This window comes from Asterias rubens, chromosome 19, assembly GCF_902459465.1.
Source record: "Asterias rubens chromosome 19, eAstRub1.3, whole genome shotgun sequence".
Taxonomy (NCBI): Eukaryota; Metazoa; Echinodermata; class Asteroidea; order Forcipulatida; family Asteriidae; genus Asterias; species Asterias rubens.
Genome location: NC_047080.1, coordinates 6,995,817 through 7,139,995, shown reverse-complemented (window position 1 = coordinate 7,139,995; position 144,179 = coordinate 6,995,817). Strand labels below are relative to the sequence as shown.

The window sequence follows — 144,179 nt, the reverse complement described above, 5'->3', positions numbered from 1 at the left end:
CCCATCAGCTACGTACGTTTTACAAGAAACTTTGTCTCAAGAGCATTTTATCGACGCTCTGCCTGATGGTGAGATAAGATGGCGAGTATTCCAATCTAAACCAGGGACTCTGGCTGATGCTGTCCGCATAGCAGTAGAGCTAGAGGCTTTCCAGGCGGCTGATCGCCAGCGTGGAGTAACTCGGAAAATGGCAAGAGTTATCGTACCAGAACAAGACAAAGAATCGGAGCAAAGTAAAGAAATGAAAGACATACAAGGCAAGATTCTCTCACTGTCTGATGAACTTGGCGCTCTCACCAAGGCTTTAAAGAACATGACCAGTGGGCATAAGGAGGGTGCTGGGTTTACCCAGACCGATAAAGTGACGTCATCACCGGCAAATGACCAACGCAACCAAGCAAAGAACCAGTACAGGCAAGATGGACCGAACTGGAGGCACCATGAAAGAAAAAATAGAGGACCCCCTGCATGTTGGAATTGCAACGAATTAGGACATTTTGCACGTGAGTGTCCGCACCCAAGACAGAATTCTTACAGATACAACAATAATATGGGCCAACAAGCAATGCAGCAGGGAAACGGACAGCAGCCGATTTCGAGGTCCAACGGTCGGCTGGGAAACTAAGGACAGACGGACCAAAAGAAAGCAAACCCCCATCGGTAAAGCGTGCAGTAATTAATCAAGGCATAGAAGTAACTGTTCGAGTTGAAGGCGTTCAAGTAAACTTTCTAGTGGATACTGGGGCAAGCTTGACTATCATCCGCCCAGATATGTATTACAAGATTTCAGAAAGTTCAAGACCAAGACTAGATTCGACTAACGTCAAAGTAGCCATGGCCAATGGAGAACTTGCTCCTTGTTTGGGACAAGGACGACTCAAGCTAGAATTTCAAGTTAAAGAACAAAGTAAAGTTATAAGTCAAGACGTATACCTTGCTGACATCGAGCCTGAGGGAATTCTGGGCTACGACTTCCTTGAAACGTACGACTGTACACTGAATTTGGGGAAAGGTGAAATGCAGATTGGAGGACAGCAAGTGAGATGTCACGTTTACCGGGCGTCTGCTGAAAAGTGCAACCGAGTGATAGCCGACCGAACTATTACAATCAAAGCAGGAGAAGAGATATTGCTACCTGGCAAGCTGAAACACAGAAATAGAAATTCAAAGTTTGGCATTGTTGAACCTGAGCCGAGATTCGTCAGGAATCACGAGGTCATGGTTGCCAAAACCTTGGTTGATGTCCAACAAGAATTGGTACCGATCAGAGTTCTCAATCTTAAAGATGAAGCTATAATAATCTACCAGGGTGCAGTGTTAGCCACGTGTGAACCCGTAGAGAGTGGTGAAATCGTGCAAGAAAAAGAGGGACGTCGTGTAACTATATTACAAGAGAACAAGCAAGCGTCGGAAAAAGAAATTCCAGAGCACTTGACCGAATTATTCAAGATCAGTGGTGAAAGACTAAATCCAAGTCAAAAGATGCAATTATCAAGAGTCTTAACGACGTTTCAAGATGTTTTTTCAAAAGACTCAAGTGATCTGGGAAAGACTTCAATTGTCAAGCACGAGATACGTACTGGTGAGGCACGTCCGATCAGACAACCATCCAGGAGACTCCCAATACATCAAAGAGATGTAGCAAAAGAAGAAATCGACAAGATGTTAAAGCGAGGGGTGATTGAACCATCGTCAAGCCCCTGGGCTTCGCCCATCGTTTTAGTCAAGAAAAAGGATGGATCGACAAGATTTTGTGTGGACTACCGAAAACTAAATGCCTCAACCATCAAAGACTCTTATCCTTTACCAAGAATCGACGACTCACTGGACACACTATCCGGGTCTCAGTGGTTCTCAACGCTGGATTTGGCAAGTGGGTACTGGCAAGTGGAGATGGCACAGAAAGATAAGGAGAAAACTGCTTTCATTACCAAAGAGGGGCTATTCGAATTCAAGGTGATGCCCTTTGGTTTATGTAATGCGCCCGCAACCTTTGAACGCCTGATGGAACGAGTGCTCTCCGGACTTCAATGGCAGACCTGCTTACTCTACATTGATGACGTCATCGTTTATGGAAATCATTTTCAAGCAGCCCTTCAAAGATTACAAGAAGTACTGACGCGACTGAGGACAGCTGGCCTTAAGTTGAGTCCAAAGAAGTGTCATCTCTTTCAGGAGAGAGTGACATTTTTGGGACATGTCGTCTCAAGTCAAGGTATACAGACAGATCCGGTCAAGACAGAGGCAGTTGATAAATGGCCCACCCCCAGAACAGTGACTGAAGTTCGGAGCTTTCTAGGACTTTGCTCATATTACAGACGATTCGTCAGAAATTTTGCTGAAATTGCAAGACCTCTGCACCGCCTAACAGAGAAGACACAAATTAATTTTGTGTGGACAAAGGAGTGTGAAGATGCATTTCAACGACTCAAGAGGGATCTGACAACCACTCCAATACTGGTGTACCCTTCAAGTGACGAAACCTTCATCTTAGACACAGATGCAAGTAATCAAGGAGTAGGGGCAGTGTTATCACAAGTTCAAGATGGAAATGAGAAGGTCATCGCATTCTACAGCAGATCCTTGGCTAAAGCAGAGAGACAATATTGTGTAACAAGAAAGGAATTACTCGCAGTGGTTGCGTCCACCAAACATTTTCATCACTACTTGTATGGCAGGAAATTTCTCATCCGGACAGATCACGGAGCACTTCGGTGGCTAATGAATTTCAAGAACCCGGAAGGACAGATGGCAAGATGGTTGGAACTTATGAGCGCCTATGATTTCGATATCCAACATCGTCCTGGTAAGCAGCATGGGAACGCTGACGGTCTGTCAAGAAAACCTTGTGCCAATGAATGCAAACAGTGTGACAAGACGGAGAAATACAGCACAGCAAAAGAAATAAAGTACAGCATGAGAAAGCCCCGACAGCATAAAAGAACAAGTGAAAGTACAAGACCAATTGTTGATGACGCATCTGTAGAGATTGCTGATCAACCATTTTGTGGAATCGTCACGACAAGTGCTCCAGAGCAAGCAAGTGAAAGAAACAACGACGAGGAACAGTTTATAACGGAAGAAGAACTTAAAGACGCACAAAGAAAAGACAAGAGTGTACGCAAGATACTCCAATGGAAGGAAACTTCAGCCGAGCGACCACGGTGGGCTGATGTTTCACCTGAAAGTGCAGAAGTAAAGAGTTACTGGGCACAATGGGAAAGATTGCACATTCGGGACGGCGTCCTATGCCGACGATGGGAAACCGTGACTGGCGATATCATCAAGTGGCAGATTGTTCTTCCAAAGAGTTTGAGGAAGACTCTTGTAACAAAACTACATAGCGACAAAACATGTGGTCATCTTGGACAAAACAAGACAAGGGGCAGAGTCAGAAGCAGGTATTACTGGAACAGATGGCAACGAGATGTGAATCTCATCGTCTCAACATGCGACAAGTGTGCATCAAGAAAGTCTCCAAACAAGACCCGCCGAGGCCCGATGCAAACCTATAACGTAGGAGTACCCATGGAAAGAGTTGCCATGGATGTGTTGGGTCCACTACCCCAGACTGATCGAGACAACCGATATATTTTGGTTATAGGTGACTACTTCACAAAGTGGACCGAGGCCTATGCAATACCGAATCAAGAAGCCGCTACCATAGCGACGGTTTTTGTTGAACAGTTCGTCTGCAGATATGGCGTCCCGATGCAGCTACATACAGATCAAGGGAGAAACTTTGAGTCTCACCTTTTCAAAGAAATATGCAATTTACTTGGCATTGATAAAACAAGAACATCGGCACTGCATCCTCAATCGGACGGGATGATAGAGAGGGCAAATAGAACTATAGAAGGGATGCTAGCCATGTTCGTAGACAATAACCAGAGAGACTGGGATATCTATTTGCCATATGTCATGATGGCTTATAGATCTGCTGATCACGAAACAACCGGCTACACACCCAATGAGATGATGATGGGAAGAGAGGCAACCTTGCCGGTCGATTTACTAATGGAGAGACCGAAAGATGACCAGCAAGAAAATCAAGTTGAATATGTCGCTCGTCGCCAGGAATGTATGGAGCAAGTCCATCAATACGCACGAGAACACCTTCAAATTGCAAGTGACAGACATAAACGCAACTATGACCACAAAGCAGACCATGGGGGATACAGCAAGGGAGACATAGTATGGCTGTACAACCCAAAACGAAAACGAGGTCATTGCCCCAAGTTCCAATTACCGTGGGATGGACCATATGTGGTAACAACGTGTATGAGTGACGTCACCTACCGAATTCAGAAGGGGGCAAAGGGGAAGCCAAGAATTGTACACTACAACAGACTGGAACCTTACATTGGAGAGAATGCGCCAACGTGGTATCAAGACACGGCAAGGGCACGAACTCCAGCAACGGTGGATGGCGATGAAAATGGTACAGAACGACGGCAAGATACTCGTGACAATCGACATCAAGATAAAGAAACCTTGGAGATGACGGAAAAGACTGATGAAAGTGAAAGTCTAAGTCAAGACAGAGAAACCAGTGAGACGACGGCGAAGACTAATAAAGAGAAGCCTTGCCAGCAGAGAAACCAGTTGGACAACCTCGAGAAAGATGAGGGACTGGAACAAGACAATAATTGCGAGGCGCGTCGCAGTCACAGAGAGAGACGGCCACCGGCAAGATATGGAGACAGATAAAAAGAAAATACAAGGCCTTTGATGATACAAAATAATTTTTTTTTTAAAGATGGAAAAACACGTAAACAAAGAGAGATGAACTCAAGAATAAAGGGCTGGAGTGAAAAGAGCCCGCAGAGAATTAATCAAGACTATTGCAAAGATTGGGACGACTGCAAAGGCAAAGGACGAAACAGAGCACAAAGATGACGCCAAGACGGCTGATGCAGCAAGGATGATTAATAAGCGACAATAGACTTTGGGAGAAACAACTGATCACTGTTCAAAAGCCGAAGAGAATATTTTTTTTTTTAGCGGTTATCATCAAAAGCAAGCCTCTTCAAGACGTCAGTATGCCCAACACCTTCGACCTGAGTAGAGACCTAATCAAGTTATGCTGGATGTTGTATACTACTCGTGCTTGGATGCAACGCGCACGCACGGAGTGAGTGGATATTATGGAGGGCGCCCTCATAAGTTTTTGCGGAGAGACCGCAAGTTATTGATCCAGTATAGTTGCAGTGTAAAATTATAAAGAAAAAGCAGAGAAAACTAGCAACAGTAAAGAAAATGAGCAATAAGGAGTTGCTCGAGACAGTTCATCTACGAAATCAAGAAAAAAAAAGAGAGGAGACTTAGGAAGAGAATCTCCAATAATATACCCACGTGTAAGGTGGATGTTTGCATCATCATCAGCTCAGCAGATTGACATTATTGCTGGTGAAAGAATAGTAATAATCAAAGACTAAAGACAAGAAACTCCGGCGATGTCGACGACTTCACCCAAAGACGCCTCTACGTCAAGACGACCCCTCCCAAGTGACTTCATCCCCATGCAAGAGGAACCCAAGACGACTCCACGGCCAAGACGCCCTGGCAAGACGGTATCTCCTCTGAGGGAACCACAGGAACAGGAGTGAGGCATCAACGACGCGACCGCGGTGGAACCCCCCCCCCCCTTTTCATTAAGGATTAAATTAATTAATTTATTGAGGCAAAGGCACAGTTAAAGTGGAGTATTTAAAGGTAAATTAATGTGTTTAAGAAGCAGAGTAATGGAATTTTGTGGTTTTAATGAAGGAATAATTTATTATTTATTTAAAAGCGCGCTCTCTCTCCCTTTATTAGTTTAGAGTAATGGACCATGGAAAATAAGATGGTCTGACGAAGTGGAATTTGATGGTTGCATTTGGATGCAATGGTTTTAAAATTTAAGGAAGGATCAAGAAAGATAACTTCCATTTTAATTAAGCAAGAGCAATTTTTGCTGAGTGATGTGATGTTTCATTGATATTTAATAGAAAGTTAGTATTTTGCTAGTTTTTAAAATTTCATAAAGTTGAGTTCCAGTTTTTCAGAGTTATGTACAAATTTTCTTGTTGCGGATACAATGCGAGGACGCATTCATTTTTTAGAAGGGGGTAGTGTGGCGAAAACTGCCTTGCGTTTTAGAATTAATTATAGAGTTGTTGAGACAACCTAAATGCTATCTCTTTATTTATAATGTCTTGCTAATTCACCATTATTGTAAGTTTCAGCTAAATTAAGTGTTCACACATTTAGTTGTGCGTTTGGACTGTGCGTTCGCGTGCGCTTTACGCGCACGCTTACAAACTGCTAGCGCACACGCTACCAAAATGTGTTTACATTGTCTTCTTAACGCTTATAAATTAACCAATCAGTTCTCTGGCTTAGGCAAGCTGCGTGCAGCGCGTACTTCTGCTAGGCTTTAAAAGGGGACGAAAGCCAACCAGAGGGAGCTCAGTCGCTTCCAGACTAGAGATCGCCACTCAAGACCTCAAGACCATTCAAGACCATTCAAGAACACACACACACACGCAAACGATGCTACTCACTTTATTGGCGAATCTCATTAGATAATTACTACAACACGAGCAGCCACGCTACCATGTACTGCTGCGTGCGAATGATGAACCAGCGAACTGGTTGATTGCAGATTACCTTAAGTTAATACCGGTTAAATCAAGAGAGGGCGCTATGTACATTTTGTGATTGAACATGTATGATTAAATAAAATACACACTGTGTAGTTCCTTGCGGTTAATGTCAACCCTCTGTTTGAAACAGTTGATTTATTTCAATGTGCCCCATCCGATGAGTTTAAGGACAATCCCCCAATATTATGTTTCATCCTTCCCCTGTGGCTTCTTCAGATTCCAGAGTGGCGGCTTGGTTAAATTTATAAGAACCATACCCCACCCCGGAATCGTTACAATACTATTCTTAAACGGTGATTTCATGTACTCTTTTGTAGGTTTAACTGGCAAAACCTGTACAATGTATATGAAAAGAATCAGTAATGTATTTACTTTCTTTTTGAAAATGTTTCATTTGCGTGTATACGTTCTGTGTGTGGGGATGACATGGACTGTACCACTAATGGTGCAGAGTTAAATGGAACAAATAAAGTTTCACAACAATGGGTTGTTGTTTGATGCGTTTAAAAAATGCAGGAAAGTTGGGTAGGCCTACATGAGTGACTTAATTGTAATAAACACATAACAGATGCATGTATTAAAGCCTAATGTTTTTAATTACACACGCGAAATTAAACCCCCTGTACAAAATGGTATATACACAATGCCATTTACCACTCTGCGAAACATCAATGAGTCACTCTGGAATGTTAATGGGAGTCCGAGGTTGCCACCCACTTAAAACCTAAAGAGGTGGCTCTGTGTGCAGCCTACATACACTGCCCCCCCCCCCCCCTTAGACCAACAGGTGGCCCATATCAAAACCAGACAACCACAGAGGTGACTCTGTGTTCAGCCTACTATGGCGTGTTAAACGTTGCATTATTCGATAATGTACAATGTATGTGCGATGTTTCTCATATATATGCGATAATTCACATGTGCGATATTTATTTGATGTATGCAATAAATGTAATATATATGCAATCAATTGTAAAATATGTTCGATAAATTGTAATATATTATGTGCGATAATTTGCAATATATATGCGGTAATTTTTAATATATATGTTTGATAATTTTGAGGTATATATTATATGCGATCATTTGTATGCGTGTGACGATATACATATGCGATAATTTAATATACATGTGCGATGTTCGAAGGCCGTGTCCGAAACGGCGACTTCGGCTACAGCTACGGCTAGATCGCGCGCGTCTGCCTATTCTTCAACACTGGTAGACGCGCTGATCTAGACGTAGCTGTAGCCGAAGTCGTCGTTTCGGACACGGCCATGTGCGAAAACGGAATTGTGGGATATAGTATGGCTTCCTGTCCACTTGATCCCCGTATCCGTAATGTTTAAGATCGGGCCAGACTATAATGTGGACGGTATAGTATGGTTCCTATGGTTCAATGAGATGGGCGTAGGGTTTATACTGATGGTCAGGGTACGAGACTCGAGCCGCGTATTTCCGAAATAGCCAGCCGCGTATTCGGATAATAGAACACATACAGTACAGGGAGGTGACAAAATGTTGCATTTTGCTCAAATCTGAAGGTGAAGATCTGTTTGATTCGAACGAATTCTGCAATATTAGCATAATTTAGAAATTGTTAATTGATAATTATGTCAATTTCATAGCTTTACATGATTGACAAATAATTTATAAAAAGTGAAAAACATTAACAAAACGTAAAAAAATGCCCCGCAAACAAAAAGGCAAAGATCTTTTTTTTTTTGCATTTTTTAATATGTCAAAAAATCATCACTGTTTAAATACAAAACCATAACTTGAAAAGAATTTATAACCTTCGTTAAAACAAAACATTCAATTTGTAATACAGAACTTTCAAGACTAATTTAGTGGGCGTAACAAATTTTGGAGCTGGCTAAATTTGGTTCAATAATTAGTGGTTAATTAACCACAGTTATTCTGACGCCATTGTCAATGTACATTCCGCCCAATTACATAGGCGATGGACTTAAACAAAATTTGAAAAGAATTTGTACCATCGTTAAGACAAAAAGTTGCTTTCTTATTCCAGAATCTTGAAGGAAGATAGACTGGACGTATCAAATTTTGAGCTGGCTAAATTGGTCAACTATTATTGATTCTGCAATAAAAAGAAAATGTTTGTCTTCACGAAGGGTGTCACCACCTTTTGCTCGCGGCTGACATAACTATAAATGTGGTGACTAAGATTCCAAAAATATGAAAAATGATTTTGCAAACAAGACACAGTTGAATTTCTACAGCACAACAACTTAAATTGTTAAATTTTATTGACAACAATTAAAGATAATCAATCATGAGTGTTTAAGATATAGCTCGGTTATTGACTAACTTTAACTGTTCTACAATTTAAACACTGGCTTGCATAAACCTCAAGTCAGCTGTTAAAATTACGTTGAATTAATATTCAAATTAATTTTTCCTTCGCTTGAGTGTTTGTTCACTCAACTCTTTCAACGTTTAACACAAAGTTAAATGCGCAATTCAATGTAGATACAATTATATCAATGTTCCGCCAGTTATATTAACTTTCTTCTATATCCTGGAGGTTTCTCTCATTGAAAAATCTTGCTTCGGGTACCCTTCCGTATAAGGGGCCAAGAAAAGGTTTTCCAGACTGCCCGGTCAACATGGGTTGCCACTCTAAATGCTCTCTCTTAAAACGCACCCGGTTCTATAGGCCGGTGTACTTCATCGGGTTGTCTCGCGGACTGTTACCCGGTCTCTGCGGCAATCTGTTAGATGGCCGTAGAGACCGGGTAAAAAGCATATGAAATAATAACCAAAACTATGCCAATATACATGTACATATAATCTTAACTTCTGCCACAAAATATTACGTTGAATCAGTTTGCTTAAACCATCAACCTCAGATTCAATTATAAATACAGAGTTAAAAAAAAATGAAGCACTGAGCAAATTGTAAATTCCACATTTCTACTTGGTGGTTAAGAGAAAACAATCTCTTTCTTGAACATGTAGGCTCTTATCATGTTAAGACAGTGAACTTACGGCCATTAGCTGGAGACGAACTCTGGAGGCTAAGCGTTGCAAACGGAGGTGTCTTCAAAAGACCGTTGGATATTAATTGCAGGCGGAATTTTGGCACTGTAATTTGCAAACTAGAAAATCTTGGGATAACATTTCACCCAAAGATAGCCAACTGCTACTGGTCTGTCTGATATTTTCAATCATGTAAAGCTATGAAATTGACACATTATCAATTAACAATTTCTAAGTTATGCTAATACATGTATTTCAGAATTCATTCGAATAAAACAGATCTTCACGAGCAAAACGCAACTTTTGTCACCACCCTGTACTGTATGTGTTCTATTTTCCAATAATACGCGGCTGGCTATTTCGGAAATACGCGGCTCGAGTCTCGTACCCTGACCATCAGTTAAACCCATAAACCCTACGCCCATCTCATTGAACCATAGGAACCATACTATACCGTCCACAGTATAGTCTGGCCCGATCTAAAACATTACGGATACGGGGATCAAGTGTACAGGAAGCCATACCATATCCCACAATTCCGTTTTCGCACATATATAAGAACGAACATCGCACATGTATATTAAATTATCGCATATGTATATCGTCACAAAACATCGCATACAAATAATGATGATCGCATATAATAGTATACTACAAAAACATGTATTGCAAATTATATATTGCAAATTATCGCACATATATTGCAAATTATCGCACATATATTACAATTTATTGCATATATATTACATTTATTGCATACATCAAATGAATATCGCACATGTGACAATTATCGCATATATATGAGAAACATCGCACATATTGTACATTATCGAATATTGCAACGTTTGACACGCCATAGCATACGGCTTCCCCCTTCGACCAACAGGTGGCCTGTTATGTTCATCTCTGCCCCCAAAGTTACGCCTTTTTGGTCTAGCGCCCTCTCGTGTTGCCCTAGTGCTTTTCGCCAATAAGTTTTCTGAAGAGATTAGTTTTCATCGAACCACTCCGTAGAAAGTGCCTCTTTTTCACCTTGAAGGCCGTTATATGACTTGTTGTAGTTACTATGAAGTCTAGTGGTAAGCTTGGATTTTATTGTAATGGTATTGTAGATTAATTTTCAGTAAATGTTGTCTATTTAGGGTGTACTTTTTAGACTTGTTTTCCCGCCGTATCTCCTTTACAGCCTCTTAAGTTTTTCTCTCATTTACGTAGTTTTCGTTCCTTTTGTTCCCTTGATTTATCATTTTTGTGTCACGGCCATTGTTAAGTTGTTGGGTAGTTTAGTGAACTAGCTGTCCAGGCTCCCTTGCTTAGGGATGTTTACTCTTCAGGAAGTTCTAGGGCCTTTTTATGGTTGTATAACTACGCTAGTTGTGTGAGTTTAAGACTTAGTTTTTGTTTATAGCAGGGCTTGCCTAAACACTTCCACTCGCCATTTTTATTTTGGACGCTATGAATATTCATGAGCTTGTTTCCTTATCTGGGCCTTGCCTGCTTATGACTGGAGGGCTTTCACTCGCTGTGTGTATTGAGTGCATTAAATAATTTATGCATTGTTGTTTATTTTTAGGTTGAAGATGACGAGAAGAGTAGTGTTTTGAGCAGAGGTTTATATAGTTGAGGACATCTTGAGCCCACAAGAGAACAGTTCTGTAAGAGAAATTTCATGCTAAAAAGTTGGTTTTGTGATCTTTTGTTAATCTTAATTCAGATTTTGTACTTAAAACTATTGCTTTATGTACTTATAATTGTTGTACTTTCTGCATTAAACTTTCAGTTTTACCGTTTTGTGGTACACTACACATTGGTTATCTGTTTGGAGTAGAGGGCGCCCCGGCTCCCCAAGTCCTTCACATGGCCCATATCAAAACCAGACAACCACACATGTAAGGAGATATCGCTCGTGACTCCAACCAATCAGACAACTCGTAAGAGGGAGTTATGTTCAGGGTTTTGTAGACTTGCAACCCGACGTCTGTAACGACACAACCGTGTTGGATTCCACAAGGATGCCATGCCACTGGCCCTTCTAATTTTCAATCCAAGATGGCGCGGGTTACGCTTTTAATAGTATAAATACACACTGTGTAGTTCCTTGCGGTTAATGTCAACCCTCTGTTTGAAACAGTTGATTTATTTCAATGTGCCTCATCACTAGAGTTTAAGGACAATCCCCCCATATGTTTCATCCTTCCCCTGTGGCTTCAGATTCCAGAGTGGCGGCTTGGTTAAATTAGTAAGAACCATACCCCACCCCGGAATCGTTACAGTTTTACTGCTTGTTTTATTTTAATAACAGTAATAAAACAACAAACTTGTTACTTGTCCTGACCCGTTTTTGTTATAAAAAATATATAGTGGCCTAGTTGATAGCACATATCATAACAAAGAACATTCTCATAAAATGTGCATTGTAAAAGCACAGTGATAAAAACAACCATAGGCATACCCTTTATTGCATAGGATAAAAATTTAAAAACCTGCAGGCAATATATATATTATGCACACACATTATATATACAAGTATATGAAATGAAATCACTTACTCTGAATTCATTTATCAAGTAAATATATGAAACAACTTTTTTAATAATTAAAAATTGTTATAATAAAACTTTTTATAAAAGTTTCAAATGTAAATAGAACTGAACTAACACATATATAAAAGTATATGAAGCGAAATCGCTTCCTCTAAAATCAATCAGTTTTCCACAATTAAAAGGCTAAAAACGGAGCTTCAACGTTAACCAAAATACATCAACAGAAAGAGGAAAGCACATTGTAAACACTCACCACGCCATCTCGGCCACCATCTACACGGTACATGGTAGGTGGTTTCCCACGGATGCTGTAGAACCTCAATTCAATTGATGATGTCATTGTCAGCCAATCACCGTGCAGGAAAACCATCTTGTCTAGTTGCTTTTTTTTTACCACCGGTGGAGGTTGCTGTATCCTGACTGGACTAGGAACGATCCGGTCTCGGTTTAAACATTTCCAGGTAGAATATGAAATAATCTATCCATACATACTAATTGGGGACTGTTGCCGACGTTCGTAACAGGAAAAGTTGCCGTGTTATTGTGACTTGTTTTCTCCGTTTTGGGAGCCATTTTTCACGTAAAAATTTCTGTTAATATTGTTATTATTATTTATTCGGCCAGTGTCAAAAACAGATACATACAAGTAGAACAAAGGATAATAAGACTTCAAAAAAGGTAACTTAAATACAGGGTTACTAGAGGAGCGAGATTAGACAAAAGGGTACAGGACAGGTACGGGATGTGGAGGAAGGAAGAGGAAGGGACAACAATGACGTCATCATGTGTCACGTAGTATTGCTTTATTGGTGCACTTTTCAAAGCTGTGTGTCTGCCAAACCAAAAGTTCGACTGAGGTGAAACTTTGTGTATTGTTAGTCAAGGACATTAACTGCTTGAACGCGTAATGACGTCATGATGAAGTCATCATGTTGTTTTCCCCAGAGTTTCCAATTACATTCAAGCCACTACTAGTTCTTACAAGACAAAAAGTACAGAACATCTTTGGCGATCAAGTTCAAACTTTGCATGTATTCAAGTTGGGATTTGTACATCAACAACAAATAGTTCACACCACGATGACGTCATCAAGCGTCACATGACGTCACGTTAAAGGTACAGGTTCATGAACTATATACTGAGTAATAAATGCTTGGTCGAGGTGAAATGAAGCTGAAATGTATTCATAGCGGGATGTGTTACGACCAAAAATTGTACGACATTCCGCACACCTTGTTTTTTCCGACAACTTATAAGTCTAGGGTTTTTTTTACATTTCCCCCCTTTTCCCCAGACTTCGCCATTTGGAAAGTTTACTAGAAGTACATTATTTTTTATATTTTAAGTTAATATCTATTTAGTATATATTTTGTGTAAACTATTTAATATATCTCTTTGCAGGATCTTTTGAAAAAGACAATGGCATCACAGAGCGACATCGTCGCGAAGGCATCTGAAGGGGCACTGGAAGACATCCAGAAGAACTCCCCAGAAGACTACGCCAAATTAGAAGCATCTCCCGACCTGAAGGCCAAGATCTTCCAAGCAGCAAGGGCCACAGCCAACGAATGCGTGCAACTGACTAAAGAGTTTGCTGGGCAGCCGAAGGACATCGCCGAGCGTCTTGCAAAACACCTGTCGGCAGACAGAATCAAGCTGATCGAAGGGGGGCTCATCATCCCAACTTTCCGTCTGAACGTGATCAAGCAAGACGATGGTAAACATCGGGTAGATCTCACTAGAGGGGGTAAACCGTTTTCACCCTCGAATGTACTTGAATCATCCATTGACACCGACTGGGCAACCATCATGCAAAACGCTAGCATTATAGTGGAGGCCGTACTTATGGTTCTATCGGCAGGTAGGCATTTCAATTACCCCAAGCGACAGCGTGATTGAGGGCACTATACGGGAAACAGCTACCTTAATCAAATCCTCTTCACGCATGGTGCGTGCGGTCGAAGAATTCGTCTCAGCCTGGGATGCGGCTGGGGGTAGTGCGTATGCGAAAGCCAAAGCATTATTCTATCTCATCAAAGATACCTACTCTGCTGGTATCCTGTGGACCATCATCAAGAGTCTGTGCAGCCAAATGAAATGGTATGATTGGTTGGAAACTGCGGCTAAAGTTTCTGCCATGCTCATCGCTAGTCTCCTCTCCGATGGGGCAGCGCTAATTGCCGAAATTGCCATGATCGTCTTGTCGGCCGTGGATTTTGCAAGGAAGATTGCAAATGTTATCAGTCTAGCCGACATCAAGAAAACCTTGTAGAAAAGACAAATTTGACAAATCAAAACTACAATCAAAAGGTCAACACAGGACAATTAAATCCCTGTCACAGTTGATTTGGTCAAAACAAATTATTTGAAGAACAAAAAAAAACATTGCGTCTTGATCACAATAAATCTATACACTTATGTTCGGGAAACATTTCATAATAATTTAACCAATTAAAAATGCATCGGCCGACATATTAGACAATTTGACCTAATGTTAAATAGCTACTTTTTAAGATTCAGTACGTAGAACATTTTACTGCTCAACTTTTGTGAAAACAGTTTGCTCATTGGCTTACTGCCATGAACTGTCACAACAACAAATCAAACATCGAAATGTAAAAAATGCTGGCACCATTTTGTGCAACATTGAAGTTTTGACGCATTTGCTTAAGAATATCGAAATTTGCATTGGCATAAAAACAAAACAATCAAAGGTCCCAAAATACTCTTGAAAATGGCAACATGGAAATTTAAAATAAGGTTAAATGTGAAAAGGGATCATTTTCAAAAATTGCAGTTAAATATTCTACGCTTTCATATTTTGAAATAAATGTTTAGGTAGTAAGTATAAAATAAAAATGATTAGGCCCTACAAATAACTAGCAAGGGAGCGCATGCGCGTACTCGACTGCGGCACTAGCTTCAGTGCTTTCTCACTTATAATGCAATACTTGTGTTTGTGTTTTTCTATAACGAACCCCAGAAGTTTGGCATAAACAAATAAACAAGGTCCCAAAATGCTCTTGAAATGGCAACATGAAAATTGATATTAAAGTTAAATGTGAAAAAGGTTCATATTCAAAAATTGCATTAAAATATTTCCTTTCAAGGGTCCTTTACAGCTGTCAGCCGACACGTGATAGGCTATTGAGTGGCCAATAAGAATCTTTATGCAAATAACGTGTTTTAAAAAAGAGTTATAAATGTTATAATTGTTTTAACCGAAACACGGACTATGCAAGTTTTTTTAGAGTTGATTTTTAGAGTAAAGTGCTTTTAATGTTGTCGACAGAAAGACAGTAGGCTAGTTCAAGTTTGTCGATGGCCTTGAATGGAAACTTACACTGCAAACAATAATAACACTTTTCGGTGTATAGAGGAGTGCACCGACTGGTGTCATTTTAACGCATTATGTGTTATCGTTCACACCCATATAATATGTGTGTAAAGAATAACACCGATAGTGTTAAAATGACACCGCAAAAATTTAACAACGGGGACAATTCTTGGTGTAGTTTTGTAGCAACACCGGGGGTGGTAATTTTAACACCCCATTTTTTGCAGTGTACTGTCCCTGTTTAATTTGGCGGGTTGCAGCATTTACGACATCGTAGTATTTTCTTGAAAGCTCCCCACAAATTGTAACTTCAAAAAAGAACACATTTGTATTTGTTAGATAGTATTATAATGTATTTGACGTTAAAAGTGACGTACATTTCACCTTGTGTTGATCACAGTGTGTTTTTATGAGCTTGACGATTAATGCAATCAATGTTTTAGAAATATTTTCTTAGCAGGTATATGCCTTGTGTCTGTAAAATGTTTTTATTGCTCTTGTTTATCCCTTTTATTGTTTACGCAATCAAACACCTATAATGTGTTGTAATTAGTGAGTGATTTAAACAAGCAACAATTTGCCTCCTTGAAATATAACCAGTTGGACATACGATCGACCCTTTTGTGGAGTCAACAATTTCGTTTTACAAAATGATGGACCGGGCTCTCTGTCATGAAATTAAACCAAATCTCCAAACAACGTTTAATAACATTCCCATTGATAACGTCACGCAATTTAAATATCTAGGTGTGTGGTTAGATCCATCTCTAACATGGAATGTACATATTGACAAACTTGCAAAGAAAGTTAACAAGCATGTGGGAGTTCTCCGGATGGTCAGAAGTGTTTTCCCTCAGCATACACTAAATTTGTTATACAAAACGGTTATCCTTTCTCATTTTGAGTATTGCGATACTGTGGTAACACTTCCAATGTGTTCCTTCAAAACAGTGCTGCTTATAGGTTATACTTAGCTCCCCCCCCCCCCCCCGAGAACCCCTCAAAACACTATTAAACTACTTTTCGCTGGCAATCTCCAAGTGAAAGGCGTGTTTTCCCATTGACCACCTTAGTTTATAAAAGTTTATCTTTCAAAATGCCTCCCCAACTGTGCAACTGTTTTAATTATGTGTCTCACACCCATTCGTACAACACCAGATCCGTTTCCCAATGCAATATTGTTCCTCCTTTAACCAAGTCTAATTCTGGTAAACGTAACATTTTGTGGTGCTCGGTGTTAATTTGCAGCCAATTTTAAATATCAGTACAAAAATCTAATGCACAAATAAAGGTGCATTTTAATTTGTCTTCATGGGGATTGTGTGTACGTGCAATTTCTTTGGTTGCCTTTTACTGATTTCTTGTAGTTACTGGCAGGTCTACATTTTTTAATATTTTGTTAATTGCCTTTGTGGTGTTAGTTATTTTAACTTTTAGTGTTTTTATTGTAACTATATATTTGTCAATGGTTGTTTTATTGCTGGGCTGGGCACCTTTGAAAATCAATGTTTACACTGAAAAGTCTCCCCAGGGTGAACAAGAAATTAATAATCAAAAGACACACAATTTCAAGGAATAATAATTTGAATCATTGTTCTACTTTTAAAACATTATTTCCAACCATATTCATTTCATAACAATTCATGTGTTTAGAGCCCAAAGCGCCCAATCTGATGGCAACGTTTCCCTTTAAAGGCCCGAGCACCCACGAGTTCCCACTAACTTTTTTTTCCAAGGCACTGGACACTATTGGTTATAAAAAGTGTCAAAGACCAGTCTTCTCACTTTGGTGTATCTATGAAATGCACAAAATAACCAACCTGTGAAAATTTGAGCTCACTTTTGGTCGTCGAGTGGGGTGCCTCCCCCCCCCCCCTCCGTATTTTCCAAGTTTGCGATTGATTTTTATGGAACTTGCCGCACATGTGTATTTAACCTAGTTTTACACAATGAATCGTCACTAGAGGGCGTTTGGGCTGTGTTTTTGCCAATTTTTTTGTAAAAAAATCGTTCCCCCCATAATTTGGTATTTTTGTCCAATTGTTATGAAACTTGGTAAACTTGTTTATTTTTACATGATCAATAAAATAACAATTTCTTATAACCTGAGTCTGAGGGCACTCTATAATCCATTAATTTATCGCATTTTGGGGGAAATATTGAATTCTGCGTTGTTTACTTGAAAGTCAATTTGGCCGCCGCCTTTCAGAGCCAGGGTGCCTTAATGAGGCTTGGTTGACAATTCTATATTATTTTTCGGCATGAAAAGTAAGAATTTGGCGTAGTAAAAACATTAAATTCCTCACATGATGATACAATTTTAACCTAGGCCTTAAGTGGCGGCCATTTTGAATTCCAACAATGCCTTAAACATTATCACGTGACTCATCACTATTACTTTTCTGGAAATTTCTTTTTTTTTAAGTGGAAATTACCCAAGGTCAAACGAATAGTTGTCATGGCAGCAGCTTACCCCCGGCAACAACGATTGTTTTTGCCAAAATGACTGAGATACATTTTGGGAAAAGTCAAAAGAATTCGCTGTGATCGGAAGAAGCGTTAAAAGATTACGCGTCCCCCCCCCCCCCCCCCACCACCAACTAATTTCTGGCCCCCGTCCAGATAGGGTTAAGGATCTTACTCTTGCTTTCTGATAAAAGTAGCGCCCTCTTTTGGGGCTCCGATAGTCAATTTATCAATCCATCGCGATCGTTGATCGACTACGAAGTCCGGGAAGGGACAGTATAGTAAGAAAAAAAGTATTTTGTTCGCACGGTTTAGTAAATCGTTCGAACGGTTTAGTAATCCGTTCGAACGATTAGCAATCCATTCGCATGGTTTAGTTATCCGTTCGCACCAGTTAGCATGATGCTTGATTTCGTGACCTCAAAATAAAATTCTGAGGTCTCGAAATCAACTTCAAATATTTTAGGTAGAAATTACTCCTTTCATTCAAAAAGAACTTGAATAAATTTAGGCAGTACCTCTGAGGGAAAGGAATGAATATTCATAAACCTCCAAGCATTTGCATTTTTCTGTTACACTCAAAAACTACGCTACTTCACAGAGGGAGCCGCACAATGTTTTATACCATCAACAGCTCTCCATTGATCGTTGGAAAGTAAGTTTTTTTTTTGCTAATAATTATTTTGAGTGATTCCGATAGTGTCCAGTGCATTTAAGCGGGCCTCGGAAGTGTTGCATTCAAGATGCTCTGTGGTGCATCTTTCGCCAAATAGAGGCATAATGAACGAACAGATCATAATTAAGTCTGCAACAATCTTAGGTCAATTAGAAAGCTTAATTGATGAACGAAACAGAACAACAAGCCTTCAAAATTTGAGCAGTAGAATGTGGACCTTTTGGATTTTGGAAATACTTTAATTTTCACTTAAAGGCAGTGGACACTATTGGTAATTACTCAAAATAATTATCAGCATAAAACCTCACTTGGTAACGAGTAATGGGGAGAGGTTGATAGTATAAAACATTGTGAGAAATGGCTCCCTCTGAAGTGACGTAGTTTTCGAGAAAGAAGTAATTTTCCACGAATTTGATTTCAAGACCTCAAATTTAGAATTTGAGGTCTCAAAATCAAGCATCTGAAAGCACACAACTTAATGTGACAAGGGTGTTTTTCTTTTATTATTATCTCGCAACTCCAACGACCAACTGAGCTCAAATTTTCACAGGTTTGTTATTTTATGCATATGTTGAGATACACCAAGTGAGAAGACAGATCTATGACAATTTCCAATAGTGTCCAGTGTCTTTAAACAAAATAAATATAAAATGGTATGTGTGTATAGACGATTGTTTGATGCAATGTTTGTACCAAGGTTTACGGGAAAAGAAAACAAACTAAACGTCGCTGCGGCAGGCATAATAACAGCCTTGGGTAGGTCAATCAAGTCTCGGGTAAGAAATGACCAACATCACTCGAAGAGTAGCCATGAAGGCCCGCAGGGCGGCATTGATACTTGACAGACAAAGATAACCACGAAAGCCGTTTAACCCATTAGATGCGTATAAATTAGTAGTCACTGTATAAACCTCGTGTCTAACTTCAAACAGGTACTACAAAGCTTGCTTTTAGTTAGCCGCGTTTAATTTACCATTAGAGTTAATTCGTGGAAAATTACTTCTTTCTCGAAATATGTTGCTTCAGAGGGAGCCGTTTCGCACAATGATTTAAACTATCAACAGCTGTCCATTACTCGTTACCAAGTAAGGTTTTATGCTAACAATTTTTTTGAGTAATTACCAATAGTGTCCACGGACACTGCCTTTAAATATGACACCAACGTGAGAACAGTTTATTTGAATTCGATTTGGTTGTCATCATGTGATAAAATAAATAAACATATATATGTGTGACAATAAAACATACTATTATAACATCGATATTTTGAAAATAACTTGTTGGATGTGTATGACATTCGTGCTAGGTTATGCTTAGCTAGGCCTAAGAACAAAAATAGGATTTCTTTGGGGGAAAAAAAACAGAATCGATTAAAGGACGATCATTTCATGATAAAAAAAAACGATGGATAATACAACTAAACGTCATGATTGTTTCTGCAGGGACTGCTTTGCAGATGATACCTCCACATTATCAGGCAATATTGTGACAGAAATTCATGACTTTAATCACAATTCTTTTCCTAACAATTAATTAATTAAGCTAAATTTGTAAGCTAAATTGCACGTTTATTTCACACCTAACAAAGTTGACCAGAGTCTTCAAGGACACCCACTAGTTCCATCCCCGTCCACCTCTTCTGGGTCTTTGGACTTGTCGATGTTTCTATATAGAAACAAAGGTTTATTTGGCACACAACCGCATTTTCTATTCCGGATTAAATTGCCTGTGCTGAGCGGTTTGTCTCTCTCGTCACATTAACCATTTACAATTTCTAGTTACCAGGTCTCAAGGTTCGACAATTATCCCAAACATCGAGTGCTGAAAGTGGAACATCAGTCTTAATTATGGCCAAGTGCGCTGTCAGACTACATGTTGCTAGTCAGAAAACAGGTTCCCGTGGGAGACCGATCAACCAACAAGCATCACAATCGGTATTATAACAAGTATTTACTCTTGAACACCCAGTATATCTAGCTGACGGAGTCTTGGTTAGCTGGGTCCCATTAATGCTGTGAAAACGTGGTATATGATGACAAACGCCTTCAAGAAGGCGGTCAATGGGCCTCAATCATACATGGTTAAATGTCTTCGTGACAAGCTTAATTATCATCCCAAGTTGTTGAATGGTACGTGAGGTAAATAGTGGTACTATTACTAGTATTAGTGGTGCGTGCTACGGTGATGACCAGAAACCTTTTTACACAGCCCATGGGCTGGGTCACAATCATTGTAGAATGTACGAACTAGAATAAGTAGCCTTTCAACTTTGTTACATAAAACACATCGATCGATCGAGGAAGCAATAAGCAGAGCGCTCAGAAACAAGTCCAGCAGATAAGAACTACATTTTGAGGCATGGATGGAACTGTGAGCCATTTTGAATAATGATGGTGTTTCGTTATCCCGAGCACAGTACTTCATCGAATGCACCCAATCTTGTACGGTGACGGATAAAATGTGAATAGCGTTCAAGACATTCTTAGATTAAAATTAGTACATTAGTTTTCAATCGAAACTTGTTTCGAATCCGAGTCTCAGTTGGAGGAAACAACACTCATTTGACAGGAAACCCATCATCGGACAAACTACATGCCCGTCAAGTTTTAACTCTTGATATATGACTACATCTCACGTCCTGTTTTCGAGGAAGGTTTCATCATTTGGAAGAGTTTATCTGTTAAGACCGTGTTAGGTTGTAATCAGCGCCAAAATGAATAGTTATACGAAGAGATCGTTTTTGATCCGGGACATCCTAGCAGACGTAGCTTCTACGCCACCTGACTCTTTGACAGAGAAATCTTTCGTTATTCACCGACAAGGTAAGTTGCAACCAATCATATTATTTTGCATGAACGAACAGTACAGCTTTAGTGTGACGAACAATTACCGCGTGCGGCTAGATTGGTAGGTGAACCATTAATATTGGCTGCCTATATAGAAAAATAGAAAAAACTTGACGCGGTTTAAAATCAAAACTCAAGTTGTCCGTAAACATGTCCTCTACTGGAAACCAAGGCCTAGGTTGAATAACTTATTCGATATACATCGGTGTACTATAAAAACCCACACCCATCCCACAGCCAACCTCCGACCGTACCCACACCCATCCCACAGCCAACCTCCGACCCGTACCCACACCCATCCCACAGCCAACCTCCGACCCGTACCCACACCCATCCCACAGCCAACCTCCGACCCGTACCCACACCCATCCCACAGCCAACCTCCGACCCGTACCCAGACCCATCCCACAGCCAACCTCCGACCCGTACCCACACCCATCCCGCAGCCAACCTACGACCCGTACCCAAACCCATCCCACAGCCAACCTCCGACCCGTACCCACACCCATCCCACAGCCAACATCCCACAGCCAACCTCCGACCCGTACCCACACCCATCCCACAGCCAACCTCCGACCCGTACCCACACCCATCCCACAGCCAACCTCTGACCCGTACCCAAACCCATCCCACAGCCAACCTCCGACCCGTACCCAAACCCATCCCACAGCCAACCTCCGACCCGTACCCACACCCATCCCACAGCCAACCTCTGACCCGTACCCAAACCCATCCCACAGCCAACCTCCGACCCGTACCCAAACCCATCCCACAGCCAACCTCCGACCCGTACCCACACCCATCCCACAGACAACCTCCGACCCGTACCAAGAACCATCCCACAGCCAACCTCCGACCCGTACCCACACCCATACCACAGCCAACCTCCGACCCGTACCAAGAACCATCCCACAGCCAACCTCCGACCCGTACCCACACCCATACCCCAGCCAACCTCCGACCCGTACCAAGAACCATCCCACAGCCAACATCCGACCCGTACCCAAACCCATCCCACAGCCAACCTCCGACCCGTACCCACACCCATCCCACAGACAACCTCCGACCCGTACCCACACCCACCCCACAGCCAACCTCCGACCCGTACCCACACCCATCCCACAGCCAACCTCCGACCCGTACCCACACCCATCCCACAGACAACCTCCGACCCGTACCCACACCCATCCCACAGACAACCTCCGACCCGTAACCACACCCATCCCACAGCCAACCTCCGACCCGTACCCACACCCATCCCACAGACAACCTCCGACCCGTACCCAGACCCATCCCACAGCCAACCTCCGACCCGTACCCACACCCACCCCACAGCCAACCTTCGACCCGTACCCACACCCACCCCACAGCCAACCTCCGACCCGTACCCACACCCATCCCACAGACAACCTCCGACCCGTACCCAGACCCATCCCACAGCCAACCTCCGACCCGTACCCACACCCACCCCACAGCCAACCTTCGACCCGTACCCACACCCACCCCACAGCCAACCGCCGACCCGTACCCACACCCATCCCACAGCCAACCTCCGGTATTTTGGCGGGGAGTGAGTTAACCGACAGTATTTTGGCGGTGAGTAAGTGATAGCCGACAGTATTATGGCAGGGAGTGAGTTAAGCCGACAATTTTCCTTTTAGCTGGGAGTGAGTTAATACCGACATTTTTTGGCAGGGAGTGAGTATAGCCGACAGTTTTTTGGCGGGGAGTGAGTTAGCCAACAGTATTTAAGCGGGGAGTGGGTTAGCCGACAGTATTTAGGCGGGATGTGAGTTAGCCGAGAGTATTTTGGCGGGGAGTGAGTTAGCCGACAGTATTTAGGCGAGGAGTGGGTTAGCCGACAGTATTTTGGCGGGGAGTGAGTTAGCCGACAGTATTTTAGCAGGGAGTGGGTTAGCCGACAGTATTTTAGCTGGGAGTGGGTTAGCCGACAGTATTTTGGTGGGGAGTGGGTTAGCCGACAGTATTTTGTCGGGGAGTGAGTTAGCCGACAGTATTTTAGCTGGGAGTGGGTTAGCCGACAGTATTTTGGCGGGGAGTGAGTTAGCCGACAGTATTTTTGCAAGGAGTGGGTCAGCCGACAGTATTTTAGCTGGGAGTGGGTTAGCCGACAGTATTTTGGCGGGGAGTGGGTTAGCCGACAGTATTTTGGCGGGGAGTGAGTTAGCCGACAGTATTTTAGCTGGAAGTGGGTTAGCCGACAGTATTTTGGCGGGGAGTGAGTTAGCCGACAGTATTTTGGCGGTGAGTGAGTTAGCCGACAGCATTTTGACGGGGAGTGAGTTAGCCGACAGTTTTTTTTGCGGGGAGTGAGTTAGCCATCAGTATTTAGGCGGGGAGTGAGTTAGCCACCAGTGTTTCTTTTTTTAGTAATCAAATTGCAGAACAGCCATGCACACAGTAGGGACAAGAAAAACATGAAATGGATAAACCTGTCGTGATTGTAATTAGTTTTTTATTGATTGATCCAGTTGTGTTGATTAGTTTCAGATCATTCTGGGAACATCAAGAAAAACTGAAACCAAACCAAGTGTTGACCATTACACCAACGTAGGTCATCTACTGCATACCCGATTAAACGATGAAACTCATTGTGATTGTGCCATCAGTAAAGCCCGGTTCATACTTCCCAATTAAGCCCGGTTCATGATTCCTGCGAATGCGAATGCGATACGAGTGTTGACGTCACAAATTCGCAACGAAAAATTCGCAGCAGTTCAACTCTACTCAATTCACTTGCGAATATCGCTGCGAAAGGAGGGCTGTGACGTCAAATTCACGTCAAATTCGCATCGCATTCGCATTCGCAGGAATCATGAACCGGGTTTAATTGGGAAAATTGTATCACTCAGTTTCGAATGTCTATTACAGACGCAACCAGAAAAAAACAGTACTACAATCTTCCTACAATCGTTGTATCTGTTTTTTCTCAAAGTTAACCAACCACATGCCAGTTGTGAATAGTTCTCAATGGCAATTTGTAGAGCAGTACTGAAGTTAATAAACAAATTATGTTTCTAATGACAACCTATAGACCTACCCTTCGTTTCGTTTACTACCATCTACTAGTTTATTGCTCCATGTTTTGACTTAATCTCGTACGAACAGTATTACTAAACAAGAGAGTAAGTTGAACATGCGCACTCTAGCCGTTTCTGTCCCACGTCAAGACTGAACGACAATCCCTATCGTGATTTAATGGGACATTTTAATCTCTTAAATGCCTGGTAATTGCTCAATACTTAGGGAAGCGGTCACCTCCCTAATTGGTTTGATCACATTTGCTGTTGTACTTGCTCTATGCTTGGTGCAACAGGAGTACACCATCAATCTCCCTAGATCGAAAAACGTTTGTTTAGTGGTCTTACTGCAAACGCCAGAATGGAGCATGTAGCACGTTTGGACGGTCTTCTGCTGCGAATACGATACTATAATGAATTAATGAGCTCTTTACTACACGCTTCAATTGGAACGCTGTCAACACCAATCGTTCTCTTTCTTCCTTAGCCATGAATTGTCGTCTTACTAGACTTAATTTGCCATGTCAAGAAAACGGACACAGACACTGCAGAAATACTTAAAGAGTATTTAATCATTTTCCGTTTTATGCGTAAGACTTAAAACTTGTTTAAAATCTCGAGTAGGTCTATAATTCTGTGTGGATAGTGTACATGGGACAATGCACCCAAGCAGTAGCGTTGTCCGTCTTGATCTAATTACATGCTTTGTCAATTATTGTATGACAACACATTATTCACATTATAACCATTTCCGACAAAATCATTACATTTTGAACAGTTCATTCATAATTTGCTCTGAAACTAAATTTAATGAATATTACAGAATGTTTTTTTTTTGCTAACAAAACAGTTGCTGGGAGTGCAAGCACTTCATATGTATTCCAACATATCCTACATCGATTGAAAAGAAATATTAATAACACGCTCAAACGGGAAATTCGTTTTATTTATTTCTCATCAAATATGAAATTTCAGACAGAAATATTTCAAGGGATGTTCGCTACTATCTTTATCATTAGACCGTGTAAGTTTTATGTTAATCTGTAATCTTAGACGATTTTTTCCTTACCAATTATGAAATGTTCCCTAAAGCTATTTATTTTTGTTATTTCCTTTCCCACGAATATCTTTAGCTCCTGTTTTTTTCTTCACCCGAATTCAAACGTCAGTGAAATACAACTCGATATAACATATCATTTCGAGGCCGCGGATTAACATTCATTGGAACAAAATAATACATATTTTGAGTGAAATAATTATGTACATGTATTCGATATTTTTTACTTGTCCCTTTATAGGTTCTGTAGTGAAAAACATACATGCTTCTAAAGCGTAACACATGGATTTTCTTGACGTCGAATGTGTACCTGTCTTTGTATTACAATTGAAAACCTATATACACTACTTTGTCCAACAACTTGCATTTAAAGAAACTGATTAAGTTAACAAACGGTGAATTTTATATCTTTTTCACAGTTTTTGGAGGCTCAATTGGCCGTTGCATCAAGATTTTTCGTCCGACAATAGTGACTGTCAGCCCCAAGCAGCTGCGTTTGGCCATACCCAAACCAATCTGCTCTCGAAACATCACCTTTACATCGAAACAAACTACACTAGAGGTTGGGCAGACCGAAGCACCTCTTCCTGCCACGCTACCAATCAAGCCTAGACGCCCCCGTCGAAGACGTACAACTTTCACACAGACGCAACTCGCTGTTTTGGAACGGAAATTTTTGTGCCAGAAATACCTTAGTGTTGCAGAAAGGGGAACTTTGGCTGAGCGTCTGAACTTGAATGAAACCCAGATTAAGACATGGTACCAAAACCGACGGTAAACTGAATCCTTTTTTATTTTGATTGATTGTAGTGTATCGATTGGAGTAACTAGGACCCTATACATCATGTTTTGAACGGTAGTCATCGTATTCAGTTGAATGAGGTTCGCCAAATGAGACTGAAATCACTAGATAGCTGCGTCTATACCTTTAGCACTTGTTCATCCTAAGCCAATGGCGGATCCAGGGGCGGGGGAGCAAGTTGTCTGTTTACTTGGTTTTGGATGCAGCTCGGGAAACGAAAATGATTTTGCGTGAGCCATGTGGTCCTTAAAGTGGTGTGAGGAGCCTATAGGGCACGATGAAGGTCTTGGCATCGAGGCTGATGTTGATGGTGTCGGCGTATGAGGAGTACCTTGATGAGCTCGTTGGGGATCTGTTTAGGGCATACAGCTTGTACAGTCTCCGGGCGTTTTGGCTTTCTGTTCGACCTTGTGGGAAAGAAATATAGGTTTTTTTATGTGAACGAAGTAATGTTTCGAGAGAACAAAACATATATCAGGGGAACGAAAACATATTTCGAGGTAAAGAGGGGAAACTGACTGCGGGGTTGAAACATAGACAATTTTAGGAATTTGAACCAACGACCTTCGGTTTAACGTGCCGGCTCAAGCCCTATGTTGGCGGTCTCCTTATTATGTTGTTTTGTTGGTTAAAAGACACGGGGGCTCCGTAGTTGCTTTCATTTATAGTTTTACTCTGTTCTCATTCACACATTTTATGGGGGAAATTTTGAGGAGCTTCAAAAAATAAATAAAAATACGAGCAACATAAATGTACATGTTGTACAACGACACATTGAACTAACTCACATTTTGGATTAACAATTGATTTCACGATAAATACGTATGAGACTGATGGATTAACACTACTTTTTTGACAATCACACAGGACAAAATGGAAACGGCAGACTGAGCCATCAGATCGGATGGAGCAACTTCGACATCATTGGTGCGAAGAAGATAGCTGCCCGGGAAGACTGCGAAGACACGTAGATTTAGTGAATCAAAGTACACATTGCCTAAAGGGTGCCAACATACCATCTCAACAACTCATGAAGGATTCTGACCAGCAAGATTCTCAGGATCACTCAATATTTCTGTGATTATAATTAGAACCAAGTACTGTTACACTGACATTTGTAAAAAGTTACGTAAATCTATTAGTAAGTGACTTCATTGAACCAAATAATAACCAGGGTGTTTCCCCCGTAGAGTTTCATATTGGATGTGGTGCGTATGTTCATTGGGTCAATGCTATTAATTTACTCGAAACAATTTGTGATTTTAAAGGTTATCATGGGATCCCAACCCAATCAAGTCCATTTCGGTATCTTGCCGTGTGCGAACAAGTTATTTTTGGTTTTCTCGGTCAATTTCGGAAAATGTGCAGCCAATTTAATTTACATGCGTTCGAATTAAAGCTATTTTGCCACTCCGGTTTTTACTGCGTTTCAAATTCCGAATTCGGTCATTCAATTTCGTTTTGCAAGTTCCTAGCACACTCATTCTTTTTCATGACACACAATCATCATTCAATTTAGCAAAGCTGGTTCGACTAGAGATTTTGCTGATTTAATCATTTTCAATTTCGTAAAGAGGCAATCAATTTCGCTCAACGAGGATTCAAATAGTGTACGAGTAAAGAAATACGAATAAAGAGAGAAACTGTAAAGGGCAAACTGTTTCGTACTTTCACTTTTAAATCAATCGAACTTTGTTTTCTTTATTGTATGTTTCCAGTAGACTTTACCTTGGGCCCCATAAGGTTTTTTCTTCTTCTTTTGTTTTTTTCGGGAGACCTTTAATGGTTAATTGATCAAGACCTGATATTTGAATGTGTCTGAATGTTTTTTTAGTTTAAAACAAATGTTTTTCCAGTTTTTTTGTGTAAATATTCACCAGCCATTTGTTGGCGTGCCAGACATCTTGGCATATTATGTTCAAGAGTACAAAAAGATTAACCGCATGCCTTTAACATTCCTATAAGGAAACAACAAGTTAATCGAGCGTTTTTAAGACTGCACAAATATCAGAACTGACTGCCTCAAAATGAAATTGAATGACTAAACACACGCCTCAAAAACACTCCTGCGAATTGAATGCAGCTTCGATGAATTGTTAAATTGAATGATTATTTTGTTAAATCGAATGACGTAAAAGTAGATTTAACAAGTCTTAAAAAGAAATCGAATGACTCGTGCGAAATAGAATAGGCTGGTGGTTAAACTGGCTGCTTATTTTCCGAAATTGACCGAGAAAACCTATAGTATACACATATTGACTGGCAATGAGGTAACTAGTGTACGTCTATTCCCCCGAGGGACTTGAGTGACCAGAAGAGCGGCCGAGTTCTGCGCTTATGATCACCACTCACCGCTTACTGTGCATTTCTGTGCTAGGTGTAAGCGTAGAATGCCTATAAGAAACGTGGAGTACGCACGCGCACAAGCAAAAATTCCCTGCTAACCCGTGAAATACGCTTGACGTAAGCGCAGAATACCCTGCTTCCGTAAGCGCTGATTCTTTGCTTGCGGTAAGCAAAGGCGTGCAATTGGACCCTGTCCATGAAGCTGAGTGAATTATTGGACAGTTCATTGTTGGGACCTCTGGTCACGAAAGTGACCATATCCACGATGACGTCATAGCTCCAGTGTCTCTAGTACATACTTCCTGTTGGTGGCAGAGTGTCCGGGCAATCTCGCTGGTCTATGTGGTAAAAATACACTTGCTCTAAAATTGGCAAAAGTCGTGAGTTCGAATCCCACCCGACTACACTGGTCATGTGGGAAAAGTTTACCTGTTGTGTCAGTATTTCCACATAAATCCAAGAGTTATGAAAGTAAAAGCTGGACAAGTTGTAGATGTGCCCTCTCTCAACATATCAAAAGTTGATGAGAGTTGGACAGTGCAATCTCCATAAAATATAAGATCTTATGTTGTGTACAAATCACGCCTGCAAGAAGTCGAGGCTTGGTGGCTCTTTTGTAAACATGTGATGTCACTGGTCACATAGTCTAATGGCTATGTATAAATCTAAGGCAGCATAATGACATAAAACGGCGATGGAACATCCATGACTTTTGACTACCACGACATGTGCTCTGCTATAGTTTGAAACATTGATTTTGTGCGATATGAATAAATGCCTCGTTTATTGTAAACTTAATTACTTAATAAAAATTTGCCTTACGCCTGTTTTTTTTTGCAGTCCTCACAAACTGTCCATGGAAAATCAGACTACTGTACAGAATTTTCAAGTTAGCAAATATAATGTCTATATAGAGCAGCCCAGAGCACTTTGGTTAAAGGAACGAGGTACCAACATTCGAGTACAAGAACATTGATAACCTGACATAGTCAGAAATGGATGTCTGCCGGGGACCCCCGCTGCGTGTGGCGCATGGACCCCAACAACGAGGCAAAATAATGGGCTGAATCAAACACCGAGGTACCACATGAAACCAAGTGGAAATGGTCATTAACATGATACTAAGTAAAAGATAATCAACCGCCAGACAATTGTCTGCTGCATTAGGCCTGCCCCAAATTTTTACAGTGTACAAACCCATGGGTTGAAATTAACCAGTAGTCAAATCAGCTCAGATTTACATGAAACTTTGTCTAACTGTTCCACTATGGCTAAAATGAACACACACCAAAAATTGATCCATACTCTCTATCGTTTCCGAGATACAGACTCTTAAAATATGCTTAAACCTCCCCTTTTTGGAGGTCGTCGTGGTATTTTTTCAAACTTTTTAAAGAGCACACTTAAGAACGACACCAGCTGAAGGACTGAAAGGGTGTATGCTATGGCCCCAGATTCACAATTTTGCTGCATTGGGCCTGCCAGACCCCCCCCCCCCCCACCCACCCACCGGGTTAAACATCGGAGGAACCACCTATAACCAAGTTGAAATGACCAATAACGCTATTCTTAATACCAGCATTATCAATGCAGCCAAATATTTGTCTGGCGGCTGATACTTTGTATTGGGAATAGTGTTAGTGGTCATTTCAACTTGTTTTCAGATGGTTCCTCGGATGCTTAAACCGGTTGTCTGGCGGGCCCAACGTAGCAAAATACTTGTCTGGCAGCTGATACTTTTTATTGGGAATAGTGTTTTTCCGTCTCGGTTGCAGGTGGTTCCTCCGATGTTTAAACCAGGGTGCAAATTGGTGCAAATTGGTGCAAATCGACCAAGTTGATCATCTTGAACAACTTTCCTGTGCGGAGAAATTCGCAAAACTTGGGGAATTACACCGTGACGGAGTTCAAACACTCGTGTGGGGTATCCGCAAGAATTAATCGCGCTAATTCGGCTTTTCGGTGTGGCTCGAAAATTAAAATGTTTGCCTCTTTGTTGGGGTCCATGCGCCACACACAGCGGGGGTCCCCGGCAGACATCCATATTTGACTATGTCAGGTTATCCACTAAAATGTTCCTGTACTTGAATATTGGTACCTCGTTCCTTTAACCAAAGTGCTCTGGGCTGCAATAATCACTGGCCATGGAAATCGCGTTTTGACGGTGCAAATCGACCAAATTGAACATCCTGAACAACTTTCCTGTGCGGAGACATGAAAGATTCGCAAAACTTTACGAATTACATGTACAACTTTTTCGTACAAAAGTGACGTCATAATTTGACCAAAAATCGTAAATTACAGCCAAAATATAATAGTGACGGAGTTCAAATTTAAGGGTAGTATGTAAAGAAAATGTCAAAGCTTCTATCTTATTTGTAATCCCATGATGTTGCTGAAGTTAAAAAGTGATGCGACTGCTTTTTATTTCTGTGGAAAACACATTTCACTGCAAATTAGTAAGATAGAATCATGACAAAACCAACAATACTTGATACAATCATTTCTGATTTCACTACTACTTTCATGTTGGCAACCTTCTTCAACATTTGTTAGTCATCCATTTTTGCACGTTGTTTGAAGCAATTGTTGCTTTGGTATCACGAAGTGCCTTCCATTTCCTTGCTACTCGGTAGTTGAGATTTGTCTTTGATGATTTTGACCAAAGCTGCACGCTCTTGTTGATTGCATTTGACAACGGTTTGATCACAACTCTGTGCAACCTTTTTGAAAATTGTATGAGAAAAGCAAACCTGCTTCTATTAAGCTCCACATTGTCGCATGCCTCACATGAATAGCGCTTTTATTAAGACAAATAACTTTAATGCAGAGGGGCTTTTAAGGCACTAACACATTGGTAATTATTAACACTTATTGAATAAAATGGGAGTGACTCAATCGGTATTTGCTCCAACAAATAATTTTTAAATTAAGAGGGCTAGGTGAATCCACTTCTAAAAGAGAAAAGATGAAGATAACATGGCGGCAGGGTTGCAGGGCTGATGAGATGACCATGCTATAAAACACATAACAAAAAATCACAAAAGTTTGATTCAACAAATATCAACAAGATATGGTATGAAGCTAAAAGTTGACACAAGTTTTATTGTTATTTATCTGTTATTCAAACTCTGACACTCAAACTTTGTATTTAAACAATTCAAAATTTAAATGGGCATGACATTCAGTAAAATACTCACCATTTTTGATAAATGTTTCAGCAACATTTCTTGCAGTAAGCCTAGTTTTACAAGTTAAAACAGTTAATGTATGTGTGAAATGAGTATTCAATTTACTCAAAACCATGTACATCATAAACGATACCATAGAGGATTGGCGGGGATAACAACCATTCATTGTTTAATTTCAGTCTGAAACTCCCTCTTATTTAAATTCTAATCATGAAAACTTCAGAAAACTTACAAAATAAGCGGATGATTGGGTTTCAAATCAAGGACAGTGGACAATGTGTGTGTTTGCATGCTGAAAACTGTGAATGGTATTTCACTTTTTTCCTCTGACTCACTAAACGGACTTTGTCAAAACTTTCACAGGTTTGATATTGCATGTATGATTGATCACACAAAACGTGGCTACTGTCTGCACCTATTTTGCCAACTCTACCAATCATGTATAATACACAGTGTACATTTTTTATTGCCAACTGCCCCTAAAGGTACAAGATCCAAAATGGTCGCCATTTTCAGGGAGGACGTAATTTGTAGGAAAAATGCCCAAATTGAAAGATATGCCCCCCACCCCTCCATCATAATGGCATTAAACTTACTCATCTAAACAGGATACAAACATATTATTGGACATATTTTTATTCAGAAAAGCTAAACACAGCACCGAGTGCATGTTAACACATGTGTTCCCAAACCTAAGGGCTGCCCAGGTTGATTTCTGGTAAGCTTTGACTTATAATGTAGATGTCAGCCTGTTACATGATATAGTATATTACTACATTTAAATAACAAGCGCATTGAACAATCCTTTAACCTGTAATGTTGCGTGCTCCCAAACTGAAATTTTTTTTGCGAGGTGACCAATGGTTGACCACCCTCGTCAAAAATATCATGGTCTAGAACAATAAATACATGCTATCCAGATATAATGCCCCAGGTTCACAAAAATTGTGCAAATCATTGTTTAATTAAAGGTAAAGTGCTTTTGTTACACAATGTTCATTATGCATACACTATGGATACACACTTCATGCTGTAATGTCTAATAATGTGGGTTAGGATTGTCTAACCACAACCTGACACAGTCCATTGGTTTCAATTTCATTAGTTATGCCGGAATGTGTTTTTGGCTTTAACAAACTACAATGGGGATGTGTAACATAAAAACAATCAGCATTTCTTTTTAGAGAAGTTGACATAATGTTGGTGATGTATCAACCTTACACACTAACACACTAACATATCAACCCTACCATTGCCATTTAGCCCAACTCCAGGAGTTACCAGCACAAACATGACAAAGGAAAATATGATCTTTCTTTTGCAAGCTGTGATAAGATGAAATAATAATGAACCATTCTTATAAAGCGGATGTCATTGTGTGGTCCCTTTTTTTCCTACAATTTATGTGGACCTACGTGCTAAAGTATGAGATTTTTTATATTTTACATAGCACCATGTATTGGTTTACAAGTTGCTGTGGCGCAATATGCAGCCAATCAAACCAATCAAGATACATGTGTAAGTGCACTCACAACACACGAGACCTACGGTTTTACGTCCCATCCGAAGGATGAAGCTGTTGTTAAAGGAACGTTACAGAATTGGTAAGAAACAAAAATCGTGAAGATCACAGATTTACATAAAACTTACATGGTCTAATGATGATGATAGAAGAAAACATCCCTTGAAATATTTCTGTCTGAAATGTCATATTTGATGAGAAATAAATAATCTAACGTGTTTGGAGTTTATCGCTCAGTGAGCGTTTTATTCATTTTTATTTTGGCATTGATGCAATGCAAAATTGCAATCTGTTTTTCACTATTCTCTCGTGACGAAGATGGTCGATCGATCTCAAACTTCTACAGGTTTGTCAGTTTATGTATATGGTGGATTACATAAAGTACTTACACTGCCAGCAACTGTTTTGTTAGCAAAAACCAGTTTTGTAATGTTGCTTTAAGTGTTTTGCTTAAGGACAAAAAGTCACGACTGGACTCGAACCCACACTCTGCTGATCAGAAACACCTGAGCTAAGTTTGGTGCTCTTATTTGCTTGTGCACGACACGCCACAGACTTCCCAAACTTTCCAGCAGACTGTTCTGGGGTAAAAACTTAAACTTTCACATTTGACATTATTTTTAGCCTTACACCGATGTGTATTAAGCCTAAGCAATTTCCTAACTTACCCTAACTTAAGCCATTATAATAATCGAACGGCCATGTAGAGTGCTGTTACCAATCAAAATGCATTATACGGTCATTTAATTGGGGCTGCCAAACACTCGCAGTCTAAACAAACTCAGTGCTCCACTCAAAAAACATTCCAAGTGCTGCTGAACCGAAACTTGTTTAAAGACTCTGGACACTATTGGTAATTTTCAAAGATCAGTCTTCTCACTTGGTGTATCTCAACATATGCATAAAATAACAAACCTGTGAAAATTTGAGCTCAATTGGTCGTCGAAGTTGCGAGATAATATTGAAAGAAAAATACCCTTGTCACACGAAGTTGTGTGCTTTTAGATGCTTGATTTCGAGACCTCAAAATCTTATTCTGAGGTCTCAAAATAAAATTCGTGGAAAACGACTTCTTTCTCGAAAACTATGTTACTTTAGAGGGAGCTGTTTCTCACAATGTTTCATACTATCAACAGCTCCCCATTACTCGTTACCAAGTAAGTTTGTATGCTAATAATTATTTTGAGTAATTACCAATAGTATCCAGTGCCTTTAATAGCTAAGTTAATTTCAACATTCAACTATTAATGGCCAAAGATAAATGAACTGATATTGTTAATCTTGCAAAGCTACTTTAGATTGCACTATTTTATACAAGGGCCCCTCTTTCACATACTCCATCATTTTTAACACAAATGGTCTACCAAAAGTATGGGCAGAAGTTGATGACTTTGCTAGTACCTTAATGACATCATATTTTGCATGTTTACCTGTTTGCTCATGTTCAGTTTTACGATCAAGTAGATATTCATGAAAACCACAGTGCTGATTCATCAATCTCTGTGCCCACTCCTGATTAGCAAGTGCCTTCAGGACCGACAGTGCAGCACATTTAAGCTCAGGAAAAGGTTGCTGGCATATTGCAAGAATTGTTTGAAGAGAATTGTTGCTGATTTTCATGAACCATTGCTCGAGGATGGAGAGCATTCCACTTGTTTGTTCATCATCCTAAAAAATAACACAAAAATATTAACTTTAACAAGTCTAATGTCTTTGACCAACCAAACACACAGAATGAGAAAATGTGGTAGAACAGGGCTCACTTTCATGCTTTTGCTTATTGCATTGTACATGAAACATTATTGTGCAAAATTACTTGCTAATGTTCGAAATAAATGTACGCTATTAGAATAAATTTTCACTGCATGTGCCACACACTTCAGCTTATTATAATAATTATTATCTACTTTATAATATATAGAATCCTCTAATCTGATTGCAGGGTGCGAAATTAACGGTTGCCCGGTTGCCAGGGGCAACCAAAAAATCATCCGGGCAACCTGTGATTGTGTCGCCGTTGCCCGACGGGCAACCTTATGAAAAACAACAATTTAGGCCTAACCTGCTTATATTGTGCCAGCTCCAAAGATCGTTTGAATTTTCCACACACAAAAAATATTTATGATGTTCAACCATTTTTGTATATTCCACGACGTCAACCGGACCGCGAGCCATGTGAGAACTTTCCAGCATCATCATTCACGTATTAAATAATATGCGATGGCACAGCGCGGTTAAAATTGCAGTGCTGTGTGGGGGTAATAGCGGGACAGTAATGCACGTGCGTAGGGTACACGTACAGCATTTACAATTGGAATTCACGTTCTTGTTCTGTCCCAACTATAAAATCAGCCTAACTGCAGATATATGGGCCTTTACTTACCATCTTTGCTGTGTAGAAAAACACATAGTTGGGTCATTTCTATAGTTGGGACTGAACGTTTGCATCGCTGATCCTGGTCGCACACGCGCTTTCCAGCAACCGCTGGTGCCGCGCAGTTGTCATGCTGCACAGTGCGGGCACACGCGCTTTCTAGAAATTGCGCTTTTCCGGGGATCACTGGTGCCACGCGTGTTATGCTGCACGCGCACATAACAAGCGTGTGGGAACAGCTAGCGAGCATGTGTGAGCGCAGATCCACTCGCTACTTTAATTTGCGTGGTTGACACTGACAGTTCTAATATTTACGAAAGTTGCATGACACAAAGAATAACAATGAGCCTCCTAAAGTTTGGTTTCACGTTGGGTAAAAACCCAAAACATGTAAGAAGTGATACCGACGCTGGTTTTACAGATGATGAAGAGCACCATGTAAGAAGTGATACCGACGCTGGTTTTCTCAAGAGTTAGAGTAAGACTTACCTTTATCTCTTTTTTTTCGGGCAACCTATTTTTCTTGTGGGCAACCTATTTTCAGTTGCTGGTTGCCCTGGGGGCAACCAGCAAATTTTCTTAATTTCGTACCCTGGATTGGTTAAAAATTGAGTCATTGAACTAGCTGGGCCCCATTTTTCTATCAAGATGACGTCACAGTTGACTATTATACACATAATGAATGTTTATGAGTGCAATGGTGTGAATATGTTCATGAGTTGAAAGATGGAATGTTCTACTCAACGAGGCGGAGCCGAGTTGAATGGAACATTCCAGCTTTCAACGAATGAACATATTCGCACCATAGCACGAATGAAAAACATTTATTATTTGTTTTATATAACATCCAAGTAGATCTTTGTCATTTTGATTAAAAGATACAACTTTCAAAACAAACAAAACGTAGGCCTACAATTTTTAATTATAGAAGCCAAATGTTAAGTAATTTTACTACCTTGCAGTAACACTGCTGCGTTACCAAAGACACTCGCACGCAGTGATATGTGTTTACTCAGCTTTTTCGTTCCATCCGAAAAGTACTATTGCACGCTGGCAGCGTGCAATGGTACTTTTCGGATGGAACAAAAAAGCACGGTGAGTGACTCAGCGTGCAATGGCACTTTATTTGCTATCACGTGACGGACAATCCTCCAATCAAATGGCAAGGATCTGCTTGGGTGTTATATAAAGTCAATCAACTGTGCCCGCCCTGAAAATAACGGACGCAAATAGGTCACTCATGTACATAATACGACTATACGTTCCTTGTCACGGCGCGACTTTTCTTTGCAGACAACCTTTCATCATAGTCAGGGTTGTTGATAAGAAGAATCTTTATTCAGTATATAAAAGAAATATTGACTGCTTAATAATCGGGGCACAGTTAAAATTATAGGCCCTCGGTGATGTCAAAACCATGACTATGCCCTCAGCTTTGCTTCGAGCATAGTCATGGTTTTGACATGACCTTAGGCCTATAATTTTTAACTGTGCCCCTATATAGAATTCAATATTTCCATACTGTTGCCCATGGGGTCTAATAGTGAGGCCACTAATTTCCACAAAGGGAGAAAAACATCAACATTTTGATAACAATTTTGGCAATTAGCATTTAACCCAATCAGGACGGGACCTCCACCAATTGTTGCCTGTAACTTGTTAACGCTGCATTTTATCCCACCAAACTGCTGATATTTCCCGATATATTTATCTAGAATCATATTGTAAAACAATAATTATCTGGCACAACCGTTTTGTTTTTACTTGGATCAAATGATTTTATGCTTTTGTAATTTGTTTTTACAAGTTTATTATTATTTAAAAATTGATTTTTGTTGAATTCAAAAATATAGAAGTGATGTATCACTGTCTTGTTATAGTTTTAAATGCATCATGGGAATTCAATATAACCGCCATATTCGACGGACATGTTGGATTTTGTGTCTTTAGCCTGTATTCAGAGCTTTGAACTACATTGGATATATATTTGTTTTTCAATGGAAAAATTCGAACTTTTTATTTTCAAACATTGTTATCAAATAAATCCTATAGAATCAGAAACCAGACCTCATCACTGCCCCCTCCCAGAAAGCTGACAAGAATATGTTGGAAAACCAAAAATGAATTTCGTTTTGATAAACCAATTGAATCCCCCAATGGTGACCCCAGGAACTCTGGGGAAAATATGAACTTTTAGAAAAATGGCCAAAGACTCACATAATTTCATTTGGTTAAGTGGCGAACTAGAATGAAATTAAGTTCTTACTGGTGGACTATTACAGACCAATATGGGGTTTGTGGACGTAACAGGCAAGGCATGGCAAGGACTATGAGCCATCTGCACACCAGACTCACAAGTTCTCAACCGGTAGCTAGTTGTTCCTGTTATCAGTACTATTATTTAATCAAATGTAAATAAAGCTCACCCTCAAGGAGAACAAGTTTGCAAGTGCCATCAAACTCCTTATTCTAACCTCTACTGGAGGACGCTGAATAATAAGACCCATTTGGGTGAGTCCTTCATTCATCAAAAGACCTATAATCAAAATGATATAATGAGGAAATAACTGTATGAGAGTTCATTTTAAAAACTATAAAGAACATTGTTATACACTTTAAGTCAGGGATGAGTTTCTGAAAAAAATTAAAAACAACATTTTGCTGTCAGTCACTTTTTTTAACTCGCTGGCCGGATGAGTCAACGAAAATTTTCAGTTCCGCCTAGTAGATTGGACCGAATATTTTCCTTACATGTAGATGTTCATGTATGTTAACTAATCATTTTCACTTTGAGGCAACTTTGCAAAACCCTAGTAAACGTTTGATTTCAAAACCAAGAAATGCTGAAAGTCAGTGTTGTATTCGAGTCACCTGTGTTGAGTCCGAGTCTGAGTCCTGAGAGTCACTTGGTCCGAGTCCGAGTCATGAGTCTGGTTCGAGTGGGAGTCTGAGTCATGAGGCACTTGTTTAAATAACTAAATAGTAAGAAAACTTCAATTGGACCAATTGACTGCAAACCAAATGTCGACAAATTAATAAAACATAAATAAAACACATATAATTTTACCAAAGTTCTGTACCTGCAGCTTAAATTTAATTTCAGGTTTTACAAATACACAACATGTAGGGCCTACTCCTTGCCCCAGAACATCTTCTAGTGATGTATAATGATTATATACTGATTTATTATTTCAGAAAGATAGATATTCAACAAAGTTTTATGGTTTAGAGAAAGTAAACCTTTTTGAAAAAAATTAAAAACTACCATATTCCAAAAAATGTTCTTGTTACACTTTAAGAAAACAAGCTATGACATAGTGGAGATTCCAATTCTAGACCGATGAGGACGCCTCGGTAATATGCGTCAATCATTGACTATGGTGTTACCGTTGACAGAATACCCACATTGGCGTCGTGCACAATTATGCTCTTACATAATTATATCCCATATATATTATGGCCGTACATGGTCATCTAAGGTCCTACTATTTGCCGTCAACTCGCTTGGTGCTGTCAACTAGCCGTCAACTCCTCCAACATAAATTTAAAATCCACAAGAGGCATAGAACTGTAAAGACTAATCCATATCTGCCATATGCGGTGTGGTGGTTGAGTTGACAGCGAGTTGACGGCAAGTAGGACGGGCCATCTACACGATAATCACGAACAATTTGAAACACCATACGCCAGTTTACGTATTGTGCTAGACCCTAATTATTCCTCCGTGTGCATTCTGGGCATGACGATTGGATCGTCAGAATTGTTTTAATTTAATATTCAAAACTTAAGGTACGGTTTTTGCAAACACTTGACTCGCAAGTCACAGGTCCTCAGGGACAAGTCTGAGTCATGATGATCGAGTCCGAGTATTTTGCCGACGTGACTCCAGTCAAGTCTGAGTCACCGAAATTGTGACTCAAGACGGACTTGAGTCCAATTCCTGGACTCGAGTCATACAACACTGCTGAAAGTGCAACAAAAGAGAATCATAATCTTCAACATGCTTTCATAAAAACATGAATAAATTGAGCCTTCTACAGACTAGTTCCTATACTTCACAGTGAACAATTATTTTGTAAAAAATCAGCTAATAAAAGATAAATTAATCTTAACATTATTTCCAAAATTGTTATGAGGGCAAGTGTGATTATTGATAAAATGTTCACACTAATAAATGATTGAACTCATACCTTGTTTGAGTAAGGCCTCTTTTCCTTCCACACTCAATCCAACTACATTGACAGCATCCACTGCATTGGCAACTAAGCTCATGTCATGACTGCCAAGGAGGTCAAGGCTCAACTTCAAGAAGCAATTCGGTAAGAGAGAAACTTGGCTTGATTCAGCCTTGCAAATGGTGATGAAGAACCGGAACAAAGCTGCAAAAAAGTTGCCCAATGCTGTCTATATTAACATTATAAACTGTGTATAAACAAATTAATGGACTCTAACCTTACATGTAAAAATGCAACAATATTCACTATATACATACTAATAGACAAGTCAAGTATGTAAGGATGATGGGCAAACGATGTAGAAGTAGTATTTATAACACACTAAAACTGCGAGTGAATACATACAAGCACAAATTTGTTTATATTTCTGCTGAAGAAAAAATAAAACCGGTTGGATTTTATTTTAATAAAACACTCTATAATAAAGCATGTTGGTTTGTTCTTCAGAAATGTACAAAAATGCCTTATTAAGGCTTACTGTTCATAAAATCAGAGGGAGTAATTTTTGGAAAAAGTGAATGCATTTGGGAAATTCCATGGTCAGTCGCATGACACTTTTCTGTGTCATTTCTTGATCTTGGTGCTAGAAGTTCTGTGTGAGATATTCTATCCAATAAGTTTATAGACTGATTTGTACTTGACACCCAAGGCTTTGATTTGATGATATTAGAAATGTTGTGGGCTTTGTGCTCTGGACATTATAACGTTGTAAAAAGCGGTCAGTCGCATTACACAAAAAGAACATGGTAAAAAACACACTTGTCACAATTCAAAAATTCCTCTAACCATGAAGCTTGCGAAAGTGTTACTATATGTAACACACAACTCTTATACATGGGTCTCCAACAGGATACTTATAAATGGTCAGCAACTTGAACTTTTAGGTATACATGACAAAACCATGGTCAGTCACATTACGGTCAGTCGCATTACAGTTTTCCAGTCAATTAAGCCACACCTACATGTACATGGAGCCCAAGCTGAGTTCTGATTTAGCAAAATTGGGTTCATTCCTTGTCAACAACTAAAAATAAATTGGTTTCATATGTTGCCGGGCTACTAAAAATGGGGGAAAGGGTAGCCTGGTAGTCAAAACTAGCGGGCTACGAAAGGGTAGCCTGGTAGTCAAAACTAGCGGGCTACGAAAGGGTAGCCTGGTAGTCAAAACTAGCGGGCTACGAAAGGTAGCCTGGTAGTCAAAACTAGCGGGCTATGAAGGGGTATCTTGGTAGTCAAAACTAGCGGGCTACGAAAGGGTAGCCTGGTAGTCAAAACTAGCGGGCTACGAAAGGGTAGCCTGGTAGTCAAAACTAGCGGGCTACGAAAGGGTAGCCTGGTAGTCAAAACTAGCGGGCTACGAAAGGGTAGCCTGGTAGTCAAAACTAGCGGGCTATGAAAGGGTAGCCTGGTAGTCAAAACTAGCGGGCTACGAAAGGTAGCCTGGTAGTCAAAACTAGCGGGCTACGAAAGGGTAGCCTGGTAGTCAAAACTAGCGGGCTATGAAAGGGTAGCCTGGTAGTCAAAACTAGCGGGCTACGAAAGGGTAGCCTGGTAGTCAAAACTAGCGGGCTATGAAAGGGTAGCCTGGTAGTCAAAACTAGCGGGCTACCGCAATTTTTTTGACCCCTGCTATACCCCCTAAAAGGGACATGTGATGAAAAAAACAAACAAAAATCAGAAATAGTTTGAATGATCACAAAATTATTTTGCTCAATTTTTTTAGTCTTCAAATTAATGTTGACAGCAAAAGTAAATTAAATTTCGCAATCATTCATTTTTGAGCATTCGCACAATTTTATATTCAGCTCTCTTGGTTATTTGTTTGAGCATTCAAAATGGATCCGATCGACACGATTTTGAGACCACTAATTGATGTTGCACTAATTTATTTTGAGATTTTGCAAAAATTTATTTCAAGCTTTGGCAATAAGTTATTCTAAGCGCACCAACAAAATTATTTGGAGTGTGCAAAATGTTTTTTTGAGCAAAGTAAATTAGTGCTGACAATATAAAATAGTGAACTTTGATGGTCACTTACTGTATACCTACATGGAAGTAAGATTGGTTTGACCTCAGAAGCAATCAACATGTTCTCTATTGTGGACAGAACACCTTGCTGATTCATATACAGTAACCCATGTTTACTGCACACAAGGTTACTCAGCATCTCAATAGAATTCATTTGAATAAGTTCATCATCAGTGTTCAGATCCAAGATGAGGTCTTGCAAAAGGCCACAATTTCCAATAACCATCATAGACTCAGAGCTGTAAGTAGCTACCTTTGTTGCCAGCTGTGTACAAATGAAAACAACAATGTAGATTGTTATATTGTCAAGTTAGTTGTTATAATAGATGTTAAATTTGCATCAGGGATAAAGAATATTAATTTTGGTTTTTACCCATACACCGATGTGTGTTAGCACTGTATACTCAGTACTTTCCCGAGTCCTGTGAAAAAAATATCACAGGCATGTTACTCGGGTGGGATTCGAACCCACGACCCTTGCAATTCTAGAGCAGTGTCTTACCAACTAGACTACCGAGGTTGCCCGGTAGCTAGAGGCAGTTCAAATCCTATGTTTTGGCAGCGAGTACCGCAACGATATAATAGATGTTAAATTTGCATCGGGGATAAAGAAGTTAGTTGCCGTACTAGTACTTGCAAATATGGCACACAAATACTATACATTTTGCATTTGTGTAAACACCTAACAATGTACATGTATTACAGAGATACTGTGCTTCCACTGTCTGAAACTGTAATGTAATACGACTTGTAATGCGCACATATCCACCCTGCTGGGTGTTCAAGGCTACTGTATGTAGCTTTCAAATGTTTAATGATTGCTCATTGGATTGTTGATATGTATTTGCCCTTTTAAATGGTCTTACATAACCAAATCCACTTGATGTCATCATCTCAATCAATCTTGGTAGTGAGCCTTTTTTGTGAAAGGCTAGTGTGTTCACATGCCCAAACAAGAGCAATTCATATAAATCCAACGTACCCACCATCAGACACATACTGTGAGAAATGAGTTCAACAATGTCATTAAAATAATTTATTTAGCATACAGATTTTCATGACACTGTTTTACTCATTTCCCAAAAACTGCATTACCAGCAACTCATATTTTAAGGTAGGGCTTTCTACTATCATTATCTTCAAACGGTGTAAGTTTAATGTAAATCTGTGGACATTGTGTTTTGTGTTACAAAAAGTACCCAAATCCTTTAACCATATTTTTTTAGGCTTGCTTCGCGCGGCCACCCTTAATTAACTATGGTCATGGTAATTTAGAACCCCCCTTTTTGGGGCAAGGCCTTTATACATGTTATATTTTTCATTGAAACAGTTGGATAAAGAAAAAGGACAGTTAATGTGGAGTGTGATAATGTGTTGTAAAGGTTAAGAGCAATGTGAGCGTGAGAGAGAAAAGAGCGTGCGGCATGAGTGTTAGGTTTGCCGACCATACCAGCAGGTGAGTGGATACAGCCACAGTATCGGTATTGAGTGTTAGGTTTGCCCGACCATACCAGCAGGTGAGTGGATACAGCCACAGTATCGGTATTGAGTGTTAGGTTTGCCAACCATACCAGCAGGTGAGTGGATACAGCCACAGTATCGGTATTGAGTGTTAGGTTTGCCGACCATACCAGCAGGTGAGTGGATACAGCCACAGTATCGGTATTGAGTGTTAGGTTTGCCCGACCATACCAGCAGGTGAGTGGATACAGCCACAGTATCGGTATTGAGTGTTAGGTTTGCCGACCATACCAGCAGGTGAGTGGATACAGCCACAGTATCGGTATTGAGTGTTAGGTTTGCCCGACCATACCAGCAGGTGAGTGGATACAGCCACAGTATCGGTATTAAGTGTTAGGTTTGCCGACCATACCAGCAGGTGAGTGGATACAGCCACAGTATCGGTATTGGGTGTTAGGTTTGCCCGACCATACCAGCAGGTGAGTGGATACAGCCACAGTATCGGTATTGAGTGTTAGGTTTGCCGACCATACCAGCAGGTGAGTGGATACAGCCACAGTATCGGTATTGAGTGTTAGGTTTGCCCGACCATACCAGCAGGTGAGTGGATACAGCCACAGTATCGGTATTGAGTGTTAGGTTTGCCGACCATACCAGCAGGTGAGTGGATACAGCCACAGTATCGGTATTGAGTGTTAGGTTTGCCCGACCATACCAGCAGGTGAGTGGATACAGCCACAGTATCGGTATTGAGTGTTAGGTTTGCCGACCATACCAGCAGGTGAGTGAATACAGCCACAGTATCGGTATTGAGTGTTAGGTTTGCCGACCATACCAGCAGATGAGTGGATACAGCCACAGTATCGGTATTGGGTGTTAGGTTTGCCGACCATACCAGCAGGTGAGTGGATACAGCCACAGTATCGGTATTGGGCCGGCCAACCAAAGTTATGGCCAAAAGCCACCTGTCGAGTTCTCAGTCAAGTGAGTTGACCAATCTCTACATTATAAACCACAAGGGAAACTGACTGGGTAAATTTGTAAATGATTTTTGGGGTTGAACAAAGAATTGACTAGAGTGGGATTCGAACCAACGACCTCCGGATTAACGTGCCGGCGCTCTACCAACTGAGCTATCTAGCCCTATATTGGCGGTGTCCCTATTTTGTCAATATCTTTGTTCGGGGGTGCCAGTCAGAAGCCATACAACCGTTAACTGCCGTGTAGCCAGGGATCACACCCAAATTACGATACAACCTGGGAAGCGGCAGCTAGGGGATCACCTTAAGGGGATGCGACTTTTTTGTTTCAGATATCAATATAAACCACAAGGGAAACTGACTGGGTAAATTTGTAAATGATTTTTGGGGTTGAACAAAGAATTGACTAGAGTGGGATTCGAACCAACGACCTCCGGATTAACGTGCCGGCGCTCTACCAACTGAGCTATCTAGCCCTATATTGGCGGTGTCCCTATTTTGTCAATATCTTTGTTCGGGGGTGCCAGTCAGAAGCCATACAACCGTTAACTGCCGTGTAGCCAGGGATCACACCCAAATTACGATACAACCTATTGATATCTGAAACAAAAAAGTCGCATCCCCTTAAGGTGATCCCCTAGCTGCCGCTTCCCAGGTTGTATCGTAATTTGGGTGTGATCCCTGGCTACACGGCAGTTAACGGTTGTATGGCTTCTGACTGGCACCCCCGAACAAAGATATTGACAAAATAGGGACACCGCCAATATAGGGCTAGATAGCTCAGTTGGTAGAGCGCCGGCACGTTAATCCGGAGGTCGTTGGTTCGAATCCCACTCTAGTCAATTCTTTGTTCAACCCCAAAAATCATTTACAAATTTACCCAGTCAGTTTCCCTTGTGGTTTATATTGATATCTGAAACAAAAAAGTCGCATCCCCTTAAGGTGATCCCCTAGCTGCCGCTTCCCAGGTTGTATCGTAATTTGGGTGTGATCCCTGGCTACACGGCAGTTAACGGTTGTATGGCTTCTGACTGGCACCCCCGAACAAAGATATTGACAAAATAGGGACACCGCCAATATAGGGCTAGATAGCTCAGTTGGTAGAGCGCCGGCACGTTAATCCGGAGGTCGTTGGTTCGAATCCCACTCTAGTAAATTCTTTGTTCAACCCCAAAAATCAATCTCTACATTAACGGCAGCCTGAAGCCAAAGACTCCACTGAAATTACCGTAAGTTTGTTTGGTTTAACAAAACTTTAGAACTAAAATGTGTCTTTGATAAAATTGTATTATTTGCTTAGAAGTGCTGAAACGGCTACGAAGTTTTACAAAGTTACTGTACGATGGTGAACTCGCTGTTATTAGTAGAATTCAAGTGTTTTATGATTTAGTCAATGCTAATAGTTTCAGTGATGGGGATAATTCCCACAAATACTTAAATGTTCAGACGTAATGAAAAACATCAACGAAATTGTATGAAGTGGTGATGAAATTATGTTTCAATAAGAATGTATTTATTTGATGTGCTTTGGGTTTCGAAAACCTAGTATTACACTATTTGGTTAATTTCGTTTATATAGATGACCATTTAACCCTTGGAATTGGTGACCCCCCTCAAGTACCCAAGTCTGACCGGATAGCAAGGACGCCCACGACAGGGTCACTGAGTGTGGCGCTGATTAAGATTCACCCGCAAGACGGACGTCTGTCGCCTTTGAAGGTTGAAATGAAAGCATCGATAATTGTGAACAATGTTAATTTTATGACAGCCCAAGTTATTTTAATTATTGAAGCTTAAAGGAACACGTTGCCTTGGATGGGACGAGTTGGTCTACAAAAAGCGATTGAAACCATTTGTTATGAAATGCATATGACTAGAAAGATGTTTTCAAAGTAGAATACAATGATCCACACAAGTATCACTCAAAATTGCACGATTTTCCTTTTACATCGCACCTAACCTGGTCAGCCATTTAATTTTACTCCCATAATTGGCCGACCCTGTATAGTCGACGAGGTCAAAAGAAACCACCCAACTTCAAAGCATATCTGTCATGTCTGTGTAGATCATTATATTCTACTTTTACAATATCTTTCTACCCATATGCATTTTATAACAAACGGTTACAGAACGCTTTTCAAAGAAGGCTTAAGGCCAAATTGGCTTATTAATTTATTTAGGTTGCCTAATTTGAAAAGTTGAGGCAACAAAGACAGGCGACGCCTTGATTTATTTATTGTTAATGTTGTACGCTATTACAACCAATGTGAGATCATTAACTTAATTTATATTTTGATTATGTTGTAGATATTGTAAATACCCCAAAGAATTATTTAATAAGAATATCTGAAACTTTATTTTGTGTCCTTAGTACAGAAACACCATTTCAATATTGCAGAGATGCCAAGTCCAGAGGCCAGCTATGCGTGAGATTTTTCAAAGCTCACCGAATTGTAGCTGAACCTGCTGGGAGAGCAAAAGCGTGCGCAATCTGCAAATTTGCGCTCTGTTTGTATGGCAGCTCAAGTTGATGATTCTGATAAACTGCGAGCAATCTGAAGATTGCGCACACATTGTAGATTGCGTTTTTGTACACACGAGCCCGATTTGGCAATGCATTGTCGTTAATTTTTATTTTTTCCCGGTCTGGCCCCAATGCGTGAGAAAATGTTTGCTGTGCGTGTGAGCGTGAGACAGAGCCCAAATGCTTGAGTCTCACGCCTAATGCGTGAGACTTTGTAGGTCTGATATTGTCGAGTCTGACAATTTAGTGTCTGGATTCTTCACTGTTTTAGAATGATGTAGGAATATTCAGATGGACGTTTGGATCAATTAAGATTAATCTGTTTACATGCTTTTCCTGTTTTTGTTTTTTTTCAAGATAATAAATTTAAGCATTATATACGATTCGCAAGTTTCCTTCTCTGAATTGCTTGTATAAAGCCTGATGTTTCATGCACCCTGACGATCCAACTTGTAATGTGCATTATATCCACCCTGAGGGTGTTTAAGGTGCAGAACACCTCCACTCATTTCACATGGAGATTCACAGTCAAATCCTACATGTACATACCTACTTATAAAACATCATTATGTTACACACAAATATTATGCATGCTACTTGCAGACATGATGACCGGAAGTGCAACTGACAAATATCACATCGAACCATTCAAAACACAGACATGTAGATAAATGAGAGCTGTTGTTAAACTTGTTGAATTTGAAATCATTCTGTATTACACTCTAAAATATTAAATTCAATACTTACTTCAAAAAACCTGTATTTTACTATATCGCCCTTGGAGGCAACTCTACCGATGTGACCAAGTAAGGATCCACTGAATATGAAGTGCACAGCCATGATGTGATTGCTACATATAGCATCCAGTGTAAATGATGCCTCTTGAGCGACTAACAAACAATCATCACCAATCCTAGTTATGATTGATGTCAGTAAACCAACATCATTACACAAAGCCTCAACCTCAGATTGACACTTGATATCATCTGCTATACGCTTCACCTGCATCAAAATATATCAAGAAATAAAAAGCATTTAGGTTCATTTCAATGGACATATTATTGGCAAACACACTACATACAGTGTAGGCATACGTCTGTGTTTCTGTTTGATAAACAGAACTTCAGAATTTTCAGATTTGCTTTTATTCAGAATTTAGACAAGAGAACAAAAATTAGACAAAAAGCATAACATCATCTCACTTTTTACCTCCAAAATCTTTCTGTCTGTTGAGATACATGTACATGTACCAAGATTCACTTCAATTATACATGCAGACGTACATTGTAATGTAACATGCAGACATGATGAATCACCCTTTCATGATGAATTTGAGTAGTCACATGCTTCAATCTCAAGATATGCTAAATGGTCAAACAATCATGATAATGTGAGGCAGGGAAACTGCATGTACATGTACTGGCATGACTGGGGCGACTTCAAAAAAGGAAATGGTCCAAAATCGCCCCCAAATCAATCGCCGCCACGACTACAAGTGACGATCAGTCGTACATGTACTTAGCGCCATCGTAAAATTCAGATGAAATTTCTTTTTTTGTTTGTGAAATGGTTTGACAAGTCTTGATATTTTCAATACATGTATGTGGCCATGATCGCTCATCTCAGTATGACCACATGGTGCTGTGTAGTGTGGATATCCACAGGCCCCATCCACAACGTTCAATCACTCGCCATGCCCGCTGGTGGTCCATGCACACGCAACACATGATTGTAATGTGCAGTACAACAGAGCAGGTCTAACATTCGACACGCTGTGATTGGCCCGTTGATAATGACCATGCATAAGAAGGTTTGCTAGACTCCAAGTTGGTACACGTTCACTAGCCGGGTGAAGAGATTGCACAATGTGACACACGCCTGCGGTTTATGTACTCTAGCAAAAACAACTTTGACCGATGCAGGGCAAAATTCATTTGATATTTTTCAATGTGCGTCAATGACCGAACATTGAAGACAAAGATTTGAATGCAAAAGAAGTTCTTTAAAATCGATCCACAACTCACAAATCCATGAAAGTGATTGTTGATGAAAAGCATTATTTAGGGCAGAAACTTGTGATACAATCGTCCAATAATTGCAATTAAGCGAACTTCACTTTTTTTAGCAAGGTGTGTTTTGAAAAACAGTTCATACTTAGTCACTACAGACTTCAGAGTTTTTCGCATCACGGTGAACACAGACGGAATCGCAGATACATGTCTTAGTGTAGAACACAGAATCGATCCAATTGTATGGAATTTCATGGAAGTAACCAAAAAAGCTATGAATTCAACAGGAATTAAAACATGGATTTATATAATGACTTTTAATAAAATGAGAACTTACAAATACAACATTCTAAACACTAAAAATCCTTCAAATTCTAGCAGTATTTTTTTGTTAAATAAGAATAAAAAACAATTAGGCTTTTCAGGCAAGTGGGTTGCAAGAAGAATACAAAATAGAACAGAAACAAAAACATTTCTGGCAAAAGTGTACATTGAAGCTGTTATCAAGTTCTTTATTAAGGGATTTTACTGATGTGCCAAAAGTCCAAAAATATTTTACCTCCTAAAATAGCAATTAGGCTACCCGCTAGTTTGAATTGTACAATAATGCAAACATGTGTAACATGGCCAACATGTAGGGAAAAGCGCAGCAATATTGCTAATATACTTTCTGTAGGATAGGACAGCAACCATGACAACCAGGGAAATTCTTGGTTGATTTGACATGGAATGATCCGTAATAATGTGTTATATTCAAATAGTTGCTCTAATGGAAACACAGTTCAGCTGGGTTTCCCTTATTAATTTTGTTTTTTTCATTGTATGGATAATGTTGTCGCATAATGTGCTGTTAGATTTCACCAACAGAGGAAGTAACGGTATGTGATAAATGCATTATGCAAATTCATTATCTACAGTGTATGCTTAAATGCAAATTCATTATCTACAGTGTATGCTTATGCAAATTCATTATCTACAGTGTATGCTTATGCAAATTCATTATCTACAGTGTATGCTTATGCAAATTCATTATCTACAGTGTATGCTTAAATGCAAATTCATTATCTACAGTGTATGCTTATGCAAATTCATTATCTACAGTGTATGCTTATGCAAATTCATTATCTACAGTGTATGCTGCTAAAACTTGTTGAACTGCCTCTAACTACATGTACATGTACCGGGCACTCTCGATGGTCTAGTTTGTATGACACTGCTCTAGTAGAGATGCAAAGGTCATGGGTTTCCAATCCCATCCGAGTAATGAGTACTGAGATGGGTAAAACCAAAATAAATAGCATTTGAGAAACTAAAATTGGTACTGATTGTTTCGGAAATTTAGCATGCAGCATTGACATTATCGAATTACATAGCATACTCAGCAACTTTTGCAGGCTTTCTAAAATTCATATCAAACTCACAGAGTTTCTAAAATTCATATCAAACTCAGAGTTCCAAAAACACCAGTGTTCAAAAACCGCACAAGTGATGTTTATAATGGTTACTCACCTGTTTCAGACAAACTAGCTGGATTGACTCATTGGAATGATCTAGGCACAGCAGTAGCTCTTCTCGGAACTGGTTCAGAATCACGTCTGCTTCCATACAGTCAAAAATCTTACTCAATATTGCTCCAATCACTGAATGTTTCTCTCTGTTAACAACAATACGAATGAATATGGTATGAAATAAAAAAAGCAAATCTGAATCAAAATGGTTTTGTTCCTACCATTTCAACTTGTCATGTGCTCCATGATGTTCTGACATCAGAATCCCCATACTTCAGAACATCAGGCAGGGTTGTCCACAGTTTTTGAAGAAGCAGGTGAAAAAGTATAAGTAGCCGGTTTTTGTCTATGTACTTAGCAAGCGCGCAAGCGTTACTCTCAGGGCATTTATAAGCTGCTCTGTGGTGCATTTTGAGAAATTGTTTGCTTAATCCATAATTTCTTTTGCATTTCAGATGCTCTGTGGTGCAATGTTAGGCCAATTTTGAGGGGGGACATGGGGGGAAATTTGATATAGCGTTTCCCACCCATCAGAAAGTAATGTCCGTTTCCCCCCGGATTGATACCCATGGCGGGACAGACACAGTGCATAGTTGAGCTGGTCAAAAACATGAGGGAATCAATTTCTGTTTTGTTACATGGACTCCTGAACCTGTCATAGATTTTGATTCCATTCTTGAAGTATTTGTTTTGGGTGTCATTGTTTGACAAATAGTAAAAAGGTTTCTTTTTATTTAAAACAGGTTTTTGAGGCTTTGACAGGAAAAAAACTTGGGGGAAATGGAGGAGGCCAACAAAATCTAGGAAAAAAAGAAAGACAAAAAAAACAGAAAACAAGAAAAAGAAGAAAAGGAAAACAAAAAGTAGTCTGCGGCAAAGGACCCAGTAGCCGGCGAAATCACCGGCTGCCGGCACTTCTGGACAACACTGCATCAGGGCCATTAGTAGTCTTGGTGCAAGACGTTTCCCTTTCACGCACACCGCGGCCAATTCACCGACAGCGCGCACACCGACTCACCTGACTTACACGTATAGTCCACTCACCGCCCCTTGCCCCTTCTCCGGGGCGGTGAGTGGACTATAAGTCAGGTGAGTCGGTGCGCACACTGTCTGTGAATTGGCCGCGGTGTGCGTGAAAGGGAAATGAGAAACGTCTTGCACCAAGACTAGGCCATTAGTTGAAATCATCGGGATTGTCTGCTTGGTGGTTATCATTTTTACAACCCAAGTAAATCATGTTAGGCAAAGTAAAATAAATTACATGTTGCTCGTCCGGACTTTTTGAAAAAGTTGGTGAGGGAGGTCCTTGTTATTTGTTATAGCTTTAATTTTTTTCCTCCGTTATTTTTTTCAAGATGGCCACCATGTTTAAGATGGCTGCCTTATCGTATTTTTGAAGATGGTTTTATGGTTTTTATGAATATGTTCTGTATGTCCTCAAATTCTGTGTGTGTTTCTGTGTCCATTTTGATACATTGCTATTCTTCCAAAGAGTTATTCATTGCTTTTGCTCCAAAGTTATTCTTTGTGTGTGGCATCACATCCTGGTGCCTACATGTAAGAAAGATGATGAAATTTCTCAATAAAAATGAAGAGATAATTTGAAACAGCTATCAATAAAATGTAAATTCATTTCATTTTTATATTTTTTTTGGAAATCGGCCACCAAAATTGAGGTGGGCGGGAACGAGCAACATGTTATTTATTTTACTTGGCCTTAAGATTTCTTTTGGTCTTTCACCATGTTCACAGTAAAAACAAGCTTTAAATAGTCCAACTCGGCCGCTAATAGGCTAGTACTTGCTGGTACAGGGGCCTAGCTTGTGACCCCAAACATAAAGCATTGAGTATATTTAGAAGTCAAAAAACGTGCGATGCGACAAAAATGAGTACTGAGCAGAAAATTGCATTTTTTAAAGATGTTTTTCAACTTAACTCAACAAAATTACAAAAAGGCAATGCAAGCATCATGAACGTATACATACAAAATTGAGTGTTTGGGATAAGTCTTGGTTACAGGATGTACAATACAAAAAAGAAAACTGGAGTTATTGATGGCAAACGAAAGTGTCATCTATCGAAGACGATTTTGAAACATCAGTGTTTTGACAATCAAAGCCATTGGACTCTTTCGATAAACAGTATTGTCCAAAGGCCCACACTTCGTGCATCACAACTTATATATAAAATAAAAAACCTGTGAAAATCTATGCTCAATCGGTCATCGGAGTCAAGAGAAAATAACGGGAAAACCCCCCCCCCCTTGTTTCCACACGTTTCGCCGTGCGTTAAAAACATGTGTTCAAAATAAATCTGTAATTCTTGATTTATAATTTATCGAGAACTTATAATTGTTTTCTCAAAAAGTTCATTGAATAATATTTCAAGAGAAGTCTTTCACCATTACCTTCTGTAAACCCTGTAAGTTATTTGTAAATCTGTGAACTTTTTTTTTTTCTATTCCAAAAGTGGGAAGACCAAATAAATAAAAATACCAGTTGATCGTCCGGATTTTTGAAAAAAGAGGATGAGGGCCTTATTATTTATTATTTACTATTTATTTTCAAGATGGCGGCTTAGTATTTCAAATCAAACAGGCCACCAATTCTTCAATTTGAATCAACCGCAAACTTATTTTATACCTATTAGTTGCATGAGGACCAGTAACAGTAACACTAACCATTTTATACTCTTGCACTAACAGGTTCGGATAACACTAAAAAGATTTGCTGGTACATGTAGGTATTCACTAATATTGTTTTATGAAACACGGTTACAAGTGTTCAACAGCACACGTTAGATTCAGGAACAGCTCCTAGGCCAGTCCTTTTGAAAAGAGGGACTTTAAAAAAAACCTTCTTTTTTACCAAAATCGAAGGGAAAAAAGAAGGGGGAAAAAAAAAGTTTAAAAAAGGATGCGGCCCCACAAAAGGATGTGGGCGGGGACGATCAATTGGATTTTGTTTATTTGGCCTAATTAATGTTTATCTAACGGAGGCCCAAAATAACGCCCAAAATGTTACCCCCCAACCCCCCTATTTCTACTTTCTTCGTGGTTGTTATCGACTCTCACATGTTTTCGACCCCAAACTTTGATTCCCATTTACCGCGCGACTGTGCAAGCTTCACCGGTGACAGAAACTCTGCTATTTTATACTCGTCTGTATTTAAGTCAGGCTTAATCATATGAGAATAATGCGCGTGTTTTGCGTGAACTAGTTCCCGAACGGGCACTAGTCTTTGAAAATAGTATCTGGTTACACTTGCACCATGAACAGCAACTACAAATCTTCCCTTTCTTTTCAAGAAATCTGTTCTCATTTCACAAGACCGAGCTATGTTATAACACATAATATTGACTGGCATAAATAATTCGGTAACTAAACTAGTGGAGTGTACGTCTGCTTATGAGTCAACTCGGTCCCAAGTCAACTCGGTCCCAAGTCAACTCGGTCCGTATGGTTGACGGGAAGTAATTGTATGTTTTCTTTGAATTGGAAAAAATATGTCCTTTGACTTTGTACATGAAACGGGATAAGTGTGCACCGATGTTCGGGGTATAATATTTGATTCCTTCAAAACCCATTTGTTTCTGTATTCAACATTGAAAATTACCGATTGAAAATTACCGATTGTGTTGGCCAATGAATTTCAAGTAAAAAAATGTCTTCAAATGTCTCTTTTCTTTCTATGTTTTCTGTACAGCTCTCAACAATTCATTAATTGACAAACATTAATAAATGAATCCTCTTTAAATTTTTTTCCAGTAACTTACATTTAAAATTAAATAATATAAAAACAGTACGAATTACATAATTATTAAAAAATAAAAAAAGGAAATTAATGTTTGGTTAAATTATGAATAAATCTTTCAAACCAACTTATAAGAATCAAAAATAATTTCAAAAATCTACTAATTAAAAAACTAAAACTATTAAGGAAATTAATGTTTGGTCGAAAATAAAAAACGAATATAATATTGTTCAAATAATTTGGGTTGCAGTCCCCCGCGCCCGGGCCCGTGCGTCTTGGGACCGAGTTGCCTTGGGACCGAGTTGCCTTGGGACCGAGTTGACTTGGGACCGAGTTGACTTGGGACCGAGTTGACTTGGGACCGAGTTGACTTGGGACCGAGTTGACTTGGGACCGAGTTGACTTGGGACCGAGTTGACTGGGACCGAGTTGGCTTGGGACCGAGTTGACCGGTACCCGTACGTCTGTTCCCCCTCGGGCCTGTGTGAGTGACCAGAAGATGGCTATTTCCATCAGCCTTCGTCCTCGGAAATAGGTCGCACATCTGGACACTCAAGTCAAAGTCCCTCGGGGGAATATACGTACACTAGTAATAGTATAGTAACCTCATTGCCAGTCAATAATGTGTATAAATAATACATGTAATTTTTGTAAATAAAAACATTTTAGTTTTTGATTGTGAATAATTTTCCCGTTATCCTGGATTCCTGGATTCCTGGAAACCCACGACACCAAAGGCTCATAGAGCAAGGACATGGACTGACCTGTCAGTTTCACTGTAACTTGTTGAACGTGCTTTGCTTGAACTTGAAGTTGTTGTTGAGGAGGAACAACAAGTTGACATGGTTGAGATTTTCAAGCATGCAAACAGTGGCTGCAGAGAAACATTCCTAACAAATGTTCGAAGTTGGGTTTGTGTTACAGCTGTGAGCGCTGTCCTAAAATCAATGAGCAATAATAACGACTTATTAGTGTTACTGTTAAAACCTTGTTCAAGTAATTTTAGTAGATGAACACTGCTTGGATCATCTGTCGTAGAAAGGTTGGTGGCACTTATGGCACTACCGTTCACGTTGTTACTGTTTGACGCCATTTTGGAACATGCACACGAACCTCCAGTAGTAGCCGGCAGTCGCGTATTTGGAAAATAGAACACATACAGTACAGGGAGGTGACATTGTTGCATTTTGCTCGATTCTGTGATGAGTCCGTCATTGACAATGTAATGGGACACTTTTTGAAAGCTCTGCCACTAGAGGGCAGCAGACCTACCAGGCAAGGGTGCACAACTCCTATATATTCAAAAATACTCAACAAATATTTAGAAGTCTCTCAGCCTCTTGAAAATTAAATCAGATACATTGTCATACAACTAAACTTCAGATTTCTTCTCATTTTTTGGTAGGTCAGCATTTTGGAATTTTTGCTAATTACCCTAGAAGAAACACTCCCAAAACCTCATGCACACCGCTTGTTATCATAGGGGAACTCGTGTCCAGTACGTCCTGTTCCAGTACAGTTTGGTTTATGCTGGCATTGTGTTATGAGAAACAAAATACAGTTTGGCTAAATCTAAATACAAAATCAAAAACACGCAAAACACAAGGTATTTGCTGTTAGTGATCGTCACTCAAGCTTCTCCTATTCCTAAGTTGTTGAACTGACATTACCCAGAGCCGTATTTTTTATTGGGAGAGTTGCGACATTACCTGGTGGAGAGCGCCCTCTCTTGGTGATTGGCAGATAGTCTAAAGTTTCCCATGCATTAGACCATGCATGGGGGATGGGTAATGAAAAGGGGCCTATTTTGGGGGTTTCGTGGTCCCCATCTCCGGACCGCATGAAATTTGACGCCAGGGGTTTTCAATGGTACTGATTCCGAATTTGGTTGTTGCTAAGCTCTAAAACTGCACAGATCGTGGACAGACCAATTTTTGGGTCATTTTAGGTAAAAAACAGTATTTTTGTATAACATCTGCTGTATACACTGGGACTATTTACCAATTGTTCACGGCAGTGCAAGAACCTTTTCCAAAGTGTTTAATGCGAACGATGTCAATTTTCCCCTTTTCTGTCCGATTAGCATGCAAAGGCCTGCAACAACAAAAACCAATGATTTGTATTGATTGAACATCAAGTACAATGATGCCATGTGTTTTTCGTTGCTACGACGTGCGTGTGTTAAATTTTTATTATCACACGCGCGGCCGAGTAAGATGGGGACGCAGACGCACTATTTTGTTCGTATTCCACTCGCGCTTGTGTGATAACTTATAATTTTGTCGAACGAGCCTGTAAATCGGCATCCTTTTGTTCAGGGGTTTGAAGAAGTACTCTGTATGTTATAATGGTACTATACAGCGTGGGAACATGATAATGCTTCGAATGACGTCACCCACATCGCAGGCTTCCGAGGATTTATAGATCACCATTTGTCGCCGTAATTGTTTCTTTTCGGGATTCGGTGCAGGATTTCCGACAAGCAACAGCAAGTAATGGATTTTCTGTATTTTTATTTCATACCTTCATACAAAAATTGCGTGGTCCAAAAGTGGGGGCTACGGTTTTGAACAATTCTAGCGATTATCCCATGGTCTAAATCGAGCGAATTCTGAAGTATAAGTAAAAAATACAACTTTTTACTTGATAATAACAATGAGTTGAAAGCAAAAAAAAAAGAAGAAAAAAAAAAGACTAGACATAGCATCTTTTTTGGGGGGTAATGTTTAACAAATTCGACCACTCCCGCCCACCCCAAAATAAATGTAGATTTTTAAACAAGGGAATCAATGTGTGGTGGGGAGGCTTTCAACTAGTGGTTTAAACCCAACGAGGCTTGGTTTCGAGGTAAATTATCAAGAACCTGCTGCCAGGCCTCGGCAAGTTTAAAACATTTTTGAAAACCAATTCAACACACTTTGATTCCCATTTATAAATAACTTTTCGGTCCAAAAACATCAAAACTTTTGTTTAAAAAAAAGGTAAATAAATGCAAAAAGTATTGTTCAATGATTTCTTTCAACACAACACCCTTCCATCTATGAAATGGTAAGGCCCTCGGGAAAACAACATAATATGAATGAAGAAACTGTCTTATAAGCACAGGTGCAAGCTCGCGTGTCACGCCCATGTTTCAACACTTTTTACTGGTCATTAAAAAGTAATGAGAGAAAAGGTTGAGTGGAGAGCAAACCTGTAAGAATGTACCAATGCCGTGTTTTCCCCCTCCCCTAGACACATCGGTCCAATACCCTCCGTATCCTTCCTTGGCCCGAGCACCTTGTAAGAATGTACCAATGTCGTGTTTTCCCCCTCCCCTAGACACATCGGTCCAATACCCTCTGTATCCTTCCTTGGCCCGAGCACCTTGTAAGAATGTACCAATGTCGTGTTTTCCCCCTCCCCTAGACACATCGGTCCAATACCCTCCGTATCCTTCCTTGGCCCGAGCACCTTGTAAGAATGTACCAATGTCGTGTTTTCCCCCTCCCCTAGACACATCGGTCCAATACCCTCCGTATCCTTCCTTGGCCCGAGCACCTTGTAAGAATGTACCAATGTCGTGTTTTCCCCCTCCCCTAGACACATCGGTCCAATACCCTCCGTATCCTTCCTTGGCCCGAGCACCTTGTAAGAATGTACCAATGTCGTGTTTCCCCCCTCCCCTAGACACATCGGTCCAATACCCTCCGTATCCTTCCTTGGCCCGAGCACCTTGTAAGAATGTACCAATGTCGTGTTTTCCCCCTCCCCTAGACACATCGGTCCAATACCCTCCGTGTCCTTCCTTGGCCCGAGCACCTTGTTTCGCTATAATTGAAGGAACCCGATTATTATGAGAACGTGTGTGTGCGTGCGCGCTCACGCCGAACATGCGGACATGAATATTTGAACTGCGCGTAGAATTCGTCCAAAATGGCAGTTGGATTCTGAATAATAATTTTCATCTCGGTCTCACCCCTCGATCGTCCTCGGTCTGCCCTCTCCTTACCAATATCTCTCTAGTATAATAATAATAATAAATAATAATAAGACTTGTAATGCGCACATATCCACCCTGCTGGGTGTTCAAGGCGCAGTAAATGAAAACCTGTGACATAAGATAAGTTTTGAGAAGAGACTTGAATTTTGCGGTACAAACACAAGATCGAAGATTAAGTGGTAGTATATTACGAATGCTTACCAACGGTTGCCAATGCCTTTACGAACGTTGCAAACGCTTACGCACGCTTTACCAACGTTACCAATGCTTACGAAAATCACGCCCAATGACCGTCTTTGCAACATTCGCTGAAATCAACAAACCGGTTTGTAAATAATTGAGCGATCGACGTAAGGAGGTGGGGAATAAATTGTGAACGTTCCGAATTTGTTACCAACGCTAACGAAGACACGGCGAATGCTGCGAAGTTTGAGCGATTGTCAAATATGTCCTTCCGATAGCAATTCGCTAGCATATTCGCCGTGTGAGAGCAGCATAGAGGGACCAATCTTCGTAAGGCGTTGGAGAATGACTTGTGAACGTAGTGAATTTGTGGTGAATGTTGCGAAGTTTGAGCGATTGTTAAATATTTCCGTTCGTAAGCACATTCGCTAGCATATTCACCCTAGTGTGAGAGTAGCATAATAGTCCGCCAAATAGTTTCTATCATTTTATATGTAACATTATTATGGTACAAACATGTAATCATTCATTTTAAATTTCAGAACATGTAAATTGAAGAAAGGAAACTTATTAATGTGTAAAACTTATGTTCACATTCAGCCGGAGTTCGTCCTATTAACCCCCCCCCCCCCCCCCCGACATCGAGCGAAAAACTCGCGTTCATAGCACTTGCACGCACTTACAACATGCAAGTGAGTAAGGACACCGTACGTGACCAGCACGTGTAAGTGCGGCCTCCGTACGACAACGTGGCAATCGCAAGATGAGCCTACATTGTAAGCACGTTGTGTATGCATACATACAAGTCACTTACAACGTGCGCAACGTACGATGCACGCAACCGCTCACGGCCAGGCGTGGCGTGCGGGCCACATACTTACACCTTGCGCAGACCGTGCGTTGACGTACTTCCTCCCTGCTCTTGCCACTCCCTCCCCACGTTTTCAGAAAAAACGTGGCGGCCGTGGCCTTCCCCAAAACACATACGGACAAAAAACACGTACGGTGGGTTGTGACCGAGGCTTAAAGGAGCATTTGTGAAAGAAAACAAAATCAGGCTTTGTATTTGGCTGCTTAATGCGCCGTAGCACCTTAATTGTAAACCTTTATAAGGCGAATGTGCTTACGAACCTTTATAAGGTGCTAACTATAAGGTGCTAACTAATGTGGTTTCAAAATTCATCACTGCAATAACCTATCGTTCTGAAAGTTTGTCTCAGCGCCTTGAGTACCTTGTTTGGTAGATACGTGTGCTATATAACTTATAAGACTTCGATATTCAACTTTGAAGGCATATTTTATTAGCTTGCGCCAATGCGTCACTATCTTCTGTTGGCACTGCATGCGATTCATCGCTCCTCGATTGACGTCCTCTCGGGTCAGGCTTATTTTCAAATTTGTAAATAACATGGAAAATAATATTTTTTTAACCTTAGTTAATTATTTATTCATATTACACTCATCAAAACACATTATTTTAGTGACAAAAGCTTTATTTTGACAAAATGCCACTTCCAGGTGACAAATTCAAGCAACATTTTGTCACCTCCCTGTACTGTATCTGTTCTATTTCTATTTTCCGAATATGCGGCTGGCTACACGCGCGGTGTCCGTTTACGTATGTTTCTCAGTCCTTCACCGTCCGTTGTTCCAAAACCATTTTCTATGTAAATTTTTCCCATGCATATTTACCAACCATGGCGGCGGAGCATGATAATTCAAAGATCATTATGCAGGCACTACATTCTACACAAAAATTAAGAGAAAGTGTAAACAAGACTTTCACTAGCTTAACAGACGGCGTGAAGTCTACGAACGATGCAGACCAAGCGATGGATGTGAAGAATTTTGTAACTCAACTGCAGATTAATTTATGTATTGTTAATGATAACTTCAGGTAACGTTAACGATAACTTTTTTATCCCTTTTTCTTATAACAGACTACCAGTGACGATGTACTTCTGTCTACGGAAAAGTGTCCGTATCATAACCCTGCCACCACTTTTTCATTCGATTTAATTTACTACCCGTGGGATCTTAGTTTTCGATCGTCATATATTTTCGACCCCAACTTTGATCCCGTTTACAGCGAGACTGTGCGAGATCCACTGGTGACAGGTCAATAGAGTTGCGATGACGTACCCTCTTCTCGATGAGGAGGGTTACGAACATAGAGTTATAATATAAGAACTAGAGCACGCACTGGCCTATATACGCGCTCCAGCATGCGCGCAGGCGGCCATTTTCTAAGTTGACAAAACTGGCATCTCACAGCGTGTGTTTGTGCGGCCATTTTGTAAGTTGACAAACAGCATCGCGTGAGCGTTCAATAAAAAAAACCTCAAACGTGTATTTCATGTTCAACGCGCGTGCAGAATGACGCGCTTGTCATCTTGCGGTCCCGTGGTGTTTGTGCACGAAGCATCACTCGTGCGCCCTCTAGTTCTTATCTCTATGGTTACGAACCAGTTTCGAAACGAACAGGGCGAAATGGGTCAAACACGTCACGCACATAATCCCATTATTATTAATTTTTATTATTAGACAGCTTGTCAACAGATGAGATTTGCTCCATTTCTACCACTTTCGAAAATCCGATTTTCATGACACAATTTGTAGGAACACGAACTTGATGGTAACTTAATCCTCAATGTCACGTATTTCAGGTACCTTCTTCGACTTCCCACTAGCTGGAAAAATTGTTGGGTTGGTGTCATGTTTTTGAATAACTTTTGGATTTGAAGCACGACGGGTCGAAGTGTTTGCTGCACAGCGCTGTGAAATAGATGTCGGAACAGTTTTAAGCGGCCGTTAACATACATGTCCTTTTATTCCCTTATTAAACACAACCAGTTCTATTAAAATCTATACAACAGCTTGTTTAAACTTCATTCATGTACTTAACATTTCTTTTTGATTACAGTGAATTGGAAAAACTTAGCAATAATATCAGTAAATTCAACCAAGGCAGCAGCATAGGGTTGACGGGCTTACTGAGTTTGGATCCAGTGTTGGACAAGACACCATTGTATCAGCAAATATTACAATCCTACAAATGGTCTTACAAGGTAAACAAAATCATATCAATTTTTTTTTTAATTCTGTATTACAAGTGTTTCGCCTTGCAGGGGTGGTATGTTTTAGGAAGGAGTTTTAGAAGGGTTTTACAAACATGCTGAGTTCAAGTCATTGTCATGGTTTATCAGTTGGACTCCACCTTTAGACATTAGGCCTACCACATTACATGTGTGTCCTCTCTAAAAACTGATTCATAATAAAAAAAGTCTTCCCCATTCCTCAATTTGGCCCCTTGGTTCAGTTCGAGACAGAGTGATCTCATCAAATTCTTGATTTTGCGGTGCAAGGGATGTGGTCAGCTCTTAGCATGCTCAGGGTCGTATCAGAGCCATAATGGGTCGGCTGTACATGGTTGAACACTGCCCTTTTGCCGGTTGGTCAGATGCGGTGGCCACACAGAGCGATTCCTTAGCTTACAAGGCAGCTCACCTCAGACTTCCTAGAAATCTCCCTGACAACAGCGATCTTTTAATTGAGGTTGCATACCTCTTACATAACTTGAAACAAAATTGTTTAACAGCATGATGAATGATAGTGTAATCCTAGCCTTGTCCCTATGTCAGCTTGCATTTCAAGAGACATTTTCAAAGTGACAGTCCATGCTTGTGATTGTCCACCCCTCCCTCTCCGCCCCCGCCCGATTCATGTGTGTAGTATGCAATTACATGGCATGCTCGTCAGCCGACGTACATTAACAATACCAACCTGCGAGTAACCTACCTTTAACAGATGTCAGCTCATGTCGACTTTCAAATGTATGTCTAACACAAATTGGGGAGGTAGTGCTTTCTGCTCTACCGGCCAGGCATCGAATTGATGATACCCAAGCCTACATTTGTATGGACTGTGAAAGGGGTAACCCTGTTTCAGCCCTAGGAGTAGGTGGCAAGGGCCTCTGGAAAAAATTATTGTAGCCCACACCTTGAAGTGGCCTTCAGGCCTTGTGTGTCAGGCGACTTGCATTAAAAAATCAAAAACAAAAACAACAAACTTCCCCTGCAGAACCATGAAGTCTTTATGTGCGAGCTGTGAGATGACAGAACCGCACAGAAAGTGTGTTTACTCGAGTCGACGCATGCGCCGGGAAACTTTATAAAGATGTTGATACTATGATACTTTTTTTTTTTTTTTTTACAGTTGAAGGAGCATTGTGGCCACGCTTCATCACTCATGTCTCAATACACAATGAAAAGATCCTCAGGTATTACTGTAAAAAAGCGCAAGATGCAGCCAAGCCCTCTGGCCATCAGTCCACAGTAAGTTTACTAAAAATCTATCATTCAGTTTTTGCTGAAATTTGTTATTTACAGTACGGTGTCAGTTGCAGACATATTGTGACAGTTTTGTTTCAATAGACTGCAAGTCTTGCCCGTATTTATTTGTCAATTATTTTAGTGTAACCATAGACCATGAGAATTATATATGTTTTTGGGAATGTAGTTAGGGAATAACAGTGTCCGGCTCGGTCCGTTAACACGCAGTGAAGACCAGGTACGAACACTGTTATTCCCATTAATAAATACCTTTTTTAGCCAATTAAACGGCTAAAATTGTCAAAATTTTGTGACTTTTCTCTCGGCGGTACTTCCAGACATGTTCAGGGGCCACATTTGAGCTTTTGATGGTTCCCATCTCTTTCGTGCATTAATCACATTACTGATCTTTGAAACCAGGGACTCTTTTAAATAATGATCTGTTCAGCACCTTCACTGGGGTCAAAGGAGGCAAATGATTGGACGATAGCTGTTCCTTGTGCATTAAATTGCGCGCATGAGCTCGGCGTCAGTTTATATGCGTGCACATGTTACACGCGTGCACTCAAAATTGATACATTTTCAGCGCGCGTACGCGTAAGTGCGCGAAGTTGCAATAAAACTTACAGGGATATAAATAAGCGTGCGATACAGTGCAACGCGCAAGGTTTACACAATGTATGCTGATTTAGTGGCCACTTGTTCGCTATTTTCCAAAGCCGGTCTTTATACCACCGTTAACACTCCCACACGTGACCGGGTTTTGACCAATCAGAGACTTGAAACCGTCCAAGGTATTTATTAATACTAATTAACAAAACTGACCAAGTAAATTCAATTCAATAATATAACAAAGAAAAACAGGGAATAAAACTTGACCTCAGCTTCCGGTTACCTGCAAAAACTTAAGAATTTGTGCCCACCTCCGATCTTGAAACTTGTGCAATGCTTTTTGGTCGCTCATGATGAAAAGCCTTTGAATTGTCGATAAGGCGTCAGTATCCATTTGAAAACGGCATTTTTACGTCCTTCCAAAACAATGGTACAACAAACTTGGTTTGTGGACTGGTCTTTGTTTGTGGATTGGTCTTGGGATCCCCAAGAAGCTTATTGCTTTTTGACCCTAGGCCAAACTTTTAGGTCTTTATGACTAAAACAAAAGAAATGTTGTCTGGAGAAGTACATGTACTTGTTATACATGAATCAACTCCAAACTTGGTTTGTGGACTGGTCTTTGGATCCCCAAGAAGCCTATCGCTTTTGAACCCTAGGACAAATATGAAGGTTATTACGGCTAAAACAAAATAAATGTTGCCTTCCCACCGTACTACCCCCCTCTGCCTTCCCTCACCCCTCCTCACCCCCTCACCTATCCTTCCCCACTCATCTTTCCCAGCCTTCTACCCAACCCACTTTGACAATGATTAAATCTCCTTTAAAAAATGTAATGCAGACAGAGTAGAAATTGGGGGGGGGGGGTTGTAGTGTGTAGGAGTGTTTTCACCCATTGGTCTTCCCCACCTACATGGCAGAGTAACCGCAGCACAACATAGCACAACACTTGATAATATTATCAATAATAACTCTTATGTAGCGCAAGAACCGTATCAATGCGCTTTTACTTTACGTTAGTGCCCTGGTCATAGGGCCAATAACATCCCTTTTAATGTTTCTCAGCTCCCTTGGGAGTATACAACCTGGGCAATAGTTTATATCGCTCCAAAGGCTTTTTCATTCAAAATATCAACCTATACCTCACAGGTACCCATTTATACCCCTGGGTGAAGAGAAACAATTATAGTACAGTATCTTGCTCAAGGACACAAGTGTCACAAACGGGATTCGGACTCGCACTCTGGGGATTTAGCACCAGAACTTGAATATGCTCTTAACCACTCGGCCATGACACTTGCTAAGACTATTTGTGGAAAAAACCCCACTCTGTTCTACATGTGTCAAATGTCAAGAAACGGACTGGCTTGCAGGGCATTTCTGTTTCAAAAACGACTTTTCTTGTTTTGTTCAGTTATAAGTCTCCTTGGGCATTGAAGATTAGCCTTGGGAAGCCTTGACCTCATGTTGACCTTACCTTCCCGGGTCAACCGGAAGTGGGACCATACACTCAAGAACTAAACAACCAATTTTTTTTTTTTTCCAGTTATAGATTCCTTAGGCATTGGATATTAGCCTTGGGTGGGCGTGACCCCATGTTGACCTTCACTTCAAGGTCAACCGGAAGTGGGACCATTTACATATCTAAAGAACTACCTAATTGATTTTCAATTTTTTTTTAGCATTAAAGATTGAACTTGGGTTTAATTTCTTCAAAAAGTTTAACATGACCCCATGTTTGACCTTTATTTCTGGTTTAAAAGCTCCTTTCCATTCAGTATCAGAATCAACACCAGGTTTGGGTGTTTAGGCACACTTTGACATTTGATGACCAGATGAAGCTCAAAAATTCAAATAAGCATAAATCCTGTACCACATATTATTTCTTGTTTGTTTTCTCAGGGTGATTGCAAAATCAGAGTTTTTCTTGTTTGTGTTTTCAGGGTGATTGAACAGATGATATCCACTTTAAATAGACAGTTTATGGACATAATGGTCATCAACAAAGTTCCTAACACACGAAATGTGTATCAGGTCAGTGGCTTAAGGTTGGGTCACACCAAACTATAGTTCTCATAAATTTGTGTTACTATGGCAACAAACTAAATACTATTCAATTTTTTTGGGGGAGCTTGCTTTGGTCAGTTGGTTCCTTGTTTACACACCATAAATTAATTTGTGTTTTTATAGTTCTATTATTAAATACACTGAAAATACTACATCAAATTCCGTCCTGTCACACAAACGATACTTTTGGATGTTGCTACTCCGTCTATTTGCAGGATGGGATGGTTGCCCAAAATTATTTAGCAGGCATTTAAGTTCTGGAGCACTCCCAATCAAACCAGTCCGAGCCCATCTATTAACATATTGAAGTTTGTAAACAGACCGTAAAAAGTTACGTAGTTTCTGTTAGTCCAGTTTAAACCCATTCAGCTAAATTTTGTTAGAACGTAGTGAGAACGAGTTTGGTGTGATGGGGCTTTTTCATGATAAGAGAAATTGCATGTAGATGTATCACAATAATAATACGTATGTAAACATGTGTCATCCTCAAAAAGGTGAAGAACAATTATGACAATTTTCTGTATACACATGTCTCCATTTGAATAAGTAAAATTTATGTGACTATTCATGATTTCAGATTCATAATTGGTGTTTGATGTCACACGGTCATGCTGGTGGCACTTTGCTTACTGTGCTTAGCAACATGTACTGTATGTAGCAAGTATGTTGTCGTTGAGTATATTTTTGACTTTTTTTTCAATTCCATCGTGTAGTTGAGGAGTTTATGAGTTGCTGAGTTTGAAAGAATTATTATGAAGTCTCCTTCAAAATCCTGTGAGTTGGATCCAGTGTCAACATCCATGATGAAGCAAAACATTGATATATTTGTACCCTACGTGTACATTACTAATCTTAAAAACGGATATCTCAGCTCCAGTTGTTTCCCGATTGCATGTACCTCAAAGTTTCCTACTTCAGACCGCTCATCAAGAAACCAAACATGGACAAGGAGGTATAAACAAAACTATGGACCTATTTTGAACTTGAAATATCTTGGAAATTCATCGAACGAGTAGTTTCATCACGCATTTCTGATCACATTCATACTTTCAACCTGTCCGACGTGTTCCAGTCAGCATACAAGCCTTCCCATGGGACAGAAGCTGCACTAGTCCGTGTGAGCAACGATATTCTTTCCGCAGTGGACAATGGTAACCTTACAGCACTAGTCCTGCTAGACTTGAGTGCTGCTTTTGACACTGTTAATCCCAACATCCTTCTCTCTTGGCTCCAGAATCACCTTGGCATAGAGGACACAGCCCTAGCATGGTGCAAATCGTATCTCTACAATAGAACTCGCCATGTGTGTATCCACACAGCGATATCAGACCATGTTGTCCTGAATTACCTTGTGCCACAGGGGTCCGTACTGGCACTGGGAGCACATCATCCTGAAATTTAATCTGAATTACCATGTGTACGCAGACATCACTCGGCTATACATCACGTTCAAATCTTTGACAATGCCTCTAACGCAAGACTTGAGAAATGCATCCAAGAGATTCGATGTTGGACACAGCAAAACTTCCTGAAGTTGAATGATGATAAGACAGAGTTCCTGTTCGGGTCACGTCAACAGCTAACATAGGTTTCAGTGCCAGACATTTCAATCGGTGATGCTCGGATAGCTCCCTCGCTACAAGCTCTGAACTTTGGGGTTATTTTCGATTTACCAATGACACATCAACATTATCATTCGTCTGTCATCATTTCACATCAGGAATATTGGTAAGATGAGCAAGTACTTGGACAAGAGTGCTACTGAAAAAGTCATTCATGCATCTGTTACTTCTCATATTGACATTGGCAATGCTCTTATCTACAGTCTTCCTTACAACCAGATTTCCCGTCTTCAACTACTCCAAAACACTGCAGCCGACATCGTGACACTGTCTAAAAAATCCTGTGCTATTGCCCCAATTCTGAAACAACTTCACTGGTTCTCTATCTCTCAACGAATCACCTTCAACAGTTCAAGCTTATGCTCATTGTCCATAAAGCACTTGACGGCAAGGCTCCCCACTTTATCTCTGAACTACTTCAAGTTTATATTCCGTATTCAAATCTCTTTCTCAAAACTTATCTTATGTCACAGGTTTTCAAGGACTAATTTTGTTGTGTCTGTTTTTTTTTTGTTTTTTTTTTGGTTTTACTGCGCCTTGAACACCCAACAGGGTGGACATGTGCGCATTATAAGTCTTTATTATAATATTAGTAAACTCTGCTCAGTCTTCAGATGATGTCTAGAGCAGGCTAGTCAAAATGTTGAGACCGTTAGAAAGTCACTCAGTGGCATTGAAGTTAATAAGGAGAAATTCCTTCCACTAAGCGGAAGTATATGTAGTAGTCTCCAGCCAATTTCCTACCTTCTGCCGAGGTATTAATTAATAAGCAGGACTGATATTTTAAGAACTAAAGTAGTCTCTTTGTGACACAGTGAATTCATTTACCATGTTTACAAGTGATTCTAATCATTCAAAAGTTAAACCCAAAACAAAAAAAGGTTGAAACAAAGGGCATCTACATAGGTGTTGTTTGATCAATTAAGAAAATGCTGCTGAAGCTATCTATGTATCTCAATGTGTCCATGTAGGTCATGCTCAAAACAAGGATTGAATTGAAGAGCAAGAATGGCTGTAATGTGATTAAACAGTGTGTGTGGACTGAAAAACTGTGTGCAAGGGTGCCTTTGCATGCGTGTTCGCACACTATAGGCCTGGGCGACTAGTGCGACTAGTGTTGTAATCGAGACTATTGATTGCTTAGTCAAGTCGCGACTACCATTTTTCATTTACTCAGATAATTTTGCTGCCACGACTACTACACAAATTTGTGCGACTGCCTGTATGGTGAACCAATTGTTTCAATCATGACTAAAGAAAAGGTCATGCAATTGTTACTTCTCGTTTTGACAATGGCAATTTCCCGTCTTCATTGCCTCAAAAACACTGTAGCTCGCATCGTAACACTGTGTAGAAAATCCTGTTCTAATACCCCCATTCTGAAACAACTTCACTAAGGCTCTCTCAATGAATCATCTTCAAGCTGATGCTCATTGCCCACAAAGCTCTCAACGGCAAGGCTCCTCACTACATGTATAATCTCATAGAACTACTTCAAGTTTTACACTTCCATGCAAGTTCCATGCTTCTAAGTCTCAACACTCCTGGGGTGACATGTCTTTTTCTTCAGCTGCGCTTTGCATCTGGGACTCTCTACCACTTAATATTAGATCTTGTCTTTGTACCACAAAATTCAAATCTCTTCTCAAAACTTACCTTACATGTACATGTATGTCACAGGTTTTCAAGGACTAAGTTTGTTGTGTTTGCTTTCTTTCGCTCTGTTTTTGGTTTTACTGCTTTTTAAACACCCATCAGGGTGGGTATATGTGCGTACTAGAAGTCTTTATTGTTATTATTATTCTTAATATTTCATCTTAACGCAGCATGCAAAATAAAGATCATATTTTCATTGGTGCCGGTAACTACTCGAGTCGGGCTACGTCCTGTAGCCTTAGATCTCGAGGGTCTTTCTTAGGATCCTCGCTGTTCCCAAAACCACCACCTTCCGCAACAGATCTATTCTCACTTTTGTCCCTATTTTGTCCAGATGTTTCCCCAGTGCATTGGAAATGGTGCCGAGCGCTTCAACCACCATACGTAGGTACTACTTTCACTTTCACCTGCCAAATCTTACGAATTTCCCTGGCCAGGTCTTCAAACTTTTGGATCTTTCCATCTCCTTCGAAGCTTCCCTTAAATCTCCTGGCACAGCTACATGTACATGTATGGCTCCTAAGATGACACATCTTCTTTGCCTTAAATTTAAGACTACAACATGTTCTATAACATGATCAGTCTGAATGTTAAAGTCCCAGAGGATCTGGACCTGGTCGGTCTCTGCAACTTTCTCCGGAACATGGTTGTACCATTTTGCAGTCACTTGGACACCCCATTTCTTACACAGATCCTAATGAATTACATTAGCCAACTTGTTATGTCTTCCTTTGTACTCTGTCTGGGCCATCTTACTGCACTCGCTGACAATATGGAAGACAGTCTCCTCTCCGCCTTGTTACACATCATGCACATAAGAGAGACGTTCGCTTTCTCTATCCTTGCCTTCATTACATTTGTAATGTGTTCATTATGTTTAAAATAACTGTTGCATTACCTTTCACTGCAGTTTTAGAATAGTTCAAAATGACAGTGCACTTGCAATTTTGACAGTTAACCATTGGTCCTTCTGATAACAAGGTATGCTAGTATACAAATATTGACTGCTTCGAGTGCTATGGTTAAAACTATGACTCCCGAGGTGATCCCCGGAGTGCCGAGGGAAAATAGAACGCTACGGGGATCGCCGAGGGAGTCATAGTTCTAACCATTGCACGAGTAAAAGCAGTCAATATTTGTTTTATAACACCCCAAACATTTCTAAATACTGTACTATTATTATTAAGTTACAGACCTGAATGCTACAATCAACGGACGACGCGAATACAGATTGCAAAAACTTTTACTGTGCTGCATGTTGTGTCGTGCAATCCGAAATGGTTACAGACTATTAATTTATAATCCTCGTAGACGCAAAGGACGTCTGGGTACTGTAAGCCGTGTGCTAGTCGTAATATAGTCGGACTAGCGCACGGCAAACCGACGCACTACCACACGGCCGTCGTCTAGCAAAACTAAGACATGTCATGTGACGCGCTCTAAACCAATGAGCAGGCAGAATACTTGTAAGGGGTGTTATAATGCAGAGTATGACACCTTGGTTTACATGTAGCTAAACTTTTTTTGTCATTGTTGATTTTGTTCACATTTCATATTTTTAATCTTCTACTGATGTTATCTGCTAACGTTGTTAATTTGGTCAAGGTTGGTAAACAATATTTTGCGTTTGACAATAATACGACTTGAGACTTCTTGCCCGAGTATGATGTAATTAAGTTGTAAAAGAAAAGAGTCAGTTGTCATTTCATACAAAGAACATTTTAAGGCTTGTACAAAAATAGTCACTTCAACTTCTAGTTTGGACATGAGAAAGAGGTCATGACCTGAAACAGAGGTCAGTCAAAATTGGTCCTACATGTAGCTTTCAAAAATAAAAACACAATTTTAGGATGAGAAGTTTTAAATTTCTTACCAACCAAAGTCTGGCTTCATGTAGAATCTCATGAACAAAGTTTGTATGAACAAAGTTTGTATGTAATTGTTATCTACACATGTACATCATGTACTATGCCCAAATATCAATACCCCAATATGATGTTTGTTTTTGTTCCCTAGGTTACTCTTGGAAGAACATTTCATGCTATTGTAGGATTGAGGCGAATTTTGATTGAGCGAGTTGTTATTCGTGGACAACATGAAAACATTAGCATGGATGATAGAATGGTAGGTATTTTGCAATGAATTAAAAAAAAATATATAGGGCCCATCAATCTCATTTGATCAAACATGTCAAAAGTTGCTTATGTTAATGTTGATAAAACGACAAAGCTGCACTAGGTTTGTACATTGCATTCAAAAGTCATTTTTCTTTAACTACATGTAATAGTCCACACAAACTGTCGCCCTATCTACTTTGTTATTTTGCCTTTTAACCAAAATAAATTCAGAAGATGTTTACTTTGTTTTCTTCTATTCATCATTTTGGGGATCTATTATGCCCTGTATAACATTTGTTGTACACATTTTACATTATACGTCTTCAATATTTGATGCTAGTTTACAAGCACCAGTAAAAGGATGGATACAAATATTAAACATTATAAAACAACAAAATATAACAATTAATTATAGAAAAAAACAAAAAAAATACATAAAAACATACACATGGCAAGAGGGTGAAATCGTAAAATAGAACAGACAAAAAACATACATGACCCATTCATTTGATGCGTGTTTTATTTTATTTCTTTGTGAAGGTGCAGAACAAGAAAGCAATTTTTATGTTGACCATGATAAATAAAACCAATTGAAACACATTTAGTTAAAAACTAGTTTAAAATAATGCAAAATATTGGCCATACAAAAGTTCTTCAATATTTTTACTAAAAATCCCATTGTTTTCCCATTGTGTTTTTAGCTTGTTACTCTAGCCGGAAATGCTTACTAACTCAATGACCTTTGTTTAGAAACGTTGTTATTTGTGGTATTGTTTTTGTATTAACTTAACTTTTGTGTTGCATTTCAGGTTGATATGTGGGCCCCATCAAAATACAAAGTATTTCAAAAGGTGGGTACCTACATGTTGTATGTTTGTAGATTACCAATCAAAGTTGTTATTTTCTTTGAGAGCATCGCTAGCAAAAAGAACACCTGACTTGAGAAAGCCAAGGGAACAAAGATTCTTTTTGCAGCTCTGGTTGTTTTAAAACAAAACTGAAATAAAACCCAGAACACAAAAAGACAATTTACCTATATCTCCTTGATTTAAAACTCATGATTTTGTGATCAACGGCGTACGTAACTAACAGGTTCCTTTCACCCAACGACAGAAACCAACAATGCATTGCATAATGCGCACATGTGTGTACAAGAAACGCATTCTACGAAATGTGCACAACTTGCAGATTGCACAGAGTTTTTTCGAATAATCAGCAATAATAATCCGAACTGCCAACATAGCGCAAATTTGCAGATTGCGAATGCTTTGGCACTCTCAGCAGATTCAGCTGACAATTTGGGACCATCATTGCTGTCCAGTACCTTCAGAATGTCATTTTGAATACATAATAAAGCCGTTTCAGTGCTATGGTCGGCTTTGTAAGCTGATTGTAGGGGGTCTGCTAGAGAGTACTTATTGATGTGTTGTTTTAGTTGAGTGCTGACAACCCTTTCGATGAGCTTGAAAGGTAACGAAGATTCGACACTGGGCGATAGTTACAGAGTTCATCTTTGTCGAGGGAGGGTTTCTTTACGATCGGTATGATCACAGCGTTGCAAAGTGTTTGGGGGAAAACTGGCAATGTGCTGTTTGAACAGGATCTAGCTGGCAGGATTTCGTAGTAGACTGGTTAATGATCTTGAGCAGATCCTCTGGGCTAACAGGACAGAAATCTGACAAAATACAGTCTGGGTGCAGGGCTGGTTTCTCAAAAACATCGGAACTCACATCGATGCTGCTGCGAATGTTTTTGACTTTATCTGTGAAGAATTTGCTGAATTCATTGGCGAGGGTCTGTGACGTGTCTAATATTGCAGGAATTTGGCGAGGAGTAGCCTTCGGGTTAGTGTTGACAAGCGAGTTTCTGAAATAGTTGGACTTGGCTTCCACTAGGACGTCTCGCATGGCCTGCTTGGTGGAGTAGTAAGCAAGACAATAGAAGACAGTAGAAGAGCCGGTCTTGTGCCATTTGCATTCTGCTCGCCCACGTACACGTTTTGCTTCAACTACAGATGTGGAGTACCATTTGGGCTTTGAGCGATTAGGTTTCGTTGTGACTGTTAAAGTCACCTGGAAATAGAATTTTTTTTCTTTCAAACATAAGAGTATATGCTTACAACAATAAAACAATTTTTTTAGTAATGGTTTGTCACGATTTATAGGTTTAAAAAATATATAAAGTTGTTTGGGGGGCTGACTCCGCCTACCCCTTTTGTGACGTCAATCGAGGCAGACTTTGCCTGCAATGCGTATAGTAAACGCACGTGCAAAGTACATGTACGTCCAAGTCGTGAGTTGGTACATTTCTAAAAGTGTTTTTCTGCATTCAGCAGCAATACACCTGGTCGGCATTGCTGGAAAAAACACAAAATTTTTTTTTTTGAAACGTACAAACTCACGACTTGGTCCGTACATGTACTTTGCAATTGTGTTTACTCTACGCATTACAGGCAAAGTCTGCCTCGATTGACGTCACGAACAGCGCCATCTCGGGTCGTGGTCTACTCTTAAATTTGTAAATAACATAAGAATTGATTTTTTAAAACCTTAGTTAACTGTTTATTCACATTCCACTCATCAAAACACATATTTTAGTGACAAAAGCTTTATTTTGAAAAAATACCACTTCCAGGTGACTTTAAGGGTGGGTGTTTGTCGAGAAAATGAATAACCAATTCATCAAACTTGTTGATTAAATTGTCAATGTCATGGCCGTCATAATGAACATGTTGTAGGTGGCAGTACAGATATTGGGCCAGGGACTCTTGATCAACTCTATGGAATTGACAACGTGATGATGCTACCATAGTTGGTACCGGCTTTTCCATATGAAGCGAACATGAAAATTTGTGGTTTTAAAGTGAATTTGATTTAAAATTCGGGGGGTAGGTTTTTGGGGTATAAATTTGGATTTCTCTAAATCCCTCTTCTCTAATCAGACAATGTAAGACTACCTTTGTAATCGTATATTATCACAGATCCGTACGGCGTTCGTGAAATAAACGGCACGCTAACAGTAAGTTGCCGCCCGGCAGCTGTCCCAATATGTCTTCCAGGCATCACGCATGCAGCAGCGACAGACCCCCAATGCATGTATAAACCTGTCTCATTCCTGTCTTCATTTAAAGGCAGTGGACACTATTGGTAATTACTCAAAATAAGTATTAGCACAAAACCTTTTTTGGTGATGAGTAATGGGGAGAGGTTGATGGTATAAAACATTGTGAGAAACGGCTCCCTCTGAAGTGCCATAGTTTTTGAGAAAGAAGTAATTTTCCATGAATTTGATTTCGAGACCTCAGATTTAGAACTTGAGGTCTCAAAATCAACCATCTAAACGCACACAACTTCATGTGACAAGGGTGTTTTTTTCTTTCATTATTATCTCGCAAGTTCCATGACCGATTGAGCTCAAATTTTCACAGGTTTGTTATTGTATGCAATATATGTTGAGATACACCAACTGTAAAGGCTAGTCTTTGACAATTACCAATAGTGTCCACTGCCTTTAATAACGGTGCGGTTCAATAATAATTGTGCGTAATAGGTTTGCTGCTGCTGCATCAAAGATAAAAGATAACACGTGTGGAGACTTAGTAAAGTCTACTGCACGTGTTGTGCACGGTGTGTACCTGCAGGTCACGAACCAATGAGCGGCGCGGCAAGACTGAGGCCCTTTTCGAAACCACAGCTTCAGCTTTGGACTCAGCTTCGGGCTCCGTCCGCTCGCCTTAAGCCCTAACCGCGTACGCAAAGGGGAAGCGCAATTGTCAAACAACCGCGGGGACCAGCTAGCCTGAGCCGAATCCAAAGCCGAAGCTGTAGTTTAGACGCGGCAGGCCATGGGATCCTGGTACCTGTTATTCCCTCACAATCAGCGAAAAATATACTGGGAACCAAAGAACACATCGCTCTCGCTAAAAAAAACCTTACAAACATGCGTCGCCAACGGATCGTTAAATCATGTACATCTTATTGCAAAAGAACAACCGAACCTCAAATCAAGAACCTATTAAAATGGTGGATGTACATAAGATGAAAACAAACTCTTTTTTTTTTTTTTTCTGTTCGAATTTTGCTGGCATTGTTACAAAATTGCAGGTGTTCAATCACTGGTGGCAATTAATATAAAGCAAATACAGTGCACAATTCTACATTCTGTATTTTCCATTTAACCTTTTACTTTTGTTAAAAAAAGGATTTTTTTTACAAAAGTAGCTCCCTTCGACGTAGAAACTTAGGTGTCAGAATTGCAACAGAGACCACCACAAAGCTTCTAAAATCCCAGAAGATTGTGTTACTACCATTTTAATTATTTTTGCTATACTCGTCATATATGTGCGACTTTAAAAAATCTGTGCGATAATCTACGTAATGCGATATTTGTAATATGTGCGCCTTTCAAATATATGTGCCATACTGTACACATTGTATGTGATGTCCGTTGTATTTGTGCAATACATACATGTACATGTGCCAAAACAGACTTGTGGGATATGGTACGGTTTCCAGACTAAACGATCCAGAATAATAATAATAAGTCACTTTAGGAACTAGACTACCAGGGACTTCCTTTCTCCCTACATGTATGTGTTTTACTCCTAATAATATGAAAATGGTCTGCTCCCAAAGACAATGCTTTTTTCCAGCTACATGTAAGACTATATCTGCTCAATGCGTGATGTACCCTCTATCTGATGTACCCTCTATCTGATGTACCCTCTATCTGATGTACCCTCTATCTGATGTACCCTCTATCTGATGTACCCTCTATCTGATGTACCCTCTTTCTGATGTACCCTCTATCTGATGTACCCTCTATCTGATGTACCCTCTATCTGATGTACCCTCTATCTGATGTACCCTCTATCTGGCTTCTGTTCTAGGGTATGGATAGTCAAAGAGTTTGCAGTGGAATTTCCCCGTTTCTTCTGTCTATGTGTGACATGGCTGGATGTGGGGCACTTTGAATCAAGGCAGGATTGATTTGGACATTAATTGGAGAACTTTTAATGACTAATTTTTTGTTGCTTACAGATAACAGATCATGCCACGTCTGCTATGCTACATTACCACTTGCCACTTAGAGCAGATATATGCTTCCGCTCATTCATGGTGAGTTTCCTGTCTAATAACGTTCAAACATACATGTTGTTAAACCAAGTTGATGACATGTACTTGGGGAAATGCAACTTAACTTTAATTAAAAAAATACCAATTACTGGCACAATGATTTGAGACTTTACTTAATCATAAAATAATTTCTGAAAGTGCTTATTAATATTTGTAAGATTGGTTTTGAAGTTTTGGAACTATGAGATTCATCTATAGCACCTTATAGAGGTGCTCTGACGCATTCAGCAACCACTGCTAGAAATGCAAGGGCAAACCCATTTTCTTAGCAAGAATTTAAAGACAAAAGCCCTTAACCCTTTAGAACACAAACTGCCCGCAGCCTAAGCATGTTTAGTGGTGTGCAATTAGCCCTTTATGTTGCATGCAAGGCATTCGTGCAATATTTTAGAATCAAGTAAAATACCATAAGTGAAAATAGAGCATTTTCTCTTCTCATGCTGCTATATACCATTTTTTCATGAATTACATAATCTGGCTCTTACTTTTTGAACCTTGCACCCACGACTAATGGCGCCACTAACGCGCCATCCCAGTGACCTTACTCCAACGACCAATGGCGTCACTAACACGCCATCCCAGTGACCTTGCACCCACGACCAATGGCGTCACTAACGCGCCATCCCAGTGACCTTGCACCCATGACCAATGGCGTCACTAACGCGCCATCCCAGTGACCTTGCACATACGACCAATGGCGTCACTAATACACCATCCCAGGGACCTTGCACCCAAGACCAATGGCGTCACTAACGCGCCATCCCAGTGACCTTGCACCCACGACCAATGGCGTCACTAACGCGCCATCCCAGTGACCTTGCACCCACGACCAATGGCGTCACTAACGTGCCATCCCAGTGACCTTGCACCCATGACCAATGGCGTCACTAACGCGCCATCCCAGTGACCTTGCACCCACGACCAATGGCGTCACTAACGTGCCATCCCAGTGACCTTGCACCCACGACCAATGGCGTCACTAACGCGCCATCCCAGTGACCTTGCACCTACGACCAATGGCGTCACTAACACACCATCCCAGGGACCTTGCACCCACGACCAATGGCGTCACTAACGCGCCATCCCAGTGACCTTGCACCCACGACCAATGGCGTCACTAACGCGCCATCCCAGTGACCTTGCACCCATGACCAATGGCGTCATTAACACACCATCCCAGTGACCTTGCACCCACGACCAATGGCGTCACTAACGTGCCATCCCAGTGACCTTGCAGCCATGACCAATGGCGTCATTAACACACCATCCCAGTGATCTTGCACCCACGACCAATGGCGTCACTAACGTGCATCCCAGTGACCTTGCACCCACGACCAATGGCGTCACTAACGCACCATCCCAGTGACCTTGCACCCACGACCAATGGCGTCACTAACGCGCCATCCCAGTGACCTTGCACCCATGACCAATGGCATCATTAACACACCATCCCAGTGACCTTGCACCCACGACCAATGGCGTCACTAACGCGCCATCCCAGTGACCTTGCACCCATGACCAATGGCGTCATTAACACACCATCCCAGTGACCTTGCACCCACGACCAATGGCGTCACTAACGCACCATCCCAGTGACCTTGCACCCACGACCAATGGCGTCACTAACACACCATCCCAGTGACCTTGCACCCACGACCAATGGCATCACTAACACACCATCCCAGTCACCTTGCACCCACGACCAATGGCGTCACTAACGTGCCATCCCAGTGACCTTGCAGCCATGACCAATGGCGTCATTAACACACCATCCCAGTGACCTTGCACCCACGACCAATGGTGTCATTAACACACCATCCCAGTGACCTTGCACCCACGACCAATGGCGTCACTAACGTGCCATCCCCGTGACCTTGCACCCACGACCAATGGCATCACTAACACACCATCCCAGTGTAGCTTCCTATACGTGAGCTGTTTAGGGATTATTATACTTATATACTTAAGATGGAACAGCACTGTGTGTTTCTGTGTAGATGCATTAATTAAAACTATGCATTCTGTTTTTTTTTTTCTTTCGCCCACCCTCTCTTTTACTTAGACTTGGCTACGCAGTTATCAGAAGTTATTTTCAACACCTTGTCGACATTGTGGGCAGTTCCTGATGGACAATCTTCCTCCAACATGGCATGATTTTAGAACATTAATCCCGTACCATGAATGCTGTAGGCAATAGCATGCTGTCATCCATCAATAAATGCTCCACTCAAGGAAGCCAATGCTTTGTTACTGACACACCAAATACCTTATGTATTCAAACAAGCTATTGTAGTACTTGATAAACCAACTAAAATGTTGTCAATAGAATAACATCCCTAATTGTGTCACCATGGCAAAGTTTCTCAGAAAGTTACATACCCTTTTTTGTTTCTGAAATGCACTCACTTGATGCATCCCAACATATGCAGAAAGTATCTTTTCTGTGCAAATTTGGACACAATTGGTCATCAAAGTAGTTGCAAATAATAATGAAAGAAAAAACACCCTTGTTGCACAAATTTGTGTACATAGTTTACCTAAATATTGGGCAGGGGTATGTCAACTCGCTCAAACCAATCGCAACTGTTCGCGCAAACGTTCTTTGGAACGACTGGTGTGCATTAAGCGATGTCAATATGACGGCGCCCAGAAATGAAGATGGCGCGCACCATACAAAGTTTTTTAGGCTTTGTTTTTGCTGCAATAGTCCTCTTTTTGACATCATTACATCAACTAATTAACTTTGTTATTTCAAATCTGCATTATCATCCACCAAACACAATGTAATTATGTTTGTGACAAAGAAATAATACTGTATGCTTGTCCGCCATTTTAAAAAACACTCGCCAACACCTCAGAAGTATGTTCACGTAAAGTTGCCAACGTTCGCCAAAGGTGGCGGCACACAACTCGCTCCACTTGAAATTGTTGGCAACGTTTGCTCAAGTGGAACGCACCCCTGAAGTCTTTTAATATTTGAGTGAGAAATTACCTCTTTCTCAAAAACCATTTGACTTCGGCGGGAGCCATTTCTCGCAATGTTTTATACTATCAACAGCTCTCCATTGCCCGTTAACCGAGTAAGTTATTTTGCTAACCAATTATGCTGAATTACCAATAGTGTCCACGAAAGATGACTGTGCTTTTAACAAGAATTTGAAATTTAAAGTTAAACTGTCCATCACAAACAAAACACCTGTAACAAGTTAACTTTTCAAATGTATCAGCAGTTAAAATAAACATATCTCATGCAAATTTGTGCTTGTACTCCAATAAAATTTATGTGGCGTTTGTCACCACTAGATTATTATCATTGTCCTATGAAGCTCATGTCTTACCTTTTAGTTTGTGACCACATAGTACAACAAACAAAGTCGATCAATTAAGTCTAGATTTGCAGTTTTTTATTTTTTCATTTCTCCTCAAAAACTAAAAGCATAAACAAAATACAAACTAAAGTATTAATAAAGCAGCACCATAATCTAAAGTAACAAAGAGTTAAACAGAAGAAACTACATACTTGATCATTCTTAGCCAAGTTTCTTGGAGTTTGCTTATCAAGTTCCTCTTAAATAATTATTTGTTGGTTCATTAAAGACAGTGGACACTATTGGTAATTGTCAAAGACCAGTCTTCTCACTTGACGTATCTCAACATAAACACAAAATAACTAACCTGTGAAAATTTGAGCTCAATCGGGCGTCAGAGTTGCGAGAAAATAATGAAAGAAAAAAACACCCTTATCACATGAAGTTGTGTGCTTTCATATGCTTGATTTCGAGACCTCAAATCCTAAACTTGAGGTCTCGAAATCAAATTCGTGGAAAATTACTTCTTTCTCGAAAACTACGTCACTTCAGAGGGAGCCATTTCTTACAATGTTTTATACCATCAACCTCTCCCCATTACTCTTTAACAAGTAATGTTTCATGCTAGTAATTATTTTGAGGAATTACCAATAGTGTCCACTGCCTTTAATGTTGCAACCAATATGTTTCCCTTTGCATTAGGAGCTTCTTTTGCTTGCTAAATGTGTGTAGGTACCATATATAGCTGAAATATTACAAAAGCTCTCACAAATATGTAAAATAATATGCATACTTTTTGTACAGTTACTTTTACAATGTACCAATTTGATTTAGTTTTCCATGTATGTACAACAAACTGTTGTGCAGATTGCTCTAAAAATGTGACTTCTTTATTTGCTTTAATCTAGTTAAGGGACATTTTAGAAGTCCAACAATTTACTGCAAACATGACTGCTGAGGTATAGACAGGAACACACATTAAACTTCCAATTGTCAATGACTGAAAACCACATCAATGAGATGTTTAAGAGATGGCACAATGGTGACTGAATGGTTTTTTGAATGTACATTTAAATGTATCCACTTGACGTGACCCATAATATAATATATTAAATAATAAACCTCTGAAATTTGAAACTCAAACGCTCTTCAGAGTCTGTAAATCCAAACTTTATGTTTTCAATGTTCAAACAGGTTTTGTTCACAAGCAATCAAAACTAATAATTTTACTCATTATTTCCCCTAAAGAAAATACAGCATTTCAAGCAAGTTTTCCACAATGTCCATCTTATCTGGACAAATCTGGGAACAATCAAATTCCCTATCTTACCAATGTTGTGCACAACCTTAGAGAATATACTTTATAACAAGAAATAGATTAACAATAAATTAAGTGTACTTGCTGGGAAACGTAAGTTAAACATATAACTTTGAGTGCTTTAAAAAAAAAAGGGTAGAATTTGGCATATCAGTTACATCTGTCCTAAAACCATACAAAATTGCAAAGATTTTGTCACTGAGGTTTGCATCCGCACATAGTAAAGAGAGAGTTATGATTACTGTGAAATGAGTAAATAACCTTAGAACAGAGGCACATTTGCTCTGGTCATCTTCAGGAATGAGCTTGACTATCCTGCTTTTGCTTGCCGCATTGAAGGGGCAATGGACAGAGCATATTATTCACATCACTATGAATTGTATCAGCTTCAAAATAAATTTAACTTAACAAAGGCCCCTAGTGATCTTAAGTCTAAATTATCAGCAATCAAGCGTAAACAAAACTGAACAAACATTAACAACCAAATCATCAAGTGGCAGGCTGGTCACAAAACTAGCATTTCCTGGTAAACTGCAGGGCCCCCCTCTATTGGCAATTGCCTATATTGAACAACCATAGTTGCTGTCTTCTCTACTGTGCTCAACACCCCCAACCCACCACCTGTATTGAACAACCATAGTTGCTGTCTTCTCTACTGTGCTCAACACCCCCAACCCACCACACCAACAGTAATAACAGACTATAAATAATGACATTCAAAGTATCCATTGCATTAATTTCTATACTGTATCAGAGAGATGCAAACTGTTGCATGCAAACCTGTCAATGGATAGACGTGTCAACAGTCTATGGATAGATGTGTCGACAGTCTATGGATAGACGTGTCGACAGTCTATGGATAGACGTGCCGACAGTCTATGGATAGACGTGTCAACAGCCTATGGATAGACGTGCCAATAGTCTATGGATAGACGTGTCAACAGCCTATGGCTAGACGTGTCAATGGATAGACGTGCCAACAGTCTATGGATAGACGTGTCAACAGTCTATGGATAGACGTGTCAACAGTCTATGGATAGACGTGTCAACAGTCTATGGATAGACGTGTCAACAGTCTATGGATAGACGTGCCAACAGTCTATGGATAGACGTGTCAACAGTCTATGGATAGACGTGCCAACAGTCTATGGATAGACGTGCCGACAGTCTATGGATAGACGTGTCGACAGTCTATGGATAGACGTGTCGACAGTCTATGGATAGACGTGCCAACAGTCTATGGATAGACGTGCCAACAGTCTATGGATAGACGTGCCAACAGTCTATGGATAGACGTGCCAACAGTCTATGGACAGACGTGTCAACAGTCTATGGACAGACGTGTCAACAGTCTATGGATAGACGTGTCAACAGTCTATGGATAGACGTGTCAACAGTCTATGGATAGACGTGCCAACAGTCTATGGATAGACGTGTCGACAGTCTATGGATAGACGTGCCAACAGTCTATGGATAGACGTGCCAACAGTCTATGGATAGACGTGCCAACAGTCTATGGATAGACGTGTCAACAGTCTATGGATAGACGTGTCGACAGTCTATGGATAGACGTGTCAACAGTCTATGTTTGGGACATTCATGTACAGTATATGTGCATTTCACATTTAGTATGGATTTATAAATTTAAAGCTTTTAAGGACAAATATCCAAAGAGAAGCAAACTCTACAGGAACTTGAGATACAACAACAGTTTCACGAGCATCAAAGGTTAGATCAATCAATGCACAGGGGTTGTTACATTTTAGATTCATGCTTTGGACTACAATTGTTACCACTGACATCCTATACATGTAGATCATTTTGAACAAACTTAATGTATGAATATTGAATGTCTAACTATGGTAAAGGACTTAAAGACTCTGGACACCTTACATGTAGGTAACTGTCAAAGACCAGTCTTCTCACTTGGCATGCTTGGTGTATCTCAACACCTGTACAAACTTGAACTCAATTGGTTGTCAAAATTGCAAGACAACAGAAGAAAAAAACACCCTTGTCAAACGAAGTTGTGTGCTTTTAGATGCTTGATTTCGGGACCCTAAAATCTAATTATGAGGTCTCGAAATCCAATTCAAATATTTAGAGGAAAATTACTTCCTTCTCGAAAACTGCGTTACTTCAGAGGGAGCCGTTTCTCACAATGTTTTATTCTATCAATAGTTCTCCATTGCTTGTTACCAAGTAAGTTTTTATGGTCTAACAATTATTTTTGAGTAACTACGAATGGTGTCCAGTGCCTTTAATATTTATAAATAAATTTTAATTAGCTATTGTTACCATGGTAAAACCTTTGCTTAGGGCACCCTGTAAAGCACATTATTCCAGTAGCCATCACAGTATACATGCATGAAGCACAGCCACCGGGCCCTTGTGCATCCATGGTTAAAAAAATACGTACATGTATGGCATGATTATGGCATTAAACATAAATATCAAGTTACAAAACACAAGGAAAACTGTCTCTGGGGTAACATTTTAACAATTTCTTTGGGTTGAACAAAGACAAATTGACTAGAGCAGGGGTTATGATGATGTCATGAAGATGTCATAACAACTGTTTTGTCTTCCTATTGATATTCAAATATTTGTTTTCCTTCTGTTTTTTTTTAAATGTACCCAGGAACAGGCACATTGAATGGTCGTTGCAATTTATATTGTGTCTATATTTCCTTCTGATTGTTTCTAATTCTACACAGGCACTTTGAATTTTTGTTTCAACTTGAGTTGTGACAATGCTCAAGTTTGGTAAACATTTACTTTCAAGTAATTAATTTTGTTCTTTTTCACTACTCTGCTATTTAAACTTTCTGCACATAATTTATCATTCTATTTTATAATTGTTTCATTTCACCGACTAGCTTCGGCTCCTTCAAATGCTTTCAAACACCAAATGTAATCATTAAAATATGAACCAAATAAGGTACTAAACTCAATCTTACATACTACATGTACATGTATGTGGGATCATGCAGTGTCAATTATATTCATGTCATAATTCTGTGTGAGGGTTAACTTCATTTTGAGAGCTTTTTTCATTACCCATTCCAGAAACTGATGACTCAGCAACTTTGTCAGGTTGCTTGTCAGGCTCAACTTGCTGATTGGATGTACCATTTAACTTATTTGTATCACTCTGCTGGCCAGTCTTAGTCTGTCCATCTTTAGCATTACTTGAATCTTGATTGTCTCCTCTAACAGATATGTCTGGCTTTCCTTTGTTCAACTTTGGAGCATTGCTACTATCTTTTACGTCGTTCCTGTCATCTGTTGAATAGAAAAAGAAAACTGATCATTCTTCCCTTATTTCTAATGGTTTCTCCTACACGGATAAAGCTTCTCTAGTGATGAAGATCAAGTTGGACAATACAACTTGACCTTCAATCAGTGTGCTCCAGCAGTCCTTGTTAATGTTAGGGTGTACATTGTATATTGCCATCCTAATCAGATATATACAGTAATCACACAACACAGGACAATTTTGTTTTAAACTGTTTGCCACAGTTCCAGCTGTTTTTTATTTCATGCACACAAACATAGTTTAAAGTCCTCCAAACCCATTTGAATGAATCCAGTTAATGAACACAGGGCAAACTGGCTAAGACTAACAACAAAAACCAATAACTTGAACAAGGTGTAGTGTATGCAGAAGAAACATAACAGAATGGTTTCATGTCATGTCATGTAAACTCAATTCCAAGATGTAACCCCGATCTAAGAGTATAACACTAGTAGTATAACACCAAAGACCTGACACAAGGACTACCACGTTCTTACTAACATGTACATGTACATTAATATTGAAGTACAAAAATGTTTACCACAACACATAATGTACCTACATTAAGTCACCACCTCCATCAATGATGCCACAGTGTAAACTATTGGTTAAGCATGAGAATCTTATGGATTTTTCACTTCAAAATTTGTGGTCTCTGCGAGTTCAGTGTGAAGGCCCAGGTAGTGTAAGAGCAAACTTTGAACAAATTAGTAAAATCTTGGGGGTTTTTTTCATCCAAGTGTTTATGGCAAATATAGAAAGGACGTTGTTTGTCGGATGCTGAAAGCGAACGGCTGTGCGTCCACACTATTACTGTGTATATTAAAAGACGCTCAAAGTGTTTCTCCATCGGATTCGGATCCCCTGCTAGATGTTGACATCACCGGAACATGCATGTGTGCAGAATTTGTCTGCATGTGTGCAGAACAAACCTGTGAAAATTTAAGCTACATTTTGTTAATTGGTTGAAATCATATTCAAGGAAAATTACTTGTGTCTCGAAAACTTTGTAACTTCAGAGGGAGCCGTTTCTCACAATGTTTTATACTATCAATAGTTCTCCTTTACTTGCTACCAAGTAAGGTTTTAAGCTAATAATTATTTTGAGTAATTACCAACAGTGTCCAGTGCCTTTAAAAAAAGTATTCTGTGTGTAAAAAAAACCAAAAAGTTTATCCCGAAAAAAGAGAAAGGTCTCCATTACTGAGTACATTGCGCGTGCAATATATGGTAATATAAAAGTACATCCACAGAGTACAAACAACAACTCGGGCTTCACATGTGTTGTGATGTAAGGACTTCCAACCTTTGAACTTTTGGAGGTGAGGTTTGCTTATGGGCACCATGTGCTATTTTTAGACTGTTGTCATGTCGAGATAGCGTTCTATCGAAGGCCGTTTGCTGGATGATGAAAAAGCGCATGTGCAGAACTAAAATTACAACTAGTCAAACTTAACTGGTCGTCGAAGTGCGAGATAATAATGAAAGAAAAAACACCCTTGTCACACGAAGTTGTGTGCTTTCAGATGCTTGATTTGGAGACCTCAAATTCTAAACTTGAGGTCTCAAAATCAAATTTGTGGAAAATTACTTCTTTCTCGAAAACTATGTCACTTCAGAGGGAGCTGTTTCTCACAATGTTTTATACTATCAACCTCTCCCCATTAGTCATTACGAAGTAAAGTTTTATGCTAATAATTATTTTGAGTAAATACCAATAGTGTCCACTGCCTGTAAACATTGAGCTTTAAAATAAGTAAAGCATAGCTTTTGCTTTTTTTCAGATGTATACAAAAATAAAATAAATTGCTTGATCGCATCATACTCTCTTCCCGTTTTGTAATTTACCTTTAGTGGCTGAGATTCCTTCTCTCTCCAAAACATATTCCCAAATGTCTTTCGTTTCTGTATCACTAACGTAGTTCTCTGCCCCAGTGTAGTGTGTTGGCTCAACCAGCAATGGATTGACAGAATATGCTTTCAAGTTACGAGGGTAAAAGCGATCAGCCCAATCAGTTCTGGGGAATAAATATTTAGATTTCAATAGCTAGATTACAGCAAGTAAGTGGTTAGTAGAGTTCAGTAAGTAGTACATGTATAAAGAGATCAATCACATACAAATGTACCATGTATGTTTATAGAGGTCAATAAATAGTCTTTTCTTCAGCCTGTTTTGCACAAGTTCCTTTTACAACATCAAAACACAGAAAGCTTGACAGAATTTGTATGCTGAAAATAATATACATAAAGGTAATCAATTAATATCCCAACTGGTATTGGTGCAAGACTTTCTAACGTTGTTGTACACTCAGCACTACACATGTACATGTACATGTATGTTCACCAAGCATGAAATTAGACCCTTTGGAAAAATGTAAGCAATTTTTTATTGAGCACACAAGGGCCAAGTTACATGACATTTGAAGGCTTTAAATAGTCTTCCAAGCCAAAATAATCACAATTATGAAGACTATTTGTTTATTTGTTTGTTTGTTTGTTTGTTTGTTTGTTTTTGGGTTTTTTTTTCTGTTTTTTTTTTTATTTTATTGTTCGTTTGTTTGTTTGTTTATTGGGGTGTTTGAAGCTTATCAAGTAATTTACTTTGTTACATGTCAGCATGTAGTGTGAAGTTTACCAAGTAATTTACAAACTGTTCAACTCCAAAATTTCAAACTCAAAAATCTGTGCAGCATAAAAGAACGCAATATGTAATACTCCAGTACCACCCCCCCCCCCCCCCATAACTGGTTTTTCAAATGATTTAGTTTTGCTCAACGCAAAATTGAGGTGTCATTTTTAAGTTAACTACCCAGGTTACATTTTTTCAATGACACCATCACACACAACAAATATCTGTTTAAATAACTTACTCTGGATGAACATCAAACATAATGGGGAGGTACTCATCAACTGGTATCATTTTACCCAAGGGTTTCTGTGCCAGTAATTTTTGAGCTCCACTTAAGCTCAACATATAACTCAGAGTCCAATATGTGTAGCTTGGTTTCACAACATGTTGGAAACCATCAAGATAGCTTTCATAATCAACCTCCATGATTTTGCGACCAATGTACCTGAAAAAACAAAAAACAAAACAATTCATTTTGAAATGCTACAAAGAAAATGTTCCATAGTAACAACAGCACTTTTTGCAGAAAGATACAAAACGTTGAAATAATGAACAGTCACACCAAGCAATATAATGAACAGTCACACCAAGCAATATAATAATGAACAGTCACACCAAGCAATATAACAATGAACAGTCACACCAAGCAATATAATAATGAACAGTCACAACAAGCAATATAATAATGAACAGTCACACCAAGCAATATAATAAACAGTCACACCAAGCAATATAATAATGAACAGTCACACCAAGCAATATAATAATGAACAGTCACAACAAGCAATATAATAATGAACAGTCACACCAAGCAATATAATAATGAACAGTCACACCAAGCAATATAATAATGAACAGTCACAACAAGCAATATAATAATGAACAGTCACACCAAGCAATATAATGAACAGTCACACCAAGCAATATAATAATGAACAGTCACACCAAGCAATATAATGAACAGTCACACCAAGCAATATAATAATGAACAGTCACACCAAGCAATATAATGAACAGTCACACCAAGCAATATAATAACTAGACATAGTGTTTTTTGTTAATTACAAAAACACGGTGTTCGGTTGGACGTTACGTGATGACGTGGTTCAAAAACATTGAACCATAAAGATGTTTTTTATACAATGTGTCGTTATTTTATAGTTAAATGTGCATTACAGATTTGAGAATCCCCTTAAAATGTTTTAGAAAAGTGTGCCATAATGCGATCGTTAATGCAAAGCCACTCCGGATTTTTAGGTTTAGTTTTTCAACTGAAAATCTTATGTCACGATAAAAAGCCGGTTCTAAACGAAAGCAAGGTCAAACACTAACAAAATACTTTTGTCGTGGAAAAGACCATAAAAATAGCTTATTGGTAGCATTTGTGATTCTCAAGATATAAATTTTCTAGCTATTTAATGTAATGACGTCATCAATGACGTCATCAATTCAAAAAAGGTTGTGGTTTTTGTGCGAGACGTTATCACTCAACTATTGCGATTTTCCGCTCTGCACATAGCGCTCAATGTTTCTAAAATCTTTATACCCAACAGCGCCCTCTTTCGTTGGACCAAAGAGAGCGCCGTTGGATATTCCCCCCAAATTAGCGCGCCATATGATTTTTACAAATTTTAAACTTTGATTTATTGTAGTTTAATGCCCGTTGACGTCATTATGACATAGTTACGTCTGTGGTGTCTTGATACCAAGGTTCACCTATCTGTTGAGTTTCAACGTTCAAATCAATCTCAATCTTGAGTTATTCCGTAGATAAGCTCGAAAGTTTTTTGTTTATAAAAAAAACACGAAGGCGAACTTTGATCCAGGGTAACGACCCGGAAGTTAACGTCGTACGATTTTTGCGTTAACTTTTCAAATGTTGTCCAAGTCTTTATCTATTCGATGCCTAAGTATGAACATCATAGCTTTTATATTCGTTGAGATACAGCAACAAGCAAATGGTAATTTTTCAACATTAAAAACCTTGTCATGACGTCATTAATGTCGTCATCATTCCAAAAAAGTGGCGGTTTCATCTACTCACTATTGCCGATGTACACAGTAAGTTTTAAGTTTGTACAAGCTTTACTTTTGTTTAAAATTGCTGGAGAAGGTTCGCAGGGAAAGAAGAACGCGAGGAAAAAAAAAAAAAAACAGAACAATAACAATAGTTGTTCGGCTGTTGGCCGAACACCTAAAAAAAAAACTAAAAAAAAAACAGAACAATAACAATAGTTGTTCGGCTGTTGGCCGAACACCTAAAAAAAAAGAACAATAACAATAGTTGTTCGGCTGTTGGCCGAACACCTAAAAAAAAAAAAAAACAGAACAATAACAATAGTTGTTCGGCTGTTGGCCGAACACCTAATGAACAGTCACACCAAGCAATATAATAATGAACAGTCACACCAAGCAATATAATGAACAGTCACACCAAGCAATATAATAATGAACAGTCACACCAAGCAATATAATAATGAACAGTCACACCAAGCAATATAATATAATGAACAGTCACACCAAGCAATATATAATTGATGTTCCACACCTGAGATCTAACAAATGGAGAGAAACCGAAGTTTGAAATTTGACACCAGCTAGATAAATTATTAAGGTGATCCTGTATAGAGGATTATTGTTGATCATACTTAAAAACAACTTCACCTGAAGTAAGATCATCCACATACTTCCACCGCCCACATCTGCCAACTGATGCATCTATAACTAACATAAGAAACAAGTGGGCCCCAGCTTTGTGCCTTGGGGTATACCACAGGAAATATCCCGAGTGGTAGAAACCACACCATGAAGTTTAGTGTTCTGAGTACGGTCAGTGAGGAAGCTGCAGACAGTGGGGATAATGGATCTTCTTACTCCTAATTGGATAAATTTATTAATCACAATGTTATGATTAACCCTGTCAAAAGCTTTCGTTAAGTCCCCAGAACAGAGTTTGGCATAACAGTTCGGGTGTCATTTCTCTGATGAACATAGTTGAGCATATCCACAAGGTAGTGAACAGTGCAACTGCCCATGATATTATATTATCTTACTGCTTGGGATCAAGTTTGGTTGAAATGTCCTCTAGCAGCCATCTAGCAATGAAAGTTTCAAAAACTCAAGCGAAAATTGGAGTGAGGGAAATTGGTCTCAGCTGAAAGAGGAAATGTTTCTTTCCTTTGAGATTGGTACAAACAGTCACTGTTTTTCACATAAATTATTTGGGAAAACTCCGACAGGCATTTGTTTGAACAAATTGGCAAGAGGCGTTAACAACTCATCAGTAAACTCTCTGACCAGTCTAACTGGCACGTCTTAAGGATGGCCTGCTTTTGATAGTTTCAATCTTTAAGTTTCAATAGTTTCTATCTGTAGATAGTGAAAGCATGGAGGCCATGGTGGGATGTGGGAGCATGTTAGTAGATGACATGGAAATTCTTGAAGCTTAAGTGAAGGTAGCTAGTTGCAAATGTTGGCAAAGAGATGATCGATGGGGAGGGGGGTGAAGGTCTGCTACCAGAGAAAAGGGACAACGATCCAGCTCTGGTCAATTATTGAAATACATGAAGTTGAAACCTTGACCTTTGACCTAGCTGGTTAAAGAGGTCATTTGAGTGAATTTTAATTCATTGAATGTCATTGATAGAGGTCAATTGGTACAGGGGGAATCATTCAACCCAAAGAATTCATTCATGGTATTTATGATTATGCCATGTAAATGCATATGAGTGGAGAAAACCATTTAGATGCATGTTTGACCCCTTGACCTTTGACCTAGATATTTGGAAAGGGTCAATCGAGTATACAAATATGTATTTTAGATTTTCAAGGTCAGGTTTCTATCCACCTCTTAGACAAACCTTGTCCATAAAATGAACAGTTTTAGAGATAATTGACATTACAGATTGCTAATTACCACCCAATTTAAATATGCAAATTAATTAGGTCACTTCTGTTTTGAAACTCTTGTCCGATTTTGGATATGTTATCAATAACCACCCAGTATGACTCAACATGAAAAAGGGGACGCAGGAGCTTTTCCACTGCCAGGCTGTCAGTGGCCCTACTGAGATATTCCAGAGTAGGCTTTTCGTCCAGCTCATCTAAAATGGGCAGGTACATGGCATAAGGGCTGAGTGTGTGACCATGTACCCTGGAGCAAGTCACCACTGTGAGAGCTGTCACCTACTAATTGGTTTTTCATATGCCACATCTGGAAAAAAAAAACACTGGACCTGCTATTTCAGTTTATCCTGTACTTGGGCATCTGACAACAACTCAAAGTTGAATCACAGATTTTGGCGCCAATTTAGCCTGGGGTTAGGACAATACAGCTGGTTAGTCCATCAGTGCCTGTCTTGGAGATTGCTGTCCCTATACAGTATTTAATGTAACAAAAAAGTGTTTTTAAATATCTTCTTCCAAAATTAAATAAATACTATCGACATCTCCTCAGGATTCTTATAGCATCCATAGTGAGAAAAAGCATAAAGAAGTAATTTTTTCCACACTTTATAAGACTCACAAACTATAAGAATATAATTGTAAATAGTATAAAGTATAAAGAACCAGATATAACGTAACAATTTCCAATTAAAGAATTCAAACTTACAGTAATTCCCAGTCGAGATGGTTGACATTTATTTCCTGTAGCAATGCCTTAATCTTAGGTACGAATGACTCCTTGAATCTCACATCATCTTCAAAAATCAGTATTTTGTCAAAGCCCTCTGTAACCATCTGAAAAACAGGGGAAGCAATTAAATGATGTTTAGAGTACACAAAAGTTACATTCAAAACTTGATATTGTTTTGGTTTGCACTTACACTATGAGGTGGAATCTACTTCCTTTCATAATAGTTTTGTCCTCTCTTCCTTACAACTGTATAGTAACTTGGGGCTTCCAGGACTAACACTTGCAAGAGTGGATCAGTTGAATCTCAATAAAGCTCAATGCCAATGACAATCACTTACAAATTACAACCAGAACAGAAGGGGTGAGATCGCGCCCACCTTTTAGTTTAGTTTGTTTAACAGCCCTAACTTAATCAACCTTCTGATTGCTTTAAAATGCATCACATGATGTGTTTAATATAACTAGTGAACAGTGTGAAAATGGCGCACTGTAGCCATAACCAATGTATAAAACCTGTAGCAACCAATGTACCCATAGCAACAGCTGTTTATGGTAGACGTCCAGGCAGAATCTATGTCTGGGGCACGTCGGGTGTGTTATAAAACAGATATTGATTGCTTTTACTGGTCACAATGGTTGCAGGATCTCTTGACAACGTCCAACAAGTAAGCTGAAAATTTCTAATAGAGCTAGATGGAGAAAAGCGTAAGATGGTTGAAACAGAATATTGTGCCTCCAAGGCAAGGGAAAACCTTTTCAAGATTTCTTATTGATCTGTACAACATTAAAGGCACACACCGGCTCACCGTTTACGCAATTTAGGGCTGTAGAATCATAAATCACATCATTCTTAATGAACACACTTCGTTTTCACGGACCTCATCTATGGAATGGACTCAGGCAGTCTGTAAAATCAAAGCCTTCTGTTGGCCGATTTAAAATCGCTTTCAAAAACCATCTTATCTCCCAGTATATAGCATAGTTTACATGTATTTTGTCTTGGTTTAAATGTGCTTTATTGGAATGTAACCATATCTTTTGGAACGTACATGTAAGCATATCTTGGAACGTAAGCGTAGCTGGGTATCTTGGAATGTAAGCATACATGTAGCTGGGTATCTTGGAACGTAAGCGTACATGTAGCTGGGTATCTTGGAACGTAAGCGTACATGTAGCTGGGTATCTTGGAATGTAAGCATACATGTAGCTGGGTATCTTGGAATGTAAACGTAGCTGCGAATGGAACGTAAGCGTAACTTGTCTCAGGATTGAAAGCGTACCTTTTGTTATTATAGCTAAACTTGAAGAAACATAAGAGTATCTTGTAATGTAAGCATAGCTGAGAAGCTGTGTAGCTTAGAGCGTAACCTTATCTTTTGGAACGAAAGCATATCTTGGAACGTAAGCGTAGCTGGGTATCTTGGAACATAAACGTAGCTGCGTATGGAACGTTAGTGTAACTTGACTCGGGATTGAAAACGTACCTTTTGTAATTATAGCGTAACTTGAGAAGGAACGTAAGCAAAACTTGGAATGTAAGCGTAGCTTGGAACGTCATATCTTGGAAGGTAAGCGTAGCTGAATATCTTGGAACGTAAACGTAGCTGCATATGGAACATAAGCGTTGCTTGACTCGGGCTTGAAAACGTACCTTTTGATTTATAGCGTACCTTGAAGGAACATAAGCGTAGCTGAGTGGCTGCGTAGCTTGGAACATAACCAAATACTACCTCAACAATCTCAAAAATAACACTTCATTCACAGAGTTAAACAATATTTTTTTGACAAAATTATGCTTTGAGGGATTTTTTTTCATTTTTTTTTCAACCTTTTATACAAAATTATTATTCACCTGTTCTTTTTACGATCGGGGGTTCCGTTTTTTTTAAATCCTTTTTTTCATAAAACATTTTTAAAACTACTCACACAACAACACTGTCAATATAACAAAATGCGGTATTCCTTCGTTTTGACATCATCAATCTTTTTTTATTGTTACCTGAAAACTCCTAGCAAAAAGAAATTAGGAGCCATGAAACAAAACAGCATAATATTGGGACATTGCGATCATAAGAAATAGCGGATTCGACACAAGGTGTACCGACTGACAAACCCACGATGACAAACATGTACTCCCAACCCCTCCCAAGCTCATGGCGAGACCCGCAAGCTGGGAGTTCATAGCGCCCGGGATTACACCTCCAGCCCCCCGCGAGACACAGCATGTGCGGTACGTGAGATGCCCCGAGGCTTACGTTCGGATTGCTCCACGCCCTGGGGCCATATAACAAGCTTCCGTTACACGGACTCTTTGAATGCGAATCTTACGTTAGATTTTTCACCATTATTTACATTTTGTAGCGATAATTTGAGCACATAATCTTTTTCGTCAGTTATTCGTAAATAATTTTGTAAAAAAAAAAAATTAAATTTGGTTTGGTAAAGTTACTTTTAAACGGCTGGCAGTAAAACTAGCCCGGAAGGTGTTTGTACCACTTTTGGGTTGGAACAATCACGCACCCTTTGTTTTTGTTTCAAAATGCTCAAAAACGGCCAAATTTGATGATTTTTTTTAGGGACTGTTCTTCTTCATTCTCATTGAATTCATTTCTTGGTCTATTTTGTAGCCCAAATAGCCCAATTCGGCCGGTGTGTCCCTTTAAGGTTGGGGTTTACATGTAGTCCGTACCTTTTACCTATGTGGATCCTAGTTCAAATTATTTGCATGTGGATAGGGTTTTCAGTTTCAACTTGACTGCATGGGTTTTCCCAACATCTAAAACTGCCATTTCTGAATATTCTCTACTGAAGTGGTTCTCAGGCATACAGGTCACAGCACTGTATGTCTTTTTTAGGTATTCTTGGTCTCCTTACCAGAATAGATTACAAAATAAAACATGTCTTACCTCTTGCCAAATAAAATAGTGACTTAAGAAGCAGCCAATCTCTCCTCTGGTAAGTACACGCTCATGATAGGGGTCTCTGTAGCCAGGTAGCATATCAACACCCAATTCTTTTAAGTCATCATCAGTCAGTGCTCTAGAAGAATTAGGGTTGATAAGTAGGTCAAGTTAAAACAACTACTCACTTGTGTATTCTCTTTGTGTTACTTAATTTGCCTTATGCCATATAAAGATTTTCAGAATCTCAAATTCAAATGGGTCTCAACAAAAACATAATGTCCTCATGGCTGGCTTTATATTTGCAATCATTATGATAAATATTCAACATTATAGAAATTGATTTATTGCTGTTAGTCAAAGGCCTCACACTGTACATGTAGCATGTTTGTTTGTGTACCAAAGCGCCCTCATGACCTTATAAACTGTCCTAACTAAGGACAAGTTTGGGGGCCATTACCATGGAAGTTAGGAGGTGTTAAACCGTTCTTATCTCCTGTAAACTCGCTCCTAGGACGAGTTACTCGTTCTAAATCATGATACTAAAAATGACGTCAGGCATATGACATTTTGAGATCCAATATTTAAAGTTATTGGGGAAATATACTCAGATATATGAATTAATTAATTCTGATTATGAATCCAAGGATTCTCTCAGAAAAGCAAACCTAATCTCTGAACCTTTTTTACTAGTAAAGAAACCCATGTAGAGAAGACAAAGAAGCCAGTCTCAGTTTTAGATGTTAGAGGAAATTTAAACCCCAAATAATTCATTCATGGAAAACCCACAGCATCAGGTGGGCACTATAAACCCAGTCACTGTAGTGCTCCCAGCGTAATGCGAACCTGGCCCCTACAGGTGGAAGGTGAGGAAAGATTCCACAGCATCAGGTGGGCACTATAAACCCGGTCACTGTAGTGCTCCCAGCGTAATACAAACCTGGCCCCTACAGGTGGAAGGTGAGGAAAGATTCCACAACATCAGGTGGGCACTATAAACCCAGTCACTGTAGTGCTCCCAGCGTAATGCGAACCTGGCCCCTACAGGTGGAAGGTGAGGAAAGATTCCACAACATCAGGTGGGCACTATAAACCCAGTCACTGTAGTGCTCCCAGCGTAATGCGAACCTGGCCCCTACAGGTGGAAGGTGAGGAAAGATTCCACAGCATCAGGTGGGCACTATAAACCCAGTCACTGTAGTGCTCCCAGCGTAATGCGAACCTGGCCCCTACAGGTGGAAGGTGAGGAAAGATTCCACAACATCAGGTGGGCACTATAAACCCAGTCACTGTAGTGCTCCCAGCGTAATGCGAACCTGGCCCCTACTGGTGGAAGGTGAGGAAAGATTCCACAGCATCAGGTGGGCACTATAAACCCGGTCACTGTAGTGCTCCCAGCGTAATGCGAACCTGGCCCCTACAGGTGGAAGGTGAGGAAAGATTCCACAGCATCAGGTGGGCACTATAACCCCAGTCACTGTAGTGCTCCCAGCGTAATGCGAACCTGGCCCCTACAGGTGGAAGGTGAGGGAAGGTTCCACAGCATCAGGTGGGCACTATAAACCCAGTCACTGTAGTGCTCCCAGCGTAATGCGAACCTGGCCCCTACAGGTGGAAGGTGAGGGAAGGTTCCACAGCATCAGGTGGGCACTATAAACCCGGTCACTGTAGTGCTCCCAGCGTAATGCGAACCTGGCCCCTACAGGTGGAAGGTGAGGAAAGATTCCACAGCATCAGGTGGGCACTATAAACCCGGTCACTGTAGTGCTCCCAGCGTAATGCGAACCTGGCCCCTACTGGTGGAAGGTGAGGAAAGATTCCTCTATGCCAACCTGACAACCAAAATTACATGTTGTACACTCACTCACCTGCCATCAACAGCATCTACTATCTTGAAGTCTATTCCTAATTCTTCAAGACTCAATACAATTCTTTGCCTTCTCTCTGGACGCCTTTTTAGATTGATCATGTAAATTTCATCAAATCCGAACTTAGTCTTTAACTTTGGAGATACAGGTATGAACTCTGATGATGGCAAATATGCATCAGCAACTGAAGAAAAACAAATCAAAGCATTCACTTAAGATAATTAAGTAAAATTCAACTTTGAAATAACCTAATTCTTCAAGACTCAATACAATTCTTTGCCTTCTCTCTGGATGCCTTTTTAGATTGATCATGTAAATTTCATCAAATCCGAACTTAGTCTTTAACTTTGGAGATACAGGTATGAACTCTGATGATGGCAAATATGCATCAGCAACTGAAGAAAAACAAATCAAAGCATTCACTTAAGATAATTAAGTAAAATTCAACTTTGAAATAACCTACATGTACGTAAAGATGAAGTAGGACACAATTTTACTGTGTGACTTCAATACAATGTATTGTACAAAGTCTTGGGCTCGAGGAATAATTATGTCCAATTTCCCCAGTAGTTTTAAAATGCAAATATACCCAAACAAATATGCATGGCAATACACATAATGCGAGTGTAAGGCACAGTATAAACTTTACAGAGTAGGCACTGTAAACTGGCTTATTACTAAATAACCAAAAGCCTACAAAAATACAACAGGGAATACGTACAAACGCAGATATACACAATGTGTAATCACCTAAGTTTGTATTTGTCCATCTATGTTTGTAATGAGGTCCTTAACCCAAACAGGGAGTCAATTTCTCCCTATAAATACAGGACCCCTATTTCAATATGTAAGGTACATTACATGTATACTTTAACAAACAAACTGTTAATCTTTGGCTAATAGGCCTCGACTTTTGGCCCTTTTACGAACTCCTGCAGCTCATGAGCCGGGTGGCTTATATGCCGATGTATTAATATTGAAAGAAAACACAGCATGACATTTTTTTAAGAAGGATCGTTTGTAAAACATTCTAAATGAAAACACTGCTCTTAAAAGGAAAAAAAACGGGCCTGGCGGGTCACTTGTCTTATCGGCCGCCGCGAACTCCATTTCACAAAGGGAGCATGTTTGTAAAATAGACAATTTACGAACAAAGTGCCCTTATAATTATATTAATTGATATTTATTTCAGTTATGAAATGCGCTATATAAGAATTAGCTTTATTATAATATAATCCGCATGAAATAACGGTAGTTTAACTAAAAAACAAACATGAAAGGTGGTAGGGTGTTACACCATGGAGGAAGGAAGAGAATCACAGAGTAACAAACGAAAACCCTTAAAATGCCCCTGTCTGACCAGTAGGAAAAGATAGGAGACCTCCTGCTGGACGGCCGATTAATGAGCGGGATTAGATCTCTTTGAACAGAAGGTGTGGTACCGCCACTCTGCACTGTTGCCTGCGTGTAAAGATAAATCATTGGAGACATGAAATGCGATTGCGATTGATTTTTTCTGGTTCTTTTGGGTTTTTTTCACATGAAAATATGACGGGTAGAAGGTGAGTTGTGATTGACTTCTTCATTTAACGTTTGTGGTGTTTTCATGGAAATATCATGGCATATTTTTACATTTTTTGTGACTTTCTGGTCACTAGCAGTGGTTCAAAAATTGGGTATTAGCACACAAGGGTGGTTGGTATTCAATTGTACTTTTCGTTTTGGTGTACAAAAGCGTACACAAATTTTATCGGGGTCTCAAAAAAGTAGTTTTTTTTCTTTATTATATCCATACGACATACATGTACGACGCGCAAACTCACAGACGCAAAGTCGCCCATTGTTTGTATAAGGTATGTGGGTGATTACGAGGTGTCGTTAAACGACCGCGGTACCACAGGTTCGGCTTTTGAAGTCAAACTCCTTCTCTTTCTTCCTCCATGGTTACACTGACCTTAAGAAGTTACGAAGGTTACGGTGCTGTAAAGTTTAGTGCTGTAAATTGACTGCATGTATACTTTAATGCACTGCCTAATAACAATTTTCAAGACTTACCCATGGATTCTAATTTAAGGTGAAGCATTTGTTCAGCATCATCAGTTAAGGATTTTTTGCCGTCCAAAGGAATAAGTAGACTACCATAATATTCCTGGTTGCTCACATAAAATGGAATTCCTGTATTTAAGAAATAAATATTATCATTTCCACAAAATCTACAAATAATATTGTTATACCTCGGTAACAAACTGCGAAGTTTGATTGGTCGAGAACCAATCATGTGACGCGCAACAAAAACGCATGTTACATGGCTCGACGGGCCGGGTAACATGAAAAGTGATGTACACCGGTGTACATCACCTTGATCGTTCCCAGCGTTGGTCGATTTCCAGCGCTGTGTACGAAACAACCGCGGGTTCGAGGGAATTGGTTCTTGTTCCTCTGCTTATTAAACAATGAATAGTCCGTCGTAATAATGTTTGAAGATGAAAACAGAACTTCGAGAAGAGGAATAAAAAATGATACAAAGGTATAAAGAGGGAAAATGACACCCTCGGCTTCGCCTCGGGTGCCATTTCCCCCCTCGGGTGTACAAAACGCCATGGATCCCGTAAAAGCGTGCAACAATTGTATACTGTTCAATGAAGAAGTACAATTATGTTAGTCCTTCACCAAATTCCTGATAAAATACACCACTTGTTTTAGAAAAGCCCCTTTTCTCACGGTTAAAAATCCTGCTTTAGGATAGGGAGGTTGTGGTTGCTATTAAATTGTACCATTACTCACGTCAGAATAGATAAAATCTACAAAAGTTAACTATAAAAATAATTCAATTTGAATTTATTTAAATTGTAAGTTGAAGAAATATGGCAAAATACAGCCGTACAGTAAAATTAAGAAGTACTTAGATTTATAAGGAAATATGAAAGGATACACAAATTTACAAAACAGATTCTCATGTAGCGATTATTCTATGACTGGGCCACCTTTTACACACTATGCAGAATTAAGTAACTGTCAAACATAATTTTGTATGGTCTTTCAAATTTATAACAGTGATGCCATTTATCACTGTTTTGATAAACTTGTATTTCAAAGTAAATTTCCTTGGAAATACTGTCATCCCCCTTAAACCATGTAAACAACCAATTTTTTTCCAGAACTTGTTTTTCGAATCAACTTCAACTTCAATGGCATGTTTGTACCATACAAAATAAGTGAAAATGCATTGCATTGTTCAGGAGTGTTGGTTCTTAAATATTGAACTTTGAATTTATGTTTCTTGATAATTGAAGATATCATTAATATATCAATGGTTGGCGTCTACTAGTTGTATACAATGTATATCTTAATGTGTGAAGTTTGCAGGTTCAAAAGACCAAAAAAAAGAGAGAAGAAGGGGAATGTACATGTACACAAAAATGTTTAAGCGTCTGGACATTCTTTGATACATCCATGTGTGTAGTGTACAATAAATACACTGTGTGTACAGGTATTGGGTAGAAGTAATGTTCAGATTAGCCCTGGCGGCCTTACACTTCCGTATTATACTACAGTGACGTCCTGGATATCAGGGTCCATTTCTGGGGCGGAAAATTTTGATAACTCAAATCTGACCTGCAAGAAACCAGTAATTTCAACAGATTCACATTCCATGGAAGCATATATTTTTCTGCGATGGGTTTTGATCGTCATATATTCTTCACAAATCCGTCATTTTCATGAAATAATGCAGCTTCCAACGTTAAGAAATTCAAATTTGTGTTCGTACTCTCACAGTCTGCCGTGTGTACGCAAGACGCACAACGCGCAAATCTTGCATTGCGTTTGCATGTTAACACTGTGCAGTCAATACACGGAGACCAAGAGTTCATGCGTCTTGCGTTGTGCACAAAATGTATGACGCGTACGCACGGCAGCAGACAACACTGTGAGAAAACGATCAAAACGGGAATTTTTTAACATTGGGAGCTGCTTCATTTCACGAAAATTATGGATTTGTGAAGAATATATGACGACCAAAACCCACCGCAGAAAAATGTATGCCGCCATGGAATGTGAATCTGTTGAAATTAGTGGCTTGTTGCAGGTACATGTAAGATTTGAGTTATGAAGCTTTGAACATTTTCCGCCCCAGAAACGGGCCTTAAGGCAGTGGACACTATTGGTGATTACTCAAAATATTTATTAGCATAAAACCTTTCTTGGTGACAAGTAATGGGGAGAGGTTGATGGTATAAAACACTGTGAGAAACGGCTCCCTCTGAAGTGCCATAGTTTTCGAGAGAGAAGTAATTTTCCACGAATTTGATTTCGAGACCTCAAGTTTAGAACTTTGAGGAGCCGAGTTGAATGGAACATTCCAGCTTTCAACGAATGAACATATTCGCACCATTGCACGAATGAAAAACATTCATTATTTGTTTTATATAACATCCAAGTAGAACTTTGTCATTTTGATTGAAAGAAACAACTTTCAAAACAAACAATTTCAACTGTAGAAGCCGAATGCTAGTAATTTTACTATGCCTTCTTGCAGTAACACCTGCTGCGTTACCAAAGACACGCGCACGCAGTGATGTTTTTACTCAGCTTTTTCGTTCCATCCGAAAAGTACCATCGCACGCTGGCAGCGTGCCAGCGTGCAATGGTACTTTTCGGATGGAACGAAAAAGCACGGCGAGTGACTCAGCGTGCAATGGTACTTTTATTTGCTATCACGTGCGGACAATCCTCCAATCAAATGGCAAGGATCTGCTTGGGTGTTATATAAAGAGGGTTAACACCCCAGCAAGGCAAACAAATTGTCTTGTGCCGGAGCTCGCCTTGCAGTCAGAGCATGGTCAGAGCATGGTCAGAGGAACTCTGGCTATACGGCTCAGTGCACACAAGCCCACTTATACCTCCTGATGGAAACCAAGGTGACCAGGATAGCCTATTGTTTAGCCTAGTCAACTGCAGCACATTAAAGGCACTGGGAGCACCATCATCAGCTAAGCGTTACTTCCGGCTTCAGGGCAACCTTTTGCCCCTGTCAAGTGTCAGGCCAATGGTGCCCGAAACACTGCTCTTCCCAAATTAACACTCTAGAAATGCTAGCAGTCTCATAAACGCCCTCCAACATTCCCGGACAAACGTCTGGGGTCCAGCAGTCCTGGTTTGATACAACAACACCACAGTACGTGAATAATTAACCACTAGAGGGGCTAACTTTAGGACCAACTGTTTGAGCTATATGAAGACATTCCTATCACTGGTGCAAGCACACATCATGTCATGGGATCACACTATCAGACGTGTCAGACCACTGGGTGAAGAAAAGCATTTTGCTCAAGAAAACAAGAGTTACAACCAGGGTTTGAAAGCCACCCTGATGACTTAACCACCAGAACTTGAAAATTTGGCTCTACATATACCACTCTGCCATGACAAACCTTGACTGAAGACCCGCACTGCATGGTCATGGTTCAAATCATCCGTAATTGTTATACACCCAGCAGGGTGGATATGTGCGCATTACAAGTCTTATTATTATTTATTATTATTTATTTATTATTACAATGTACCTCTGTGCAAATTGTGAAGTTTGATTGGTCGAGAACCAATCACGTGCCATGCAACAAATACGCATGTATCATGGCTAATGATGCGCGCTACGCGTAATGCACAGCGCGCCAGGTAACATGAAAAGTGATGTACACCGGTGTACATCACCTTGATCGTTCCCACCGTTGGGAGATTTCAAGCGCTGTGCGAAACACACGCGGGTTCGATTAACAGGTGAATAATTGTATCTTGTTTGAACTGTGCATTGCTCCGTCTTAATAATGTTTGAAGATGACAACTGAACTTGGAGAAGAGGAATAACAATGATACCAAGGTATAACAAAACAATTGTTGCATGCTGTGACTGGGGTCCATGGGTTTTGTACACCCTCGGTGGCAAATGGCACCCTCGGATTAGCGTCGGGTGCCATTGTCCCCCTCGGGTGTACAAAACGCCATGGATCCCGTCACAGCGTGCAACAATTGTATAATGTAATGTGCACAGTAAACCCATGAACTGTTTTCAGTTCTCAATATGGGTTGCACGAATGTCCAATAACATGAATCGGGTCTATCGGGCAATCCAGAAAGTAAAGGCTCATTATTGCAATCCAGAAAGTAAAGGCTCATTATTGCAATCCAGAAAGTAAAGGCTCATTATTGCAATCCAGAAAGTAAAGGCTCATTATTGGAAGTCGGTACTTGCCAAAGGATGTAACAAACAGAGTTCCAACTGTCCAAGGGAAAAGAAACCTTTAATAATAATAATAACAATAATAATAATAATAATAAAAATCTAAACATTTATAAAGCACAAACAACAGGTACTACAATGCTTTACAAGAATAAATACAAGTAATCAAAAACCTTTGTTAATTGTCACCCTTCAATTTCATAAAACCCCCAGTTGTAACATTTTAATTTTCACACATCAGATCATTTTTACCCCCCCCCCCACTCATTAGTTAATAAAAATAAGGTTAAATTTCAGTTATCCAGGTCAAATCATGTCACTAACACTAAAACAAAACTTTCATACATCAAACATTTAAAACAAAAATGCAGAGCTGAAATAAAAACAGATTTCTCAAGAATTTGCTTTCGAAAGAGTAAACTTTGATTAAGCCAGATTTTTTACAAGCGATCATTACCTGTAGAGCGAATTCCTACATTTGCATGTTTCCATTCTTTGGGTTATATCTTTTCATATGAATCTACAAACATGTAAGAAGCAATGTTTGACTTTTAAAAGTTTCAAGTCAGTACATCATTGCAATAAGGAGTTATGACCATTTATAGTGTTGTTTAGTGTGTTTCATTGTTTTAGCTCAATCAACTGAAACCTGTGATTAATTCTTTGAGTTATTTCTTTTCATATAAATCTACATGTAAGAAGCAATATTTGACTTAAGTTTCAAGTCAGAACATGATTGCAATCAGGATCATTTATATTTTTCATTGTTTCAGCTCATTCAACTGGAACAAGTGACAGAGAGTTTGATTTTGGTTTTAACAAATTATTTCAAAACTTAAAGATTTTAATTTGAGTTTGTTTCTTTTAAATCCAGATGTCCATGTTTGGGCCCGGGAAAAAACTTTAACATTTTTGCTATTCCAAAAACTTATACAATTTGTTTTATTCCACAAAAAAATTAACATTTGTTTTATTCCAAGAACTTTATTTTGAAAACATTATTTGAAAACATAGGTGAAAATTACTGAAAATTACTGGCAATTGTATATAACAATCTCAATTTGGTTTGTATATATCAAAAACAACTCAACTCCAAGACTTTAACTTATACCAAAAACTTTAAACAGCTACTTGAGCGGAATGTTTTCAATGGAAATGATATTTTAACTTGTTTATAATGCACTTGTTCACCATTTTAATGTAATTTTGATATGTGTACACTTCTGAATTTTTCGTAATTATCGATTAAAAAATCAGGCCCAAACCTATTGGTTTTGAAAAACACTTCTGCCGTTGACGGCTCTAGTAAAAGGACAATGCCGCTGACGTCATGTCTGGGAGTTTGCTTTGCTTTGTTATACCTCCACGCTGCAACAAAGCGGCTTTAGAAATTGGAGCTCCCAACTATGATGTTTTGAGAGTGGTTACATAACGGGGCTTGCAAATCTCTCAGAAAAGTGCTGGATAAGGGCATTCAAAATGATTGATTTTTACACAATTGAAATCTATTTATAATAATATGACTCGATTTCCTTATTCATTGAAAACATTTTAAGTGAAATTCAGCAAAGTTCACAACTTGACAATTTCGTTCAAGCAGGTCTTCCATTTCCAAAAACTTTGACGCGGACGGCCGGACAGGCGGAGGGACGGACAGACGAACGGACAAAGAACGGACGGACGAACGGAAATTGGTACTACATAGGCTCGCACTGCTCTGCAGCTCGCCAAAAAGCACCCACTCGTACATGCGTTGTTTGATTGTGAAATGACTTTCGACCTTTAAACCTTACGTCTTTTTTTTCTTATGTGGACCATGTGCTATTTTTAGACTGTTGTTATCCTGAGATCGCGCTCTATCTACGATTTATAACTCAAAGTATACCATGTCAAACTGCACCGGCGCGTGTGGGCAGTATGCATGGTAATACGCAGGGCGCCTCCGGGCGGTATACAGGCTAAAGGGTTAAACCACCCAGCCATGACCGACAACGTGCTGTGCAGGAAGAACCCATAGTTGCCTACAGACGCCCACCTAGTCTCAGGGATCTCATTGTCCGAGCAGAAGTCCCTCCCATTAATGATGATGTTAATCCCCCTCTACCACAGGGAACTTTTAGGTGTTCCAACATCTCCAAATGCATCGTCTGTAGACAACACATCAGGGAATCGGACTCCTTCACCAGTAACACCGGCGGTACCACCCATAAGACAAGGGGTCATGTCACCTGCACCACCACTAATCTCATTTATCTCATATCTTGCAGAGTCTGTGGTGTTCAATATATAGGTGAAACAAGAACTACATGTACACTCAAGAGGCGTTTCTACGGCCACAGATCTACAGTCAAGACCCAAAAGCTAGATACACCTGTAGGTCATCACTTCAATCTTCCTAATCACTCCATTTCTGACATGATCTTACAGGGCATAGAGGCACTAGGCAACCACAGAGAGACTGTGCGTTTGAGTAGGGAGAAACTCTGGATTAGACGCCTCCAGACCATTCAACCCCATGGTCTGAACATCCAAGAAGGAAACGACTAATAAACCTTTTGTTTTGCCGTCTCCTTTTTTTCCCCATAGCCTTCTAGCCTGAGCCTCATTCACTAATATAAATTACTTTTTACCCAACCTCACCACCCTTGATGTTGTCCTTTGTGTTTCCATCTTCTTGCTTGTGGTCAAGCCAGCCCCTTCCCTTCACCCCCCCCCCTTTTTTGTCCCCCTATTCATTGTTTACCCCCTGCTTTTTTATGTATGCTTTCTAACCCCATTCATGTATTTCCACTTCACTGCTTATGTTTCACTTAGTTACCTGTTCATGTTTGTTGTGTTGTCATTTAGCCTTCGAGAAAGACTCTGCTAGGGTCGAAACGTCAGGCCATTAACTATTTTTTGCTTTTTTTAGTTTATTAAAACTCTCTTGCGAAAACAGGAAAGTAAATGTGTAACAGGAGAGTTTCAATAAAACAACGTCTTTACCGCTACCACCGCTAAGAAAGGAGGATGTTCACGGGGCATGCATAAAAGGCCCCCTAAGGGGTGGCCTTCGGAGGGTGCTATTGGCAAACTCTTAGCGACCGTTAACTGCTGGTCTAGGAAATATGCAAACTAGCTCTAGAGGTAATGTATGGGCAAAGTAGAACCTGTAAATACTACACAAAAACAAACACATTCAATGTAGCAATTAGCTCTAGAGGTAATGTATGGGCAAAGTAGAACCTGTAAATACTACACAAAAACAAACACATTTAATGTAGCAATTAGCTCTAGAGGTAATGTATGGGCAAAGTAGAACCTGTAAATACTACACAAAAACAATCAAATTTAAGTACCTGCTTTTCTGGCAGAGAAGGCAAATGTCAACATATCATCTACATCACCACTATATTCTGGAGGAGCACTGTACATTAACTGTGTCGATTTCTTATCTCTCAGATTAATAAGATATGTGGAATGCACCATGGGTACTTGGAAGATGCCTGTAACATTTCTCTTTAATATGTGTACGTACTGCTCAGTCCTTTTGTAGTAACCCTATAAACAATGTAGAGAAAGCTATAGCTCATTAACATGCATGTACATGTACCTGCACAGTACATTAAAGGGTATGTGTACTTTTTGTAGGACACAAAACACAATGTCCACAGATTTACATCAAACTCACACAGTTTGAAAATAATGATGCTAGAAAGCTTCACTAAAACTTTTACTTGCTGAGATGCTAAAGTTTTCCATTAGAAATGAGTAAAGCAAGTCACGAAAAAAGAAAGAAAAATTGCATGTAAAACATATTTTCGCAACATTGTTTTACACATTTTTCTTAAAAACTACAGCACCACAGCAAGTGATCTCTTTTTAAAGGTAAGCTTTCTACTATCATTATCTTAAAACATGTAAGTTTAATGTAAATCTGTGGACATTGTGTTTTGTGTTACAAAAAGTACCCAAATCCTTTAAGAATACAAAGATTATTAAACTGAGCATGTTTAATAATTAAAAAAAAAACAGTTACACTTAACACCACAGATGTTCCAATGTTTTCCTTTCAGCTTGAATGTCTTTGAAGAACCAGGATTTGTTGTTTCGCTATAAAATACTTGATCCACACTTGGTATCATGTATGCCTTGTAAATACCAACACCTCGTCCATGAGACTTACATGTATCTTTATTGAGAATTTATAAAATACAACAGTGGCAGCCTCTGGATACCACACTGCCCTCATGTCACAAGGATAAAGGTCTGGTATCAGAGGTTACACAATAACATCAGAACCAAGGCAGAATTTAGCATTATTTCTGACCACCATGTGTACTTTTTGTCAAGGAGAAAATAGTGTTCCAATGGAACGAAATTCCATTTTGTTTTCTCTTACTTTTTAATGTTTAAACATACATGTATATCCCTAAGAATTGAGCTGTACCTCTCATTTATTATGAAAAATATTTGTGGGTTCACCCGCACAGCGAACTACGGTAAAAGAAGGGATTTGACCCATCCACTAGCATTTATATAGCAACCTGCCGGCTCGCTTGACGAACATACACACAATTATCCCCATTTAAATGCTGGTCTGGAGAACCATCAAACAAGACTTTATAATCCAGTTCCACTTTTGCTATCTTTTTGTCAATTTCCATAACATTCAACTTCACGTTGCGCAAATGTAACAACACTGAGTGCCATTTTGATTGCAGCAAACTCAGGAAGTGTAATCTGTAACACACAGTGCAGAAAGACTTGACGACAGTTAGTAAAGGCGTTTCTATATGTGTGTTCAATTAAAGTGTTAAGGTGCAACACATTGCGTGCATCACACACACAAGACATTGTAGGACTGTTCTGCAGAGTCTTTGGAATGTAGTGAGAACTTGGCTCATCAATCTTTGTTCATGTACAGTACATGTACATGTACTTCTTGAAAAATACAGGAAATAAGAATCGATCGCGATAAACCTCAAACATCTTTTTGAAGGTAAGTACATTACATTCTCCAACATATGTTGAATACAATGAGGATGCACAACATTTACTTCTCAGCATCCGACATCAATACAAAAATGGCATATTCAACAACGCCTTTTCTCAATAAATTATTTGCCATAAACAGTTAGTTTATCGGTTGACAAACACTTTTCCAACGTTTGAACTTACATGTATACATGTACCACATAGACCTACTGTACCCCCCCCCCCATTTTTTTAAATTCATATTGAACTCTGGGACCACATATTTTGAAAGTTCTGAAATCCTGAAAAAAAACTTGAAGATTCTTACATGTCTGTTAACCATGGTCCACTCCTCTCTATCTAGTTATTTTTTGGGGCGACAAATTATTCATTGTGTGCTTCATTTCTGTACAGCGCATCATGATTTCCTTCAGCTTATCAAAATGGATAGGGGCTGTACATGTATAACTTCACCCACACGGCCCTTTCCACACAGGAGCCGAAGACCAACATCCCTTGTTGTGGCGCCAGTTGTCTGTCCCAAAGGTTGTTTGCGATTTCATGACCAACATTCACACGATCACACACATTGCGTTCCCGACAACCCTTGTTTATGTGAGATAACACTGTTTGATGCAGTTCGCTGGAGCACTGTCAGTGTCCCGTTTAGTGTAATGTATAGCGTTAGGTTACCATCGATCGCTTTCTTGGCGCACCATTGTGCTTCTTAGGCGACTTCTCAGTGTCCCGACTCAGAAGATGAATGTATCCCAAAGCATTTTTTTGGAAATTGCAAGCGGAAAAGCCAAGTTGAAGGCTTTCTTGATCGAAAGGTTCTTGGTCATAGCATAACATTTTTGAGGAAAGCAATATAAACTAATGTTCAATTTGTGCGGCCAACACCATTTTGTTGGATACCTGGAACAAACAAACAACCTTTCTCCACAGGTAATGACACTGCTAACAAGTTTGAGCATAAAGAAGGGAAACTCCATGGTTTATGCATGCGTAATCGTTGTGCGATCACCAGGGACCTTGGTACATGTACATAATCGTGCCGTGTGTAATTTCACACGAGTGATCTCATCGATTCTAAACAGGGTTGCGACTTTTTAAGGAGGTCTTGATTTCGCGTTTTCGGTATTTTTTTACGGGAATGCAATTTCATTCCCAACGACCATGGTTTAGAAAGCTTGTGTAAAACGGGCTAAACAGAACATGTGGCAGTAGAAATAATGCTGAAATTCTGCTTTAGTGCTGTGGCTATTGCATAATCTCCAATTCAAGGCCTTGGTTCTTTTGTTGTGAGAAGAATTTACATACTGTACATGTACATAGACATAATAATAACAAATTCTTATATAGTGCATTTCACAATAGCCGTATCAATGCGCTTTACATTAGTGCCCTGGGCCCAATTTCATAGAGCTGCTAAGCACGAAAAATTGGCTTAGCATGAAATTTCTTCCTTAATAAAAACAGGATTAACAACAAATTTTTGTATTGTTGCATATTGCTTGTTACTGGTATTCAGATGTTGTTTGCTTATCCTGAAAATCACGTGGAAATTGGGTTGGTAATCCTGTTTTTGTCAAGGCTAAAAATTTTATGCTTAGCAAATTTGTGTGCTTAACAGCTTTTGAAATTGGGCCCTGGTCATAGGGCCAATAACATCCCTTTTTAATGTTTCTCAGCTCCCTAGGGAGTATACATCCCTGAGCTGCCTATAAGGGGCTTGTGGCTTTTTTCATACACAATATCAACCTCTACCCTCGCAGGTACCCATTTACCCCTGGGTGAAGAGAAGCAATTATAGTAAAGTATCTTGCTCAAGGACACGACCGGGTTCGAACCCACACTCCGGTGACAGCACTAGAACTTGAATTTGATGCTCTTAACCACTCAGCCATGACACTCTACATAGCATCCAGAGGCTCCACCATTGTACACACATTGCATTTTGGTTCAAAGTCCAAGCGTACAGTGTACCCCGATACCAGCCATGTGTCTCACAGCCGAGTAACATGTTGGTGTTCCGATTCACGATGCCACAATTATGTTTTTTTGATAGAGATATACAACAAAACCTGGTGCTTCAGTTATGTTTTCTTTGATTCTGCCAATTTCCCTCCCCATTTTTATGTGGGAAGGGTCTACGAGTGATACTTGGCCAAAAAGCACTACTATTGCAAAGGAGTTGAACCAACGCTTCTTTTCAGCGAGCCACCCCAACTCATTTAGAGATAGTCATTACAGCGTGTTATCGCAAACCTTCCCATATCGTATTTCCACCATGCAACGTTTCAAATACTACTTATTGAATATTTAATACCCAAAACGCAACTTCGCTTAAAGTATAAAAACTATAAAGGCCACCTTGTTGGGCCCATCCAGATGCAGCGGGTTTATCAGCGGGTCTGCTATCAGCGGGTCTGCTATCAGCGGGTCTGCTATCAGCGGGTCTGCTATCAGCGGGTCTGCTATCAGCGGGTCTGCTATCAGCGGGTCTGCTATCAGCGGGTCTGCTATCAGCGGGTCTGCTATCAGCGGGTCTGCTATCAGCGGGTCTGCTATCAGCGGGTCTGCTATCAGCGGGTCTGCTATCAGCGGGTCTGCTATCAGCGGGTCTGCTATCCTGCTTCTTCTTCTTTTTCCTCGGTCCAAGGAATAGTGGATGCTGGCCCGTAGGGGGCCATTGTTAAATAGTCCAGTGTGGTTGTCCCTCAGGTATTTAGCATGTGCCACATACCACTTAAAGGCAGTGGACACTATTGGTAATTACTCAAAATAATTATTATCATAAAATCTTTCTTGGTGATGAGTAAGGGGGAGAGGTTGATGGTACCCGTATAAAACATTGTGAGAAACGGCTCCCTCTGAAGTGCCATAGTTTTCTAGAAAAAAGTCATTTTCCACGGGGGAGTGGAGGGATCGTGAGGGATTCAAAAGCGTCCTTGTGAGAATGGATTTTTAAACGTAAGCGTAGCTGCAAATCTTGAAACGTAAGCCTAGCTTGACTCGGGATTGAAAGCGTAATTTTTGATTATAGCGTAACAACCTAAACGATGTATATGGATTGTAATACAATTTGTATACAGCGTAGCTGAGTAGCTGTGTAGCTTGGTACATAACCATATCTTTTGGAACGTAAGCATATCTTGGAACGTAAGCGTACATGTAGCTGGGTATCTTGGATCATAAACGTAGCTGCGTATGGAACGTAAGCGTAACTTAACTCAGGATTGAAAGCGTACCTTTTGTTGTTATAGCGTAACTTGAAGAAACATAAGAGTATCTTGTAATGTAAGCATAGCTGAGAAGCTGTGTCGCTTCGTAACCTTATCTTTTGGAACGTATAAGCATCTTGGAACGTTAGCGTAGCTGGGTATCTTCGAACGTAAACGTAGCTGCATATGGAACGTAAGCGTAGCTCGACTCGGGCTTGAAACGTACCTTTTGATATGATAGCGTAACTTGATGGAACGTAAGCGTAGCTGAGTAGCTGCATAGCTTGGAACGCAACCAAATCATACCTCAACAATCTCAAAAATAACACTTCATTCACAGAATTAAAAAATATTTTTTTGACAAAATTATGCTTTGAGAGAATTTTTTTTAATCATTTTTTTTCAACCTTTTATACAAAATTATTATTCTTTTTTCGATCGGGGGCTCCGTTTTTGTTATCCTTTATTTCTTCTTCATAAAACATTTTAAAAACTACTCACACAATAACACTGTCAATAACAAAATGCGGTATTTCTACGTTTTGACATCATCAATCTTTTTTTATTGTTATCTGAAAACTCCTAGCAAAAAGAAATTAGGAGCCACGAAACAAAACAGAGCATAATATTGGAATGTTGCGATCATAAGAAATAGCGGATTCGACACAAGGTTGACAAACCCACGATGACAACATGTACTCCCAACCCCTCCCAAGCTCATGGCGAGACCCGCAAGCTGGGAGTTCATAGCGCCCGGGATTACACCTCCAGCCCCCCACGAGACACGGCATGTGCGGTACGTGAGATGCCCCGAGGCTTACGTTCCAATTGCTCCACGCCGTGGGCCATATAACAAGCTTCCATTACACGGACTCTTTGAATGCGAATCTTACGTTAGATTTTTCACCATTATTTACATTTTGTAGTGGTAATTTGAATACATGATCTTTTTTCGTCAATTACTCACTAATAGTTTTGTAAAAAAAAGATTTAAGTTTGGTTCGGTAAGTTACTTTTTGACGGCTGGAAGTAAAACTAGCCCGGAAGGTCACGTGATTGTTTGTACCACTTTTTGGTTAGAACAGTCACGCGACCTTCGTTTTTGTTTTTAAATGCTCAAAAACGGCCAAATTTGATGATTTTTTTTAGGGACTGTTCTTCTTCATTCCTGGAAGACCGTTGAATTCATTTCTTAGTCTATTTTGTAGCCCAAATAGCCCAATTCGGCCGGTGTGTCCCTTTAACATAATTACACAACTGTTTTTTCTTCTTACTTTGTGCAGAAAACATCAGTGTAGCTATAAAATTCCAATTCACCGCTGTTCAGAATAAACAAATCCTCACATGTGTCAAAACAAGCATACATGTAGTCTGGTTGCAAACCAGTTGACTGCACAGCACGAATGTGCTATGTAGAGAAGAGAACCAGACCATGCAGATGTCTGATATGTGCACCGCGGACGGTTCCATGTTCCTCTATGGTTACGGATGTCACACGCTTTTGGGATCGGATAGAAGAAAATTCTTAGGCTTTTAGATGGCTATCGCATTGGCGTTCTTCCAACAGATAGGTATGGTTGACAGTTCGGACAAGAAAGATCTGAGCCAGGGTGTACCGATGGGTCCAAGATTCTTTTAAATCAAAACAACTCTAATTTAAAATAAATTTGTAAAATAAGGAGATAATAATCGCTTGTAGCAATGTAGCAAATATAGCAAATCTAGGGAGACTCAGGTTGGGAGCGTGTTCAGAACACTCCGAAATAGAGGAAGCAGCATGGTGAAGCTGCAGCATAGCATGATGGGTGGGCCCAATAGGGCACCCTCTATGGTTTTCATACTTTTAGTGAAGTTGCTTTTCGGCTAAAAAATATGCAAGAGTAGTGCTATTTGGATAAGTGAATAAAAAAGACTCGAGGAACAATAATATCCTGATATCTGGGGAATCAAACAAAAATGGAAGATCACCACATGACCTGGTTAACAACATAAATTAGTTTTTGAAGGATTGAAATTAACTTCCTTGACAAGACCACCTAGATTAAGTTAAACATAATTTCCATAAAAGGGCTAGATTACGTTCCTCATCCATCAGGAAATATTTAACACGCCATTAGATGAAAGCACTTTGTGACCCAGTATTAGTCCAAATGTAAAATCTACATTCAAAGTATAATTACCTTTTGATTCATGCCTCCCCAAAAGTTGGAGTACATTTTTGTTGATTCCAGCATTGGAGCTATTACTGTTTTCTGATGAGCCATTAATTGCATTAAAACATCTGGGTTTTCAAGAAAGTTATCCACATCAACAGCCTGTATTTAATGCAAAAAGATAATTAAAAATTATTATCTTAAACATCCCAAACGAAACCATGTGATACTGGATTTAACCGTAATCATTTTGATGATGTAAAGCATGTACATGTATGGTACTTTCTCAACATTGTGTTTTGGCCAACTAATTGTTTTACTAAGTACATTGTACATGTAGTTTTCTCAAAATCTTACAGCATTTGAAGCAAACCTTTCTCAAGGTAAGTTTCCACCTGGACCTTCTTTCAGTGTATATCCTTCCCCAAGCGTTTTTTAAATACCAGGAACTGGCATAATTCCTTTGTGTATGACTCACAATTAGCTTTTGCCCAGGGTTCTCCACACGCGGTTTTGTCCGGGCTCCGCGCCCATTCAAAATTCTCAAAATACCAAATGCTGCCTGTTCAAAAATGTAGCGCCTGGACAAAATCGCCGAGCGCCCGGGCAAAAAACTTTGGGGGAAAAAAAATGCAACAACTCAAACCATCATTTCAATGCGCTGGAGTAGATCGATCTTTTTGTATAGTGTGGAGCGACTGCATGGTACCCAAAAGAACCTGGCTATTTCTTAATGGCCCTTTACGTTAATTTTTCTCTGTGTCGCAAGGCATCCTGACTACATTGTTAGCCAATGAACAGAACCTTGCATCCGAGACTCAATAATTGAGTCGACCCCATGCTATCATGACAGATATTAATTGGATTTGTACATTGTCCATCAGGGGCCCGAGTTTGACAATTCTTTGAATGCTGAAACGAACAGGGTGGATTCAAAGATCGAAAAATACCCGCACGCAAATCTGAAACTCGCATTCCAAGTAGAATCTATCGTGCGATCTTGCACAAAAAAAATGTATCAGTGGTTTTGTTCTTGCTGAAATGATTTCCACAAAAATGTTTGCAGAATCATTCAATCTTGCAGGAATATTAGGGAGGTTTATCTGCACATTATGCGAGCAAAAAACGTGAACGTGAATGTCAGAAAACTGTGTCGTTTCTAGCAACGTCACCACTTTGGGCTTACACATGTATATTCATGTTCACGTATGACATCTGCACGTATGTACACCAAAGATTAAAACGTGAGGATTTTATTTTTAATTGCAGTCAGCAGTACATGTAAGCAATTTTGTTATAAATGCAACAATATATCAGAGCAGACAAAGACATTTGTTTTACAAAAAATCGACAGCCCTTGTATGACGGGAAGTAAAGGTCATACGATTTTGGGAAACTTTTAAAATATTGTCCCAATCTTAATCTATCTGATATCCAACTTTTAACATCTTAGCTTTCACATTCCATAAGTTACAGCAAAAAGCAAATGGTAATTTTTCAACTTTAAAAACCTTGTTATTCGACACCTGGTAACGTCAGCATGACGTTATGAAAACTATCCCTCTTCATATTGAGGTTTATTTGTCTGATGAGTTTCAAGGTTCAATTCGTTTTCAATCTTGAGTTATGCTGTAGTGAAGAGTTCTAGGGAAGAAGTAGATGGAGAACACAAACCTACTGAACTACATGGTAAAAAAACAAAACATGAAATACTTACAAATAAGTAATCCGCCCACTGTCTTCTGGCTTCTTGTAAAGCTGTTTGTCTCAACTGGATTAAATGAAGGAATCGTTCCTCAGGCCAATCAATTGGGCCACTTTCCCAGTCATATGCTTGCGGCTCTTCATTTACTTCAATATGAACATTGTGATAAAGGGATTTGGTTTTGTTCACCCAATCCAAAAGCACATTAGATGTGTTATCTATGTTGTGATCACTAGAGATCCTGAAATCAAAAGCCATAAAATTGAAGTCAAGTGGTGAATGATTCCAAACATTACAAATATGTGCCAGCGCTTCACACATACAGGCTAATAAGGGAATAAAAGGGTAGCGACAAGTTATTTAACGGCCGTTTAAAACAGGCAGGGTCGTTACCGGCAATGACCCTTCAAGGTTTTAAACGGCCGTTTAAGAATGAGTCACTACTCTTTTATTCCCATTCATAAATGTCTTTTTGGTTAAAAGGCGCGATCAAGTAAGAAACTGTGTAAAATTTATCCGTTTCCGACGTGCTTGAGCTCTGTACGTCCATGTGTTGCACTGTTATGACTGAGACGCTTATTTCCGACAGTTTCCGGATTCATTCGTGCGCGTAAAGTCTTGGTTCAAGACGTTCTCGTTTTCCTTTCACACACAGAGTGACCAACTCACCGACAGCGGCCGCATCGCCTGTAACAAGAAACGTCTTGCACTAAGATTAACCGGTTATAAACAGAGTCCAGCTGGTCATTATCAACCGTTTAAACACCCCCACGTGACGCGCTCTCCACCAATAGGAATAGCGAAACTGTCCGAGGTATTTATGAATGTACATTAACACCCGATTATGTTATCATGTCGTCACTGCAGTAGTTGCATCTAGTCGTAATAACTACATGTACAATGTATAATGAGAAATTAAAGGAACATGTTGCCTTGGATCGGACGAGTTGGTCTTTGAAAAGCATTTGTAACCGTTTGTTATAAAATACATATGATTAGAAAGATATTTTACAAGTAGAATATAATGATCCACACAAGTATCACTCGGAATTGCGTGGTTTTCCTTTTACCTCGTCAACTACCACAGTCAGCCATTTATGGGAGTCAAATTTTTCACTCCCATAAATGGCCGACCATCAAATTATTTTTTTTCCCTCAAAAACAAAGGTTATTGAATACTTTAAAAATACTATCCAAAATCATCAAACTGTGATGAAAGTGGTGATTTTTTTAGAACTAAGGAGCGTTTGGTATGACCATTGAATGTCAAACAAGGAGGTAAAATTGGGTAATTTATTGGGGATGGTGTGATCGTTGGTTGTGTCATTTGTCAGAAACGATCAGACTGATGAATGTTTTTCGTCAACTATGTTTTGTGACATGCATATTTAAACAAGAATGGTGTGTTGACAACACAAATGCCCGCTGAGATAGGAGTTGCTACACCAAGTCCTTTTTTGAGTTATTGTTTTAGCCAAAATGAGCTTAATATTTATCTGAGGGGCTCCAAAAACAATAGGCGTCTAGGGGATCCCATGACCAATCCACAAACCAAGTTCGGAGTTGATACGCCAAGTCCTTCTTGAGATATCGCTCGGACAACAATTCTTTTGTTTTAGCCATAACAAGCTTAATATTTATCCGAGGGGATCCAAAAACAATAGGCGTCTAGGGGATCCCATGACCAATCCACAAACCAAGTTTGGAGTTGATACGACAAGTCCTTCTTGAGATATCGCTCGGACAACATTTCTTTTGTTTTAGCCATAACAAGCTTTATTTATCTGAGGGGATCCAAAAACAACAAGCTTCTGGCATGTCTGGGGGATCCCATGACCAATCCACAAACCAAGTTTGGAGTTTATACGCCAAGTCCTTCTTGAGATATCGCTCGGACAACATTTCTTTTGTTTTAGCCATAACGAGCTTAATACTTATCTGAGAGGATCCAAAAACAACAGGCTTCTGGGGGATCCCATGACCAATCCACAAACCAAGTTTGGAGTTTATACGCCAAGTCCTTCTTGAGATATCGCTCAGACAACATTTCTTTTGTTTTAGCCATAACGAGCTTAATATTTATCTGGAGTTGATACGCTAAGTCCTTGAAATATCGCCTCGGACAAGGATGATGTGCACACACACACGCCCACACGCAGCTGTGTTTATGGTGTCAACCAATAACTTCTCTTTGTTCTCCAATTGTTTGGACGTTTATTTTTCAGACGTCCCCATTGGTTTTGTACACGAAATCGAGGACGTCCTCGGTGTGACTTTTTCCCGGATCCTTTTGTTATAACCTTCTCCAAGTCCTCGGTTTGAATGCGTAGACATGCCCGGAAGGACAAGGCAAACACTATATGCCCCTTCGGCTGGCTTCGTCGGCGGGGCATAAAGTGTCGTGGCCGAGCGGTTTAGAGCTCCGATTTCAAACTCTTGGGTTTTTTTTTGATCAGCAGAGTGTGGGTTCGGATCCCCAGCCATGACACTTGTGTCCTTAAGCAAGACACTTAACCATTGCTTCGTCCTTCGGATGGGACGTTAAGCCTTTGGTCCCATGTGTTATGTAACGCTTGAAAAGAACCCAGTACACTTATCGTAAAGAGAATGGGTTTGCCACGGTGTTCCTGGTCCGATCGGCAGCAAATTGCGCCACAGCACCTTGTACATGTAAAGCATTACATGGTGCTATCAGAATTAGGTCTCATATTTCAAACGTATTCCCACATCTTTCTTGCAGGAATTACTGTATGTTACAGCGCCAGGAGCGTCACTGTGTGACGAACATGTGCGCTATATAAGAAGCCACAATTATTATGATTATTATAAAAACCTGCAGTGACGTTTTTCATAAGTTGTTAATTTAAAAAACAGTATAACTAGAATTTAGTGTTTGTAGAAACAAACACAAGGTGTTCGGATATCGTCAGGGTCAGTGTTTGAGTCAATTAAATAAGCTTGTCAAATAGCTCGCCAAAATGCAAAGGTTTTTTTTCTCGATGTGTATTATGGTAATTTAGCATCAAAAAGGCTGTTGCTCGAACAACTAAAAATTAAAGGAACACGTTCCCTTATGTGGTGCCAAGTGTAAACTTATTATTTAACGCAACTATTCACAAATAATTCATTATTTAACCATTATTTAATCTTTGTTTACAAATAATCAGTTTTTCACAACACAATTATTTATATATATAGTCGTATGAAATCTTTCAGTTATATAAATAATCCTAATATACACAATTTCATTATTTGTAAATAATGTAGACGGATATTATAATTAGGGTCTCCGTTCTACAAACTGGAGTTAATTCGAATTTCATCTTGCACTGCTGTTTGACATGATTATTCCACTTACTGCAAGTACTGATTTGTACTTTTCAGATTGATATGATTGCAAAGATAAGATTATTAAAATGTTCACCTTAGTTTGTATTTGTGAATTACTCATGTTTGGAGCATTGTTAAGGTTCCAACAGCCGGTGTGGATGTTTTTGTATTGTCATTTATGAGCTAGCAACTATTAGCTCCCCATTTAACTGTTTACATCTGTTTTCATAAATATACAAGTCATTAAAAAAAACTTATTAAGTTTTTATTGATGACTTTTATATTTATGAAAACAGATGTAAACAGTTAAATGGGGAGCTAATATTATTTGTAATGTCAAAAGTTGCACTAATAGTTGCTAGCTCATAAATGACAATAAAAAACGCCCACACCGGCTGTTGGAACCCTTGATAATGTTCCAAACATGAATAATTCACAAATACAAACTAAGGTGACAATTTTAGCATGTGAACTTTTAGTGCACCCCAGTTAAAATCTAGGGACGAAGGCTTGAATCGTGTGGATTGATTGTTCAGACCATACGTGATTGTTTGGGGTTTCCCTCTATAATGGTTGCCTACCACATCTAAAACTGACATTTCTTAACCACTACACGAGTACCTTCAGGTATATGGCTCTTTCGAAAAAGATTTATAAAGAAAATGTTTACATGTGGTGGTTGTATATTTACAAACACTTGTTAGGTGTACACATCTAATTTTTTAAATCAAAACTTAACCCCTTTAATCCTAACATAATGTGTTTTATAAAATTGGTGGGATTTGAACCTACAAGGTTTGCACTGCTGGAGCAGATCTCTTACTGCTGCTAGAGCAGGGCCCAATTTCATAGAGCTGCTTAACGGTCGATTTTGTGCTTACTGGGCGCACTTAGCAAATTTTTCATTTCATAGCCTTGCTTAAGACAAGTCAAAAGGTCAAGAGAAGGTCACCAACATCTCCATTTTTATGAAGTACGTAAAGCTCTTTCGTATGATGTAAAGATTGACAAAATAGCTTTTGTGATTGAGGAAATATGAACTTATTAAATACTGACGACTGTAGAAGAGACTAACTTACTGAAAGAGGGAAATGTATTTTTGAAAACGCCTTGAACGCCACTATACAAAAGCATTAATGCGTACATTTCAGCCTAAAAGCCATTAGTTAACGCCTTTTTCAAAGCATTCAAAGCATTCTAAAGGCACTACATACGTACGTAAAGCCCTTTCATATGATGTAGATTGTCAAAATAGCTTTTGTGGAGAAGAGACTAACTAACCGGAAGGGAAATGTTTGTTGAAAACGCCTTGAAAACAGACTACGTACGTAAAGCCCTTTCATATGATGTATAGATTGTCAAAAAAGCTTTTGTGGTTGAGGACATAGGAACATGCATAATGACGACTGAAGAAAAGACTAACTAACCGGAAAGTAAATGTTTGTTGAAAACGCCTTGAAAACAGACTAAAAACGGAGCTATTTATAGGAGAAGAAAAAAAAATTAATACAAAAATTGAAAATTATTTGTTTTGTCGTCAAGTGGTCTCCCATCCAAGTAGTGACCGGGCCCGATTTTGCTTATCTTCAGTGATCGGACGGTAACCGGTGTTATCAACGCAGTATGGTCGTAGATAAAACCACAAAACGTACGTTTGAAGAAAACATATAATAAATTTGATTTGAACCAGAAGACAAGGCCAAAAAGGGGTCATGTCTGTGAGGCGTTTACTGAGTTTTTAATGACCTTTCCTATGATGTAGTGATTGTAAAAATCCCTCATGAAGATCAAAAGTTAAGATTTTTTGAAATAATAAACTTTGAATTAGAGTATCTCGTCAACTGATGACGTCATCGTGACGTAACAACTTTTGTATCATCTACTGGTTATTGTCTACCTGTGTGCAAAGTGTCAACGTAATGCAAGCTTCGCATCTATGCTTTTTCTTGCGGACAATCCACTCGGAGAAGAATATTAAAAACTAAACTAGACATAGAATTTTGGTTAATTACAAAAACACAGTGTTCGGTTGAACGTTACGTGATGTCGTAGTTCAAAAGAATTGAACCATAAAGATTACTTTTTCCACAAAGTGTCGTTATTTTATAGCTAAACTTGTATCACAATTTTTAATAACTCTTCTTTCTTCACAAATGCAACATATATGTTTGTGGAGATTGGCATCAGGTTTTCATTTGCAATTTATGGAAACCCTTTAAAAATTTAGCTCACCCTGCATGAGATGCTGTACAAAGATATGATAATTAACAGCGCCCTCTTTTGTTACACAAAAGAGAGCACAAAAGAGAGCGCTGTTTGGATTCCCCTAAAAATTCCCGCCATATGATTTTTACAAATTTTAACTGTTGTTTTATTAGGTGTTCGTGCATTTCAGCACGAACACCTATTGTTTTTGTTCCGTTTTTTTTTCTTCTCCATCTTCTTCTTCTTCTTCACATTCAACTCTTCTCTACAGCATAACTCAAGATACAAGCCAAACTGAACCTTGAAACTCATCAGACAATTGAACCTCAATACGAAGACGGCACAGTTTTCATTACGTCATGATGACGTCATTAGGTGTCAAATTACAAGGTTTTTAAAGTTGAAAAGGGACCATTTTCGTTTTGCTGTATCTCAACGAATATGAAAGCTATGATGTTCAAAGTTTTCGCATCTGATAGACCAAGACTAGGGCAACATTTGAAAAGTTAACGCCAAAATCGTACGACCTTAGCATCCGGGTCGTTACCCTGGGTCGAAGTTCACCTTCGGGTTTTTTTCGTCAAAAAATAACTTTCGAGCTTTTCTACGGAATAACTCAAGATTGAGATTGAATGGAATGTTGAAACTCAACAGATAGTTGAACCTCAGTATCAAGACAACACATACTTAATTACATCATTATGACGTCATCGGGAATTGAATTACGTTAGATCAAAGTTTAATATTTGTAAAAATCATAACTCAAAAACTATGATTCGGATTTTGACAATCTACACATCATCGTATAGATCATTAAAAGTTGGACAAATGCTTCACAGAACACGTAAAATATTTTTAATACTTCTGACAAAACGGAAAATGAAAATTTCATAAAATCTTATCGTATTCATGTTTTTAAAACTACTGATCATTTCAACGTAATTTTTGTTTCAGATTGTAAAACAGCAATCCCGCTCAATCTTTTGCACAGAAATAACAAAATTTGGACCTTTACATCAGTCGAAAAGGGACGTCAAAGCACCTGTTGACCCACGCGTTTACCCCATTTTGATCAACAACGCACGCTATGTACGCTATGCAGTGCAAGCGCCGAGTTTTTTGGGGGAATTCCCAAAAGTGCTCTCTTTAGTCCAGCGAAAGAGGGCGCTGTAACGTTTTTAGTAACATCGAGCGCTGAGTGAATCGCGGTGAATCGCAATAGTTGAGTAATAATGAACAACGTCTCACACCAAAACTACAAGTAGGAATACATTTGCATTGATGTTATAAGATACATTATACACCTTCAGATAGTCCATCACATAATTATAAAATGTTTACAAGTCATACATCAGCTGAAAGGTTTTAATGAACTAGTCAGGATCTACACAAATGAAATCAGTTTAAACTTGGCTTCTTGTTCAAACCAGAGGTTGAAAATAATTGGTCAAAGAAAAATAATTTCACAACCACACATTTGATTTTTTATATATTTATACGTCATTGGGTAGGTATGTAACAACTTAAGAAACGATACACAACATTGACTATTAAACCTTGACCTCCAGTTAAACAGGAAGATGCAGTTAATTATTTGAAAAAATATTACTCCAGAACCAGAAATTAGTTGTTTATTATCTGAACGTCGTCAGATAAGGCTTTGAAAAACATTACTAACGCTATAATTTGTGACCTGAAAAAATTGTCTTCCGGTTAAAACCGGATGTTTAAATTTTATACTTGAAAAACATCATAACATCTAAACCATACATTGGATTTTTTCAATCTATGCATCATCTGAAAGGTCTTAATAGACTTATCACGTGCTATACAATACGCGACCCTGTTTGACCTTGACTTCCAGTTAAAGTTGGAAATTTATATATAATGTTTGAAAAATAAAAAAATCCTAAACCACATGATTTGATTTTTATCATCTATACGTCAAAAGAAAGAACTCAAAAGACATCACCAACGCTACCAAGTGTGACCTCATTTGACAGTACCTTCCGGTTCAAAACGGAAATTGAAACTTTATATTTGAAAAAATCATAACTTCTAGACCAAATATTGGATTTTTACAACCCATCCATCATTTAAAAGGTCTTAATAAACTTATCACGCGCTACATAAAAAGTAACCCCTATTTGACCTTTTATCCGATGCAAACCGGAAGTTGGTGTTTAATTTGTAAACAAATCATAACTCCTTAACCAGTCATTGGATTGATGAGGTAAAATGTTGTCACCAATTCATTCACTCACTCACCACGAACACCTTGTTTTTGTAGTAAACAAAAACTGTACATGTACCTCTAGTTGTTATTTAATATTCGATAACGTCATTATGACGTAATTAGGGCTGTGGTGTCTTGATACTAAGGTTCAACTATCTGTTGAGTTTCAAGGTTCAACCCGATCTCAATCTTGAGTTATGCCGTAGATAAGCTCAAAAGTTGTTTTTTTGATGAAACAAAATATGAAGATGAACTTTGACCCAGGGTAACGACCGGAAGTTAAGGTCATACGATTTTGGCGTTAACTTTTCAAATGTTGTCCAAGTCTTTATCTATCCGATGCCCAAGTATGAACATCATAGCATTCATATTCGTTGAGACACAGCGAAAAGCAAATGTCGTTTTTCAACTTTAAAAACCTTGCCATGACATCATCAATGATGTCATCATTCCCAAAAAGTGGCGGTTTCATCTACCTACTATTGCCTATGTACATAGTAAGTTTTAAGTTTGTACAAGCTTTACTTTTGTTTAAAATTGCTGGAGAAGGTTCGCAGGGAAAGAAGACGAGGGAAAAAAAAAAAGGAAACTAGACATAGTGCTTTTTGTTAATTACAAAAACACGGTGTTCGGTTGGACGTTACGTGATGACGTGGTTCAAAAACATTGAACCATAAAGATGTTTTTTATACAATGTGTCGTTATTTTATAGTTAAATGTGCATTACAGATTTGAGAATCCCTTTAAAATGTTTTAGAAAAGTGTGCCATAATGCGATCGTTAATGCAAAGCCACTCCGGATTTTTAGGTTTAGTTTTTCAACTGAAAATCTTATGTCACGATAAAAAGCCGGTTCTAAACGAAAGCAAGGTCAAACACTAACAAACAAATTTTGTCGTGGAAAAGACCATAAAAATAGCTTATTGGTAGCATTTGTGATTCTCAAGATATAAATTTTCTAGCTATTTAATGTAATGACTTCATCAATGACGTCATCAATTCAAAAAAGGTTGTGGTTTTGGTGCGAGACGTTATCACTCAACTATTGTGGTTTTCCGCTCTGCACATAGCGCTCAATCTTTATAAAATCTTTATACCCAACAGCGCCCTCTTTCGTTGGACCAAAGAGAGCGCCGTTGGATATTCCCCTAAAAAAAAAAAAAAAAGAACAATAACAATAGTTGTTCGGCTGTTGGTCGAACACCTAAAAAAAAACATAACAAGAACAATAGTTGTTCGGCTGTTGGCCGAACACCTAAAAAAAAAAAAAAAACAGAACAATAACAATAGTTGTTGAAAAGGTACTTAACTTATTATGTTTTTAGTCATAATTAACAAGGACTTAGATTTGCAGTCCTCATGATTTGTCTTCATTGTGCACATGGTTTAAAATAAGTGCCCTTTCCAATAGTCTACAAATAGTCTACATACACATGTAGCATAGTTTGTGTTAAATTGTGATTTAGGCTACCAAAATCAAACCACATTAAAAAATATATCAAATTATGGCTTCATTGAACATGATACAATCATAGAGTAAGGACTACTCTATGTCCTTACTCTATGATACAATGTACAACATTGTACTTATGAGTAATTCAAAGGGTAGTTTTGAGATCTGCAGCAAAGATGATAAAAATAAAGTAAAACAATATTCCTCTCGTATGAAATGACAACTGAACCTTTCAAACCTATAATAAGATGAATTGAAACAAATATTCCAGGGCATTGTTTTAAAGGTCTGCATATTATCTGGATTTCCAACATGTTCTAGCTCACTGTATGAAATTAAGTTTGACCCAAAGCTTTCAAATTTAAAGATAATGGTGTCAACAGCCCTCCTGTGAACAAATAAGTAATGCTCTCTTCAGCTGAACATTTTTTAAAGTTTACTTGGCACATACTTAAAAACCAACCCCTCGATAAGAACTTATAAATGTAGCTATTAAAAAAAGCCCTTTTCACAAGAGTGCTGATCACCAACGTCCTTGGTTACGGGCGCCAACTGTCTGGCACCAGGATCATTTGCTACATTATTTCACAACAGCGTTTCACACGAAAACAGAATCGACAGACCTCGGCGGCAGCTTCATGCCACTCTTTATTAGGAACTGTAGTTTTGAATTTTGGGAGACAAAAACATAATTGAAATTAGTTTGACTTATCATGGATTTGGATCTTTCTGGCAGTTTTTTTGACAAACACACTGACCGTTCAATCCCTGTTGGGAACTGAAGACGTGCAGAAAGAAATAGAGGGAATGGTTCATTATAAACACAAAATATAGAAGGCTGTCTACGACACGCCAAATGGACGTATCTGGCAAACGGCGGAAAAAAAAACAGTACTCCTACATTAAAATCACTATCAGAACTTGTTTATGTTGTGTTCAGCTATCAATTCATTGTTGTGGTCATGTTTTTCTCCAAATAATTTTGCTACAATATGACCGAAAAAATTTGACCTTGATTCTTTGATTTTGAAATTTCCCCCTCTGTACTGGTTCCCGGCTATTAAACCAACACTAAAATCCAAGCGGATTTGTAAACCAGCGAACATCATGAACGATTGAACGTGGTAAAAAAATTGTGACGTATTACCCATGAAGCAACGAGAGTAAACAAAGATTACGCCATGTTACTCCGTGTGTTGTGTATGCGTTTTCATCCACACTATAGGCGTGCGTGTGTGCTACGAAGCTTTTTGTTTCTAGTGTATCAGATATAAATACTGCCGACTATTTGGTTGTTTGTGGATGCACTAGAAGTTTCAAAGTTTGTGTAAGAAGCCTGGATCGATTCCGAAATTTAAAGCTCAGCATCGAGATAATTCAGGGGGGTCTTCTACCACCAGGCCCCAGCCAGTGCTGCTTGTGCATGCTACGCAAAGAATGCATGCACAATGCACTGGTTCATTGTCAGCAGGGTGACAAGACATGAAAACAACTCCATCCGCAGCTGATGTGTAACCCCGTGTCATTGACATCAACCTCCACCAGCCGGAAAAGGATGCAGCAGTTTTTTTTTTGGGGGGGGGGGTTCCAAGGTAGTAGATCAACTTTGTTTGACGAAAGAATGACCTGTGACCAGTTTCATGGATCTGTTCACCACCAAATTCTGCGCTTATGATCACCGTTCTCTGCTTACGTCCAAAGGCTAAATTTCTGTGCTAGCTGTGTAAGTGTAGAATGCCTGGTACATGTATAAACCGAGTATGCACCCATGACCCGCAAAAGCCAAAATTCGCTGGTAACCTGTGAAACACGCTTGATGTAAGCACAGATTTCCCTGCTTCCGCAAGTGTTGATTCTTTGTTTACAGTAAGCAGATCCATGAAATTGGGCCCTAGCCTGTACACATTGATTTTTGGTGGTTTTTTTTGGTAGGGGCGGGGGGGGGGGGGGGGTTCCAAGGTAGTAGAATCAACTTTGTTTGAAGAAAAATTGACCTGTGCCCAGTTTCATGGATCGGTTCACCACCAAATTCTGCGCTATGATCACCATTCGGCGCTAACGTCCAAAGGCTAAATTTCTGCGCTTACTTTGTAAGCGTAGAATGCCGGGTATAAACCAAGTATGCACCCATGACCCGCAAAAGCCAAAATTCGCTGGTAACCTGTGAAACACGCTTGATGTAAGCACAGATTTCCCTGCTTCCGCAAGTGTTGATTCTTTGTTTACAGTAAGCAGATCCATGAAATTGGGCCCTAGCCTGTACACATTGATTTTTGGTGGGGTTTTTTGGTAGGGGCGGAGGGAGGGGGGGGTTCCAAGGTAGTAGAATCAACTTTGTTTGAAGAAAAATTGACCTGTGCCCAGTTTCATGGATCGGTTCACCACCAAATTATGCGCTATGATCACCGTTCTGCGCTTACGTCCAAAGGCTAAATTTCTGCGCTTACTTTGTAAGCGTAGAATGCCTGGTATAAACCAAGTATGCACCCATGACCCGCAAAAGCCAAAATTCGCTGGTAACCTGTGAAACATGCTTGACGTACATGTAAGCACAGAATTTCCTGCTTCAGCAAGTGTCGATTCTTTGTTTACAGTAAGCAGATCCATGAAACTGGGCCCTCGCTTGTACACATTGATGTGGGTTTTTATTTTATTTTTGTATTTTTTTTGGGGGGGGGGGGTAACCAGGGTACATGTAGTACAACCAACTTTGTTTAAGAACAGAATGACATGGTCTGTACACAATGATTTTATTATATTCTTTTAATGTACAACTTAATTTAAAATTTACAAAGAGAACCACAGCTAACTTGGTACGTAACATGGCTAAGGTTGTTTTTTTAGGGGGGGGGGGGCGTTGACAGGGTTGTATAGTTAACTGTTTTTGAAGACGGAATGTTCAGATGATTTTGCTATCACTAGGCAACCTTTTTTCAATTTTGATATTTTAAACTCAAAAATAAACTATTGTTGTTTGCAAATACATACATTTTGTGTGTTGTCGTTATTATGGAATGTACATGTAGGCTTCTGGGTTTGTTTTTTTTTTTTTATATTTCTGCTAACCAAGTTGAATGTTGTTACCATGTTAATCATAGTGTATTGTTGACAACAGGGGACAAGTTTATTGCACATAAGTGCTAAATTCATCAATTTGAACCACACACCTAATTTTATAAGCCATAGTAATTTACACTTTGTGTCTTTCAGAGGGGTGGGTGGTTCAAATAAAATTAATCAATTTGAACCACCCCCCCCCCCCTCTGAAAGACACAAAATGATAAATATACATGTACATGTATGCCTAAATTATTATGGCTTATAAAATTATTTGTCACTCTCTCCGGATCATTATAACTAGGAAAATTGTTACGACTGAAGACAAATAAACCAAAGCAAAGCTGCCTAATCCGTTGGTGGATACGAAAATCCTTCCACTGTTCTGTACATGAGGGTTTGGAAACGCCCTTCGTGTTGCTGCCCTCAAACATGATGTCAGTGGCAGCGGTTGAACGGCCAAGATAGTCCTATGCTCACCACTTGCTGATATTCAACATTGCAATATTTTCTGTAAAACAAAACAAAAGAATTCATACAAAAGTATTAACAAAAGAATTCATACAAAATTATTAACAACAGATTTGTGGTTTGCATGGTGAAGTGTCGATATTGTATGTGTGTACCTGAATTGCTTTAAAACTATACCCATGCCAATCCAAAGTAACAATTACATACATACATGTACTATGTAAAGAATGCTGTGAGATATTTGTGTAGATGCACATGTGTCAACCACCACGCAGTAACTTGGTGGAGAAAAACAACAACATAGCTTATCTAATGTACAATATCAGTTTAAATTGATAATGTATGAATTTTGACAATAAGTTATAAAACGCAAGACAAAATTACCCCTCCCCTCACATTTCTACTGACTAAGTGCATGTGTTGTTCACACACACGTATTATAACGTGAATGGAGGTAAACAAAAAACCTTGTCCATCATGTTCGTTCATGTTTTTATTTAGTCAAGGATAGCCTTCAACTATTTTTGGCAGCAGAAATAAACTGATCAAACGAAGCATCATTCAGTATAATTCATGAAACGTTTTGTGGCCTTACCAGTCTGTCTTTATAGCCGTCGATCATCAGGGTTTGGCTCATCGTCTTCGGCCTGACGATCATCATCCCCAGGCTGGTTAACTACATGTACTCATAACACGTCTTCGGCTTCTCTCTCGTCCGGTGAGCTCCCCTCATCGCTAGAGCCCTCACTTTCCTCTGAAGTGCCTCCCTGAGATGCCTTTTCCTCATCTATACTGTGGTTTTCCCAATACTCGCTGCCATCGGACATTTTCGCTGTTTTTTGTGTCGAAAAAATACAGCCTTAGTGTCCGATGTTATTCCACATTCAATGTACATGTACATTATATATTAAAATGCACGCACACGATCGACTTGACACACTGTGTACAGAGCTTCGGTACGTGGTGTGACGTCACACACTGTGTATGAATGGTTCGTGGGTCACCGGCTTTTGCCGAAACTGAGTTTTCTGGGTCGGAATACGCCGCACGAATTTGTGGGGTTTTTTTCATGAAGGAAAAGGTTTTATTGAATACTACTAAAATATCAGTCCTTATTTTACATTTCTTGAACAAAAATAGTAATATAGGCCTAGGCTATATCAATAATCCGTAGTACATCTTTAACTTGCAAGTGCAATAAACAGCCGTAGGAAAATATTTTCCAACGCACGCACATGGCTGGACAAATTATTTTACTTTTTACTATTTACTATCAAGCCATGATAGTCTATCAAGCTACATGTAAGTGATACGCTGTGCGCAGCTGTGGTGGTCCAGGACCTGTGAGCTTGTTTTGCACACAAATCATGCAACTCCGTCGCCCTTTTTGTTGTCGCATTGTTTAGATGAATTCTTATCAATCACGGATACTAGACCGGCAGCCCAGAGCACTTTGGTTAAAGGAACGAGGTACCAATATTTGAGTACAGGAACATTTAGTGGATAACCTGACATAGTCAGATATGGACGTCTGCCGGGGACACCCCCGCTGCGTTTGGCGCATGGACCCCCAACAAAGAGGCAAAATAATGGGCTGAATCAAACATTGTAGGTACCACATGAAACCAAGTGGAAATGGTCATTAACATGATGCTTACGTAGTAAAAAATATCAACCGTCAGACAAAGTTTCTGCTGTATTAGGCCTGCCAGACACTCCCTCCCAAAAATATTTACTGTACAAACCTATGGGTTGAAATTAACCAGGAGTAGTCAAATCAGCTCAGATTTACATGAAACTTTGTCTAACTGTTCCACTATGGCTAAAATGAACACACACCAAAAATTAAATCCATACTCCATATATCGTTTCCAAGATAAAGCCTCTTAAAATATGCTAAAACCTCCCCTTTTTGGAGCTCCACCCCCGCGACCGACCCCGCGCGTCATCGTGGTATTTTTTTCAAACTTTAGCCCGTAATTTATTAACGACACCAGCTGTAGAGGCTGAAAAGGCGTATGCTATTTAAGTTGTGGCCCTTGATTCATAATTTGGCTGCATTCGGCCTGCCAGACACCCCCTACCTCGGGGTTAAACATCGGAGGAACCACCTAAAACCAAGTTGAGATGTTGATGCACTATTCTTTATACAAGTAGTATCACCCGCCGGAATTTTTTTTTTTGCTGCATTGGGTCTGGCAGACACCCCCTCCCCCAGGTTAAACATCGGAGGAACCACCTAAAACCAAGTTGAAATGACCTAACACTTATTTTCTTAATACCAGTATCAACCGCCAGACAAAAGTTTTGCTGCAATGGGCCCGGCAGACACCTCCCCTCCCCCACCCCCACCCCATTTTGTATAGTAACAAGTTTTATTGGTCGTTTATTAATTTAATTCAGGTGGTTCCACCGATGTTTAACCCAGGGGGTGGAGGTGTCGTCCGGGCCAAGTGCAGCAAATAATAATTGTCTGGCAGTTGAAACTTGTTATTGGTCATTTCAACTTGGTTTCAGGTGGTTCCTCTGATGTTTTACCCCGGGGGTGGGGGTGTTTGCCAGGCACAATGCAGCAAAACTTTTGTCTGGCGGTTTATACTGGTAATGAATATTGTTATTGGTAATTTTCAACTTGGTTTCAGATAGTTCCTCTGATGTTTAACCCCGGGGGAGGGGAGGTGTCTGCCGGGCCCAATGCAGCAAAACTTTTGTCTGGCGGCTGATACTTGTATTTATAAAGAGTAGTGCATAGGCCTATTGGTCATTTCTACTTGGGTCGTTCCTCTGATGTTTGACCCCGGGGGTGGGGGGGGGGGGCGGTTGTCTGGCAGGCCTAATGCAACCAAATTATGAATCCAGGGCCACAGCCTAAACAGCATACACCTTTTCAGCCCTACAGCTGGTGTTGTTTTTACATTAATGGGCTTTTAAAGTTTGAAAAAATACCACGACAACGCGCGGGGTCGGTCGTGGAGGCGGAGCTCCAAAAAGGGGAGGTTTAAGCATATTTTAAGAGGCTGTATCTCGGAAACGATATGGAGTATGGATTTAATTTTTGGTGTGTGTTCATTTTAGCCATATAGTGGAACAGTTAGACAAAGTTTCATGTAAATCTGAGCTGATTTGACTACTGGTTAATTTCAACCCATAGGTTTGTACAGTAAATATTTGGGGGAGGGAGTGTCTAATGCAGCTGACAATTTGTCTTGCGGTTGAGTATTTTTTACTTAGTATCATGTTAATGACCATTTCCACTTGGTTTCATGTGGTACCTACAATGTTTGATTCAGCCCATTATTTTGCCTCTTTGTTGGGGGTCCATGCGCCAAACGCAGCGGGGGGTCCCCGGCAGACATGCATCTGACTATGTCAGGTTATCCACTAAATGTTCCTGTACTCAAATATTGGTACCTCGTTCCTTTAACCAAAGTGCTCTGGGCTGCCGGTCTATACACTTGCCCGTTCAAATGACAGTTTTATACTTGTCAATGACTTTAACATTCACGTTGACAATCAACACGACACTGAGAGCATTAATTTTGCAAAAATTCTAGAGTCTGCCGATTTGGTACAGCATGTGTATGGTCAGGACATACACTCGATCCTGTCATCACCAGAGCAGGCTCAGACCTCTTAATAATAGAGCATATTTACATAGGTCCATTCTAGTCAGACCTTGCTGCTGTTTTATTCACTTGTCGCCTCGATAAACCTTCAGTGCCGGTCAAGAAGGTGCATTACAGGAAACTGCGCGATATCAATCTTGAATTATTTTCGGAGGAAATTTGCACCCCCCTCTCCACAATAATCACTGAATATGACGCATCCCATCAAGCCAGTTTATACAATACTACGGCTTGTGCAAACTTGCAGGGTCCTACTACTTGCCGTCAACTCGCCGTCAACTCACTTGCGCCGTCAACTCGCCGTCAACTCCTCTAATATACATTTAAAATCCAAAAAAGAAGCATAGAACTGTAAAGTATCAGCTCAAAGAGAATTCGCGTTAGTTTTAGGTCATATTTCGGAATAAAATTTGAGTTTTTTTCTCGTGAAAAAATTATCTCTAAGCAGCAAAACCGTCGGCCGCCATCTTGCTTTTTTCACATTGATTAGTCTTGGCCCAAGATGTCAATGATTGGTACTTTTTTTTATTAACACAAAGTCGTTTTTGTGAATGAATTTTTACCAAAAACCATGAGAAATATGTAGTTTAGCCCAGACTTAACACTTCCGTGTCCCTTTTATAGATTTTTCATGTAATCTTAATGAGTTGACGGCACGAAAATGAGTTGACGGCGAGTTGACGGCAAGTAGTAGGACCGAACTTGCATACATGCACCGTTGAAATCTAAGGCAATTCCTTTAGTTAGACAGAACATTACATACATACAAATAAATACATACAAAAAGGCCATTGTATAGCGCCACTACGTCAAGAACGCAGCGTTTTAGATAGAATACAGACAATGTTTGATACACTTCTTAAATGTTCAAAGAATATTGGGGATACGAGATGATCATCTAGACCAACTTCCCGATCCAAAACAAATTCAATGCAACGTGTCACTTTTTAAAACAATTAGGAAACATGCAATGATTTGCCTACCATAATGAAATTCTATCCTTTGGATATTGCAGGCGCTCCAAACAACCAAAAAAGGTTGCCAATGTATGCTCCTTGTTTCTTGCTAGAATTGGAATAAGAACTGTTGGATGTAACGTCATCATTTCTCTCGATCCTGGTTCTGCTGGTTTAGATACTTCGTCATGTTCTTCGATGTTCCAAGAACGGTTCGACGTCGAGTCATCTGAAACTGAGGATCCCTGCGCTGTTCCCTTCCCCAAAATATGTTGGATACGAAGAACGAGCAATATCGTGAGAATTAACAACTTCGTTACGGAATTTTGCTGTCGGGGCATGGTTACTTTGTTTCCTTCCTCCATGAACATTTATGATGAATGCTTCCAACAAAAACTTTGACCGCCGGCCACCGGATGCCAAAGTTTTTGCACCTCACTTTGTAGACTTTTTGTCATCTGAGCTATATCCTAGAGCAAGCTCTGAGATCGCGGTATTTCTCCGCATCAGCCATGAAAAACGCCCACAAGAGGGCGCTTTTTCTGGGAGACTTTTTGCCAATCACCAAGAGAGGGCGCTCGTCACCAGGTAGTCGAGAAGTTTGACAGAGCTGCACAAACGTTGACGTGTTGAGGCAGTCGCATTATTCACACCGAAAAGACACCGCTGTAAACCCACCCGTATACACTGTGCTTACTGTGTGTATTCACACCGCACGACCAAACCATACACCGTCACATCGCTCAACGCACACCGCACGACTACTGTGCACAAGTCATTCGCACGTACCACTAATGCTAGGAGTCCACTGGGCCAGCACCAGTTTGTGGTGCCAGTTTGCGCCAATGCAATTTACTGTGGCGCCTAGTGTCACCAATAAAATGCCTAGTGGCGTGTAGTTGCTCAAACTGCCTCCCAACTGACTCGGGTGGCCCGTAACGGCACCAAATTTGAATGTGGCGGCAAGAAAATTTCAAAATGTTTGAAATTTTCGTCGCGCCACTTGCATCAGCAATCAGCGCCAAGTGGCACCAACTGGCGCGAACATATCCCCTTTGGCGCAAACAATCTGCCTATTGGAATCCACTGGAATGTAATGGCGCCACATGGCGCCACTTGGCACCAAGTGGCACCTTATCAAAATGGTAAACATTTAGTAGAGATGTTCTTCATACAGCAGCTGAGGAGGGTCTGAACCAGGTAGCCGATGGCCGGTATTAATTAATATAGTCGGCAAGTTATTAAGTAGCGCCAAGCTGCGGCAAGTTCAAACCAATTTGGCGACCTTTGGCACAAACTAATCACCAAGTGGCGCAAAGTAGCCGTCTATTGGCGCGAATGGCGCCAACAGTGTGAATTTTGGAATCAATGGCCGCGAACTGGCGCAAACTGGCGCAACATTTTGGAGCAAGGCAGGTGGCATTTAGCGCACGCCATATATGGCGCCCAGTTTATTCCACTTAGCGACACATGCCGAGCGGACATTAATTCGGCGCCACAGCATCCACTACGCGCCAATCACCTAATCTTTGACGCGAACTGGCACCAACTGGCGCTGGCCCAGTGGACTCCTAGCATTACCCGCATAAGGAGGCCGTCGGCCTGATGGCCGACGCATGCGGATAGTATTAGCGTCAATATTGTCGTCAGTATTTGCGACATAGGGCCCATGTCGTGAATATTGGCGTCAATATTGGCATCAATATTTGCGACTTTGGGCCAAGTCGTGAATATTGGCGTCAATATTGGCGTCAATATTTGCAACTTGGGGTAAAAGTCACGAATATTGGCGTCAATATTGGCGTCAATATATATTTGCGATGTCCCTTTAAAGCCACCATAGGATAGTGTACGGGGCATCGTGTCGTGCGATGTGGTTACACACATTTTACGCACAGTGTATACGCGTGGGTTTTTATAAAGCGGCGGTCTTTTTTTGAGGGGTCGTGAGTTGTCGGTATTTAGTGCAACCTCCGTGCATTACTTTGCCAAGAAAAAAAACAAAAATCTCTACTACTGCGTGTTTTGTGTGTTTTGGTTCAACACAATGCCAAACACGTCGCAGTACCAAATTGTTCTGGAACAGGACGGACTGGACATCCGTTCCCAAAAGATAAAAAGCAGTGTGCTGAATGGCGAGTAGCTATCCGTAGAGTAAGAAATGACAAGGGCCGACCTTGGTGGTCAACTGCCCGGGACATGGTTTGCTCGAAGTACTTTTTGGAGACGGACTACGACAAGTATGGAAAATGTTAAGTTTCACTTTTGGATGCAAAATTAATTTGGATGCAAAATCAGCATTAGGACTAGGTCATGCCCTATCTCTAGTTAGTTAGAGCATGGTTAGAGAGTTAGTTAATTCCAGGTTCTAGTTAATTGCCCTTTCCTGTTTACTCTGCCTCCTTAAGCTGTTTTATTGCACCCCTGTACATGTAGTTTGTTATTTCTTAGAAGTCTTTTGTTACATGTTTGAAAGCAGTTCTTAATTCTTTGGTATGTGTAGTATGCAGTGCATTGTATATTATAATCAGATAGCAGCCTGGCAGCGCAGGGAGCACGTGTTCTAGCTCTCTTCTTCAAGTTTTGATTTTCTTCACTATGTAATTTTGCCTGTTTCAAGTATATACTGCTATGTTGGACTCGGTATCTTAAATAAAGCCATTTTGATTTCAATTTGTAACTTTTCTTTGGCACTGTGTTTGGGTTTTAGTTTTACTCTAGTTTAGTTTTGGTTCTTGAGTCTCAGTTAAATATCTTGGTTTAGGTTTGACTGGTTTAATTTAAGGTTTATAAGAAAGAAAGTTTAGATCCAGAGTTCGGTCTAAAGGATTTGATTTATAGTCAATAAAGTTATTTTTTGTTTTTGTTTGTTTGAATTGAGAAACCTACATTTTGAGTCACTGTTCCTGTTTTTGTTTGCATCTCCTCGCGTCTGTTCCCTATCCGATCTTGGTTTTTCTCATTTGTTCAAGCGAGTGCCCCCATAGGTAGCATTTTTAATAGGTTTTTTATTCTTCTTCAAGCTTCTTTTTCTAAGTGTACCCTTTTTCCCGGTACAACTACAAATACTGTAATGTGGCTTTTGTTTTAACTTTTACAGGCTTTAAACTGCAGCGAAAAAAGTTGAAGAAATATGCAGTGCCAAGCCAATTAAGTGTGGAAACGGAAACCCAAACCAGCTGCCGCAGCCATCGAGCAAGTCGTTTGCTAAACGTTGTACATAGAAGACTGAAGATTGATGTACTCAAGAGCATCTACTGGACATTGACATTTTTGGTGTGATCTCAACCTCGCAATGGAGGTAATATGTTGAGCGTGACGAAGAGGGGGTACATCATCAAGCTACTCAAACTATAGAGAAAGTTCTCTATGTTCAAACTGACACACTTACCGGGTGCAAGACTACACATCTACCCACACCCAAACATACAATAAGTTAAAGGGATTCACCATTGATGACTTTACTAATGATCAAATTGGAGTACAGTACTATACAGGGTTGCAAGATTATCTAACTTTCTTTGATGTACTGTCCTCATTAGGTCATTGTGCCTACAAGTTGAAGTACATTAATAGCATAAGGTCATGTTTATCTGTACCTGATCAACCTTTTTTTGACATTGATCAAGTGTAGGAGACATACACCAAATTTCGAATTAAGCCGATTGTTTAAAATCTGTGAGTCAGAGGTGTACAACATTTTCACCACATGGATAAGGTTTATGAATCTACAATGGCGCGAAATAAACATATGGCCAACAAGGGACACAGTATTCTGTTATGCTCCTTCTGATTTCCATATAGGAAATTTCCAATTACACGCACTATTCTGGATGGGTTTGAATTTTCATCGTACACAAATCGCAACACTGCAAAAGCTCTTGTGGGTATAACACCAGGGTGGATTTCACAAAGGTAGTCCTAACTTAGGACTAGTCCTAGGCAATGCTAAGAGATAGGACCAGTCCTAAGTACTAGTCCTAGGCAATGCTAAGAGATAGGACCAGTCCTAAGTTAGGATGAGTGTCCTAACTTAGGACAGGCCCTATCTCTTAACATTGCCTAGGACTAAGATTGTGAAATCTACCCTGGTGGTTTAATGTTGTATTCTACCTCATAACCGCATAGCACTTCGGCCTAACGTGAGATTGCACTTTGAGAGAGTTCTTTGTTAAAAGGAATCCTCTCCCTATATAAGTGAGCCCCAAGGTCCAAACCCCAGTGCATTTTTGTGACCGGTAGTATTCGAGGATGTCTACACAATTATCTTCACACAATCTTGGCCTACTCGACGACCCTTCGGACTTCGAGTTAAGCGGCACGGTGTCAACTGTTTGCCCGTCTACTTCGATCTCTGACTCCGGTGGAAATCCATCGGGTGGAAAGGCAAAGCCGAAGCCAAAGAAAATGACCAACAAATCATAAAAAGCCGGGGTCACTCGACAAGAGTTTGGGTGTCTACAAGAGCTCGGGGAATAACCTTTTTATTTTTCGAGCCAATTTAGCGTGATTACTTCTTACGGATACCCCACCCGAGTGTGCCGGTGCAAATTTGAACCCCGTCACTGTTATATTTTGGCGGTAATCGACGATTTTTGGTCAAATTATGACGTCTCTTTTGCACCAAAAAGTTGTAATTCCCAAGGTTTTGCGAATTTTGCATGACTCCACACAGAAAAGTTGTTCTGGGTGCTCAACTTGGTCGATTTGCACTGGCAAAACGCGATTTCCAGAGTTGACTATTAAAAAAACAAGATTGCCGCTCTTCCCTTTCCCTGCCCGGGGAATAAACTTTTTAATTTTCGAGCCACCCCGAAAAGCCAAATTAGCGTGATTACATCTTGCAGATACCCCACCCGAGTGTGCAGGTGCAAATTGAACCCCGTCAATGTTTTACTTTGGCGGTAATCGACGATTTTTGGAGAAATTATGACGTCCTTTTTTTTTTTGACCAAAAAGTTGTAATTTCCAAGGTTTTGCGAATTTTGCATGTCCCACACGGGAAAGTTGTTCGGGATGCTCAACTTGGTCGATTAGCACAGACAGAAAGCGAATTCCAGAGTTGACTAAAAGAAAAACAAGATGGCCGCTCTTCCCTTTTCCCTGCCCGGGGAATAAACTTTTTAATTTTCGAGCCACCCCGAAAAGCCAAATTAGCGTGATTACTTCTTGCGGATACCCCACCCGAGTGTGCAGGTGCAAATTTGAACCCCGTCAATGTGTAACTTTGGCGGTAATCGACGATTTTTGGTCAAATTATGACGTCACTTTTGCACCAAAAAGTTGTAATTCCCAAGGTTTTACGAATTTTGCATGACTCCACACAGGAAAGATGCTCAACTTGGTCGATTTGCACCGTCAAAACGCGATTTCCGGAGTTGACTATTACAAAAACAAGATGGCCGCTCTTCCCTTTTCCCTGCCCGGGGAATAAACTTTTTAATTTTCGAGCCACCCCGAAAAGCCAAATTAGCGTGATTACTTCTTGCGGATACCCCACCCGAGTGTGCCGGTGCAAATTTGAACCCCGTCAATGATCTACTTTGGCGGTAGTCGACGATTTTTTGTCAAATTATGACGTCACTTTTGCACCAAAAAGTTGTAATTTCCAAGGTTTTACGAATTTTGCATGACTCCAGACAAGAAAGTTGTTCAGGATGGTCAACTTGGTCGATTTGCACCGTCAAAACGCGATTTCCAGAGTTGGCTATTAGAAAAACAAGATGGCCGCTCTTCCCTTTTCCCTGCCCGGGGAATAAACTTTTTAATTTTCGAGCCACCCCGAAAAGCCAAATTAGCGTGATTACTTTTTACGGAAACCCCACCCGAGTGTGCCGGTGCAGTTATGAACCCCGTCAATGTTTTACTTTGGCGGTAATCGACGATTTTTTGTCAAATTATGACGTCACTTTTGCACCAAAAAGTTGTAATTCCCAAGGTTTTGCGAATTTTGCGGGACTCCACACAGGAAAGTTGTTCAGGATGGTCAACTTGGTCGATTTGCACCGTCAAAACGCGACTTCCAGAGTTGACTATTAGAAAAACAAGATGGCCGCTCTTCCCTTTTCCCTGCCCGGGGAATAAACTTTTTAATTTTCGAGCCACCCCGCAAAGCCGAATTAGCGCGATTACATTTTGCGGATACCCCACCAAAATTGTGCCGGTGCAAATTTGAACCCCGTCAATGTTTTACTTTGGCGGTAATCGACTATTTTTGGTCAAATTATGACGTCACTTTTGCACCAACAAGTTGTAATTCCCAAGGTTTTGCGAATTTTGCATGACTCCACAGATGAAAGTTGTTCAGGATGCTCAACTTGGTCGATTTGCACCGTCAAAACGCGATTTCCAGAGTTGACTATAGAAAAACAAGATGGCCGCTCTTCCCTTTTCCCTGCCCGGGAATAAACTTTTTAATTTTCGAGCCACCCGAAAAGCTAAATTAGAGTGATTACATTTTGCGGATACCCCACCCGAGCGTGCCGGTGCAATTTTGAACCACGTCATTGTTTTACTTTGGCGGTAATCGACAATTTTTGGTCAAATTATGACGTCACTTTTGCACCAAAAAGTTGTAATTCCCAAGGTTTTGCGAATTTTCATGACTCCACACAGGAAAGTTGTTCAGGGTGCTCAACTTGGTCGATTTGCACCGTCAAAACGCGATTTCCAGAGTTGACTATTATCTTCCTGGTAGATAATGGGCTACGTGAGGAACAGGCAGGTTTCAGACCGAAACGCTCCTCCCGTGCAGAACAGATCTTTACTCTCCGTCGCATAATTGAGAAGAGCCAGGAGTTTCATGTGCCTCTTGCAGTCAGTTTTATTGACTTCAGTAAGGCTTTTGACAGTATTCACAGGCCTTCCTTGTGGGGAATACTCCTTTCATATGGCATTCCGGAAAGGATAGTCAAAGCGATAGGAAACATCTATGACAACTCCCGCTGCCGTGTTCAGACCGAAGACGGTCTCAGTGACTGGTTACAGGTACTAACTGGTGTGCACAAAACGCGATTTCCGGAGTTGACTATTAGAAAAACAAGATGGCCGCTCTTCCCTTTTCCCTGCCCGGGGAATAAACTTTTTAATTTTCGAGCCACCCTTAAAAGCCAAATTAGCGTGATTACTTCTTACGGATACCCCACCCAGGTGTGCCGGTGCAATTTTGAACCCCGTCAATGTTTTACTTTGGCGGTAATCGACGATTTTTGGTCAAATTATGACGTCACTTTTGCACCAAAAAGTTGTAATTTCAAAGATTTTACGAATTTTGCATCACTCAACACGGGAAAGTTGTTCAGGATGCTCAACTTGGTCGATTTGCACCGTCAAAACGCGATTTCCAGAGTTGACTATTAGAAAAACAAGATGGCCGCTCTTCCCTTTTCCCTGCCAAGTGAATAAACTTTTTAATTTTCGAGCCACCCCGAAAAGCCGAATTAGCGTAATTACTTTTTGCGGATACCCCACCCGAGTGTGCCGGTGCAAATTGGAACCCCGTCGACGTTTTACTTTGGCGGTAATCGACGATTTTTGGTCAAATTATGACCTCACTTTTGCACCAAAAAGTTGTAATTTCCAAGGTTTTACGAATTTTGCATGACTCCAGACAAGAAAGTTGTTCAGGATGGTCAACTTGGTCGATTTGCACCGTCAAAACGCGATTTCCAGAGTTGACTATTAGAAAAACAAGATGGCCGCTCTTCCCTTTTCCCTGCCCGGGGAATAAACTTTTTAATTTTCGAGCCACCCCGCAAAGCCGAATTAGCGTGATTACATTTTGCGGATACCCCACCAAAAGTGTGCCGGTGCAAATTTGAACCCCGTCAATGTTTTACTTTGGCGGTAATCGACTATTTTTGGTCAAATTATGACGTCACTTTTGCACCAACAAGTTGTAATTCCCAAGGTTTTGCGAATTTTGCATGACTCCACAGATGAAAGTTGTTCAGGATGCTCAACTTGGTCGATTTGCACCGTCAAAACGCGATTTCCAGAGTTGACTATTAGAAAAACAAGATGGCCGCTCTTCCCTTTTCCCTGCCCGGGGAATAAACTTTTTAATTTTCGAGGCACCCGAAAAGCCAAATTAGCGTGATTACTTCTTGCGGATACCCCACCCGAGCGTGCCGGTGCAATTTTGAACCACGTCATTGTTTTACTTTGGCGGTAATCGACAATTTTTGGTCAATTTATGACGTCACTTTTGCACCAAAAAGTTGTAATTCCCAAGGTTTTGCGAATTTTCATGACTCCACACAGGAAAGTTGTTCAGGATGCTCAACTTGGTCGATTTCCACCGTCAAAACGCGAATTCCATAGTTGACTATTATCTACCTGGTAGATAATGGGCTACGTGAGGAACAGGCAGGTTTCAGACCGAAACGCTCCTCCCGTGCAGAACAGATCTTTACTCTCCGTCGCATAATTGGGAAGAGCCAGGAGTTTCAGGTGCCTCTTGCAGTCAGTTTTATTGACTTCAGTAAGGCTTTTGACAGTATTCACAGGCCTTCCTTGTGGGGAATACTCCTTTCATATGGCATTCCGGAAAGGATAGTCAAAGCTATAGGAAACATCTATGACAACTCCCGCTGCCGTGTTCGGAACGCAGACGGTCTCAGTGACTGGTTACAGGTACTAACTGGTGTGCACAAAACGCGATTTCCGGAGTTGACTATTAGAAAAACAAGATGGCCGCTCTTCCCTTTTCCCTGCCCGGGGAATAAACTTTTTAATTTTCGAGCCACCCTTAAAAGCCAAATTAGCGTGATTACTTCTTACGGATACCCCACCCGAGTGTGCCGGTGCAAATTTGAACCCCGTCAATGTTTTACTTTGGCGGTAATCGACGATTTTTGGTCAAATTATGACGTCACTTTTGCACCAAAAAAGTTGTAATTCCCAAGGTTTTGCAAATTTGGCATGACTCCACACAGGAAAGTTGTTCAGGATGCTCAACTTGGTCGATTTGCACCGTCAAAACGCGATTTCCAGAGTTGACTATTAGAAAAACAAGATGGCCGCTCTTCCCTTTTCCCTGCCCGGGGAATAAACTTTTTAATTTTCGAGCCACCCGAAAAGCCAAATTAGCGTGATTACTTCTTGCGGATACCTCACCCGAGTGTGCCGGTGCAGTTTTGAACCACGTCAATGTTTTACTTTGGCGATAATCGACGATTTTTTGTCAAATTATGACGTCACTTTTGCACCAAAAAGTTGTAAATCCCAAGGTTTTACGAATTTTGCATGACTCCACACAGGAAAGTTGTTCGAGATGCTCAACTTGGTCGATTTGCACCATCAAAACGCGATTTCCGGAGTTGACTATTAGAAAAACAAGATGGCCGCTCTTCCCTTTTCCCTGCCCGGGGAATAAACTTTTTAATTTTCGAGCCACCCCGAAAAGCCAAATTAGCGTGATTACTTCTTGCGGATACTCCACCCGAGTGTGCCGGTGCAAATTTGAACCCCTTCAATGATCTACTTTGGCGGTAGTCGACGATTTTTTGTCAAATTATGACGTCACTTTTGCACCAAAAAGTTGTAATTTCCAAGGTTTTACGAATTTTGCATGACTCCAGACAAGAAAGTTTTTCAGGATGGTCAACTTGGTCGATTTGCACCGTCAAAACGCGATTTCCAGAGTTGACAATTAGAAAAACAAGATGGCCGCTCTTCCCTTTTCCCTGCCCGGGGAATAAACTTTTTAATTTTCGAGCCACCCGAAAAGCCAAATTAGCGTGATTACTTCTTGCGGATACCCCACCCGAGCGTGCCGGTGCAATTTTGAACCACGTCATTGTTTTACTTTGGCGGTAATCGACAATTTTTGGTCAAATTATGACGTCACTTTTGCACCAAAAAGTTGTAATTCCCAAGGTTTTGCGAATTTTCATGACTCCACACAGGAAAGTTGTTCAGGGTGCTCAACTTGGTCGATTTCCACCGTCAAAACGCGAATTCCATAGTTGACTATTATCTACCTGGTAGATAATGGGCTACGTGAGGAACAGGCAGGTTTCAGACCGAAACGCTCCTCCCGTGCAGAACAGATCTTTACTCTCCGTCGCATAATTGAGAAGAGCCAGGAGTTTCAGGTGCCTCTTGCAGTCAGTTTTATTGACTTCAGTAAGGCTTTTGACAGTATTCACAGGCCTTCCTTGTGGGGAATACTCCTTTCATATGGCATTCCGGAAAGGATAGTCAAAGCTATAGGAAACATCTATGACAACTCCCGCTGCCGTGTTCGGAACGCAGACGGTCTCAGTGACTGGTTACAGGTACTAACTGGTGTGCACAAAACGCGATTTCCGGAGTTGACTATTAGAAAAACAAGATGGCCGCTCTTCCCTTTTCCCTGCCCGGGGAATAAACTTTTTAATTTTCGAGCCACCCTTAAAAGCCAAATTAGCGTGATTACTTCTTACGGATACCCCACCCGAGTGTGCCGGTGCAAATTTGAACCCCGTCAATGTTTTACTTTGGCGGTAATCGACGATTTTTGGTCAAATTATGACGTCACTTTTGCACCAAAAAGTTGTAAATCCCAAGGTTTTACGAATTTTGCATGACTCCACACAGGAAAGTTGTTCAAGATGCTCAACTTGGTCGATTTGCACCATCAAAACGCGATTTCCGGAGTTGACTATTAGAAAAACAAGATGGCCGCTCTTCCCTTTTCCCTGCCAAGTGAATAAACTTTTTAATTTTCGAGCCACCCCGAAAAGCCGAATTAGCGTAATTACTTTTTGCGGATACCCCACCCGAGTGTGCCGGTGCAAATTGGAACCCCGTCGACGTTTTACTTTGGCGGTAATCGACGATTTTTGGTCAAATTATGACCTCACTTTTGCACCAAAAAGTTGTAATTTCCAAGGTTTTACGAATTTTGCATGACTCCAGACAAGAAAGTTGTTCAGGATGGTCAACTTGGTCGATTTGCACCGTCAAAACGCGATTTCCAGAGTTGACTATTAGAAAAACAAGATGGCCGCTCTTCCCTTTTCCCTGCCCGGGGAATAAACTTTTTAATTTTCGAGCCACCCCGAAAAGCCAAATTAGCGTGATTACTTCTTGCGGATACCCCACCCGAGTGTGCCGGTGCAAATTTGAACCCCTTGAATGATCTACTTTGGCGGTAGTCGACGATTTTTTGTCAAATTATGACGTCACTTTTGCACCAAAAAGTTGTAATTTCCAAGGTTTTACGAATTTTGCATGACTCCAGACAAGAAAGTTTTTCAGGATGGTCAACTTGGTCGATTTGCACCGTCAAAACGCGATTTCAAGCGTTGACAATTAGAAAAACAAGATGGCCGCTCTTCCCTTTTCCCTGCCCGGGGAATAAACTTTTTAATTTTCGAGCCACCCGAAAAGCCAAATTAGCGTGATTACTTCTTGCGGATACCCCACCCGAGCGTGCCGGTGCAATTTTGAACCACGTCATTGTTTTACTTTGGCGGTAATCGACAATTTTTTGTCAAATTATGACGTCACTTTTGCACCAAAAGGTTGTAATTCCCAAGGTTTTGCGAATTTTCATGACTCCACACAGGAAAGTTGTTCAGGATGCTCAACTTGGTCGATTTCCACCGTCAAAACGCGAATTCCATAGTTGACTATTATCTACCTGGTAGATAATGGGCTACGTGAGGAACAGGCAGGTTTCAGACCGAAACGCTCCTCCCGTGCAGAACAGATCTTTACTCTCCGTCGCATAATTGAGAAGAGCCAGGAGTTTCAGGTGCCTCTTGCAGTCAGTTTTATTGACTTCAGTAAGGCTTTTGACAGTATTCACAGGCCTTCCTTGTGGGGAATACTCCTTTCATATGGCATTCCGGAAAGGATAGTCAAAGCTATAGGAAACATCTATGACAACTCCCGCTGCCGTGTTCGGAACGCAGACGGTCTCAGTGACTGGTTACAGGTACTAACTGGTGTGCACAAAACGCGATTTCCGGAGTTGACTATTAGAAAAACAAGATGGCCGCTCTTCCCTTTTCCCTGCCCGGGGAATAAACTTTTTAATTTTCGAGCCACCCTTAAAAGCCAAATTAGCGTGATTACTTCTTACGGATACCCCACCCGAGTGTGCCGGTGCAAATTTGAACCCCGTCAATGTTTTACTTTGTCGGTAATCGACGATTTTTGGTCAAATTATGACGTCACTTTTGCACCAAAAAAGTTGTAATTCCCAAGGTTTTGCAAATTTGGCATGGCTCCACACAGGAAAGTTGTTCAGGATGCTCAACTTGGTCGATTTGCACCGTCAAAACGCGATTTCCAGAGTTGACTATTAGAAAAACAAGATGGCCGCTCTTCCCTTTTCCATGCCCGGGGAATAAACTTTTTAATTTTCGAGCCACCCGAAAAGCCAAATTAGCGTGATTACTTCTTGCGGATACCCCACCCGAGTGTGCCGGTGCAGTTTTGAACCACGTCAATGTTTTACTTTGGCGATAATCGACGATTTTTTGTCAAGTTATGACGTCACTTTTGCACCAAAAAGTTGAAAATCCCAAGGTTTTACGAATTTTGCATGACTCCACACAGGAAAGT

General features: G+C 39.9%; 4 protein-coding genes and 2 long non-coding RNA genes across 6 annotated transcripts; 3 read left to right on the top strand and 3 right to left on the bottom strand.

The window, feature by feature from the left end:
* The first annotated feature begins 10,616 nt into the window (after positions 1 to 10,616).
* On the top strand, positions 10,617 to 11,481 carry LOC117302878. The gene is made up of 3 exons (XR_004520466.1): positions 10,617 to 10,726; positions 11,221 to 11,302; positions 11,428 to 11,481. It is a non-coding gene; the product is annotated as an uncharacterized LOC117302878 (long non-coding RNA).
* A 9,901-nt stretch (positions 11,482 to 21,382) lies between these two features.
* LOC117303331 (extensin-like) lies at positions 21,383 to 23,123 on the top strand. The gene is made up of 2 exons (XM_033787498.1): positions 21,383 to 21,491; positions 21,787 to 23,123. The coding sequence occupies exons 1-2, from the start codon at positions 21,383 to 21,385 to the stop codon at positions 23,121 to 23,123; spliced, it is 1,446 nt and encodes a 481-aa protein (XP_033643389.1).
* An 11,495-nt stretch (positions 23,124 to 34,618) lies between these two features.
* On the bottom strand, positions 34,619 to 55,491 carry LOC117303540 (26S proteasome non-ATPase regulatory subunit 5-like). The gene is made up of 7 exons (XM_033787775.1): positions 55,111 to 55,491; positions 50,595 to 50,739; positions 47,824 to 48,078; positions 42,133 to 42,376; positions 40,039 to 40,227; positions 38,275 to 38,384; positions 34,619 to 35,142 (listed from the first exon to the last, which is right to left on the bottom strand). Exons 1-7 carry the CDS (start codon positions 55,437 to 55,439, stop codon positions 34,750 to 34,752), a joined length of 1,665 nt encoding a protein of 554 aa, XP_033643666.1. The 5' UTR covers positions 55,440 to 55,491; the 3' UTR covers positions 34,619 to 34,749.
* A 4,614-nt stretch (positions 55,492 to 60,105) lies between these two features.
* LOC117303518 (mediator of RNA polymerase II transcription subunit 27-like) lies at positions 60,106 to 78,774 on the top strand. The gene is made up of 8 exons (XM_033787742.1): positions 60,106 to 60,408; positions 61,435 to 61,579; positions 62,727 to 62,845; positions 65,398 to 65,488; positions 70,816 to 70,923; positions 71,726 to 71,767; positions 75,956 to 76,033; positions 78,114 to 78,774. The coding sequence occupies exons 1-8, from the start codon at positions 60,209 to 60,211 to the stop codon at positions 78,246 to 78,248; spliced, it is 918 nt and encodes a 305-aa protein (XP_033643633.1). The 5' UTR covers positions 60,106 to 60,208; the 3' UTR covers positions 78,249 to 78,774.
* A 1,225-nt stretch (positions 78,775 to 79,999) lies between these two features.
* On the bottom strand, positions 80,000 to 82,624 carry LOC117303451. The gene is made up of 2 exons (XR_004520506.1): positions 81,360 to 82,624; positions 80,000 to 81,298 (listed from the first exon to the last, which is right to left on the bottom strand). It is a non-coding gene; the product is annotated as an uncharacterized LOC117303451 (long non-coding RNA).
* Positions 82,625 to 82,896: 272 nt separating this feature from the next.
* Positions 82,897 to 132,109, bottom strand: LOC117303084 (procollagen galactosyltransferase 1-like). Its single transcript, XM_033787157.1, has 11 exons — positions 131,649 to 132,109; positions 114,300 to 114,528; positions 112,610 to 112,744; positions 105,585 to 105,786; positions 98,064 to 98,183; positions 96,009 to 96,192; positions 94,147 to 94,279; positions 91,217 to 91,344; positions 86,846 to 87,049; positions 85,824 to 85,993; positions 82,897 to 83,962 (listed from the first exon to the last, which is right to left on the bottom strand). The coding sequence occupies exons 1-11, from the start codon at positions 131,990 to 131,992 to the stop codon at positions 83,688 to 83,690; spliced, it is 2,124 nt and encodes a 707-aa protein (XP_033643048.1). The 5' UTR covers positions 131,993 to 132,109; the 3' UTR covers positions 82,897 to 83,687.
* Between the last annotated feature and the right edge of the window lie 12,070 nt (positions 132,110 to 144,179).

Coding starts and splice junctions, on each gene's coding strand:
- LOC117303331 (XM_033787498.1), top strand. CDS start 21,383: ATGAATAGTTATACGAAGAGATCGTTTTTGATCCGGGACATCCTAGCA. Junction 21,492..21,786: donor TTTCGTTATTCACCGACAAG/GTAAGTTGCAAC, acceptor CCCATCCCACAG/CCAACCTCCGACCCGTACCC.
- LOC117303540 (XM_033787775.1), bottom strand. CDS start 55,439: ATGGCGTCAAACAGTAACAACGTGAACGGTAGTGCCATAAGTGCCACC. Junction 40,228..42,132: donor CAAACCAATCTTACTTCCAT/GTAGGTATACAG, acceptor ACTTTTTTGCAG/CTTTGTTCCGGTTCTTCATC. Junction 35,143..38,274: donor CAAACTTGTTCTCCTTGAGG/GTGAGCTTTATT, acceptor GTTATTTTTTAG/GATGATGAACAAACAAGTGG.
- LOC117303518 (XM_033787742.1), top strand. CDS start 60,209: ATGGCGGCGGAGCATGATAATTCAAAGATCATTATGCAGGCACTACAT. Junction 60,409..61,434: donor ATTGTTAATGATAACTTCAG/GTAACGTTAACG, acceptor TTTTGATTACAG/TGAATTGGAAAAACTTAGCA. Junction 76,034..78,113: donor TATGCTTCCGCTCATTCATG/GTGAGTTTCCTG, acceptor TCTTTTACTTAG/ACTTGGCTACGCAGTTATCA.
- LOC117303084 (XM_033787157.1), bottom strand. CDS start 131,992: ATGTTCATGGAGGAAGGAAACAAAGTAACCATGCCCCGACAGCAAAAT. Junction 112,745..114,299: donor AGTGGGCGGATTACTTATTT/GTAAGTATTTCA, acceptor CATTAAATACAG/GCTGTTGATGTGGATAACTT. Junction 94,280..96,008: donor GTAGATGCTGTTGATGGCAG/GTGAGTGAGTGT, acceptor TAATTCTTCTAG/AGCACTGACTGATGATGACT.